The sequence below is a fragment of the Protomyctophum parallelum genome (genome assembly GCF_964188405.1).
Source record: "Protomyctophum parallelum genome assembly, chromosome: 10".
NCBI lineage: Eukaryota > Metazoa > Chordata > Actinopteri > Myctophiformes > Myctophidae > Protomyctophum > Protomyctophum parallelum.
Genome location: NC_139704.1, coordinates 7,830,394 through 7,959,886, shown reverse-complemented (window position 1 = coordinate 7,959,886; position 129,493 = coordinate 7,830,394). Strand labels below are relative to the sequence as shown.

The window sequence follows — 129,493 nt, the reverse complement described above, 5'->3', positions numbered from 1 at the left end:
TTTTCAAGTGACATTTAACAGAAGTCACAAAATAGAAGCCGACTAGTAAAAAATACATTTCTATTTAAAGTTGAAACCTGGAACCTATTTTTTTTAGATAAAATGTTACTTTAAAATGTCTGTGTGGTATCCAGGTTGTATGGTAATTCACTATGACCTGCAGCTGTTGGAGGTGCGTTCCCTAATCTTCAATTGAGAAATGTTGACCCTGGTCTTCTTGAGTACTAGGACACATACTGGTTGAAAGATAGTACTGCAAAATGCAATATCTCCTACCTACAGTACTTGTTTTCAGGCCACTGTAGGCCTAATTGTTTGCTGAAGTCAAACAGTTCATTTGTGCACCTGCACAAAAGCATTCCGAGTGTTTAAATGTAATTATCGGTTTATGATTGTTTGATTGTTGTAATCACCTTTCATAAGTAGATTGTTGCTCAATACTTTACTGAGAAACACAATATAAACCTTTTCAAGAAGTTAATGCGAAAATGTGAGTTACGAGTGGCTTCTTTACAACCATAGTAAATATCACTGGAGGTATAACAGTCTAGCCATTGGCTGTAACCATAACCTTGATTGATTAAAGTCTTGACAAACCCTTTTAGCAATTCTGACTGAATTACTATCTGCCAAATTGTGGCCCACTATAGTGCTTATCACAGCTTACCCACAGTACCAACTCACACATAGACTGGTAAAGGTAAAAATATAGTCCTACATGATTAAGTACTGAAGCCTTTGTTGCAACCCTAATTAGGATTGACTATATTTTGGTAATTTATTTTGTAATCTATATTTATGTAGCAATTCATAGTTTCCTACAACTTTAAAAAATAATCTGTCCTTTACCTTACAATTTGTGATACATTTTTCATCTTGCAATAGAGGAGGCAGTTGTGATTTGTAAATGAATGAAAAATTATTACCATAAAATATGCAACAAATCCCACTAAATTATGTATTTCTCTCTTCATTCATAATTCATTCCAGGTCCTTCCGAAGCCCTTCCTCTCTCCTGCTTTTTGTCATAAGATAATGAACATGCGCAATAAGAAGCCAAAAGGTAGGCCTATCTTATTTTCAAAAGAATATGGTGAGATTTGTTTGCAAAACGTTACTTGCACACAGTGACTTATGGGACATAACATGGATTCTTAATTTAGATCTGCATAATATGAATAATAAATGCATTGATTTGTTTATAGATTTCCTGTTCATCAAAAGTGCATAATTTCAAACTTACCGTTATATCCATATACACAGCAATAGCTTATTACAGAAGTGGGGGGAAATGGTTTTGTTGCAGTCCTGACCAAATTGTGGAAGTCTTTCAAACTTACAATGAGTGAGCCGGTGGGCTCATTTAGTTTTGAGGATCAAACCTTTCCCCTTTTGGTTAGGGACAATTTCTCTTACAAGCAGATCACTCAGCTGAAGATAAGAATCTTTTTAACAAAAGAAGGATATATAGGCTAGTTCCGCCCATAAGCCTGCTGCATGACGAAATCCTTTAAGCAAGGATGTGATTGTGATTTAATCATTTACAAATCATTGAGTGGGATCAATTGAGATAAAAGCCTTTACCTCCTTCAAAGAAATGAACCCGTGCATGCCCGCATAGTTACACTCTTGATCTTGTCACTGGCTTATGGTAGAAAGAAAGTGTCTGTTTGAAATCAGACTTAGTCTTTTGACTTTGAATAAAATATCAAGTAGTTCACCCAAGTGCCTTCCCAGCCACTGCTCTCAGTTTTCAATTATTTATGGGGAGCGTCTGGGGCTGTTTGAATGAGACACAACAGCACTGTTTCAGTACAGTTCTCAATGCCAGTAGCCTCCGCTTTTGTGATGAAACGCCGACATAAAACAGAAACTTTCACCGTGGTTTAAGTTTCCATTACTTTTTATATAAGCTCAGTTAATCTTCTATGAACTTGAACTTGTAGTTCCAGTGGCGTAATTAGGCTTTATCAGCCATGGGATCTTTGAATGAAAGGGGCCCTGTGTGTGTGCACGCACGCGAGCGTAGCGAGTGTGCGCGGAAATCGGTTATTTGTCGGGTAATTGAACCATTTGGGACGGTTCTGGCACTGTTCTATTGGCCAAATATTTACCTACTACAAGCTCATCAGTAGCATCACATGTGCTGCAGTGCAGTATGTGAAAGAGAACTTTCATATCAGCAATTACTCACCCAGTGCTGAAAGGAGTAGGATGTAAGAACACACTTTTGTTGGTTACAGTCGAGCAGGGTAAATATGAAGTTTTGCCCCAAAGTCTTGTGTATATTATATATATATGTCCAGGCTGGTGGTGTGGTGTTATGTTTTGCGCACGGTACAGGTTTGAGGCAGTTTGAGGGGGCTCCCGACGGCCGGCCGAACGCTTCCTTCTCCCATTGACAAAACCCACCAACCCTATACAAATTACGCCTCTGTGTACTTCCAATCCGAAATCGGGGCCCCGATCTTGCTCACTTGGCTTGCCATATGTCTCAAAAACTTTGCTGAGTTATCCACTAGACGGCTCAGTATGGTCTCAGTATGAATTACCCATGGGATTTCCACTAGATACTCCCACTAGATTCTCCAACAACTCTCAGGGTAGATTACCCATCAGATGTCCACTACAACTAGATGCTCAAACTACTCTCAGCATAGAGAGCCCATTGGATTCCACTAGAATAGATGCTCAAATAACTCTCATCAGTCACACGACTGGCAAAGACTCAGTATAGTAACCTAGCAACACCATTAAGAGTGTGTGGTTGTTGTGAGGCTGTGTGTTTGTGTGTGTGTGTGTGTGTGCGTGCGTGCGTGCGTGCGTGCGTGCGTGCGTGCGTGCGTGCGTGCGTGCGTGCGTGCGTGCGTGCGTGCGTGCGTGCGTGCGTGCGTGCGTGCGTGCGTGCGTGCGTGCGTGCGTGCGTGCGTGCGTGCGTGCGTGCGTGTGTGTGTGTGGTTTTAAGAGTGTGATCAAAAGGACCACTGGAAATTAATGACTACTTTGAATGACACTCATGTGATGCTTTAATACGGAGCATATACTGTAAGAGGCTGGTTGATTATTAAACAGCAAATATTGTGGTTGGTTTGAGATTGCCAGACTGCCAAACCCCTACTGTTGGTGGGCAGGCACTTTACCCCCTGTGCCACCTGGATACAATGTTGTGGCATGCCTGACTAAAGTAATATATATTTTATACATGGAGCTTCATGGAGTTCATATGGAAGTAGAATGAACAGTTTAGCAGCAAGAAATGGAACTGACAGATACCTTGCTTAGATACTATCACAGTGTATCAGTTTCCACTTTCCAGTTCATAGATCAGCTCCACATAGAATCACCCACGGTGGTAACTTCAACAGCTCTTTTGTTAAAAGTGTGAAAAAATAAATCTGACTTTAGGGCAGTATCGTTGCTGTCGGGAGGAAACCTCATAACTCCATTTTTGAGGTTTTTGATTTAGCATAAATCAGTGCTATTGAACACCCTTTACGTCTGTGTGTTGTTTTGAAAATATTGAACCAATGGAAAGTAGTAAAACGTGCTTTGGACAAAACCTCTTAACTCCATTGGGCCCTCAAAATGTCTGCTAAAGCAACTAACTCCACCACCGCTCCCCCTCTCATGGAAGTAATTGACAATATAGTTACAACACTGTAAGCAAGGCTGTATTGCTTTGTTTAAAAAAATATATGGTTTTCTTAATTTCCTGATTTTTCTTTTTTTTTCATTTCCTAAAAATTGAACATTTTGGAGTTATGAGGTTTCCTCCCGACAGCAGAGATATGATCTGTCTGAACGTTTTGTTACGTTCTCCCACAGGTTGGGCACAGTTCAGGTCCACTGGGTTTACGTTCACGTTTGCATGAACGTAAACCCTGTACTTAGTTGACCGGATTAACATGGGCTCGATCTATACTATAGGGCAGGCTGATTTAGTTTTTGCTCTACACCAACGATACAGGCTCACAGCAACATGTGTAGTGCTGTGACACATTGTGAGCTTATTATAGATCGGCTATTTTCACAAAACGTAAACCCCAGAATAGGGATGCTAGGGTTTAAGTGTTAACATGCTCCTCTCTCAAAGTCAAAACTATTTTTTACTGTGCACAAATGTGCATGTTTTGTATGAAGAGAAAGTTACTCTTTAGTAGGTCTATCGACTGGACTGCAGTTGTAGCTTAGAATACAAGAACGCTTGTCCCAAAACACGCTTGCCCCGGGTCGAATCGTGGCAGCCTAAATCATCTTTTATAGTTTATATGTTCAATTTACAGAAACATTGAAATGTATTTATTTGATGTCCCCCCCCCCCCCCCCCCCGCTGTCTTTGGGGTAGGCTTATTTTTGTCACCCAGACAGATCTGTCTTATGATGTTGTTTTATGCAGAGAATTCCGACTCTCTGTCTCTCTTTCTGTCTGTGTGAATATGTAATGATTCTAACTCAATCATGTTGACATATGGCCGCAGACAGCTGAAGCAGAATCTAATATATTATCCATCATAGGTTTATTCACAAACACAATAAATGTTTATGCATTCAACTTGCTGGTACAGCTACTGACAATGAAACATGAGCTTAACCTCACTAACCTTTACCATTTTGTAAAGGTTAGTTCCGATTTTTGGACTGTAGGTCTGTAGCTGTAGGAAATGCGTTCCATTAATATAGTGGTTGCAAATGTATTAATTGATTGCCTGAGTCCTGTGTAAGTTGCGCTAAAATGGTACAAATACGGTCAACAACACAAATTATGCTATAGTTTGGTGGATTAATTAATTTTTAATGAGTGACCCCCACCACATGACCGGAACTACTTAATATTCACCAAAACAAGACCAGAACTTCCACCACGGGACTCAGGCAATCAATCAATACCTTTGCAACCACTATATTAATGGAAATTTCCTACAACTCCTACAACGTCCACAAATCTGACCTAACCCATTAATACAATAAACTATGGTGGTTGTATTTGGTCTCCTTGCTCTTCTATTGAGAGATTTTATGTCGATCTGAATGCCAAAATTCAATTTCTCCCGCAAGCACGCAGGCTTTATTAGATCAGAGGTAAAAAAGGTTTCCTGCTCACCAGGGTTCAAATCCGGGGTATTAAAAAGAGGAAAATTACACCGTGCAGCCTTAAGCAATCACTCAGCATAAATTACCATAAAGATGCACAACTGTGGTAGCTAATGAAACGTACCATATTGTTTGCCCAATATCATGAAGGGACACCCATTGTCACCTGACTTTATAGTGAAAGATCCCTAGCATTGTGAAAGTACACTATCTGGACAGAGTTTCTGTGTTAGAGATGTTCTTTTAAAAGCACTTTTTCTTTAAAGATTTGTATCCATATCAAAGCAAGCAAGTGTATGTTGTGATTGTGACTGTGAGTTCCTGAGTTCCATAATCCATATGTGTAGATCCATTGATCTATCCCATAGCTATATTATAGCTATGGGATAGATCAATACTCCTGTCTAGTGTCTATGTTGTTGTTCTGTTTAGATCTACCCTGGTAACTCACACTTTAAAGCCGATCCTTTGAAACATTAATGTCTTCGATTGATTTGGACCCCAATCCCAACTGACGAATATTTTTGGGGAAAACCACTGAAATCAGACAGGCAGACATGGAGGGCTGAATTGGAAATTCATGTAGAGCCTTTCAAAAACGGCTTGAACTTACAAAGTATTGCTTTGAAATGCCACATAAATGGCATCCATAGAAAAGTCATTGAATAGGGAATAGAAAAGAAGGCTTGCTCACAGCAAGTCTTCAACTTGGATGTTGTAAGTCAGTACAAGGCAACATGCTGATATAATGAGTGAATGTTTTTCTAGGCAACCGCATACTGTATAATGGTAACATACTGTATAATAGTCAGTACAAGGCAACATGCTGATATAATGAGTGAATGTTTTTTTAGGCAACCGCATACTGTATAATGGTAACATACTGTATAATAGTCAGAATAGTATTGTCAGAATAATGTCAAATCTGGGAATATCTTTTTTTTTTACCAAGAAATGTCTTCACCGATGTGTTTGTAAAGGTGTCTAATAACATATCCCACATTGGTTTCTATTCAGCCACCCTAGGGGAATTGTTACAGCTGCTGAAAGTTGGGGTACATACAACCATTATAAGGCAAAATGTTCTAATTTTCATTATGCTTTACGTAGCTGGGTTTTCATTTGTTTCGCACGGAAAACAATCCTTGGGCTAAAAACAGCTATAGCCATCATCACATGTGCTGACCTCAAGTGATGAGGTCAGCACATTTGGCCAAATAGTTTGACACGTCACATGCTACTTAAAGTATTATGACATTTAGAACATTTTGCCTTATATTGGTTTAATGGTACCCTAGCCTGACCTAAGCAGAGACATTTCTGGCCTAGATGGGAGGGTCGCGCCTCAGAAAAGCGCGCACCCTGATTGGATCTCATCGATCTGTCCGTCACCCCCGGCCCCTCCTCTCCCCCCTAGTGCAGCGCTACGTCACATCATTTAGAGCGACGCCCACCCGGAAGGGTTGACTCCCACTTTTAGACTGGTTCAGCCCACGGCTTTTTCCAGGCTTTCATCTTTCGCGCAGACGAAATGAAAGCCTGGGTATCGAGGCTAATGGTACCCCAACTTTCAGCAGCTGTCAAAAATTCCCCTAGGGTGGCTAAATGGAAATCAAGGTGGAAAATGAAGAAAATTCTTGATAAGAAATGTATTCTCAGATTTTATTAATATTTCCTATAAGGACTTTCTTGCTAATTATATTCCATATAGAGCAAGATATACCTCTACAACGTCTTCCCAAGATCTATCTCTCACCTACAGTATGTTCCCGCCTATACATAAAGGAAACATATTTTATTGGTGAAAGGGGATACATGCTTTCCCCTATTCCCGATTCATGCTGTTTTCGGACTCGCAAATAAAGATGGGGAAAACTGCTTCAAACTTTGTGACCTTGTTTAAAAAAAAGGTGTATAAATAAAATCGTACTTACTTACCCCATGATGTGTCATGTCACAGCAATTTCACAGAGAGAGCAGGTACGTGGTCCTACAGCTAGTTTTGCTGTGTTAGTTGTGTGTGAAGTGTATGAGTGACTGTGAGTTGTACTTGTAAAACGGTCAAGCGTGAGATTACAGGCATTCTCTAAGCAGAAGTCACACTCACTTCCACTTTTAGCAGAACTGGTTACACAATTTTAGTGGGTTTGGGTTTGGGAAGTGACAAGGCTGCACATCTTCATATCCTAAACACTCACAGAACTTTGGGATTTATTGTCTCCAGTCTCCACCAGCCAAAGGCATGGGGAGAGTATTTTTTGCACGGTTTTGTCCGGGTGTGGGTCCGTCCGTCTGTACGTCTGTACAGCTAATCTCCGGCACCGTTAACCCGGTCGATGCCAAACTTTGCACACACACTCCCTGGATGCCAATGATGACCCTCTGCCCCAAATTGTCCAGAACAGCCTGTTATAGCGCCACCAGGAGGCCGACTTTTGTAAAACACATTTTTTATATTACTCCTCCAGATTCTGTCCAAAAATCCCGCAAATCGTTGCACAGTATCTTCATAGTCATGTGCTCAAGACGGATCTGATATTTCATATTCCATCCGGCTAACATTGGCTTTCAAAGTTTGCAGGATTGGCCCTTTTTGAACAAAATGCCTCAAATCAATATTCCTATAGGTTGAGGCATATATCCCACCCTTTTCACATTGGCCTGTTATAGCGCCACCAACATGTAGATATTTGCAAAACACATTTTTCACATTTAACCACTTCACCACTTTTCAACCTATCTTCATATAATTGGTCCTGCAATGTTCATGATAAAATACCACATTTTATTTCCTACACGGTCTGTGTCTCATAGGAGGGCTGTGGGCAGTTCAGAAACCCATCCACCACTGACGTCATCGTTAGGCAGATTTGTTAAACAAGGTTTCTTTTACGTGTGTGGGGGCCAGGGAAGAGGGCAAAAAAGAGAACAACTTTAATAGGAAAAACAAAAGACTAATGAGCAAAAAAGATAAGAATTGAGTCGAGCAAGGCGATTCTGTTTCAGAGCGGTTTTGAACAAATGTGTTTTGAACATCTATAGACTTTAGTTATGGTGAGCTGCCATACAAATTCATTATTTATTTTGTAATTTCACTAGAGGATAATAATGTTCTTTAGCTGTAATATTATATGGTATGTGTGTAATTGTACATGCATCTGACTGGGACTATAGTTTTGGATGATTGATAAAGTAGTAATAGGTCATAGATATTGGACACCTATATTGCTGTAATGCAGTAAAGTTAATGTACTGTAAGCAAGCTTAGTCATTAATGTTTGGAAATAAACGAGGAAGGAAGTGAGGACATGTACTGTACTGTCATCTCTGACGTCTATTAAAAAAAACAGAAATCTTTCACACTGCTCAAATCGTGACCACACTTAGCCAGCCTTTGTGTCTGGGGTTTCACAGGAAATTTAGATTACAAATTACTAGACAAACCAAGTTCTACACAATACAGTGGCAATTTAACTACATGTGACAGTGTAAATACTGATATGATATGATATAGTACTTTATTGTCAGTTCGCACTAAGATTCGTTTTGCGACCCAGCGGCCTTGTATGCAACTCATATACACATTTGACATAACGCAGGACAAAAAATAGAAATAAATACAGTTACATACATAAAAAACAAGGGCAGAGGGCAATGTCCACAGCTCAGTCTAGTCCTGGCCAAAATCCTGATTAATCCTCAGAGTTGATTGATGGACAAAAGACCTCCTCAGTCTGACCTTATTGTATGCTGGAACACCATATCTCCTTCCTGAAGGCAGCAAACTATACGATAGGGATGGGTCCGATTAATCGATTATCGTTGATAGGACCCAAAATCGATTTTGAAAATTAATAATCGATAATCGTTTTTTTTTTTTTTCTGTTTTTTTTTTAAATGAAAATCTGTTTTCAATTGGATCAACAGTGGTCCAGGGACCACCAGTGGTCCTCATTTAAAAGATGGAGTTAGTAACCAAATGGACCCTTATTAACTCTCAAGAGTTACAATTATTGTTAATCAACTACATCAGGGGTTCCCAAACTTTTTTGACTTAGGTACCCCTTGGGGGGAAGATTTTTTTTATTTGTAGGGTTCATAAAAAAAAAAAAAAAAAAAAGGAAGTGTTTCGTAATTAAGTGGACCAGTGTCACAACAACCGCATCCTCTGTGCCGCAACCCTTTTTATAAGCAAACTGACAGGGGTCGAATTTATCTTTGGTTATACTAACAAGATGTTGTAAAAGTATTCTTTCAAGTGATTTCATAATCACTGAGGTGAGGGCTAAGGGTCTATAATCCTTATGTTCTTATGGACATTGGATTTTGGGTAATGGCTTTACTGTATGTGGGAGGTTTTCCAAGACAGAGAAATTGTGTGTGTCTACAGAGGGTTGAAACATTGGTTGCTACACTGGAGCCAACATAGAGTTGTTCCATTCGATAATGTACTATTATTACCATATGAACATGATGTCAAACATGTACAGTATGATGCAGCAAGACATATATATGATGTTACAGTAGCATAGGAATTACATTTTGTGCAGGCAAGATGTGTCGTCATCTGGTGTCTGCATGGTGTCTTTTTTCCTCAGTCGTGTTTTCAAATGGATTTGGCCAGGTGTCCATAATAATTGAAAAGTTAAAGTGTATATAAAAGTTAAAAGTATATATATATATATACATGCACAATCACTAATCGGCACAACTGATGATATTTCTAATGTGATTAATCCGTTCTCAAATCTGCTATTAACGGCTAGGTGTGCTATCATGCTCATTTCACCATGGCTGGATAGCCTATTTCAACCAACTGCTTGGTCAGAAAAACTACCTGTATAGTAATGTCAATATTTCATTCCACTTTTGTCTTTTCTCTCCTTTTTTGGGCGACTCCTTTGTGTATCACCAGAGGGGGGCTCAAGTACAACCAGTGGTACTAGTACCAGTGGTTGGGAACCTCTGCTCTAATAGGTGTGGTTTGAATATTCAAATATGTCTTCCCTGTGTATTTTTGGTTTCTTCCTGAAAGCTGAAAGTCTTTGAGTCAAAAAGCCCAATGGAAATACAACACCTAGTATCATCACAAAATCATCCCCCCTCCACCATTATCATACGAGAACAGCTGTGAGCGAGGTTTAAGTTCAGGATGGTGCTAAGATGAAAACCAGGTACACTTAATTAACTGGTGGGTGTGGCCACATAAAAGCATAATTTTAACACTTTCTGTACACTTAGAAAAAGAAAATCATCATAGTGCCTGATGTTTTACTGAAAAGGAATCATGGCACTCCATTTTTAATATGATATTATGCTGAATACATAGCAAAATTCCGTTTCTTTAAAGACACCCCAGAATCCACATAATATTGAACATGGCAAGTAGCACACACTTCTTTCTTGTACAGGATTGATAATGAGCGTCAAAGATTCACCTTAAGGCTGTTAGTTTACAAGAGCAGGCCTTTGATGCTGTGGGACTATCGATTCCAAAATATTTACCGGAGTGGTGTTATCTCTCCCACAGCCCCCTCACATGATTTATTGGCAGTACCTGTAATGTTATATCCACTAAGTCACAGCTTTATCTTGACATTAAGAGCTCTAGTTTGCCAAGTGTGATGTTAACAAAATGTGACTCACGTACAAACCATACATAACGGGACAGACACTATCATCCAAGAAAGTATGTCTGTATCAGAGAATATTTATTTTACACACCGCTACTGTCTAATCTTTCAAAGTGTTCTCTAAAAACCCAGGGACCAAAAAACTGAAAAACCCCCAAAATGAACGAGAAAATGGTGCTTCTGACTTTCTGATAACAGACTACATACTACTAGTGTACTATATTATTTAGGCCCCACAATCTATAAATCTCACACTATTAAGGCAACCGGCCGGTTCCACGCGCTGCACAAGGCGCCCTTTTTTCACTTGAGCACCTGCCCCTCTAAATGTCTGTGCACGCCACTGCATACTACTACTTACCTGCTGAAGCTTCGCTTTCTCAGCTCATCTCATCTCATAGGTTACACATTGTGAACCTATACGACGGCATGCAAAAAATAGGGCCAGGTTGAAAGTGCACAAGGAATTAGGTTTTATTGTGCTGCTGTGATTGCTGCTGGCTGAATGGAAACTAGTTTGGAGTGGACCAGGGCCAAACTGCTTGTTCACACAGTACACTGTCTGTACAGCAGAGTGATTGGGAAAATAGGGAAACAATTAGTCAGAGACTGCATGGTGTGACACCTGTTAACCCTCCAAACATCATACTGATGTGATGATCTACAGTGGAGGTGTGTATGATATACTGCATTCTGTCAAGGCTACGCAAGCTCATTTATTAAACAATCTGGACACGGAATTTGGTTATTAATGCATGTATAGTGAACTTTATATGAATCTATTCTAAATCAAACAAATCCATCCTGCTTGGTTCACTGAAGTAGTGAGCTAGCCTATTACAGATAAGTACACACTGTATTGACTACATCCTTTTTGTTGCATACAAGCCAAATGTGTTTTTTTTTTGTTTTATATAATTGATATTTAAGAAGCACAGCACATCATTGTAGAAAATCAGTTTTCCTTTTGCTTCTGTTCTTTCTTCTCTGTTCTTTTTGTTTCTCTTATCTTTACAGATAATATTTATTATTTTAATCATTAATAAGGTGGGCATAATAAGCTTCGGCTTCAGCCCAAACCAACTGTAACTTTGTAACCCTCATTCTGTATGTTCAACTGCATTGTTTAAACATGACTGTTTTTAAACGTATATAATTTAAGCTATAGAGAAAGTAATACAATTAAAGCCACATTGTACCCTTTGCTTGTAGGTTGCAAAAGGAACTAGGAATGGGGGAGCCTGTACAGCCAGGAAGCATGTCCTAACGCCTCCATCTTTCTGTCTGTCAGGGGCATGATGTGATGAGAGTATGAAACTGGATGGGGCAATGGCTACTGGCTAGTATACATCCCATAAGCCGGAGGGACAGGAGTGTTGTAATTCACTACTTAGTAGTATATAGATCCCATAAGTCACATGGACAGATGCCCGATTGGCCTCCCATAGCCTCTCGGTTACTGTATTCGATAGCCTGGAGGGATGACTACTCTCACAGAGGCTCACATAGGTGGAGGGGGGGCATATAGATAGTTGTCGTTGACGGATTTTGTAAAGAAATATGATGCTGATTGTGCACACACACACACACACACACACACACACACACACACACACACACACACACACACACACACACACACACACACACACACACACACACACACACACAGTACAGACAGGAGTGAACACAAAATCTCCAGGTAGAGATAATAACTTATAACCCAATATGGCTCCTTGGATAAACAGTTAAATACTCCTAATCGCTGACGGCGTGAATACCTGTAAATATGCATGCAAGTCCACATATGAACTAGGAGGGGAATCTCAGAGGAATGGCTCACCTCATCTAAAAAGGCAACAACCTAATTAAAATCCAGGGAGCAGATGGCATAGGCTTTGTCTGGACATAATGAGATGGTGAGGTGACGAGATGAACTGGACATGGCAAGACAGCTGTGGGAGTTTTGTGAGGTGACCTGCAGGTCCCACCTTTCCCCCCGGGCCCAGAGCAAGGTGCTACAGTGTGGCTGAAGTCAGCCCAGCAGATGACATTAAAACTAGTAGCCTATGTCTGCACAGTACATTAATTAGGCAGTAGGGGTGGGTTCAATTAATCAATATGGTAATTACATCGTATTCCTCCCCAATAGGGCTGGGTGCAATAATGATTTTTTTTTTTTTTTTTTTTTTTTTTTTTAATGAAATGAAAAGTGTATCATAATAAACAGTGACGCTCAGTCAGTCTAATCATGCCAGCAACACAACAACACCAGAGCGAGTTCAAAAAACCATGTGCAACCCAGATTGACAAGGATTGATTGATTAAAATATTTATTAACAGTTTGCAGAATTACACTACATTTCAAGCACAACTCAATACAAAGACTGTTAACTGTGAGTGGACACTTGTTTACAAGAGGGTCCACCTAAATTCATTTCACTCCTATGCCACAAAAATGTGGAACGCCCTACCAACTGTCATTAAGATGTACTCCACCCACCCCTTTCCCCCCTCACTGTATACGTTTTCCCCCTTTTTACCTCCTTTATGATGATTTCCTGTTTTTGGTTTTATAGAAGTGCATAGTGTACAAAATGATATGATGAATTGAAAATGGTGGACCCTCTTGTAAACAAGTGTAATGCTTTATGGCAGGGGTATTCAATTAGATTAGGCCTCCTATGTGACACAGACCGAGTAGAAAAAAACGTTCCATTTTATCATGATTATTAGTGAGGACCTATTATATGAAGATAGGTTCAAAAGTCGTCCTTTAATGATTACCGTCATTATGGTAATCTCACAATTAATATCGCACACACCATACCAGTAACTTTTATTAGCCCTCTTATTATTATTATTATTATTTTATAATAATTTTATTTATATATTTTTTGGGGGTGTGTGTGTGTGTGTGTGTGTGTGTGTGTGTGTGTGTGTGTGTGTGAGACGCAGCTTTAACATCAGCATCTCAGTTACGATATATATATATGATTACATCTTTTGCATTTATACATCAAAACATTATTTTTATTTTGGCCCCTTGCTTTTTGTTTAAATATCAATTATCAATCAAGTTTTTCAAATTGATTTGGAAACTTTAAATATATTTTACGAATATATAGTGTCAAAACATTGCAAATCGGTGGTCTAGGACTCTGCAAAAGTAAATGTAGTCTTCTTCTGTCGTATGTCCTTAGACCTTCAACTCCGTTGCAGCAAGCCAGTCCAGTGTGTCATTGTCTAGGTCAATTAACCCACGATCACCATTCGGTGGCCGGTATATGGGTCAGCTGGTCAGCGCGTGTGTCTGAAATGTCTTCACAACGTCCACTGACCACTGCCCCAGCGCTAGTAAATGTAGTGATGCTTATCGTATCGTGATACGTATCTAGATCAGAATGGGCAGGCAGTGTTTGTTCAAGTCATACTGGGTTGGGCTGGGCTGTGACTCTGTATGTGAATGCCTGATGCTTCTCATTTATAAATGTTCCGCCATTCTCTGCCAACTTGGCAGTTGATATGCACTTGGTAAACACCAAATGGTGAACACCTGTTGCCAGGGGCATTTCCTGTCTGCCCATTCTCACCAACTCTTTTCCAACTGCCACTCCATCCTGGTATTAATTAAACAAGAAAACAAAGTATCACAATACTGGCCTCACCAAGTGGCTGTTTTCTTTCTTAGATGGAAGTTAAGCAGTGCATGACAAGAAGTGCATCGTTTATTTGAAAAGTGAAAAGTAACAACATTATTTTAGATTTACTTCACCTTTGGAAAGAGAATGCTCCGCCACGCTCCTGTTTTACCTGGCGTGAGGAAGAGGCAGCGGCGGGCAGCAGACACTGGTGTTCAGAGTCATGAAGGGCAGCAGCAGGTCAGATATCCAGAAGTGAGAGTGTATCTGGTGGAGAGGAAAATGGGCCGCAGCAGGAGGACCTTTCTGACCCAGCTGGCCAGGTCCAAGGGCTTTGTCGTCGATGACGTCCTCAGGTTGGGATTCTGGACTAGATTTGTTGTCTTGAGAGAAGCAGTTTTGCTATTAACTTAAGTTAACTTAACAGAACAGGATTCTTTGCTGTTCTGTCTGAGGAAAAGCAGACGTAGGTTGTTAATGAAGTGTGTGTGTGTGCGTGTGCACGTGTGCGGCATTTCTTCTTTGTTCCATTGTCCTGCTTGTCTTGTGTTTAATTGCCACAGATTCCTCCAGGATCTATATTCTCAGAAATATGGGTTTAAGATAGAACCTTTCCTAATTGTTTTTTTTTAGATGGAACCGTACAGATCTAAAAGAGATTTATGTTCACCCTTGCCCATTTCTTACATTTCCCCCCCCCTCATGTTCATGTCATGCGAAGTTAAGGGTCGATTGTCTAAGGATCTGCAATAATGTCATTATAATTACTTAATCAGGAAGGAAGACCATTCATTTCTGGGAAGATTTAGTGGACTGTGTACTCTGGCCATGGCCCACAGCACCTCCATAAATAACATCAGGATGGTATAGAAAGAAAGTTATTTGCCAGCCCAGCTAATGTTTGCTGGCAACAGCAGTAAAGCAATGTAGAAACACTGCAAGAAGAAACCTTTTTTTGGATGAGTATAGGGAAAAGTTCTACAAAAACAGCAGTTTGGAAGTCATTCCTCTAGGAAAATTTCATGAATTAACAGGGATTGGTTTTGACTTTGTGTAGCGAGCACTAATCTACCGCAGTGGTTCTCAAACTTTTTCATGTCAAGGACCCCCAAATTGACACTTATATTACCCCATAGACCCCCATAAGAGAAGATGTTTACAGCTCTAGCAGTGACTCAACCATTTTAATTTCAAGGATCCCTGCAGATTGACATGCATTGGTCTATACAGACCCCCATTTAATGGCATTTCTATCTCTGGGACCCCAATTTATATCGTAAAGCCAATGTTAATTTAACTGAGTTAAAGACCCATGAGGGTCCATTTGGTTCCTAACTATCCGTTTAGCTAAGGGCCCCCTTGGGACTCCCTCAAGGACCCCTGGGAGTCACATTGAGGAGCACTAATCTACCGTACAGATGCATGGAAACAATGCATCATCTGTCATCTCACAGGAGAGATAAGGACAGAGTATGTTATGTTAATTCATGTATTCCATTTATCAGTGAATGTGATGCAATGCATTGTGTTCTTGTGTTCTTGTCTTGTGACGAATACCAGAAATAGCTGATCTACACGCTCACAAGGTGTCACGCTGGTATTTTCCAGTATTATGTCTGACTATATTTTTTATCAATGTTTTACATTTTCACCTGTAAGTGTTCAAAATAGGGACGTGTGGTTGAAAATACATGGTTAAACTTGAGGGAGTTACTTGACAAAGATCGGTGGCGGTCCTCCATATGACAGCTGCGTTCCAACGTCACAGTTGCCAGGTTTAGTTATGGTGAGTGATGCCTTGCAGCACTCTATGTAAATAAGGATGCATTGTGGCAGGCCTAGAGGCGGCAGATGTATTGAGCAGAGGTCTGTTTCAGCTGTAGTTCGCTTTCTGGGAGTGAGTGAATGTGAGATAGCAAGAAAGAGAGTGTGTGTGTGTGTGTGTGTGTGTGTGTGTGTAAACTTTCCCTTTCTGTCAGTCTCTCTGTGTGTGTGTAAGAGTTTAAACTTTCCCTTTCTGTCAGTCTCTCTGTGTGTGTGTAAGAATTAAAACTTTCCCTTTCTGTCAGTCTCTGTGTGTGTGTGTGTAAGAGTTAAAACCTTTCCTTTCTGTCAGTCTCTCTCTGTGTGCGACTGTGTGCGTGCGTGTGTGCGTGCGTGACTGTGTGTATACGTGCGTCTCAGCTAGCTTGAGCGTCATGGCAATATTCCCAGAAACCCATCTTGAACGCTCTCTTACGGTTACGCTCGGCTTGATGCAGTTGTTTGAAACCAACGACAGGAAGTAGACCGCGGCTCCTCAAACTGACGTTAATTCTGCAAGTGGACAAATCTGTTAGCAGCTGCAGTTTGATAACGCTGCCTTTCTTCTACTGTCTTGAGCAGTCTGCGGCACTACACACACACACACACACACACACACACACATACGCACACACACACACACACACACACACACACACACACACACACACACACACACACACACACACAAATTACCTTTTGTCTTGAACTACTGTTTCATGCTACAGTAGTACAGTGTCACCTGCTTCCGTAGAATGACTACCTGTGTTGGCTAGTCTAAATGATTTCCCTTGGTTGTTTAGTTATAATAATGGGGCATGTATGTCCAAAACCGTGAACTTCTGTGCGACACCTTTGTATGATGAAGTATTAAGGCATTCATTTTAAGGAGAAAAAAACCCCATAAACAGTTTAAATATGGAGATACGAGGTTTCTGCCCAACAGCATTGTTGCCCAACAGCATTGTTTTGCTCACTGCAGTTGTCTCAAACACCTCCAGGAAGCAAATACACAGCAGCTGCTTGCTGTGTTATGAATAGAAATTGTGAGTCGTGCATTGAGGCCTCACTTAAGTTGTCTTGGCTCTGATATTTTATTTATGGATGTCTTAGTTATGTTTGGTTTTAAAAATGCATATACAGTACAGTGAGTCTATTCTGTGCCTTTTCGTGGTGGGCAGGGAAAGGTTGAGTGCTGGAGACACCTCTCTGTATCAAAGCCAAATGACTTTAGACTGTCCTTGCTTGCTTGCTGGGCTGGGCTCAGGGTCCCGCTGTTTCTCAGAACTCCAATCTGGCAACAATCTGCATGCTACCTAGTTTACTTGTCAATCTCTTCTTGCATTAAATTTGGCTCTGCAACATCAGATATCTATCTATCTATCTATCTATCTATCTATCTATCTATCTATCTATCTATCTATCTATCTATCTATCTATCTATCTATCTATCTATCTATCTGTCTCATATAATCTCTCTTATTTATATATATATATATATATATATATATATATATAAGTGCATTCAATAATACAGAAATTTAGAAACTTCGTTTGAAAGCCACACAAAGTAAATGAAGGTGTTGGTGGAAACTTGTTTTGGGTACTTCCTGTTGTTTTTCACTACAGTAAACACCACAAAGGTAGATGTCCGCACATACGGCAGGAGCAACGCAACACCCTTATAGACTCAAACCGGATATATCATGCCTCTCTGGATCAACACCAGACTCTGCATTTGAAATCAATGTCCTGTTGCGTTTGTCAGTTGCGAAACAGCTTTAAAATTCAAGTGAAAGGGGCTTCAGTGGAGCAGAATCAATACCTGCCACCGTGGCAAGCAGTGCTGCTGAATAAATCAGTGACGTGGGAATGGAAGGACACTTTTGCCACTGAGTAAAAATGAAAATGCCTGAATTAAATGGGTTTTTGCTTTTTTTTGTCTCGCAATTGCCTATCTCACATTTGACGGGGATTAATTTTAAGGTCGCTTATCCAGCCTGGGTCTAGACTCTTGAGAGCGGATATGGAAACAGTGCATGCAAATATGTGTATACAAATTATCTGATTACAGTAGGTATAGACTCTAGTCTAGATAGGATCAGACCAGTTAATTTAGAATAGAAATCAGGCTTTCCACAGTGATGCAAGGTTGGTTACATTTGTGGGGAAAAGGCTGAAGTTAATATTAGGAGGAAAACATCCATTTGAATTCTGAGATATAATGTTGCAATAGTGAGAATAAAACTTTCACTTTCATTCATTCCTACTCAAGTTCATAGTAGAGTTCATGGGATTACAAGTAAAATTGTTAAAAAGATAAAAGTTCATGCGTAAGTGTATTTAATTTTCTCACGTGGTTTTATGTAATGTTAGTCTTTTCTACTTTTCTACTCTAATATTATGTATTCCTTGCCTGCCAAAGACAACATTGGTACACAGGGACCCCCTTTAAGGACCCCTGGGGGTCCCCGGACCCCCCTTTGAGAACCACTGCTCTATTTCTCCCTCCATTCCATTTGGCCACTGTTGAGTGTTCACACTAGTGTCTACTCTACTCACCTGCCAACCTACAGTATCTGCACTGCACTCTCTCCTTAGTCACGACCCAGAGTGGTGAGACCAGAGAGTCTGGGTCAGAGCTATTTAATGATTTAAAATCAGACCCGCCTGAACTGAGTGGTGCTGTACTTGTACTGTGTGACACTTGGTGGTGAAAAAACGGTACTTCCGTGCTTAGACATGCATACATATATGCATCCATGCATGCATACATACATCCATACATACACGTATGTACTGTATGCATAATTTTCCTATCGCCCATCGTCTGGCCCAAAATCGCCGATAGACAATATATTCGTGCAATGTGATTAGTTTACAGCGGGTCGCGAGTCGAAAAAAAAAAGACAGATCCACAAGCTCTCAACGCGGCACGTCAGCAGCGCGTTGAGAGCTTGTGGATCTGTGGTCTTTTTTTCAGACGCGCCTGTCTCTGCAGCGCCGTTTGCAACGCGTTGAGAGCTTGTAGATCTGTCTGTTATTGACAACGTGAACGAATCCTGGGAACTACCCATAGATCCGAAGTCCCGTTAGTCCGAACATGCACTGCTCCCGTGCTTGCGGTTAGGTTTAGGTTTGCTCCCGTGCTTGCGGTTAGGTTTAGGTTCGGGTTAGAGATAGGGATAGTAATTTCGGAACAATGAACCTTCTGACTAATGACACGGCACCCGAATCCTGACGCCAGCGCTGCAACAACAAACGCGTTGAGAACCGCAGACACGGCCGTCTCTGCAGCCCCGTTTGCAACGCGTTGAGAGCTTGTAGATCTGTCTGTTTTTGCAGCACTGGTGTCCGGGTTCGTTCACATTGTCAATAACAAAATAACCTATATTACAGGCGGAGATGAAGTGAAGTTCAATCAGTGCGTTGAAGGGGCGACTGCGGCTCAAGAGGTCATCCAATGATCCATGGGTCGGCGGTTCGAATCCCGGCTCCTCCTGTCTACATGTCGACGTGTCCTTGGGCAAGACACTGAACCCCAAATTGATCCCGATGTACTGGTTGGTACCTTGCATGGCTTCCGCCGCAATCGGTGTATGAATGTGTGTGTGAATGGGTGAATGTAATGCACTATGTAAAGTGCCTTGGATAAAGGCGCTATATAAATGTACCATTTACCAATCAGCAGCAACAAGCCTGTTAGATTAGCTTGTTGCTAATGATTTGTCACTCCCGTCTTCCTTTTCTCTCTCTCTCTCTTCCCCCCCCCCCCCCGACTTCACCGGTCGTGCATTGGGTTGTGATGACTCTGAGACACCAGACAGCAGTGTGCATTCTGGTGTGACTGTATATTATTAAACTGCATGGGTCCGGACTCAGCTTTCCGGACTCCGGAGCGTAAACAACATGGAGGCTACAGTACATTAGCCTCCCTCGGTCCCAGCCTTATTATTACTCGGCCAGCCCAAACCAGAGTGAGTGAGTGGCTCGCTGCATGACTTTGAACTTCTCCCGTTCCCCGATGCTGCTGGGATTCTGGGAGCATACCATTATAACGAGAGGAGGGGGTTTCCACTTTCCACCCGGCCGCTGTTACCACTTTCTGGTCCAAATTGATTCGCATTTTGCTCACACTTACATTATTTCGTAGGTTACTATTATTTTGCAAAAGAAAAAATCGCAGCAATAAATCGCCTCATAAAAATATTCAGCGATAGACTCATCCAAATCACGATTGCCGATATATTCGTATCGTCACCCAACCCTAATACATGTACATACAGAGTCAGACACAGAGACAGACATACATTCATGTATTTTCATAACATACACGTATTTAGCACCACTCAAAAATAAACTGCAACCAATGGTGACAATTAATTTATGTTCATGTCGATTTCAGCTCTGACATTTATTTCAGACATGCTCTAGTATGTGAAGAGTCTGCCTGTGCCATTAACTCATTTTGGATTAAAAGTTTTTCTCCTCCTGAACGGTTAGTCTTGCCGCGCGCCATGACTCTGTATCAAAAAGAGCCACATAGATTATGAACACGTCACGACGTGAATATCTAATGTTACAATAGGCTACCTGCCTTGTTGAAATATAAAGCCAACATGACCTGCAAGTTAGGGAAAGTTAGCAAAATGTGTGGCAAATATGCAAAAAATGCTGAACTTCTTTTTTTTCACAGCACAGATTACAGGCTTAAATTTGACTATACTGCCAACAAAATCGCACTGTAGTTAAAGTTATTGTAATGCGATGCATTTCTATGAGACTTTGTTATGGTCCAGTGGAAGGATGGGAGATGCAGTCAGCCCTAAGGCATTTGAACATTTGTAGCTATGGCCCCCTTTGGAAAAAGAGTTTGGACACCCCTGGTCGATACCCTTATTTATGTGGTATGCACTGTCTGTTGCCCTATTATGCTTTATTTCTTAGATGTAGTGCAGAGAGAGACAGGAAAGTACAAGGGCAGAAAGAAGAGAGAGGGAGACATGCGGACAAGAATCAGACTCGAAACTTTGGGTTCTCGCGGCTCACAAGGAGCATAATTATGGTCTGTCAAACTACAGTAACTGTCTGAGGCACCATGCAGGCACACGCCCGGTAGCCATTTTAAACAGCCATCATTGACCAGGCCAGGGTATACAGAGCAAATCGAGGATTAGCTTCGCCACTGGTTTGCCCAATTAGAGCTGCAGGGACCCCCCCCCCCCCTTTAAGGAGCAGTTCCACCGATTCACACCGAGTGTCGAATGGAGGAAGAGGAGGAGCATATTGAGTGTAATTATCCACAGTCGGGCGCTTTGATTGGGTACGGTACTTAGCCACACAGTGGCAGGAAGCAGAAGGAATGGGGCTGTTATGAAAGTCTTACTGCGTCTCTGCAGAGCTGTGGGATGAGATGACGCCGGTTGAATGGGTGGAGGACGCATTTAAGGGCCTTTCAGGATTCACAGACACAGGAGGCACTGAGCTGTCTGTGCCATGTGGTCGACTACTGACTAGTGTTGTTTGTGTTGATCCTCAATCCACGCGCCTTGACAATGCTACACTACTGTAGTTTTCATTTCATGATGCTTCAAAAATAACCGTCTTGTTGTCTAATATTGCCAGGAGAAATAAAGACGGCACAGTTATTTTCAGATGTGTGGTATACCGTTCTATATAGGGGAATCACAGCAGTTTGAACGACTATTGATCATTTGTATTCCAGCTTACAGTATGTTGAGCACATAGGTTTCTTTTCAAATGGTGTTCAACAGTCAAGGTGTACACACACACACACACACACACACACACACACACACACACACACACACACACACACACACACACACACACACACACACACACACACACACACACACACACACTAGGGCTGGGCGATATGACGATATATATCGTATTTTCGATAGAAAATGTCTATCACGAAAAAAAAGCTATATCGCTTATATCGCCGTTTCACTTTACGGCAGTATTTTACGTCACAGCGCTTATATACGGCATGCCCAGCAGCCCACCGCGCGCACTGAAAACAGTGAGCCAACACCTTTCGGATGTCTTCTCTATTATATACTCTAAGGCCAACACGACCACAACACAAGCCGAGGTGGTGCTTGCACCTAAAAGAGGGAGATGATGATGATGGCTGACGAGATTCAGAGCGGTGTAAGGGGCACGTTCGGAAATACCACACCGGAGCGAACTCATCTATCAGTTTGCATTGCACAGTGCGCCTAGTGCGCTATTTCCGAACGCGCCCTAAAGTAACCGGTCATTCACTGTTATAAATGCAGGTTTCATGTTGGGTCAAATTGATAAATTGCGTGAGCCACGCATGTTTTACACAGTTGAACAATAAGCTTGTCCGTCGTCGGGTGCACTGCAAACTTCTTCCAAGACGAAGACGTTCCTCTTACCTGTGCAGTCCTCCTGCTGCGTCTGTCTTGTTTTATTATGTTATGAAAGTCTTACTGCGTCTCTGCAGAGCTGTGGGATGAGATGACGCCGGTTGAATGGGTGGAGGACGCATTTAAGGGCCTTTCAGGATTCACAGACACAGGAGGCACTGAGCTGTCTGTGCCATGTGGTCGACTACTGACTAGTGTTGTTTGTGTTGATCCTCAATCCACGCGCCTTGACAATACTACACTACTGTAGTTTTCATTTCATGATGCTTCAAAAATAACCGTCTTGTTGTCTAATATTGCCAGGAGAAATAAAGACGGCACAGTTATTTTCAGATGTGTGGTATACCGTTCTATATAGGGGAATCACAGCAGTTTGAACGACTATTGATCATTTGTATTCCAGCTTACAGTATGTTGAGCACATAGGTTTCTTTTCAAATGGTGTTCAACAGTCAAGGTGTACACACACACACACACACACACACACACACACACACACACACACACACACACACACACACACACACTAGGGCTGGGCGATATGACGATATATATCGTATTTTCGATAGAAAATGTCTATCACGAAAAAAAAGCTATATCGCTTATATCGCCGTTTCACTTTACGGCAGTATTTTACGTCACAGCGCTTATATACGGCATGCCCAGCAGCCCACCGCGCGCACTGAAAACAGTGAGCCAACACCTTTCGGATGTCTTCTCTATTATATACTCTAAGGCCAACACGACCACAACACAAGCCGAGGTGGTGCTTGCACCTAAAAGAGGGAGATGATGATGATGGCTGACGAGATTCAGAGCGGTGTAAGGGGCACGTTCGGAAATACCACACCGGAGCGAACTCATCTATCAGTTTGCATTGCACAGTGCGCCTAGTGGGCTATTTCCGAACGCGCCCTAAAGTAACCGGTCATTCACTGTTATAAATGCAGGTTTCATGTTGGGTCAAATTGATAAATTGCGTGAGCCACGCATGTTTTACACAGTTGAACAATAAGCTTGTCCGTCGTCGGGTGCACTGCAAACTTCTTCCAAGACGAAGACGTTCCTCTTACCTGTGCAGTCCTCCTGCTGCGTCTGTCTTGTTTTATTGTTCCAAATAAATTATTCCATTTGAAAAGTCCTTAATTCAGCAACAGCTTACAACAACAACACAAGACGCTGACTTTGTTGTGATCATCAAAAAAAAAGGAAAAGAAAAAGCCCCACTCGTCCCAGACTCCCATATACGCACAGCTGTGGGCATGGAGAGTTGACGACAAGATCGCGTTCTCTCTCACTCTCTCTCACTCTATCGCCTGTAGTCAATTAAACATCGTTAAGCTGCCCAACGTCTTTAACAAACTAAACTATAACTACAACAGAACATGTTGATTCCCTATACAGAGCTTAAATGAACTGAAACAACTGTAGTGACAAACTGTGACATGAGATATTTATTTTTTCCTTAAGCCAATTTAATGCAGACACAGGCCTGTACTTCTGTGTCTGAATGGCAACGTCTTATTTCTTTCTTTTTTCTTTTTAATTGTCATAATAATAATAATTATTAATAATACTAATAAAACTTTATTTGTATAGCACCTTTCATGACATGAAATGCAGCTCTCAAAGTGCTTTACAGAGCAATGGAGAAAAAAAGAAAAGCAAGGCAACGACATTAAAAAACAAGCAGTGATGCAATACAGTGAGGACATGAATAACAAAAAATAAAAGATCAATTAAAAGCAATGTTGTAGAAGTGGGTCTTGAGCTGTGCTTTAAAAATGTCTACAGAGGCTGAACAATTGAGTTCAGCCTCTAATTATTATTATATACATTTTATTTTGTAATATTTTTGTACTTGCTTTGGGCCTGTCTGTGCATGGGAAGGGCATCAGTATTATATTCATATAAGTAGACTGGATAATGTGAATTTAATTGTTTTTTGAGTGGTGCAACCATTATAGACAGCTATGTGTGTCCCTGTCCCTGTATCCGAGCACGAAATAGCATAACTATTGTCACCACCAAGTGTCACTGTTGTGCAGCCTAACACAGACAGAGGCCAGGGAGGAGAGCTTGTACAGTACAGTACAGTACAGTACAGTACAGTACAGTACAGTACAGTACAGTACAGTACAGCCCAAGTACAGTAAAGTACTCGACCTGAACAAAAATCAATTCTTTTAGATAAAAAAATAGGTATCGTAAAAAATATGCTATATCGTGAGTATATCGTTATCGTGATAAAATAAATTCTATATCGTGATATGAGATTTTGTCATATCGCCCAGCCCTAACACACACACACACACACACACAAACACACACACACACACACACACACACACACACACACAACTCCATTGATCCATCTCTCAGAGTTAAATCAACACTCTTGTATGCATGTTATAGCATTCAAACGAAACGAAAATGCGACTATATATGCGGTTATTGCTCTTTGATGGAGGAAATTCTGTCCTTCAAACTTCACTGAACAGACCGGACAGTGACACTGAGGGACAGATGGAGGCACTGAGGGGGGCCTGTCTGTGGTGACCGTTCTGTTATGTGTTGATAACTTACCAGCTGTCCTGTCCTGTCCTGTCCTGTCCTGTCCTGTCCTGTCCTGTCCTGTCCTGTCCTGTCCTGTCCTGTCCTGTCCCCCTCTCTCAGTGGCGGAAAGCACTGTACTTGCGTTCAATTCTTAGGTATTTGTACTTTACTTGAGTATTTCCATTTTCCAATAGTTTTACTTCTACTCCAGTACATCTCAGAGCCAACATTTTTACTTTTACTCCACAATAATTGGAAAACTTTAGTTTACTTTGGAGATTAGAAAACATACATTAACCACTTCAGCCCTGTATCCATTTTGGTCATTTTAAAATAGCAGATCTACAAGCTCACAATGCGTCGTTTTGTGAGGGACTTCTACTTGTAACATAGAGTATAGAGTATACATCTACATTGCAGTATTTGATACTTTTACTTAAAGGGCCACTACATCCCTTTTGCAACCAGAGTGCTACTGTTATCTACTACAAATACTATTAACATTTAGTGACTGCAAAGTTTCTTCCAGCGATGACATGACCCTTTAAGTAAACCATGTGAGTGCTTTCTGTTGTTCTGTACAGTGATGAAGTCACTCACGTGGTGTCAGAGGACAACCAGGCTTCGCCGCGGGGACTGTGGGCGTGGCTGAAGGGACACGGTGACCTCCGAGATCCGTCCCAAATGCAGCTGTTGGACATAAGCTGGTTCACTGACAGCATGAGGGAGGGGAGACCCGTTGCCGTGGAGACCAGGCACCGCATTCAGGTGTGTGTGTGACTGTGTGTGTGTGTGCAACATTGGGAAGATGATCACTCAAGTCAGTAATTCGGAAAAATGCCCTGATGGTCACATGGTATAGGCACCTGACTAGATCGTATATAAATGGACAACTGGCGGCCCGCGGCTAATGTGGCCCGCAGGTTAATATCCGAATATTGATATATTATTGATTAAATTCCAAACGTGACCCGCTTTAATTACTGCAGTCTACGGTATATTAGTAGCTGAATGACTAGTATTAGAATTTGTCTTTTTTATGACTTCAAGTTCATAAAGTTAACATGAGTAGCCACTATAACTAAATGCATTTGAAAGTTTACTTTTCAGGATTTCAATTCAAATATAGCATTAAGCAAAAATAGCAGATCTACAAGCTCAAAATGTGTTGCAGTGCAACACATTTTGAGCTTGTAGATCTGCTCTTTTTGATATGACAGTATATGCAATGTGGCCCTCGGTGAGTGAGTTTGGAACTATCTGGTCCATCTTCAAAGTTTCCCACCCCTGCACTAGATGGCACTACACACCAAATGGGAAGTCCCTCCATCATTCACCATGGGCTTTAACAAAGGATCATAATTGTCTCCACCAGGCCGAAGGCATGTGGGGAGAGTATGTTTTGCACTCCGTCCGTCCGCGTGTCCGTCCGTCCGTTTGTGTGTCCGTGTGTCCGTGTGTCCGTGTGTCCGTGAACAGCTAATCTCGGCCACCGTTAACCCGGTCGATGCCATATTTTGCACACACACTCCCTGGATGCCAACCATGAACCTCTGCCCCAAACTTTCCAGAACGGCCTGTTATAGCGCCACCAGGAGGCCGCTTTGTGCAAAACAAGTTTTTGCACAGTACACCTACAGATTTTGTCCAAACATCACGCAAATTGGTACACAGTCTCTTTAGAGCCATTCAACGAAACGGGTCTTTCAGATTTATCAGACTCCATCCTGATTGGTTAAGATTGGCTTCCAAAGTTCACAGGAGTGCTCAGTTTCAAACAAAATGCTGCAAATCATGAACACATCGCGTGATTTCCGTGAAATTGTGCACCCACATTCCCACTAGGCCGAGGACGAAATGCCACATGAACAATTTCAACTCGGCCTCAAGGTGGCGCTATAACTGGCCGAAAAGTGTTTTTACCTCTAACTGCACGGATCTGTGGATAACCTGGTGGAGACCTGTGCCCGGAAGGGCACTTTTTCTAGTTTCTGATGTTTTTGACTTGACTATATATTACAGAACCAAAAAAGATTCCTGTTAACATGAACGAGGCGGGGGGGGGGGGGGGGGGGGGGACCGTAAATCACGGGAGAAAGGTAATTTATTGCTTGATTGAAATATGTATTAACAGTTTGCAGAATTACAGTACATTTCAAGCACAAACGCAATACAAAGACTGTTAACTGTGAGTGGACGACCCAATAAAGCATTACACTTGTTTACAATTCATCAAAACATTTAAAGACGTACAAATAGACACTTCTATATAGCCAAAGAATAGAACAGGAATTCATCATAAAACAGAACAGGAATTCATCATAAAAATTAGGGAACCAGCAAGGAGCTTTGTAATATATTAATATATATTAATAATACATGTACCGGTATACACAAATGTACTGTATATAAGCACTTGCACTCGATGTGTCTAATGTGATGCAGTCTGTGTGCACTATGAGAGAGATGAGAACAGGGGTGGGCAACTTTCACTATATTTCCACACTCACTCCAGAGGGCCACATTGCATATTACTGTCGTAATAATAGCCGATCTACAAGCTCAAAACGTGGCATATTTGAATTGAAATTCGGAATATGTTTTTGCTGTTTTTGAATAGGAATCCTGAAAATTAATATATATATATTTAATTTCAAATGCCTTTAAAAATGCCTGTAAATTATAGTTATGTTAACTTTATGAAGTAAATACAAATACATTGGACATAAAAAAGACAATAACTACTCATTAAGCTACTGATAAAGACTGAAGTAATGAAAGCGAGTCATTTTTTCGAATTTCATGTTGTAAGTAAAGAGAGTCATGTTTCTGAATTTCATCCATGTATGAGATGGAACACGAGAGAGCACTTTGTTTGTGACTGGATGACTTGCCCTGCTCTCTCACTGCGCATAGCTCTTTGTGTGTGACTGGGTGACGTGCCCTGCTCTCACTGCATGCACATGAATAGAATCAACACAGACTGAAGGACGTCTGAGAAGCTGAGAATGCATTTAAAGTCCCTTCAGCCTCCACTTGCAGTTCTGCATTTCAGCCTGGCTGACAGCAGCAGAAGTAACCCCCCCCCCCCCCCCCCCCACACACACACACACACACACACACACACACACACACACACACACACACACACACACAGACACACACAGCCCACCCATCCATATCACACCACAAGTGCCAAATAGACCCATCAACTGGATGTCAGGGGTTCAGAGAAGTCGGCTAACAGAAACTCACTCTGATTTGTTCCCCCTTGGATGGTACTATGGAGGGTTCCCATAGCATAATTATTATGGATCTCAGGCAAAACACATTTATTCTGTCTATTCCAGCCAGCCCATTTCCTTGGTCCCCCAGCAGTCAGTCAGTCAGTCAGCATACCCTATCCACGTTTTTCTACGCCAACATACTGGGGCTTCTTGTGTACGTGCTTTGCTTCCTTCAGGCTGTGTTGCCATGTCTGCTTATTTTAAGCAACCTTTGACTTTTGACACTTAATACATTATTGGTAGTAGCTGGTTGATGTCTCTTTGGGGCTTGATTCTAAAGTGTATAGTATGCTTGCTTATTTGGGCTTGCTTCCACATTTCTTCACATCAAGGAACCCCAGATTAATACTATGTAATTGTCCACGAACATCCATCTGAACATATTTTGTGCCTTTTTTTTATTAAAATGTTTGACCTGGCCACTTGTTTCTCTTGCAAAACTGGCAACACAGCAAGAAAGCCTTTCTGTCCATCCTCTGTATACATTTACTGACTGAGGTATTTGTACTTTACTTGAGTATGTTACATTTTCAGTACTTTTACTTACTTCTACTCCACTATATCTTTCAGATATAAATATTGTACTTTTACTCCACTACAATTATCTGACAACTGTAGTTACTACTAGTTACTTTGTAGATTTTCATTATCATTACAAAACATGCATTCAGCCCTATACACATTTCGGCCATTTGAAAATAGCAGATCTACAAGCTCACAATGCGTCGCATCTTTATACATTTGAAAACTCCAAATGGGACATTCTACATAATGAGTTCTTTCTAGAATTCCATGCTAGAAGGCTTTCTTACCTTTCTTTGTAGTTGTTACTGTACGTCCCCACCAAAGAGGTCCAGATGTTTCTTTGTGCAAAAACTCTTATTTACTTTTACTCAAGTACATTTAGATTACCAGACTTTCACTTGTAACGGTGTATTTCTATATTGCAATATTGATACTTTTACTTAAGCAAAACATTTGAGTATTTTTCCAACCACTGCTCCGTCACTGACAGTGTCAGTGGTTACAAGGACATTCAGTATCTGTGTCATTGCTATGTGAAATACGAGGGGGGAAAGAAAAAGCCTCTCTTCTCATTCCCTCCTCTCCTCTGCCACTCGCACATCGTAAAATCCAGGGTGTTCATTTCAACTCCGAGAGTCTACAAATGGAACCAAATAGAAAGACCATTTGTACACTATATATCAGGCGGAGTTAAATGTAACACTCTCTGTTTTACTGTGCTCGGCGGTGTTCCATCATGAGAGAGAGAAAGAAAGAGAGAGAGAGAGAGAGAGAGAGAGAGAGAGAGCGTGGCAGCGCATCAGTATTCCTCCTCTAGTAGCTCAGGTCATTACGTGGCGAGGCTAATGACGCGATGTTGACATTTATCGGCCCGTCTCCCCAGGTAACTGGAGGTCGCTTCATCTGCTTATCTTGTGATGTATTCCCATTCTGATGCGAGCATGGCAACAGACGGTGGCATTTTATTCGCACAGCACTTCCCAATAGATTTTTTTTTACAAGATATAAATCTATTTAAGAAGCCTGCGCACCACGCGCAGAGATCCAAAAGCGGGTTACTATCCCTGACCCATTAGCCCGTGCATGGCTCTTCCTCAGCGGCCTAGCTGGAAATGCAATCTTTTGACTATCATAAATATTCTACGCCAACTGAGGGAGAGACGTTTAAGTATAAAAGCCATTGAAACGTGATATTTCCATTACATTCCATCACACAGGGAGCCTGTTTATTCTAAGCGTGGGGAGAGATGAGATGTTATAATAGGCTGTTTGGAAGGGAAGAAGATGAGATTGGTCTCCAGAGGATGTATCCTTGCAAAAGAGGTGACCATAGTCAAACTCAGCACATCCCTTCTGGCACCAAAACTATGGAATAAACTTCCAATTGCTATCAGAACTGCAGACTAACTCCAAATCTTCCCCCGTGGTCTGAAAACTCACCTCTTCAGACTGTATCCAATCCAATCCACTTAACTTATAAAGCACATTTTTATACAACAAAGTTGAAACAAAGTGCTGTACACAAAGAAATACTAAAATATCAAAGAAAAAACAACAATACATAAACAGGGCAACATACACAAACACAATGCAGTGGAAGCAGCAACTCTTAATCAATATGTTCAAATGCCAAGGAGTACAAGTGAGTTTTCAGACGTGATTTAAACACATGTAGGCAAGGTTTGAGAAGCTCTAACATGAGGTTCCGATATATAGACTGGTGCCAAGTTTGCCAACCCATTTACAGACTTAAAAACAAACAAATCTTAAACTGGATCCTGTAACGCACAGGGAGGGAGCTGGCAAGGATCGGGGAGATCATTAAAGGTTACAGCAGATTTGACTTTCGCTAAAAGCCTCAAATGATAAAAACTGGATTTAACCACAGAATTGATCTGTTTGTCCAACTTAAAATCACTGTCCAATTTGACACCAAGGTTTGTGACCACCGGTTTTAAAAAACGGTTGCAGGGGGCCCAAATCCAGAGAGGAGGTGTCACAGGCAGCGCTGGGTCTGAACACCATGACCTCTGTTTTACTTTCATTGAAGTTAAGAAAGTTCAGGGCCATCCAAGCTTTTATGTTTTATGACATTCCAGCAGAGTGTTCAATTTACAATTTACAATTTAGGCATTTAGCAGACGCTCTTAATCCAGAGCGACTTACATTTAAGCAAGAACAAAAGCATGGGAATACATCACATAAAAGCATTTATCATGAAACATGCGTAAGCTAAGAAAGTAACAGTGGAATATCTATATAATGAAACTATACATACACTATACCTATAAACTATACATATTTACTACTATGCTATACATATGTACTATGGCGTGCTATGACTATATACAATACAATTATAGTGCTGTCTACATAACATGCTATAAGTCTGTGTCAAATGCTATCTAATTCAACAGAAATGCTATCTAAGGGGTTAGGGTAAGTGCTATGGGCCATGATGGAGTCTGAAAAGGTGGGTTTTCAGGCTACGGCGGAAGATTGGGAGTGATGCTGCAGTGGAGCCAGAAGGGAGAAGAGTTTGGGACGTGTGGAGCGTTGTCCCGGCGTTTTTAGTGAGGGTACTTCCGGTTTCCCTGCGTTGGCTGATCTGAGGGTGCGGGAGGGTTTGTAGGGTTCAATCATACTTGCAAGATATGGGGGAGCCATACCTTTGGTTGCTTTGAATGCCAGCATCAGAGTTTTGTATTCTGTGCGGGCAGCGACCGGGAGCCAGTGGAGGGAGCAGGGAGGAGGTGGGATCTTTTTTATTCAGGGGCAAGTAGATTTGCGAGACTGTAGCCCGTAGCATTTGCTCTAGCCTCGACTACCTTGCAGACTAATATGCAAAGACTAAACTTATGTCATTTAGATTAGATTTTATGTAGACATAGCACTCTGTATAGAGTATAGTGTATACTCATAGCTTTACTGTACAGATTTTCTACTGTTAGACAGATGCTATAGGTTCTGAGCTTCCTTATGATTCTTGTGGTGGTGGTGATGATGATGATGATGGAGATGGGGGTGATAGTGATATATGCTCCCATATGTACTTGAACCTCAGTGTACCGCAGCTGGCCCTGAGGATTGCATTAACCCACCTGGGCACGGGCGGGGTGACTTCAACTGCATGCGTGACGAGCATTAACATGAACAGGCCGTACGGTTTCCCTCTGCAGATAAGGACGGACATGACGGATGGGCGAGGGGGGTGACTGCAGGCGCAGGGTCTTTGCGTCGCTTAATCTTTCTGTCACAGCGGGGAGTTGCTTGGACTGGATAGAGCATGGTGCCGCCGCAATTGTTTTTCCTTCTTTCGATTATTGACCCCCAAAACGAGTGGTTATAAGCTGGTGGAGAAAGACCCAGACGGGGAGGAGCCCAAAAGGGGCTTTCACTGCTGTGATCTGTCTTGAAGCTTCACCTCCTCCACAGTTCTAAAGCAGACTGTAAATGGAGTCCAGATGGGGCTCCACGCTCACCTCTGCATGCTGATGCACACACGTCTCTTACGCTCTCTCTCTCTCCATGGAACCACACACACACACACACACACACACACACACACATTTTAAAACTTTATTGATTGACGGACACACGTGCAATGTATTCAAAACGTATTCCATTATTTCTCTTGCCTTTTGTTCCTCCTGGCGGGGAACAAATTACACTTATTTCTTCTTTAATCCTTTAGTGACTGATTAAGATCAGCAGTGTGAGAGAAGCTCTAGTCTAGTTCCTCCTATCATTCAATTTTTATCCTTTAATCTTTTTTATTTTACTTTTTTAATCCTTTTCTGTCTTTTTAAAATTGGTCACAGTCAACAACACAGCATGAACAGTAAAACCCTCATCATTGTCTCCACCAGGCCAAAGGCATGGGGAGAGAGTATGTTTTGCACTCCGTCCGTGTGTGTGTGTGTGTCCGTCCGTCCGTGTGTCCGTCCGTCCGTGTGTGTGTGTCCGTCCGTCTGTGTACAGCTAATATCCGGCACCGTTAACCCAGTCAATGCCAAATTTTGCACACACACTCCCTGGATGCCAACGATGAATCTCTGCCCCAAACTTTCCAGAACTGCCTGTTATAGCGCAACCAGGAGGCCGACTTTTGAAAAATGAAAAAGTCTCATCTGCCCGATATTTCATATTCCATCCTAATTGGCTAACATTGGTTTTCAAAGTTTGCAGGATTGGCCCGTTTTGAACAAAAAGTCTCAAATCATGAACGCAGCGTGCAATTTATGTGAAATCTTTCACACACTTTGCTACTAGGCGGAGGAATATATTCCACCCTTTTCACATTGGCCTGTTATAGCACCACCAACGGGTGGATTTTTGCAAAACTAATTTTTGGAACAAAATGCCTCAAATCATTCAATTGCCATCCAAGGCGTAAAAATAAATGGCACCCTTTTCACATTGGCCTATTATAGCGCCACCAGGAGGCCACAACCTGACCTGCCCTGGTGGAGACCTGTGCCCCGAGGGGCACTTTATCTAGTTAATTTATTGATTTATAACTGAGTGTACAAAAACATAACCAAACTGACCATAAAAGTCCATTTGGTAACATTTGTATACACTCTCAGAGTGAAATTAAAACTTGATGATGGTGTGGTATGTGGTATGGTGTGATCATACAAAACTCCCTCCCCATCCCCTATAGCGTCGGTTATTCATGTCCACAGCATTCCATTGTATAAGGTCTAATTACTGTATGTGCAAGAACGGTACAGTATTAACACTGCTAATACTTTTGACACATTCGGTATAAATAGAGAGCCCTTTCTTCACCAGATATAACAGGCAAATTGACACGTTGGCTGGTAGATGTGTAATGCTACAGGTTAGGTGGTGTAATGGATTTGGACGCCAGCAGAGTGTGAGATGAGTGTCATTAGGCTGGGTGCCCTGGAGACACACTATCATAAAAGTATAACTCCAAGGCAATTGGCTACATTTTCAAGTAATTCTTTTTGAACCCCTGTCACTCTACAGGTAGGTTAGTAACACCAAACACATGCACAGTGGGCGCATGTGTTTGGTCCAACATACTAACAGTCCTACAGTCATTAGTCAGGGGTTAGTTTTAACCTGCCACGGGTTAGTTTTAACCTGCCACATGTCGGGAGCCAAGGGTTTGTTTTAACCCAGCCACAGGTTAGTTTTAACCTGCCACACATGTCGGGAGCCAAGGGTTTGTTTTAACCTGCCACAGGTTAGTTTTAACCTAGGTTTTTACTAAGCTCTTACTATAACAAAATACATACATAAATGGATGCACCTGGGACGTATCCTCAGTGATGTATCCCAAGGTCATCGGGGTTTCGGGTCTCGCAACATCATACCCCTCACTCAGGTGACCCAGCCGGGAGTGATCAAGTCCCGACTTACGTCCCAGTAGCTACCCTCGATAAGTCCCATTAGGGAAAAACCAGGGCCACACAATCCATTCCTCCTGAACTACTAAGTTACTAAGAGCTTTTGTCCTGAAATTAAATTTTTAACAAAAACTAACAAATAGCATATCTTTGAGCTCACAATGCATTGCCTCGTGGCGCATTGTGACCGGGTCAATATTTCGTATATAACACATCAGCCCTGTTTTGACCTCACTTTATTGGCTCCCTGTCAAATTTAGAATTTATTTTTAAGGTCCTTTTATTTGCCTATAAATCCTTAAACAGGCTAGCCCCCGATATACCTCACCGAGCTTCTGCAGCCTTACATTCCAGCCAGGGCTCTGAGGTCTGCTGATCAGTCACTACTAACTGTACTTGAAACCACCAAACGGACCAGGGGCGACCGTGCCTTTGCTTCAGCCGGCCCCGCGCTCTGGAACAACCTACCTTTCCCTCTCCGATCTGCCCAGTCCATTGAGGCGTTCAGATCCTTATGGAAAACCCACCTTTTCTCCTTGGCTTTTAATTGCATTTACCAGCATACAATAAGGTCAGAGTAAAGAGGTCCTTTGTCCACCAGTCGGCCTTGAGGCTTAAGGAGTTGTATTAGCCACGGGGTAATCTAATCTGTCTTCATGTCTTTATGTATGTACATTGTCTTGTTTTTTGTCAAATGTGTGTATATGTGTTCTGCATACTTGGCTGCTGGGTCGCAAGAACATTTTCAGTGTGAACTGACAAAGTACTATATCATAATTATCATCATTGTCTTGCAGTATGTGTTTTATGATGTCCTGTCTGTGCGCCGATGTGCGCTGTTCATGTTCTGTTTGTTTTAACCTGTGCAGCACTTTGGTTTTAAATGGAGGAATGTGCTATATAAATAAAGTTTCATTTGATTTGATTTGATTTAATTGATGCATCAAGAAAGGCAATTATGTTTCTGTCTTCATCTATTCTAAGATAGCATCTTAAATAAATGTGGTAGTCTAGTGTGTTGTGAGTGACCTTGAAAAGTTTTAATACAAATGGTTCCAATGGCATCTAAATGTAAGGTTGTATCGGTGTTGCGAGGATGAGGGGGTACCTGGAAAACATTCTCCCCCCCCCAAGGGATACCTGGGCCAAGAAAGTTAGGGAACCCCTGCTATACGGCATCGTGTTATGATGTCTCCTCCTGGTCTTAAAGACAGAGATTTTGGCACGGTTTTCAGCCCTATTTGACCCACATTGACGTCCATTCAATATATTAGTTATAAAACAAAGCATACAGCATGGGTTCTCAAAGTGTTTTGGCTGGGGACCCCCGGAAATGCTTTGGCACATGTCTCGCGAGAATCCAGAAGTTTGTGAGGTGACTGTAACTCATCACAATCACACACAGACAGAAACACAGACAAACACCCAGACCGACACTTTACTAAAACTATTTTATTTCTCACATGCAGGACATTTCGCCCACATTGCTAGAAGGCACCACACCCACTCCTGTGGCTGCAGCTTCTCAGTATGCCTGCCAGAGACTCACCACAACCGAAAACAACAACAAGGTCTTCACAGTAAGTGTTCTGTTTTCTGAAAACAGTGCCACTTCGTCATGTTTCTGCTTGTGCCCTGGCTTTTCTGCCTAATGTAAAACAACCGAAATGTTCATGGTAGTGTAGATTGAGTTGTGTTTTGATTGTGGATTGCTGTGCATTAAAAATAATAAAAGAGAATAAGCCCCCCCCCCCCCCCCCCCAGACCTCTTCTATTCTACTCTTAATTTGGATATTAACCTGCAAATGAGAAGCATCTGCAAGTAAGGAAATTATGAAAGCTTAGCTTATAGCAGCTGAGAGATGCCTAGTGCAAACCCTGGCAGAGGGCTGGCATAGACGCACCCCGGAGGCACTGGACTGCTGGGATGGACATGCTACTCAAGAGCAATGATGAGAGCCATCTGGCTGGTGGGCAGTGAATGGCTGATGCCAGGGGGATGGATGCGGGATACGCAGCTACAGGCTCTCACAATGGCAGCTTAACTGGTGTGGTTCACGCCAAAGAGAGAAAGAGAAGGAAATGCAGTCACACTCAGATGACTGTCTGTAACATATCGTTGCTATTGGGAGGAAATTAACCTCTTAACTCCATTTTTTTGGCATAAATCAGTGCTATTGAACACCCTTTACGGCTGTGTGTTTCGAAAATATTGAACCAATGGAAAGTAGTATTGGACCCTCAAAATGTCTGCTAAAGCAACTAAAGGCCTATTCATAGTCTGGATTTTCGGTGGTAAGGTGACCACCGCTCCGGTGGTGAGCTGACCACCGGAGCTGAAATAACGTTGAGCGGTGGTGAGTAAAAACAGAGAGAAGGGCTGGAGCGGTGGCGGTGGTTTGCTCTTCACCGCGGCTCGTGACGTCATGTTGTAGTTCGGTGGTCACCCCACCACCGTAAAACCAGACTATGTATGAGCCTTAACTCCACCACCTCTCCCCCTCTCATGGATAAAGTTACAACACCAACTCTGTATTGCTTTGTTTTAAAAATATAAGGTTTTCATTATTTACACTCTCAGAGTTATATATTAACATGGATTTTGCTGTGTACACCAGAAGCTAACATACACTAAAAGAGCTGAGCTGATGATGCTTAATAACAAGCAACCCGTGTGAATAAAAAAGCGGTATAGATTTTACAATGACGTTGTTGCTTTATTTAATACCTTTCAACCTGCTGCATGCTTTTACAGCAAATGTGGCACACCGAGTGAGCAACATGAATCATGGCCTGTTGACGGCGAATTGATTGGCGGTGCTACGGTGTGATTGTGTGGGTGTGAGAGGTCCCGCTGAGGTGTTTCTGTCAGGGCTTTTAAGTACGGCTCACTGCGGGGCCAATGCCAGGCATCTGTAGACCGTTTCATAATCCTCTCACATCTCATCTCCACTGACTGACTGACTGGCGTGTATAATAATAAAAGCATGCGTCAACATGCATGGTAAATGGTGCATTTAGCGCATTTATCCAAGGCGCTTTACAGAGATTGTGCATTGCATTCAGTTTCACCCACACCGATCTACAAGCTCACAATGCGTCGCATCGTGACCATAATATATATTCTAAGCATAATGACCACCTGCCTATAATTATATAGACCTACTGTACTTGAACATATAACCAACTGTATATTAATCTACTGCGTGTTTGATATGACCATAATGTAAAACAATTTACTTATTTTTCCACCACTGCATATACAGCACGTGAACACACAATGGCACGCACGCACGCACACACGTACGCACGGACGCACGCACGCACACCCGCACACCCGCAGACAAACTAATGAACGGACAGGCACAGCATGCACAGACAAAGTACACGTGTATGTCTCACCTAGGGAAAGAGGGGGTCTGCGCCATTCCATATTCCCTGTTACTTCCCCCTGCACTACCCACCTCACTAATTAGCCATCATGTGTGCCGTCTCCCTGACGCACCTGATTATCTCGTTATCACCCCCACAAAGGCGAGGAGATGAAAGATGACTCACTGATGATAGCGGATCAACAACTGGGCCTTTGTGCAAAGCCACAAGTAAATCCTCATCCGTCTGGCGGAGACAAAGCATGCACACTGTAAGTCAGACAATCCGAAAACGGAGCGATGATGTCTGTCGCTGCTTTGCCCTTTTTCACTGTAAGCCGACCCGTTCTTTAGAGATGAGAAATGGGCAAACCACCAGACACGGTGAGATGATCTGTTGTTTTGCAACAGTGCTAATGAGGGACAAGCTATTGATCGCCAGTTGTAAACCTATCCTTGGACCGTCTCTCTCACTCTCTCTCTCTCTCTCTCTGCCCGACTGCACGGTACAGTAGTGATGTACTTCCTATGAGAATGTAATACTGTCATGTCCTGCGAAAGCCCTATGGGTAATGGGATTTCAACCCGGTCTCAACCCAAACACGGTGAAATAGCACGGATTGGAAATTCCGTACATGCATCCCTAGAAAATCCCCCAAATACGTACAGTACATATTACACTGAAATCCTCCCCATAGGTCGTGATGGAGAGGCCCAGTCTCTACAGAACTTGAGCCATGAGAGACACAACTGAGCACGCTATAAAAGCGCGCGAGTTGCCGCATCGAACATGCGACTGTGACTCAAGTTGTAACCCAATAGCACAGAATCATAAATGATGTCAAACCCGTATCTCACTCGGACATGGTGAAATAGCATGGATTGGCAATTCCGTACATCCAATACTAGTGAGAGCCACGCCTTCGTCGCAGTCGAAGCGGTAGAAGTGTAATATGTATGGGGTTTTCTAGGCGTAAATGTATGGAAATGTATTTCCAATCCATGCTATTTTACCGTGTTCGGGTGAGATCGGGCTCGGGATTTGGACATTAAATGTGTGTTTATGGGAGGGCGGTGAACTGGTGTATATTTTGTGTGAAAAAGAGTATGTATGAGTACTGCAAAGGTGCATGTATATGTTACAGTAGGTCTCCGTGTATTTGTCTGACAAAACATAAAATGACTTCTCTTTTGTTTGTTGTCCACTAGTCCCTCCCTGACATTTTAGTCTAGTTATTTGTTGACGAAATTGTCAATAATTTGGTCATAGTTTTAGTTTTAGTTCGACAAAATCAACAGTATCTGAGAGAGGGTGGATTGGGCTTGGGGGTTGGGGGGGGGAGCTGTCATAGTGTCGAGGAGGTGTCCGTCCATCTCACCAAAAGCACCCCAGTGAGCTGTCAATCACGCCTCGGCAGAGAGAAAACCCTCCATTCTGGGGCGCTGCACTATCGATTTTATTCTCTCTCACGCAATCTATGCCTCTCCCCTTTCTTCACTCCATAGAGCGCACACACACACGCACGCACGTGCTGTGTGTTTAAGTAAGCGCCGTGCACAATCTCATGCTATTTTCTGTATCGTTCCGCGTGTCCTAGGCTATAGCTCTCTTTCACAGTCGCACACCTTTTGATCTCTCCTTGTCACACAACTCACCTTAAGCATGCCGAACATGCTCACAAACATTGACACGTGTACCCAGCTGTCTGATGGATGTGCCCTTTCTCTGATGGCCATGCTCACACGCACAAAACACAGGGATTTAAGCATGTCCTGTATGTAATCTCGGTCTCTTTCGTCTGAAGAGGTTTACTTCCACCCTGAGACTGCTGCCGTGTACGTGGCCGCGTACATGGATCCAGATATTGATGTATGTCACTCAGTGACATTCTCTATTTAATAGTCGACTATAGTTGCCTCTGGCTGTGCTTACACACACACCATACAGTATGTAACATGTGGCATGTATTGTAAACACATTACACAAACGTGGACAGAACTACACACATGTACAGTACACAATGCACACTAGGGCTTTCTCTTCAGATTTTTACTAGTTGACTAGTTGCCTAGTTTACTAGTTGTTTAACTACCTATTAAGTGAAAAAATATGTTTTTATTTGTACATTTAAAAACTGTGTACATTGGTGACTATAACTGTAATCTACCTGATATTGAGGAAAACAGGGATTTTCTTCTTCTTCTTATCAACTAGTCAACTAGTACCAACAAGGGAAACTAGTGGATTTACTAGTCGACTAGTTGCTTAAAACCCTATAATGCGCACACACACACACACACACACACACACACACACACACACACACACACACAGTCACACACACACACACACACACACACACACTACTGTTTTTGCCTGTAGCTCTAATGAGGGGATGGGAAGAAAGATGGAGCCAGGGAGACAGAAAGAGGGAGAGAGAGGCTAAAGGTCTTGATTTGTTTTCCTTCTTCAAGGCCTCTGTTGTGCTTTTCTCCAACATATCGATGGCCGCGGTATGGAGGGGGGAGGGGGGCTGTGATTCACCCATCCTTAAACCCAGTTAGACCTGACACTTACCTAGCCTCCTCGAAGGTTCTTACCTCACCATGAGAACATAAAATCACTAAAAAATCACTAAAAGATCACAAAAAATAATCACTAAAAATCACTAAAAAGTCACAAAAGAATCATATAAAAATCTAAAAAAATCTATTTATTACAGCCGTAGGTTGCTTATTGATTAATCATAGAAAAGGACTCTTTGACAGTCATTGGACAGTCATTGGAACTCCAGAGGTCCCCAACATCATAGAAAAGGACTCTTTGACAGTCATTGGACAGTCATTGGAACTCCATGTAGAGGTCCCCAACATCACTTGGCAGCCTCTTTAGCTCGATACCTAGCCTCCTCGAAGGTTCTTACCTCACCATCAGAACATAAAATCACAAAAGAATCACAAATCACAAAAAATCACTTAAAAGTCACTAAAAATCACTAAAAAATTGGCTATTTCTTACAGCAGGATATGGTCTCAAATGGTCTCCACTGATCGTCTGCACTCGCAGGCAACATCTAGTTTTAAGATTGGTTTAATTCCACCTGTTTAATCCGCATTTCTTTGTTGACCCTCTTTCTATAGCACACCACCCAATGTGCCCAATCTCCACCAACTTTCACAGAAAAATCCTTCACACGAACGCCATTGCATATAGGCTACTTTTTTAAATTGTTTGCCATATTCTACATTTGAAGTTGTTTTATTATATTATAGCGTTTTCAAAATCCTGTGTATTGGAGCTTTTGCCGTTACAGGTGCACAGAACAAACCAACATCATTCAACCCTAACGCTCGTTTTTGGTCAATACAAGCTTTATTCACTGCCCATAACTAAAGAAGAAAGGTATTTTTCAGGGTGAAATAAAATACCATCGCGCAGCACTTTACACAGCATATACTTCCGGTTGACGGAAAAGACAGTGGCAGTGGCGGAAGGATTGATGAATTAATAGCCGGCAGTCAGTGTGATAAGTGGGAAACCCACGCACTGATCAGCCTAGATACGGATTGTCTTGTGAGATCCTGCTGTTGGGGGGGGGGGGGTAAATTCATGCACGCCACATCAACATCCCGTGGACATGACAACTAAACCCCTACCTGCCTTAATTTCTCATTAATTAGACGAGCGGCTCTCCAGCTTGATCTAGCCCAGGAAGACCTGGCTGGAACGCATCTGTGTCACTTTAGCGTTTAACCATTATTTTATACTTTAGCTATTGGAAAATAGCAGATCTACAAGCTTGTAGCACTGCTATTTTTGAAAAATCTTAAATGTGGCGCAAATCTTTGAATATATATTATTTTTTCTTCTCTTCTTTTTAACTCAAATCTTTGCTTCTGGGGGGGGGGGGGGGGGGGACACATGCGGGTCGGCGGTCATATAATAATAATAATAATTATTATTATGATAGAAACATACACATTTTTCAGAAAATCGTCAGGATTCATTAGACATTTAGTAGAATCTGGTCTCACGGTCTTAATGGGCTAGGCCATCCCGTCCTCCCTGCTGCAGCGCTGGTCGCTGTGCTGCCGGTGTGAGGGCTGACAGGTGACAGACTGGCTGCTGGGGGGGAGAGCAGTGGTCCTGGGAGGCTGTGGTGGCGCTATACTCATCCATTTTTGGAGCATATAATAACGCTGTTGGCTGAAGCTGGGAGCGTGATGACATGGGGGGGGTTTCAGTAAACGGAGGTGTGTTGTTGTGAACCGCCGTTATGCACGTTTAGAACCCCAAGGTTTCAGCCTGCAGCCACTGTAGTCTATATTATGCCATCTGCCCTTTGATATCCACAGCTAGCTAGTGGAGAAGTGTGTGCTGGCGGGTGGGGGGAGGCATGATACAAATGGAAGGAATTGTTTCTATGAAGAAATAAGGGAACGTTCCGCACACGGTACGTTTTCTCCCCGTCCTCCCTTTATTTCGTTTTGCTCGCCCAGGCTTTTAGAATCACATTATTGAATCACATTATTGTCACATCAGTTTTACGTTTTAAGTAAAAAGTGGGTGAAAAGCTTTTGTACATGGTTCCCATCGTGTTATTTGTCCAAGAAAACAAAGAAATGGAAAAGTAAAAAGGTTTCAGATATTTAGAATCTTGTTTCACAAACGGCACACTCGTAGGGTCTCTCTAAGCCAGGGGTCTGCAACCTTTTTTAAATGAAGTGCCATGTTTTTATTTTCTAGATCGTCAGTGTGCCATATCAACATTAATTAATTTTAATGACACCACAGGAAAAATTCCAACTTATTTTGATTGTCAACAAATATAAAGTTTTTCCTTCTTTTTAAATATTTTCTTTCACGTTGTTATAATGATCATTAGACTCAGGGCAGAGTTCAGTTTTAATGAATGTAGAATGCAGGATGTAATTTACACACTAATGTGAGGGACTTCATTTTTTTGACTGCATTTTTTTTTAAAGTTTATTTAAAACCAAAAATACTCTCACACACACTTGCCAGTGTGCCAGTGATCACCCTCCTTTGTGCCAATGTTGGCACTGGTGCCTAAGGTTGCCTACCCCTGCTCTAAGCTTATTCACAAAACGGCATAATTCACAATTATTCATGCCTACTGTATACCACTGAGTTAACCCACTTCACCAAACTCTTCTCGCGTGTCACGTGTTACATACATACAGTACATACAGTGTGTACATACAGTACACACCATGGCATTTCAGCTGGTGTGTGATCCCATCGCAATTTAAGGATTTCTGCAGTGAATCTCTAGCACTGCATGCGATTGGCATTAAATATGTAGTGGGAACCTTCCTGTGAAGCACGCTTCTTCCACGTCTACACAGAATATTGATGAGGATATTCACTCGGTGTGACCACACCTCTAATTACAGGCCAGCTTCCACTTAGCTACCCCAAGCTGTGATGGGTGCCCGGCTGTATGCATGTGTATGTACTATGCATGTACGTGTGTGTGTGTGTGTGTGTGTGTGTGTGTGTGTCCACTTATATGTACTGTATTGCACACATCTGCCCGAGGTCGGTGCAACGTGTGCTGGGGTGCGCGGGGTCATCCCCTCACCATGTGTTACGTCGAATGGGTCAGTGCTTCACCTGGCCATGCTGAACTATATCTACGGTCCGACGTTGGTCCGTGCTGTAGCTCCCTGACCTGAAGCATGCAGTGTGTGGGTGTGCAAAACACTGCAGGTGGTGCGCTGACCTGACCAGAGCAGGGTAGTACTAGTGGTGTACGACTTGGAGCAGCTCTGAAATCCATTCATTACTGCGTTGCCGCAGGTTAAGATCTTTTGCCACCCGTGGTCAGCTGTATATGGTTTTCAGCTTCGGGCAATATATTTATTAATGGATTCTCAAACCTTACTATACTGCCTGCTGTTGCATATCGGGTTCATCACAAACAAAACAAGTAGTCTTCCAGCATTTTGCTACTTGCTATTGGCTAAATATGGGGATGGATGCACTTTGCTACTATTCCATTATACCTCCGTGTATGAATGTGCTTCAAGAACTATCGGTACGTTTACAGCAGTGGTTTTCAACCAGTGGTCCTTGAGGGGGCTCCAGGTGGTCCCCAGCTAAATGATGGAGAGTCGGTAATCAAATAGACCCTTATAGATCTTTAACTCTTGAGAGGGTAAAATTAAACCAAATGGACCCATACGGGTACATTTGGTTTAATTTTACACTCATAATAATTGTTATCTTGATCCAACGTTTGCCTGTTATCTCTCCTATGGTACCACATCAATTCAGCATGGAATTGTGGACAAAATATTATCCAACGGCAACTAAATAATGTGTTAGTTTTGCATCTGAGAGGCTAAATGTTATCAAATGGTGGTCCGTGGCTCAAATCCCCTATAAATGATGGAGCCTTGATATGAAAAGTGTTGACAACCACTGCTTTACAGTATACCTGCACATGCAGGCTGCATTGACTAACTTTGTATTTTGCCTGAAGGGCTTCTCAAAAGAAGCAAATTGACTACATTGCAGCTTTGAGTTTTTGTTCAGACTATCCCTGGTCTTGTGTCCACCCAAGGTCTGTTTTCTAAACGCCTTTTCACAGGCCTTGTGACCACCAAGGCCTGTTTTCTTTTCACAGCTGTTTCGATGAATCGCCGGTGGAAGACGAAAACACCATAATATATGATGCTTTTCCTCTGAGAACTCAACGTTTTACTGTAGTGCTTCATCTCAATAATGTTTCCAAGCATAATTTGAAATGCTAATTTAATTTGGAAGATTTTGTCACAAGTGAACACAATGGAAGTTTAGCTAAGGAATCACGAAGTTGATGGTTGGAAGTCTGTAATTAAAGAATGTTCATAAACTGTATACTTGGTTTGCATGGTTGGAAGATAAATACAATTCTTAATCTACTTAAATAAGTAGATATTGTTTAAAGATTGTTTCATATATTATTTATTGTTATTAATATTTTATTTACTCAAATCAACGGGGTCCGTTTTTCCGACGAGTCATTCGTCCGATATGCAGAAAACGACCGGATTAAGGTTGGCGAACATGCGTTAAGGTTGGCGATCGGATTAAGGTTGGCGAACATGCGTTAAGGTTGGCGATCGGATTAAGGTTGGCGAACATGCGCTGCTCCGTGCGGTTATGGTTAGGTTAGGTTGATAATAAAAAACTATGAAATTAGAATAACAAAATGTAGTTTATTGAATATGCCTAGCTTTTTAATTACCACCTCACAACCTCACGTGTTGTGAGCTTGTAGATCTGCTATTTTTGCCGAATGTTTGCCCAGAATACAGACACTATTCAAGTGGTTAAATTAAATGGGGACAGAATGGCAAATGATTTCAGAATATAGCTTCTATATTGGCCTCAGGTCTTAATGGGCTAGGCCATCTCATCCTCCCCGCTGCAGCGCAGTAAGCAGTAACCGTAAGCAAGAACAACACATGGTAATGCATCAAATACATGGAAATAGTCATCAAGGATCATAAGCAACCTAGCATCCGTCCAACATTAGAATATCTGTACAATGAAACTATTAATCTATAGAGTGCTATGTCTACATAAAAGGCTCTCTAAATGACTAACGTGCTATCAAGTATCTCAAAGAATATCGGAAGCATAGAAGACCTATTCTTTTATGTTATTTTACTTTATAAAAAAATAATTGTGGCACAGTGCTTGCTTTGTTGAAGGGGAAAATTGCACTGTTGTCCCCTCTGGGGAGCCTGTCGCGAACCAGTGGAAAGTGACAGATATCTCTCCGGCACTATATATGCCGAAAGCCCGATGACCGTCACTGTGCGGTCATCTGGAAGAGAGGCAACGCGTGCAGGGGCCCACCACCACCACCACAACATGTACTGAATGAGAGGGGGGGGGGAGCGGCGCAGGAGATGCAAGCGCCTCCATCCCTGTCTGACTGACGCTGTGGGTCATCGCATATTGCACGTGCGAGTGCACACCTGACACATCCCTCCCCCCACCACCACCATCTTTCTCTTTTGTTATCTCATTCTCTCTCGACTTTGTTTTCCGCTACACTCCGATTATACAAGAGCAGACCAAATAAATATAGTATACTGTGACAGTACACAGTCTATGCAGCGCTTTAGTTGCACAGTGAAAATGGACACAGGATTTTACGGTGCGTGCACGATCCACGGTGTGTACGTTTTACCCTTCCCTTAATATGTACAGTAATGAGGATAGCAATCTAACGCTATAGATATATAACCCTCAGCTCGTTATAATAAGGTGCAAATGTACTGTAGCAAATCCAACTCTCATCAGTTTTTTTCCTGCCCTCCAGTCCCTACTCTTCGTACTGCATTTTCTTTGTACACTCCTCTCCCCTCACCTCTCTCTCTGTCTCTCTGCCCACCTCAAGGATGCCTTTGAAGTGCTGGCCGAGAGCTACGAGTTCAGCGAGAACGAGGGTGCATGCCTGGCCTTCAGACGAGCTGCCTCTGTCCTGAAGAGTCTGCCCCGGGCGGTGCGTCATCTGGGGGCCGTTCGGGGACTGCCCTGCCTCGGGCAACACGCCAAGAAAGTCATGGAGGTAATTTAAAGCCCCTGAGACTGAACAGACCATGCAGCGGACACTCCCAGCTGAGTGACGTCCAGTCCGGAGGGTGGCTGATGCTCTGCTTCTTAAACTAGACCTGAGTTCAGTCCGGAGGGTGGCTGCTGCTCTGCTTCTTAAACTAGACCTGAGTTCAGTCCGGAGGGGGGCTGATGCTCTGCTTCTTAACCCATTCTGACCTGAGATCAGATTCATACGAGGTTTCCGCCGGACACACACTGGTCTGATGAACCCATTCTGACCTGAGATCAGATTCTAAAAATGTCAGTCGCTCTTCGATTTTTCAAAAATAGCAGACCTACAAGCTCGTATCGCGCCACTCGGTGGCGCGATATGAGCTTGTAGATCTGCTATTTTTAAATAGCTAAAGCATGACGTGATGCCGACACCAAAATGGGTGCCCGTTCAGAATGGGTTAAACTAGACCTGAGTTCAGTCCGGAGGGTGGCTGCTGCTCTGAATGAATGTCTGGTCTTGCGTGGATCGCATGCAGGGTCCGCGCTGTGGATTTTTTAACTTGTGGGGTCATGCCGCGCGCACATGCAGGCGAGTGATCAGCGATTGAATGTAGACGTATTTATTAACTTATTTATTAACCCACAATATGCTGTATATCGCTATTATATATTATATACCTATTATATATCGCTATGTTTGATTTATTTTTTCATGGAAACTTTAGTCTTGTCATAATTATGCGTTTACCTTACAAACGTCACCTCTGTAATTCCATTAGTTCATGAATCCATCAACCTGTTATCCAAATCTTTAGACTACATCAGACAGAACATCTGACACCTACAGTAGTAGGCTACTTATAGCAGAACATCTGATCCCTACAGTTGATATGCATCCAACCAGGTTATTTCAAACTGACACTCAACGTCGATCGGTATGTTTTGTTTAATATACATATATATACAATATACACACATCATTGTAGCTACTGTTGAAGTTTATAATTAATCAGTAAGTACTGTTGTGACGAAAAGAGTGCTGAGCCAGAAGGCAAAGCTCTCAGTCTACCGAGCAATCTTCGCTCCTACTCTCACCTATGGTCATGAACTGTGGGTCATGACCGAAAGAATAAGGTCGCAAATACAAGCAGCCAAAATTAGTTTTATTCGTCGGGTGGCTGGCATCTCCCTTAGAGATAGGGTGAGAAGTTCAGTCACGCGAGAGAGAGACTCGGACTAGAGTCGCTGCTCCCTCGCCTGGAAAGGAGCCAGCTTAGGTGGTTCGGGCATCTGGTTAGGATGCCTCTCCTCCCCAGGGAGGTCCTTGAGGCACGTCCCACTGGGAGGAGATCCCCCAGGAGGAAGTTACTATTGTTGCTCTGGAGAGAGAAGTCTGGAGCTCTCTGGTGGAGCTGTTGCCCCCGCGACCCAAATACGGATAAGCAATTGAAGACGGATGGATGGATAAACCCGAGTTGGTGCGCTGTAGTGCACTGTACAGTTTAGCAAGCCTCCCATGGCTAGCGGAGATATATCACACCCTTTTCTTCCATTCTCTTCACACAGTGGGCTCCCATATTGTTACTACATGCATATAACCCCTTCACCCCTCGTGATCTAGACAGCAACCCTCTCCAACATCCGTTCTCTGCCCAAATTCCCAAAATAGTCCTCTCTCTCTCTCTCTCTCTCTCTCTCTCTCTCTCTCTCTCTCTCTCTCTCTCTCTCATAATCACCACTGCTCCTAAAAACCCAGCTCAGTCCAGCGGGGGTGTTCTGGCACAGCCTCAGTCCATATGAGCAGGAGTCGACTTCCTCGCTCGCTGTCATGGCCCAAAAGGTTTGCACCTCATCATCCATATATCCCAGTTACTTTTCTATCTTCTTTATTCTTGTTCCTATAATAAATGTGAAGAATCTCCAACTAGTGAAGGTTGCAGTACAGAAGGGAAAAGTTCTCCCATGCACACTCTCAGTCTTGCACTTATGCATGCACGCACGCACGCACGCACGCACGCACGCACGCATGCACGATACTAATCACACTCACCGGTATACATAGACACATCTACGCACATACACATACACGCGCGCACACGCAAGACAACGCAAACAGACCACTGAAAAGAATAAATGTCATATTTGGTCAGTTGGTAAACATTCAGTCATCCTCCTCTGGGCAGAAATCATTGCCAAATCCCAGGATAAGTGTCAGATATGTTTACTCGGAGGGAATGCAGAGCCCCTGGTTGAAGAACAAGGTGAGCTCCTCTGCCACACTAAACCTCTGACACACACCGGAGGGTCTCAGAGAGACAACCAGAATCCAGAACATGCGTCACATGTCACATCGTGGACACATTCATTAGTCTTTACAGGGGACCAAATTAGCCAGCTTGAAACCAACATCTCAAAGTCCTACGATTTGTCACACACGTAATTTTTATGGTATAGGCTTATTTTAACATTGAGAGACTATATATATATATAGAGAATATATACATGAAATCACCAAAATCTTTAATAAAGTATCTTATCTTCTCCACTTTTTTATCATATGTTTTATCCCGACATTATTGACTTATGTCTTCGCTGAGCAACTGGTTGTCTCTTTGTCTCTGCCATTACTTAGTGCTTGGTGGAGAATCCCACAGAAGTCAGAGTAACGTTTGTAGTTGGTCATCAGTCCACATCATTCTCAGGAAGAATTCTTTACAGATCCTCTCCAAATCGTTCAGATTTGGAGGCTGTCATTTGGCAACTCAAAGCTTGGGCTCCATCTCCCTCCACAGATCTTGTATGGGATTAAGTCCAATCCATGACCTTCATGTGCTTCTGCTTGAGCCAATCGTTGTGTTGCCCTGGCCTGGACGTATAGATTTCGGGTCATATTGTGTGTTTCCAATGGTTTTCTTGGTAACTGTGGTCCCTAGCTGTCTTGAGATCAGTAACATGGCCCTCCGGCCTTTGTGTTTGTTCTTTGAATTTGCAATAGGATAGGCTACATATGCATATGCATGCACGTGTCAGTGTCTGTGTACAAGTGTGCACTTATTGAACTATCAGGTTAATAAGGTTAAGTATTCTATTGGCTTGCAATACAACGTATCATCATATGGTTGATACACGCACGCACGCACGCACGCACGCACGCACGCACGCGCGCGCACACACACACACACACACACACACACAGCTATATTGAGTGCCGTACGTGTCATGTATGTTGGGGTGCACACTGTCACTGCACCTGCACACACATAGGCTACACAAGATTTGTGTGTGTGCCTCAAACACACTCACACGACACGTACCATAAACCAAACACCTCCTGTGTCTCGGCTCACACCACCGGCCAGATAAATCTGATGTTCTGTTTGTTGTTTTATGGTATTTATCTTTGCACGTGGACACGCTGCCTGGTTTTACGGCTTTTGCAAAATGGTGACCAACAAATTAGTCGTGTTCCTCGGGGAGGGAGAGAGAGGGAGAGAGAGAGAGAGAGAGAGAGGGGGAGAGAGAGAGGGGGAGAGAGAGAGGAGAGAGAGAGAGAGAGAGAGAGAGAGAGAGAGAGAGAGAGAGAGAGAGAGAGGCAATTAGATGTGGCGCGAAGCCATTTCAGAGCAAACAGTGGTGGCTGGGGAAAACCTCACCTTGGGCCTTTTATTAACGCCATAAAACCCTGTATTAATCCTACCAAGGCACAAACAACAAAGCCATTACTTCTGTGAAAAAGAAATGGGGAAATGAGGGTCTGAGGAGCAATTGATTTAAGTGGAATGTACTTTTCAAAATGAGCAGCGGCATCACATCATGGCTATTTGTTTATCCGAATATAACCGAAGTCATCCCAGTTCAACATGCAACGATGCCGACATTGATGGTGTTTTCTTTATTTTCTTTCTTCCTCAGGAGGTCCTCGAATATGGCTGTTCATTTGAAGTCGTGAAAATATGCTCTGATGAAAAGTATCAGACACTAAAGGTAGGGAGATGCAAACCATCTCTAAGCATTTAATTCTAGCAAAAACATGGAACAGTATCTGCTTTCCAAATGACAGCTATATACAATTCATGCACAACACCTGTTCTCAAGTACACTCTCGCTTCCTTTCTTCTGACAGCTGTTCACAAGTGTTTTTGGGGTTGGAACCAAAACAGCAGACAAGTGGTACTGCAAGGGGCTGCGCTCATTCAGAGAGATAATTGCTGAGCCCTGCATTCGCCTCAACCGGATGCAACAATCTGGTATGTTCGTTTGATGTATTATGATGCTTTGTTTGTTCTTGCTTACTGTTAGTGGCTCTGGATTTAAGAGCGTCTGCTAAATGCCTAAATTAAATGGAAAAAATTAGTGGTGGAAAAGGTATTCGCATTTGAAAGGACAACTTTAGTTTTTTTCAACACATACAACACAATATGGCATCCCCCTTCACATTCAGTAGATCCTGTGATCTTTTGTGGCTAGATGTCATTTCCTGGGGTTTAGTAGGACTATAGTAAATAATAATAATAATAATAATAATAAATCGCTATAAAATTGTGTAAAAGAAAATACATATTTAGCCCCATGTTCGAAATTCGAATGCCCCCACCCCCTGCAAAAATAGTTAAAATCCCTAAAACGAAAGAAAGCAGCAAATGAAAAACAATTAATACTCATCTTATACTTTCTCTAATAACAACATAAAACATGGAACTTGGTTGAAAACAACTAAAGTTGTCCTTTAAGTTAAAGTATCAATACTGCAATGGAAAACAAATACTGCGTTACAAGTAAAAGTAAGGTATTCAAAATGTACTTGAGTTAAAGTACAAAAGTATTGGCATCAACATGTATTTAAAGACCAAAAGTAAAAGTACTCATTGTGCAGAATGTCTCCTTTCAAGTTTTCAAATACTGTATATAAAAAATCATTTGAAAATATATGAAAATAAATGGCAGAAATGTTTATAGGGCTGAAGTGGTTAATGTTTTGTAATAATAATCCAAATCTACAAAGAATGTCAGAACAGGAAGGACAGGTGGGAAAGGATCAACATATGGAATGTCAGAACAGGCCAGCTCCATATATGGTGATCATAAGGGTTTGAGGTTTTTTAGGTCAGATGTAGAGTTGCTGGCCCGGCTCCATATATTATGCAGATCTACAGTAGGTGATGATCCGGTCTTCTCCATGTATGGTTATACAGGGTTGGATGAGGTCAGTGTCATGATCTTCATATATGGAGATGGCCATATATGATGTCGTGACGTGTCACGAGGTGTGATGTCACAAGGCGTGACCATATATGGAGGCATGACGCCACGAGGCGTGACCATATATGGAGGCGTGACGTCACGAGGCGTGGCCATATATGGAGGCGTGATGTCACGAGGCGTGACCACATATGGAGCCCGACCAACTGACGGGAGATGCAGGTTTTCATCGTAAATGTGACCTATATGTCGCAATAAGGTGCAAGCACATTACAGTTGCAAATGAAATGAACAAATTACATTTGTGCGTTTTGAATTCAAATGCATTTATCAGTAGAGCACGTTATGTATTCAGGACCAATTGGCTTCAAATGGTGACCATGTTATTTTTCCCGCTAGGCCGTAAGGTTAACATAGGTTAATACAGTGGACGGAAGTAATTGTAAAGTAAATTGTTCCTATAATTTGCTTATAGCAGAGACTCGGATAATCAATAGTTAGACTCTCGGTGAGCCTTGCCGTTTGGGAGTTTTCTTTAGCCCAGAGCAGGCTCCTTATCTCTAACCAATTAAGACCTGAGACCATGCAGAGTCTACACATAACCTATGTTTCTATATCAGTGGTTCTCAAACTATTTCATGTCAAGGACCCCAAAAATCATATGTAATTGGCCGCCAACCCCCATCTGAAAATATGTTGTTCCAGGGACCTCCCCCAGAAGTGAAGATATGAGTTAATAACATTTGCCGTGAAAGAATATATATTCGAAGATTTGCGACACATTTTCAAGATAAAAAAGCAGATCTACAAGCTCGTAGCGCGGCACTCGGTGCCATGCTATGAGCTTGTAGATCTGCTATTTTTCAACAGCTAAAGTATAAAATAATGGTTAATGTGGTTAAACGCTATAAGGTGACACACACATGCGTTCCGGGCCTTAACGTGCTAATTCCCCCCCTTGTTGTGATCACGGTCTCTGCTATTTGATGAGATGCACATGGCCAACAGGGAGCTCACATTCTCAGCACAATGGACCAGACGCCGCAGGTATATATTTGCAATAAAATAATCAATGAGTGCCATTTTGTGAAGGGTAAAAGCTTTTTGCAGAATTCACCCATGGCCCATCACCATCAATCTGCTTTGCGGGGAACGGAACCGGCGCTTGACTTTCAGCAGGCGAGACTTTTGATGTGCTCGTCGGATTATTGACGCAACGTGTCGCACACAGAAATGTCACCCGTGTTCAAACACATGCTCGGGTGTCTTTGGAAATACCATTCTCATTTAACGATTCCTTTCATATGGATTTTCTTCTGAATGTATTAGGGCAGATCAGTGCAGGGAAAATCACGTCCGTATACAGTAGTACGTCACGAGACATTTCTCTATCTGGGGAAAACTGCGCTTATTAGAGCACAGGAAGTCCGGTTTGAGCGGTTTGTGCAGTGCAGTGTTTTACACATTTATAGAAAACGAAAACCAAGACTTCATCACATATACATACATGTGTTGCACACATGTATGACATTTATAGAAAACCAAGACTTCATCATACATGTGTTGAACACATGTATGACATTTATAGAAAACCAAGACTTCATCATCATTAATTATTTACTTGATTATATATAATATTCTTAGTATTTAACCTTGCCCTTTGGCCTTTCCAACATATCGGAATTGGTCAGAATCGGTATCGGCAGATATGACCCTGCAAATTAGAGATGCTCCGATAATCGGCAATTCACCCTATCTGGAGAAAGCGATCCTTTACACCAGGGGTTCTCAACGTTTCTGGCTGGGAACCCCCGGAAATGCTTTGGCCATGTCTCGCGACCCCCGCCCTGCCCCCCCCCCCCCTCCCCACCCCCAATACAAACTGACTGCAAAAATAACCTTAATAATAAATATATCAAATGAATACTGAAACCAGATATAATCATTAAGGAAAGCTCATGCATGCACTATGTGTACTATGTAAACTCTTCATTTCCATTTTCCATCCATTCAGTTGCAAAAGAAAAAGATCAGCATCGGTATCGGCCGATCATGAGAAAACAATCAGTGATCGGGATCGGTCCCAAAAATCCTGATCGGCGCGTCCCTACTGCAAATAATCGGAGATCGGATATCGGTCATAATTTCATAATGGTAGAAGGAAGGGTAGATGTATTAAATCTACCCCTCCTTCCTCAAGTTACAGACAATCACAGTCAGGGCCAATTACGATGATCTGCAATCCATGCATGTGTGATATTATTAACATACTATACCCCCCCTCAATGTGAAATGGCTACGTTTACACATTTCGGATATCAAAATGATGCTGATGCGCCTATAGTATACTGTACGTGCTGTACCGGTGTGCTATGTAGCATTTATTCTCAGAGGTGTTGAAACCAGTGTTCAAATTTTGACAAGAATGGATTATGTGAGCACTGCAGCAGACAAGTAGGACCTTTGGGACATGCAGACAGTGTTATCTGTGAATTGTCATCAGATATAGACATCCCCATGGAGGGTTAAGAGTGGGGGACAAAAGGCTTAAAAGAAGAATCCTGCTCTTGTGCAGTCTTCCCATTCATCACTATCGTATTTCCTCTATTTCAGACCTACCTATAGGTCGTTCTTCGGTAATATGTCGTGAGATATAATGTAATTGAAAATTACATTATCGCCTGCCGCCAAAAGGGTCTCTCGTTCATTTTGAAACTGGATCAGATAATGGATTATGCGTGCTGACAGACATTCTCATCTCTGCAGACACAATCCATCATTCCAAACTCTATGGCGTCGGCACTGCATAGAAAAAAATAAATACAGTTCTTTCCCCTTTGGACAAGGAAGGGGGGCTCAGGGGTAGAGTGGCCGGATGGTAACCGCAAGGTTGCCAGCTCGAACCCAGAGTTAGTGTCGAAGTGTCCTTGAGCAAGACGCTGAACCCCTAATTGCTCCCGATGTGCATGGTTTCCGCCATCATTGGTGTGTGAACGGGTGAATGTAATGCACATGTAATGCACAATCTATGTAAAGCACCTTGGATAAAGGCTCTATATAAAAGCACCATTTATAAGGGAATAGAAGAATTATTTGACTAAATTGTAGACAGCTTCTAAAGTAGACCTTGCCAAACAGGGACATGGAGAACGTGGAAATAATCTGAGAAGTGAATAATATTGTTTTCTTTCTATTCATGCGAGAACATCCTATAATATAGTATATCCATGATCCACGCGTGAATACAAATACAATCAATGTGAAGGGAAGACTATTGAATTAGACTACAAAGTAAGCAGTTTAAGAGGAAGGAAGGCTCTGGAACTCCATTTTGCTTAAGCAGTTTAAGGTCTATAAGCCTCTGTGACTGAAAGAACAATACAATATTACACACCATAGCACGTTAAATGGGGACTGCGGATGAAGATTAACATTTTTGCTAAATCCGGTGTATTTACGTACATGTGGTGTCCATTAATATGCATTGTCCCGTCTATAATAAACAAATGTCTGATTAAATCATAATGGCATGCGGTACCAAGTAATCTACATGAATTTGTCTTGAGTATCAGTACTCATTGGCGGAAACTAAGTAACTAAGTACTGTACTTAAGTGCAATTTTGAGGTATTTGTACTTTACTTGATTGTCGAATTTTCAGTAGGCTACTTTCTACGTCTCAGAGGCAAAGATTGTACTTTTACTCCATCGTGATGCGACGCATTGTGATCTTGTAGATCTGCTAATTTCAAAATATTAATTAATATTAATATAGCCTACATTTGAAAACTTGAAATGAGATATTCTACATAATGAGTACTTTTACTTTTGGTACTTTAAGTACATTTTGATAGCAATACTTTTGTACTTTTACAATACATTTTGGATTCCGGACCTCTACTTGTAAAGTATTTCTATATTGCAGTATTTATACTTTCACTTAACCCATTCTGAGTGGGAACCCCTTTTGGTGTTAGCATTATGTTATGCTTTAGCTATTGAAAAATAGCAGATCTACAAGCTCATACTGTAGGTGGCGCGCTACGAGCTTGTAGGTCTGCTATTTTTGAAAAATCAAAGAACGACTGACATAGAAACTTAGATTTTTCAGAAAACTCTCAGGATGTAGAAGACATTTTTAGAATCTGATCTCAGGTCAAAATGGGTTAAGTCTTTGTCTGCCACCATGTGGTGAGGAAAGGTACTGTATCAGAATGCCACGCATAAACCTCTGCTTTGTTTAAGGCAGAATAATTTCCGGGTGAACCGGCATGGAGAACTTCATTGTAATGATCGGCTATTATTGTCGTTAGCCCACGCTGTTTATCTTCTGCCAGAAACGTTTACATGTCGGGAGCGATGCGGTACAAAATCACAAATGACATCCGAACTTTGGATACATCAGAAATGGGATGCACGCGCAGATTAGACATACCAACGGACCGACATGCCGAAACAGCGGTTGGACATGCGCTGCTCCCGTGCTTGCGGATAGGTTTCTGGTTTAAGGAGGTTAGGTTAGGGTTTGAGGTAGGTTGTCGTTCTAATGACAGTCGGAATCCGACTGTCATTAGAACGACAACCTACCTACTGACTGTCGGATCAATAGTATGTCTAAACTAAAGCCCTAAACTAAACCCTCAGAAACACCATGGACGGGGGGGCACGGTGGCACAGTCAGGAGTGCCGTCGCCTCACAGCTAGAAGGTCCTGGGTTCGATTCCCGCTGGGGACGCTGTGGGTGCTGGCGGCGTGCCCTCTCCTACGCGTCCCGAGGCGGGGTTGGCGAAAGGGCCTTTCTGTGTGGACTTTGCATGTTCTCCCCGTGTCCCCTAGGGTAGGTACCCTCGCAAAAAACATGCAGTAATCCTGGTCTCTAAACTGCCTCCTCCTGGCCAGCCGGGGCACCTGATGGAGGGGACACTTATGCATGAAGGAAGCATGAGTTCAAGTCTGTTGCTCTCCCCAGGTTGGGGGAGGGTGTGTAGAGCCCAGGATCTCATTAGATAATTGAATTTAGGTGTGAAAAATGGGTTACAAAATCGTGGGATAAAAAAAAAGAAAAGAAACGCCATGGACAGCGAACTTAGATTCAGAGTTATGGAGCATTGTAAATTCTACTTTGAACGGAGGTAAATGGAGGGGGGGTGCAAAGATCCTGGTGCCGTGGGTGACGGGGGCGTTGCCTAGCAACCGGGCCAATGTTAAAAGCTGATTTTCATATAATATGTAATGCTTTAGGTACAAACATGTTCGTAGCTGGCTGATAACGTCCCATAGGCAGGGGGCACGAATATGTACGTAGCTGGCAAAAAAAATATTAAAGGGGGAAATACCACTCATTTTCAACATTTTAACGTCATTAAGTACAAAATATGAGTACCTTTTCCACCACCATCCGTACTCTGTACTCATAAATCTGAAAATGTCAGATTTGACAAGTTAAATTGCTGTGTGTGGAACCTCAAATTGAATACCAACAGGACAATAGCAATGCCCATTCCACAGTTAAGCGGTGTATATTCACCCCGACTCGTCCCCAGACTCTCAAAAGGCTCTATGATTGATGGGTGGCTCAGAGGAGGCTAATAGCGACGTGTTGGTTTCCCTACAGGCTTCCTGCATCATGGAGACATCTCCAGGGCTGTCAGCAGAGCGTCGGCGCAGGCCCTGGGGAGCATTATTGACGAGGTGGCCCGTGGGATCACGCCAGACGCCATGCTGACACTGACAGGTGGCTTTCGCAGGTACAAGACATGTCTCCTCTTATCAGCAATGATGTGGTATTGTTTTGAAACGGAACAGGACTTATACCGGGTTTTGCTTTCATTCGTGCAATATTCTATTATAATTTATACATTGACTCAAGGGATATGGTAAGGTCTTGGCAAATTATACAGAAGTTAGGAAATTCCCTTTTAATATGAACACAGTTTTATAATAACATTTGAGAGTCTGGTGGAAGATGATAAAAATTGTCTCTTTTTTCAAAGACATTTTTTGGGGGTTATTTATTGCTGTAATAGATGGAGACTAGATTGGATGCTTGGAGAACTCTTGTCGACGGCCTAAACCCCAGAAGGGGTAATAGGCGTAAGTGAAGTAAGTGAATAGATGGAGACAGTGAATAGAGATATAGGGAATGTCTGCAAAGGGCCTCGGGTCGGATTCAAACCCAGTCGTGTCAAGGACTGTTTAGACCTCTTCTGAATCCAATCTCTGGATAAGGTACAGATAAAATGTGACTATTGAACAGCATCCATCAACATCAACATGGCCTCTTTATTCCTTGCCGTATGAGAGAGAGAGAGAGAGAGAGAGAGAGAGAGACAGAGACAAGCTGGTGGTGTTCACACAGCGTGCATGTTGCAATTACATCAAGCAGCCGAAACTCATTGTCAACCGTGCGGTGCTACAACAGCACTCACGGTGGGAACACACTTAAAAAGCTACCTGCTGAGTGCGGTGTATTTGCTCACAGCCTGTGCCCCCCTCCTTTTGTCACCGTCTCTCTTTGTGCCTTTTTCTTTGCGCCCGAGTAAGCATGGAGCGCTCCCTCCTCGCTCCGCAGTGCTGTAAAAACCTAGCTATAACCCCTGGCATGTGAGTTAAATAATTCAAAAGCAGTCTGGCGAGGAGGACATACACTTGCTTCTCAACGGGGTTGAATGACCCGCCACGTTTTTGGCCCGTGGTCTTTTCGTATTAATAGGGATTTGGCTACACACTGTAAAATGCATTCAGGGGAGGGGGGGGACAAGCTTCACTTTTACCATGTCTGAACCCATTATCTTTGGTCATCGGTTTTTTGAAAAATGACGTTATCTGCTAATAGAATTTTGTCTTGACAGACCCCAAGATACCGTTAACATTTGGACTGCAGACTACAGTGCTGTCGACGGCAGTGTAAATGGTGCATTTACTGCATGTGGCGCTTTACATAGATTGGTGCATTGCATTCACCCATTCACACACATTAGCGACGGCGGAGGAAACCATGCCAGGCATGCCAGTCTTGCTCAAAGGCACTTCGACACTAACTCTGGGGAAGCCCGGGATAGAACTGGGAACCCTCGCAGTTCCAGCCAGCATCGGTTCTTCATCCCTCCCAGTCCCAGGTAATGGCGCTCTTGAACGGGACAAAGGAGGTGGGGTTTGGTTATTCCGACGTGTTTAATCCTCAGAAGGAGAAACGACAGCTGGAATGATATCTGATTATGTAAATAGCCTCTCCTCGAGGGGGAAGTTGGGAGCGAGAGATGAGAAAAGTGATTAGGCCATCATGGATAGTTACCATCGGGAATGAAGGGGAGGAAGTGTCTAAGCTTTTAGAGCCTGCATGCTGCCTCTGACGTGTTGACTACAAACCCAGGGAGACAAGCTGAACCATTTACCTGGTTTGATGTCCGCTGGGGCCAGTTTATAGGTGCTTCACATAAAAAAAACAATTTGTGGAGTGAAGCTACAAGCACGGTGACCTGTATACATTATACTGAATGTCAGTAATACCTCCCCCCCTCTACCCACACACAGAATGCATGCTCACATCCTGTCTCTTTTAAGGGCAGAAGATTCTTTAGACACAATTTATTCACAGCAGGAAACACGCTAGTTAGGCCAATTAGATAGAAATAGACGTGTGCTTCACTTAACGACATCAGCACTAATAACGTGCTAATCTTAATCATGTGACATATTTGAAAATGCTCTTCCTCAACTCCTGTCAAAGCTCAGTTTAATTATCCATAATTTCCAGCTCTGATTTCTATTCGTGCCTCCTTTTTTTCTCTACCTGATTCATTAAGTTAAACGCTTGCTCGCCAATTCACTCTGACAATTCTGTCTCTGCGCAGCATAAAAGCGATGCAATTCACAGAATTCACAGTAACACGCCTCCCTTACGTTTCATGACTAAAGTTCGGTTCTCCAGTAATTGCAAGTCTTCATGCACTTGAAACGTGGAAAAAATGTGTTCAAAGGATTTGTTGATATTGGTGTCATGTGTGTTATTGAAGTGAAAGACTATAGGCGACGAGCCAGTCCTCGAGCGAGTGTGTGTATGTATGTGTGGCGGGGGTGTGATTAAAAATAGACAGTGTGAAAGGGTTCAGACATGTCGATGAAAGTGCTGGCTTTGGTTTCTATGTGATGTCAGCATGTCCCTGTTATGGCCCTTTAAATTACATTAGATCAACCGTAATCCCTAATCAAAGTGACACTGGGGAAGGGTGTCGGGGGAACGTCGGTGCTCACTGATCATCTCTCTCATCTCGGTTACACAAGGAAGGGCATCGTCAGTGGATCTCTGAACTATGCTGTATGTATGAGGCTTGTGCCATCTCATAGCTTTTATCTTTCAAACTATCTTAGAGGTTACTTATGTTCTTGTCTGAAGTCGGTGAAAACAAGTTGATAAAACTTGACGATGCATTGCTGCTGCCTAAGCTCTTTTTTGTGTCTCTCTACTCCAGAGAGGTTTTCAACCAGTGGTCCTTGGGGGGGGGGGGGGGGGTTCCAGGTGGTCCCCGGCTAAATGATGGAGAGTTGGCTTTCAAGAGTAAAATTATTGTTAAACATCTACGTTACTTCATTAGAGTTGATTAGATTGTTATTTTGATCGTTTGCCTGTTATATCTCCTAATGGTACCAACATCAATACAGCATGGGATTGTGGACGACAACATTTTTCTTTAGTTTTGGGTCTGAGAGGCTAAATGTCATCAAATGGTGGTTCCGTGGCTCAAATACAGAATAATGAATGGACCTTGATGTGAAAAGGCTTGAAAACCACTGCTCTGGGGACACGGTGGCACAGTCGGTAATGCTGTCGCCTCACAGCTGGAATGTCCCGGGGACATTAGATTACACTGGGTGAAAAAATGGGTTACAAAATAGTGGGATAAAACATTATTTAAAAAATAAAACTTTTCTACTGCTCTACTCTACTGCTAGGGACACTTGGAGTTCCTTGGGGAAATTTCAGAGACAACCACACTTCCGACAACTGTATAATTCATTCACGTCGCCCCGTCGTGGACTACACACCAGCTTGTAAATATCCATGTATATTTTATATGGTCTGGCAGAAAGAAGCACTTAATAATTTATCATTTCCCCTCACGCAATAGAGGTGTGTGTGTGTGTGTGCAGCGTAAGTTCAGGTTTGACGCGATGTAGTTGTCTTGTGTTGCTGCTCCTTAGTTATTTAAAGAAACACGTAGCTTTACCACACACTGCCTGTTAAAAACAACCATCAGAGTTTCCTTACTCTATTTACGCCGTAATCTTTCCCAGCACTACGTACCGTACATGTCATCTCGCTGGGAAGGAACGGATGCCTAATGCTGAATAAAAACTAGCGTGTTGAAAGCGTATACACCATTAGAGCCAGAGAGAGAGAGAGAGAAAGCTGTACCTGACATGCTCATGTCATCTATTTTTTTCCCCGCTGACTGCAGTTGATTTATAGAAAGTATCTGCATCGACCAGACAGCCATGATGCTCTGGCTAAATCAGTAAAAAAAGCTAAAAAAAAAAAACTTTCAGAGGTGTAGGCCAGGCCTGCCCGCACTTTTATTGACTTGAGAACTACAGTACATTCAAAATCCATCCAAATATTTTTTTTATCCCATTGCTGAAAATAGTGAAAACATATACCTGAAGGGGCTTTGGAATAGCGTTACATACAGTATAAGACAAACACACTCGTAATGGGAAATGGGGTGTGTGTGTGTGTGTGTGTGTGTGGGGGGGGGGGGGGGGGTGGGGGTGTAATGAGTACTGTTTGGTTTTGTATAACTTTGTAATGCTACTGCCATGATGTTTGTACGCAACACTCCTATTTGATGTCAATCAATGAAGTCACTTTTATTATTGTATATATATATATATATATATTATTTTTTTAGGGCTATGTCAACTGGTCTAGCTGCACAGCCTTCGTAATCTGCTGGTATATAGATCACGATCTACCTTTTTGGCACCCCTGGCAGGGCTGGACTGGCCACCGGGCATACCGGGCATTTTCCCGGTGGGCCGCGACCTTTTTTCTTTTGACAGGCAGGCAGGCCAATAGGCGGCAGGCCACCAGGAAAGGTCCGGGCGTGCTGCCATTCTGCCAGTGCCATCATGATAATTTCACTGTACCTGTATCAGTGAGTGACAAATAAACCCTCTACAAAGGGTTGTGTAGTTGTCTGTTGGTTTGTATCATTTAGGCCAGGGGTTTTCAACCGGTGGTCCGCGGCCCCCTGGTGGTCCGCGGAGGTACTGCTGGTGGTCCGCAGCCAGGCATTCAGAAAAGTTATATTTTTGCCTTTTTTTTCTTTACTTTTTTTTAACCTTTCTAATATATAATATAAAACTTATTTGCACTCTTTTTACTTGTTTGTAAATAATAATAACTTAAGTCGAATCTAACATTTCAAAAAGTCAAGTGCTCAAGGTGTCAAATAAACCAAAAAAAAAGCTGACGGAGTCATCAGCTGCCAGCGGAACAACCATCCTGCTCTTCCACCCAACGCATGCATGCTTACCGTGCTTGCTGCCCAAGGCAAGCACGGTAAGACGTTGCCATAAATTATTCATTCAATTCATAATAATACGTTTGGGAAAGTCAAATCTCCCTGCCATAGAGTTATAATATCTGCCGCGGATCGATTGAATAGTCTCACATAATACTATATATAATAGTATTCACTATTCAATGTGCAACTTCTCAGTCTATCGTTGCCGAAAAGGCAGAGCTACAAGCTCACAACGCGATGCAACCAGGTGCGGGCTCCACCGGGCCCGTCAGCGTCGCGTCTCCGTCAGGGAATGTTCCCGTTTTAATCAATGAAGGGTGGCTCCACTGCCCACGTTGTGTTGCGTTGCGTGACTGCATTAAAATTGCCCCGGTTGGCCGGTTCGTTTTTTGACGCACACGACGGAGGCGCAACGCGCCCGGTGGAGCCCCGGTGTGAGCTTGTAGATTGGCTATTTTTGGTGCTTGACACCGTCGTATGATGATGTATACATTACGCTTTTAAAGTGACGGTACACAATGAACAGTTCCCTCTGTATGTCAGAAAGGTACTGTATAAGGCCCTAGTAAAATGTAGTGCAGGTTGTAGGTTGGTTAAAATAAAGAGAAGATTATTAAAATAGAATAAGATAAAAATATATATTCTGTTTCTGTGTGTGTGTGTGTGTGTGTGTGTGTGTGTGTGTGTGTGTGTGTGTGTGTGTGTGTGTGCGCGTAGGGGGGGGGGGGGGGGGGGGGGTTGTCAGAAACAAACCTACTGTGACTGTCAAATGCACCAAGTGTCAAATGTGTCTTCAGTGTTTGGGTGATTAACTGAAATGGATTATTATTTTGAGACTTATTTTGAGTAAAAAACACTTTAGTAAAACTTTTGATAATAAAATACTTTGAAACATATATTTTTTTTGTCCAGCTCATGAATGTAGCCTGTGATAGTGTGATTAGTGAGTAACAAGTAAGAAGAAAACAAAAACAATCTTAACCCATGGTGCATGAATGCCCCACCACTATTGTGTCGGGTGGGTCCATCGTAGATCGATGAACCCACCCGACACAACAGTGGTGGTCCCCAGGCTGCTGCTAGTCAGAATGGTGGTCCCTGGATCAAAACCAGTTGAAAACCCCTGATTTAGGCCTATGTTGTTCTGTAAAAGTGGTGGTATTAGGGCTTGTTTGTTTGTGTGTGCCGCGACGGAGCGGGCGGTAGAGTTTCTGCTATCTGCGCGCTGCATGGTTGTGGTGGGCTGGTCTGGGCCAAATTCACACGAAAATGTCCCAGTCCAGCCCTGACCCCTGGTGTAGGCTAATGCTAGCCTGGGTAAACCCACTCCCCCTGCTGGACAACATTTCATTTCTGGCGAGGGGGAGGTTTACCCAGGCTAGACTAATGCCGCCATGCCTAAGCCTCAAATGTGTTCAGGGAGCACACAGTACCAGTGTTGATTTCGTCGACTAAAACTAAAACGAAAAATGTTCGTCGACTACCTTTTTTCACTGACGAAAACTAAATGGAAACTAAGCTATGATGACTAAAACTAAGACTAAATATACTGACAATTTCGTCAACAGCGTAAAAAGTGTAAAATCAGTCATTACGGCAGCATCAAGGCCCGCCAAAATACATTTTAGTCGACTAAATCAACTGTAGATTTAGTCTAAAATCCAATGATATTTAGTCGACTAAAACTAGACTAACACTAAAACAGGCATTGACTAAAACCAAAATAGAAATTTGCTGCCAAAAACAACACTGCACAGTACCCACTGCGACCCCCCGACCTCTGCTCCCCTGCTTCATTACCTCTCATCCTCAGATTTGACACAAACATAATTGAAACCGTGGTGTTTTGAGAGCTGATTGGAGGTAAACTGAATTTATGCTAATGATCCCCCCCCCCCCCCCCCCCCCCCACACACACACCCCCACACCCCTTCCTTTTTGCTATTCACGGCACATATTTATGCTGTGCACTCGAGTGCGTTTTGCTAGCACAGCAGTGGCTGCAGCGCTGTGTTTCACTTAACAACTGGCGCCATATGAGCTGCAGCATGGGAGAAGTGGCCTCTCTGCGTTTGCCAATTAAGAAGAGCATTGGCTAGCGTTGTGAGAAAGCGTCTCGTTCCGCAGAGATGGGGGGGGGGATCTGTGCCGGTGCATTTTCTAAAATGGCTCTGTCCAGTCAGGGCCCAGCTGGTCGGCTCATTACAGAAGTATCTACTTCTGGGCAGCAAACGGTGAGAAGGTCAACGTGTGTCTGCCTAAATGACGCCGAGGCAGAAGTATACCACAGACATCCCACCCTGGAGAATCTGGTTTCAGCAACACGGCTCAACGCCGTCCGTTTAACACGTTGGATCCGTATCTGACAAGTATAACGGTCCTATAAATTAATGACGCTGGGTACAGATGACGAGCAGGCTCGTCTTAAGGCGTTTGATATCGCTATAACGTTGCCTCACTGTGTTTCATTCTTGGAACCGCTCTGGTTGCTGTGCACGGTTGCCGGGGCCCCGCCCACACTGCTTTTGTTTCTCAATAGAGCACCGAAGTCTGACGTCACTTTCAGTAGAGGGCGCCAGTACACAGGTTCATGTATTTTCTTTGTTGCATTGAAATCCCCATAGGGGTATTTTAGATCGCTTCATATAAGAACTGTGTTTGAAAAATAAACCGATCATCTCTGCCTTTCTGTCAGGGGGGTGTCTGTGTGTCGTTAATGATGTCCATTAATATTTGATACAGCCAGTTTCTGGAGAAAATTTAATTAATGTGGCCGCAAAAGCCTTGAAACTACATATGAAGGCAATGTCGTTGCTAATATACGTCACGCCCAGCTGTCAACACATTGCGTTCCTCAGATTCCTCATTGACGTAAGCTCAGCTGGTGGTGACTCGACTCGTACTAACCACAAAACATTAAATATCAATATAATAAAAATATAAATAGACGTAATTAACATTCAGTTTCTGTTGTGCGACAGGCAGATGCAGCCACCCGCCTACCCGGAAATGTAGTCTCTGGGTTGTTTGACTCATTTCTAACGCTTATTTTGTTACTCTTTGGGTATATTTGTACATTTCCACCTTCAGTCGAAGTGATATATGAGTGAAAAGGCCGGGATGATCGGTTTATTTTTCAAACGCAGTTCTTATATGAAGAGATCTAAAATCCCCCTATGGGGATTTCAATGCAAATAAAAAAATACATGAATCTGGGGACTGACGCCCTCTACCGACAGTGACGTCAGGACTTCGGTGCTATATTGCTTCTGTTTTTTTTTTATATATAGCACTTTCATCCAAAGTGCTTTACATAGATTGCAGTGGTTGAGAAAGTACTCAAATGTTTTACTTAAGTAAAAGTATCAATACTGCAATGCAGATGTACTCTGTTACAAGTAGAAGTCCTGTATTCAAAATGTACTCGAGTAAAAGTGCAAAAGTATCTGCATCAAAAGGTACTAAAGTACTAAAAGTAATCATGGTACTCATATTGCAGAATGTCCCATTTCACAATTGCCTGTACAATGCCTACTGCATGCAGCTATACAGTATTATGTACTGTGTGCACTGTGTGGGACCATGATCATCTAGTCTATCTCACCTCCTCCCCAGGCAAGTGACAGTTATAGTTGACTATAGTTGACTATAGAGAGCCACTTAGGTTCCTCTGAGGTTCCGTCCAGCCACCTTTGTTCTCGTCACGATCACAGCCTGGCTGGCAGCACACACGGTGGAGTGTCCTTTGAGAGGTGACAACATGCTGGCGCCCCCCCACCTCGCTCTGTCGGCGCAGCAGCCTTTGTTCTCACTTTCATGTATGATCAAATATTCGGCATGTGTGTGTGTGTGTGTGTGCTTGTTTTAGAGGGCTCGCACGCTGTGACGGCCATTACTTCATATCATTTCACACGATGCCGCTGTCTGAACCATCTTCTATGGACAGATGGCTGATTATTTCTGAATAGTCGTTTGTCCTCCAGATCTTTGTTGTTGCGATTGGATGACATAGCAAGGTTTTTGTACACGGAGATTTTGAGTGTTTGGTCTATTAGGCCTGTGATTATCTGTCTGGGCACTTAAAATCCCAGAAGGGTTTGGCCGGGGTGGGGGCAAATAGGAGGCAATTTTCCCAGGAGGCAATTGCCAGCACTTTGCTAAATCACATTTTATAACTGTTGTAAAAATCATTACTGCAAAATATCATTGATCATACATCAAAATGATAAAAATGGTGATTACACAAACATGAAATATCCGTTTGTTCAATTTTTCCGTTCCTTTTTTCTGTTGCCATGTGGCTTTGTTTCTGCTCATTCAGTCCTGCAAAATGACTGAGTAGGAAATGACTAAGTAGGAACTAATTCAAACTAATTCAAGGCTATGAGTCATTGACAACTCGTGACAACAATAGTGTTTGTCTCCATAATATTAGCAACATGAAGGCTTTCATGAAGGATAAAATGGAATAATATTATTATTCCATTTTATCCTTCATAAAAGCCTTCATGTTGTTAATCTATACAGTACAGTATATAACATCAGAGACACCAAACATTTTTTGAATGTATAAAAGTGTCATATGACTACAAATAGTGTTCAAATGAATCAGATCTACCGTAGACTGCTGTAGCCTCTAGGTATGACTTACAGCACTGGTTCCCAAATAGTACGCCGGGACCCATTTGTGGGTCGCGGAAACATTTTTATGGGTCCCTTGTTTTTTTATTTCCTACATTTAGATTTTCATTATTATTATTATTATTATTATTATTATTATTGTTATTATTTCAAAACATTTAGAAAAACCATCCTGGAAAAATGTCAGTACATATTCAAGCTCGATCTGTGCAGATCTTTGAATATATATTCTTTCCCAGCATACGTTTTAAAATATAATATAATATATATATAATATAATATAACATACAGATTGTATGTTATATTGTATTAACATACCTTACCATACAGATTGTACTGTATGTTATATTGTATTAACATGCCCTACCATACAGATTGGACAACATTTTATTTTATTCATTAAAAAAGCTGCTTTAATTAATATACAATATACAATCTTAATATACAATCTCTCTTATCGCAAGAGTGATTTACAGAGCAAGGGGTGTAGTAGATTCAGCCATCTGTACCCAGATAAAAGTTTGATCATGGCATTTTTTTTATGAAATCCATATCTATTTCAGATTAATTATTTCCCTATTAAAATGTAAAAGTAATTAGTTTTTCCTTTATTACGTGTATTATGCACCCCATAAAAACATGCAATATTACAATATAACACATAATCATAGTAGGTGTTTTTCTTGGTTTCTTGGAGGATGTAATGAGTTGCATACACAAAACGTTTCTTATTTATTCTTCGAAAAACCAACATAGGATTTATTTTCTGTTTTAATATTTTTATTGGTACAGTTTCACGTACAGTTACTTACTTTACAAAGGACATACTTTGCCAAACTGACATAACATATAAACAAAAAACAAAAACAAAACAACAACATTAGGACAGGGGGGGGGGGGGGGGGTTCCTCCAGTTCATCATTCACACCATACCATGTCTCAAGCCCATTCACATAGTTTTTTTTTCTGCCTCTATGCATTGCATTGCAGTCTTTCATGGGGTAGCACACCGAAGATCTCTCTATACCACATTTGTACCGTTGGTGGCTTATCCTTAATCCAGTTTATCAGAATGCATTTCCTGGCTGAAAGTAGAAGTTTATCAAATAGTTTAAATTGTAGGGGTGTCAAATGAATTTCTTTTGACGGGAGTCCCAGTAAGAAAGCTCCCGGATCCTTCTTTATTCTCACCTTAATAATGTCGCTTAACTCACGTGCCACTTGGCCCCAGAACCTGGATGTACACTTACATTCCCAAAAGTAGTGATAGTAGTTACCCAGATCTGTTTGACATTTCGAACATAAAGGAGATATTGAACGGTCCATTTAGTTTAGTAACACAGGTGTGATGTGTAATCTGTGAAGAATTATATATTGTGTTTCTCTTAGTCTGTTACAGGTATAAACCTTTTTAACTGAGTCAATGGCCTCTTGCCAGTTATCTTCAATATATTCATTGTTAAGATCTCTCTTCCATTTACGGAGGGATGGTATCTCCTGGGAGTCCAATGAGTAAAACGATGAAATGAAATGTGATACCTTACTACAGTTGCATAAGAAATTCTCAGTTTTACTGTAAAGGGAGACCAGTGGTGTTGGCAGCTGTAGTGAGTTAATGAAGTGTCATATTTGCAAGAAACCAAAAAACATGTTCTCTTGGAAGGTTAAACTATGTCTGCAATTGCTGAAACGACATCAGAACACCATCTCTAAACAGATCCCCCAGTACACGGAGCCCTAGTGAGTGCCAGGTCGTAAAGATGGCCGAACTGCGCCCCGGTCCGAATTCATGGTTGCTAGAGATTGGTATTAGCAAAGACCTTTGGTCTTCTCTCCCTACATAGGATTTATGAAAAGTATTACAGTCTTTCCTAAACAGGATGGGCATGCATGTCGTTGATTTGACTAGTTAAACACCCCGGTATGCAAATAAGCCATGGTAAAAAAACACTGATATAGAAGCTTTATTGTTGTGCAAGGCTGAACACAGTTTAAAGAGGACAGCCACCCGTCTGAGAAAACTCGTTTCATGAAAAAGCATGGCAAGGAAATTACTAAAGCTGTCCACACAGACAGCAACAAGACACACAAGGGATAACATCAAATAGAAACGGCTTGACTTCACATTATATTTGTCCAGGCTACTAAACTGTAGCCTGAGACTGCAGTTATAGTTTTTCCTATAGCCTATAATGTAACATGAACTAAAGATAAAATATGATACTTGTGCCTATTCAAGCCTACTACGTAGCTGGTATCTAGCTCAGCACATCTACTCACCAGTGTTTGCCATGACCTTCTCCAATTAAAAGGGAAAAAACACACTTGTGTGAAGTGAGGGGTGCCCTTAACATCATACATCATGTACATTATATACATACACTGTACATCACATTCCGTGCTCAGCCAATCAAATCATCACAAATGTCATTCTGGCTAATCACAATTTATGTCTTCACTTTTCTGTCCTCGCTTTTGTCTTCAATGTTTGTGTATAATTATGTTGATCCTTCGCCATCCATCCTTCCTCTTTGATGTCTCCCTTTTGACTGAAACCTGTCCATTTAAACTGTAGACGGTCCCCAAAGTTATTAGTGCAGCCTCGCCCGAAAAGAGTTCTCAACAGGCCCGAAAGTTTAGGCCCGGCCCTACCTGGGCCCTCATCAAACCCTGTACACTGAAGACACTGCCCCCGCTGCCACCATTAGATCTCCATATATGGAGCTGACCTGTTCTGATAGTCCATACGTTGATCTGGCCACATCAAACCCTGTACACTCAAAACACGCTCCATATATGGCCAGTACAGAATTGATCTGACCCCCCATGCCAAAGCGCCAGCGCTCGCCCAGCAGTCTGCTAGGCAGATGCGTGCTGGTCTTAAACCATTTTGGGTGGGAACCCCTTTTGGTGTTAGCATTATGTTATGCTTTAGCTATTGAAAAATAGCAGATCTACAAGCTCATAGCGCGCCACCGAGAAAAATCAAAGAACGACTGACATAGAAACATAGCTTTTTCAGAAAACTGTCAGGATGTAGTAGAAGACATTTTTAGAATCTGATCTCGGGTCAGAATGGGTTAATTGTCATCTCTTTCTTTCTTGGTGGTATCTTAGCCCTATGTTAGTGTGGGCTCGCTCCAGCGTGCACACGCTAGTTCTATACAGCCACTTTTTGTGGTATCCAACTACTTCCACAATCCACATACTTTGGACCAGACCTGTACTGTAATTTTGTAATTTAATTATCCAATCTAATACCCTTTTTTATATAGCATATTTTACAACACAAGGTTAAAGTGCTCTACATTAAAAAATAAAATAAATACACTAGCTAAAAAACAGAAAAACAACAGCAAGAACACAACACAACAAAAACAGCGACACATCACTGAAACATACAAGACGCAGCAGCGTCAGCAACTCAGCAGACAGTGAAACAAAACCTAGACCATAGAAACTCAACCGGGGGTTCAAAGCCAGGGTGTAAAGGTGGGTATTAAGGCAAGATTTAAAAAGTCTTGATGGACGGGGCCAGTTTGACGTGGGAGGGAGAGCATATTCCATAATGTGGGGGCTACTAATATTGTACCTTTTTTATGTCAAATACACATTCTAATAAAGTTGGCTCTACGTGCGAGGAAGTCTTTGCTGAGCTCCACAGTATAATAATATTATCCAACTTGATAATCACCTACTGCACTGTATGTGTAACACTCCCTGACTGCTGCAGTTCTGCTGACAGTGATGCTGCTTTTGTGTGAGCTTGCTCAGGCTCCATGCTTTATTACACTGATCCAAGTAGAAAATGATGATTCTGATGAAAAGTTAAGGCTCTGACACAGCTGAAGCAACAAAAACCAAAGCCTTTAGAGAAGTTTAGACTTAACTTAACTTAGGAAATGTTGCTTGTTTTAACCCATTTTGAACATAGGACGGGTGGAAACGTCATAGCTAATCCAACAGATGGATTGCGAGGTCCTATTGATCTCAAACGAGAGAAAAATATTCAGATTTCTTTTCTTCTTTTTTGGCGGGGTTGGCCTCTCCTTCTGCACCATACTTCTTGCTGTTATCTAGCTCATATCTCCTAATCTAGGGAGCTCTCTGTGATTTTGACCAGATGGATATACTAAGCTCTGCATTTCTGACTTCAACATGCCTCTCGTGCAAAATATGAATGCAAGGGATTATCCAGCGACTTTATCTTAATCATAGCAAGGTAAGAAAGCAACATTATGCCGTTTTTTTGTACGGAACGGAAGGGGGGGGGGGGGGTGGATTTCAGAGTAAAAGCTGCCATATCTGCGCGGCACCCCAAGCTGCTATTTTGAAAGAAATCCCGGCGCTGATTGTGTTTTAATAATGAAAAAAAGGCCATGCCCAATGCTTTTAATAGCACCGTCTGCTGCGCTACAAGCTTGTAGATCTGCTATTTTAGAAAAATCATGAAAATGGGGGTTGGCGGCCAAATACATATACTTTTGGGGTTCCTGGACATGAAAAGGTTTTGAGCACCACTGACATAGCAACGTACGTCTTTCAGAAAACTGTGGTTTTACCTTAAACCGTTTTGTACCGACCCGACCCTTTGGTGTGGTTTGTGCTTTAGAAGAAGAATCTGTCTCAGGTCTAACCAGTTAAATACTGGGACATTCCCTTACTTGCTGGTACTGTACTTACTGTAGGTCTATGTCTCTCCTTTTCCAGGGGGAAAGAGTTTGGTCACGATGTAGACTTCCTGCTGACGACCGCTGAGTTGGGGAAGGAGAATGGATTGCTAATCAATGTGATTGACAGACTGAGACAACAAGTAAGTCAGATCAACCTGTGCTAATAGTAGTAGTGGTAGAGTAAAAGTATACAAATGTAGTGAAATAAAAGTGAAAGCTGTGATGAACATAAAACGGTATTAAAGGTCGGGGGTTCGATCCCCGGCCGGGTCATACCAAAGACTGTAAAAATGGGACCCAATGCCTCCCTGCTTGGCACTCAGCATCAATGGGATGGATTGGGGGGTCAAATCAACTAATCAAATGATTCCCGAGTGCAGCTGCAGCTCACCGCTCCAAGAGACGGGTCAAATGCGGAGAACAAATTTCACTGCGGTAACAGTGTGTGACAAATCGTACAACTTTGAGATCCCTCCAAAAACAATGTAGGCACTGTATTAAAATATTTGTACAACATATCAAATCTTTTCTGCAGCCATACAGTATAATCTCAATGCCCTTTTGGGGCAGTGATTTATGTCCTCACAGTGTGTTTCCGGCTGCCTCCTCCAGAAATCTTAACTATACATCATTTGTGTTTTACGATTAAAGGACGGGAATTTGTCAGCCCCAGTTTATTGTCCATACCATGGGATCTCTGTTCTTCCAAAGATGACAGTAACCAGGATATTCTGCGGTTGGTTCTCGTTCCCTGTACCGTGTTGGAAACCTATTGCAGAGCTGTCTCTCTGGGACTATCTCTAGTAACAACGCATATTGCTCCAGTCAGAGACGACACATCCCATTTATTGTCATGCTGGAATTCTAATTCATATACCGTGTTATTATCAACTACACTTATGTCTGTATCAGTAGCCTATATTGGTATTTTTCATATGTTCTGCCAGTAGTCAAAGGTTTTACTAAATTATTTCTCAGCCAGCAACGTATATATTCGTACCCTCCCAGCTATGGGACGTTATCTGCCAGCCATGTAGATATTCATACCCCCTCCGGTTGCTAGGCATACCCAATAATAGTCGATCTTTACAAGGAAGTCCTCCATGCGCCGGTAACGTGGAAATTAATCTGCCCCAAAACACAGAAAATCATCTGGCATACTGCCGCAGTACCTTCTTCCATCACTAGGCGGCAGACAAAGTGTTAAGTAGATGTATCAATACTGCTATATATACAAATACTCTGTTACAAGTAAAACTTTAATTCAAAATGTTTGCCTATCATGATGACATGCTCATTTTATGTGGGTCATTTGGTGCTGATGTCATGGGCCAACCTTAGACAGCCTCTGCAAACACAATCCCCTGGAAGTAAGAATTCTTCACGTTCTGTGCCAAAAAGTGTGCAAGGAAAAGTCCTCCTGTCAAGTGGTCTATCAGAACGTTGCTGATGCCTTTCAGAATGATCAATAGCATACACTCCGTACAGAATGTAGAAATGTAGAGAGAGCCTTTTCTGGTGCATCAGAGGACAATCTTGGAGGAGAAATTCACAGTGCTTTGGGTCAACACCGTTTTATCAGTCAGTAAAGAAAAAAAGCCAGACTGATTTGTGTGTGTGTGTGTGTGTGTGTGTGTGTGTGTGTGTGTGTGTGTGTGTGTGTGTGTGTGTGTGTGTGTGTGTGTGTGTGTGTGTGTGTGTGTGTGTGTGTGTGTGTGTGTGTGTGTGTGTGTGTGTGTGTGTGTGTGTGTGTGTGTGTGTGTGTGTGTGTGTGTGTGTGTGTGTGTGTGTGCGTGTGTGTGCGGTGTCCATGTGCTTGCCTGTGAAGTGCATGTGAGACAAATAATGCAAGGGCGAGTGTGAGTGTACTACTGATTATGTACTGTAGGTGTACATGTATTGGAAGAGAGTGTGAGTTGTATAAGGTGATGGGAAATCTATAGTGACTAATGGACCGTGTGTGTGTGCACGCACGCTCGATTCTTCTGTTGCTTTTTACAAAATGTCCTGTGTGAAACCAGAAATGTTCAATGCAATGACCCACACATGTACTGTATTTGCAAATAATACCTGCACGTACGCCGGACAACATTGCGAATTTGGCTGTGCTTTTTGTGGAAGCTTAGAGGAAGCTTTCCTTACTAAACAAGTACCAGCCATTAGTACAAGCCATTGTACATTTAGGCTATGAGTGTCAGCTCATTGCTTTTATATTTGGCTCCTTGGGCCATGATGTCCACAGGCTGGTGGGTTTGAGGATTATGGGGTTGTCCAAGTGTTAGGCAAAGCAGCTTTTAAAATACTGCTCAATCTCCTCCACTAGGCAGCCGTTCTATGTGCAGGAGAAGACTTGCCCATATTTGTTTCTGGTGTTGGTAATATGGCAGATGGACCTATGTTGACTGTGAAATGTGAATACATTGAAGTGTGTTGTTTACATGCAAGCATGCTGTATGTGTATGTGTTGAACCTTCAAGATGCAGTTAACTGGTGGATATTCACAACATGGAGCTCAGAACCAACTAGTCCATAAAAAGTAAAAGCCTTAATGTTTCACGTGCTGTTTACATTTTGGAGTGGATTAGTTTTTACGTCTGGATATACCCCGTCCAGGACAGGCTTCAGACGCGCCTCCTCCGGAGACTTGGCTCAGATCTGAACCCATTTGATTTGGCGTTAGGAAACCCGTTGCGACCGCATGCCCCTGCTGACAAATTATTAAATAAATAAAAACCCACCCAGGCAGGCAGGCACCCACACACATACTCACTTAAGGAAGTGGTTTGCACCACTTAAATAAACGCTGACACATTTTGGAGGGACTCAACGCAGATAATTGGTGAGAGAAATACAACCTGGGCAACAATTTATTTTAAAATAAATGCATTAGTAGTAACAGCATCTGAGGAGAGATGGCAGGATGGAATTTGGTGTTTTACATTACAACATTACATTACGGCTTACAGGAACATATTCATTGTGTGATGTTTTTGGAAATGCGTTTGTGTTAAATTAAATAAGGGTAATACTGAGGATTTTGCAGTGTAATAGGACTGCATTCGAGCTGTGACATAATGCTCATCTTATCAGTGGTGGAACGTAGCTAAGTACATTTACTTAAGTACGTATTTGTATTCCACTTGAGTATTTCCAATTTCCAACACTTTTACTTCTACTATACATCTCGGATCCAAATACTGTAGGCTACTTTTACCCACATATTGTAGGCTACTTTAGTTACTAGTTGCAGTACTTTTTTTATTACGTATTGTCCTGAATATATACAGTACAAATACATTTGTAATTTTACTCTAGTCCATTTTTTATTCTGGACGTTTACTTGTAAGTATTTCTAAAGACAGTATATTGCAGTATTGATACTTTTACCTTTTGGTGTTAGCATTATGTTATGCTTTAGCTATTGAAAAATAACAGACCTACAAGCTCATAGCGCGCCACCGAGTGGCGCGCTACGAGCTCGTAGGTCTGCTATTTTCGAAAAATCGACTGACATAGAAACATAGCTTTTTCAGAAAACTGTCAGGATGTAGGAGACATTTTTAGAATCTGATCTCAGGTCAACATGGGTTAAGTAAGACAATGTGAGTACTTTCTTCCACCACTGAATCTTACGGTATGTCTACAGTATTATTAGGAAGCGCCACTCCTGCTTCCCCAGAAAGCAGATTGTTTATTTACGGTAGCAGCCCAGTGAGAGATGCCTCATCAATCTGCACGTCCCTCCCCTAGCCCATTCTGACCTGAGATCAGATTCATACGAGGTTTCCGCCGGACACACACTGGTCTGATGAACCCATTCTGACCTGAGATCAGATTCTAAAAATATCAGTCGTTCTTCGATTTTTTTCAAAAATAGCAGACCTACAAGCTCGTATCGCGCCACTCGGTGGCGCGATATGAGCTTGTAGATCTGCTATTTTTAAATAGCTAAAGCATAACATGATGCTGACACCAAAATGGGTGCCCGGTCAGAATGGGCTAGAGACCATCTATTCTCCGTTGCACAACACCGCAGTACCACACGGTATAAAGTAGGCCTTAGTGGCTCAAAACGAAATGGTTCCCAGGTAATCAAAGAAAGATTTTATAGTTTGGAACAGATGGCACTACCATGACATAAAATTAATTTAGATGTCAAACTTCAGACTCGCTTCATATACTTCCATGGGATTTAGTTTGGCGTTTTTATGCCAACGGATCCGCTCTGGCTGAAATGAAGTGTGAAATCACACGATGCAGTGAGATGCTCTTCCCCTTTATATTCTGCTTTGGGAGGGATTCTGCTCGAGGGAGCTGTTCATAGTAGCGAATACTGGCATCCTAATTTTGGTCATAGGTGAAAAAAAAAGGATGATCTATTTTGGAAATCATGTTTGTGGTTAATTTGATAAGGTGACATGCTGGTGCCAAGAGCCTATATAATTTTAAGGAAGCAAGGGACGTGTCACATTTCTAATATTCTGAACCTTGACTAAATACCCATTGTGGTCACATTATTACAACTGTGAGGGGGAAATGGCCCTGAGTTCTAACCATGGTTCCAGGGTGCATTGACAGAAAATAGATTGGGACAAAGTGAGTGAAATGCGTGTGAGGGAAAGTACAATTTAGAAGTGGCTTACTTTCAGAACTTTCAGCAGGGCTTTCAAGGACAATGGGCAGCGCCAGAGCACCCCCGTAATGGAAAATGGATCCCTTGATGTAAAATGACAGAAAAGAAGGGAAAAGAGTGGGGTGGGGAATGAGAGGGGGGTGTGTGTGTGTGTGTGTGTGTGTGTGTGTGTGTGTGTGTGTGTGTGTGTGTGTGTGTGTGTGTGTGTGTGTGTGTGTGTGTGTGTGTGTGTGTGTGTGATGGATAAGTGAAAGGATAGAGTGAGGGAAAGATTGATTAAAAGTGTGTGAGAGAGAACGCAAAAGTAAAGGAGAGAGAGACAAACCCTGGAGACGGATGATGCTTACAAATAGGGATGTCCTGATACACTTTTTTTGTTCCCGATCCGATCCCGATTTCTGTGTTAGCCGATACCGATACCGAATACTGATACCAGTGCTGTGATCTCGTGTTGTGTTTATAGCTATATCTCGTGTTGTGTTTATAGCAGACTCCTCACTCATAATGTGCACTTGCAATTTGGGCAACTCCAAAGCAAACTCCACATGCCCCAATATTTTATTTACCTGCCATAGTGTCAACCCTTTACATATACATTGCATATTCGCTGATACCGATATGACCCGATAATATGACAATCCTACCTGGAGGGGAGAGAACAGATGGCGGAGGTGAACGGAACACTGTCCCCTCTCCTCCCAGTGAGCTGTGGCGTTCCACAAGGAAGCATAATAGGGCCTTTACTGGCAGATGGCTTCCTGGTTAGAGTGGGTGACAATATTATCACACGAAAAGATGAAATTACCTACCTAGGTTCCATCCTGGAGGCTAATCTTTCCCATGATAAAATTTCCACCAATGTAATCAAAAAAGTCAACGAAAGAACTACAGATTCCTTTACAGGATCTCCTCACTGGTCAACAAAAACACCTTGAAGACTCTTAAAGGAGCCCTTGTACAAGGTTTCTTCGACTATGCATGCACCTCTTGGTACCACAGCACCTCAAAGGCCCTTAAAACAAGGCCCCAGACCAACAAACTTGCCAGGCTCCTACTTGGCATCACCCCCCGAACCCACCGAACCCCTACCCACTTTGACAGGCTGGAATAGCTTAGGGTCGAAGACAGAGTACAGCATCTTGCAATGGGTCTGGTCCACAAGATTCGATACACCACCAAGATACCCATGTACCTGTCCAAATACTTCCTTAATGTTAACGAAGTCCATACCCACAACACCAGAGGGAGTGCAACAAACCATACGCAACCCAGATTCGGCAAAAACAAGGGACTAAATTATTTTCACTCCTATGCCACCAAAATGTGGAACGCCCTACCAATAGTCATTAGGACATGCGAATCCCTTGACTCCTTCAAATCCGCTCTCAAAGGGCACCTACGGACGGCTGCAATTCGAAACTGGCCCCCGTAAAATCTGAATTTACCCACCCACCCCTTTTCCCCTCACTGTATATGTTTCTTTTCCCTTTTTACCTCCTTTATGATGAATTCTATGGCTTTATAGAAGTGTATATTTGTACGTCTCTAAATATTTTGATGAATTGAACAAGGTGGACCCTCTTGTAAACAAGTGTAATGCTTTATTGGGTCGTCCACTCACAGTTAACAGTCTTTGTATTGAGTTGTGCTTGAATTGTACTGTAATTCTATTAACTGTTAATAAATATTTCAATCAATCAAACACCCCTTGTTGCTGGCAAAAAGTACAGTACAGTACAGTACAGTACAGTACAGTACAGTACAGTACAGTACACATAAATGCACTTAGTTACTTTCCATCACTGGACAAAAGCACCTCACATTCTGTTCAGTGAAATGGGATAAAAGCATCACGATTAAAACTAAAGTGAACGTTGCGATGAGCTTGTGGTTCAGCAAAAAAAAAAAAAGTAAGTAAGGTAATAAATGGTGCATAAAGTGGATCAGATGGGCCTGAGAAGAAGGATGGGAGGAAGGAAACAGACAGTTGTATTGTGTCCAGAGCTCCCTTCACACCGAGGAGGGGCTGGTGGGTGGGTGGCTGGCTGGGCAGGGGGCTCCCTTTACACCGAGGAGGGGCTGGTGGGCTGGTGGCTGGCTGGGCAGGGGGCTCCCTTTACACCGAGGAGGGGCTGGTGGGTGGGTGGCTGGCTGGGCAGGGGGCTCCCTTTACACCGAGGAGGGGCTGGTGGGCTGGTGGCTGGCTGGGCAGGGGGCTCCCTTTACACCGAGGAGGGGCTGGTGGGTGGGTGGCTGGCTGGGCAGGGGGCTCCCTTTACACCGAGGAGGGGCTGGTGGGCTGGTGGCTGGCTGGGCAGGGGGCTCCCTTTACACCGAGGAGGGGCTGGTGGGTGGGTGGCTGGCTGGGCAGGGGGCTCCCTTTACACCGAGGAGGGGCTGGTGGGTGGGTGGCTGGCTGGGCAGGGGGCTCCCTTCACACCGAGGAGGGGCTGGTGGGTGGGTGGCTGGCTGGGCAGGGGGCTCCCTTTACACCGAGGAGGGGCTGGTGGGTGGGTGGCTGGCTGGGCAGGGGGCTCCCTTTACACCGAGGAGGGGCTGGTGGGTGGGTGGCTGGCTGGGCAGGGGGCTCCCTTTACACCGAGGAGGGGCTGGTGGGTGGGTGGCTGGCTGGGCAGGGGGCTCCCTTTACACCGAGGAGGGGCTGGTGGGTGGGTGGCTGGCTGGGCAGGGGGCTCCCTTTACACCGAGGAGGGGCTGGTGGGTGGGTGGCTGGCTGGGCAGGGGGCTCCCTTTACACCGAGGAGGGGCTGGTGGGTGGCTGGCTGGCTGGGCAGGGGGCTCCCTTTACACCGAGGAGGGGCTGGTGGGTGGGTGGCTGGGCAGGGGGCTCCCTTTACACCGAGGAGGGGCTGGTGAGTGGGTGGGTGGCTGGGCAGGGGGCTCCCTTTACACCGAGGAGGGGCTGGTGGGTGGGTGGGTGGCTGGGCAGGGGGCCTTGGGCGTAGTTGTGGAGTGGACGGAATGGGACCAGCCCGCAGGGAGAGGAGCACAAGAGACAGTGATTAAGTAGAGGTAGCAAAGGTTGACTCTAAGTCGCGTAACCTTGTCATCTGCAATTGAGCCCCCAGGGCCTGTTCGTGTCTTCACTCAGGCCTTATATATCATGGCTTGCAACCCCCCCCCCCCCTCCACCACCCCTTTACTCTCATCCCCACTCTTCTGTTAGCCTAAGGGGTGGTAACAAATACATTTATCTAGAAACGTCCTTGTAAAAACGGGTTCATCTTTTTTTTTCCTCTTGCCCCCCTCCCGCTGATTCTGAAAGCATAACTTGGGGGCAGAGGCAAGGTCAGGCACCGCTTCTGTGGCAGACAGATGAGATTCAGCTTTGCCCTGGTAATGGCAACGGGGAGAGAGATTGAGAGGGCCACGTTTCACCCCCTTTCCATCCATCATCTCCGCCTCTGCCTACTGTGTAGACGCCGTTCTCTGAAGATAGAGCGCTGGAGGAATTTCTACACGCGCGCGGGCTGTAATGGCGCTATTCAGTTGAGCTTCATTGTCCCTGAGCCAGCATGGTCAAGAGATATGAGAGTTTGAGCTGAAACGAGGAAATTAGTAAGGAAACGCTCAGAAGACTGGTTGTGTGATGGTTACTTTGACTGACATTGAAAGGACTTACACACAAGTATAATGCCTCTAGTGCCTCCACACACTTATGCAGTGCACGCACGCACACAGACGCACGTGCATGCACACAGCCACACACGCACAGTCACGCACAGTCACACACACACACACACACACACACACACACACACACACACACACACACACACACACACACATGCCCCCTTTGCTTTAATTTGTGCAATCAGTGCGGTTCAGGCTGGCAGAGCTCTGAATCAAAGTGAAAGAAAGTGTTCAAATCACGCCTCGCTAACGCGCGCTAATCTGAGACTTGAAGGCAGAGTTTTGAAGTCTCTGAGTCAGTGGGATTGTGACATCAGATCACACAGTGCCTTGCGTCAGTGCACGCCAACACCACGCTCGTTGCACCACAAGCAGATGGCCATTAAGTTGGTGGCAGGAGCCCATGTGTGCTGGTTCCATACTCGCAAAGAGACCAAAGTTTGTGATCAAATGTATGTAAACTACCACGGCTAAGATCCTTTTTATTTATTTATTTAAATTAGCATTCACTTGTAGCCTTTTTTCTTATTGACCACTGTTGGGCAAAGCTTTGGGAGAAAGATTATATGTCGCTGTTGTCCCCCTCCCCCCCCCCCTGTAATTCCCTCTGTAAACAGTTATTGTGGAATAAGCCTCGTCTCAGATGCTCACTGACATTATACCTACTGCGTGGTGAACGATTATGGAGTGCTGTTGGGCTAAACAGCCCGCGGCAGGCGCTGAGGCGGGAGGGAACTTCGTGACAGTCTGCTTTTTAACAGGATTTTGCCGCCGGTGGATGTGTGTCAGAGAGAGCAAAATATGGAGCTGGAGAGAGAGAGAGAGAGGGACGTGGAGAAAGATGATGCAGAGAGAGACAGAAGTGTGTTTGTGTGTGTGTGTGTGTGTGTGTGTGTGTGTGTGTGTGTGTGTGTGTGTGTGTGTGTGTGTGTGTGTGTGTGTGTGTGTGTGTGTGTGTGTGTGTGTGTGTGTGTGCGTGTGCGTGTGCGTGTGCGTGTGCGTGTGCGTGTGCGTGTGCGTGTGCGTGTGCGTGTGCGTGTGCGTGTGCGTGTGCGCGTGCGCGTGCGCGCGCAGAACAGCCTGCAGGTCTCGCCCAGTGAAGGGCATCCGCATTCAGACACTACTTAATGGCCTGTTCAACTGTCTCTATAACTCATTAATCCTTCTCTCTCAAGGCATCCGCTTGAGATTCGAGGCTAAAGACAAAAATATCAGGCATGTAGGGCCTTATGTACAAGATGGACTCTCTCCCACATGCTTGTCTCAAGTATGGCTCGGGGGGATTTTAATTTCAGATTAGTCTGTCTTTAAATCCCTTTTATGCTGTCATTTTGGCCTCATCGTCTAAATTGGAGCTGTCAGCGCCTTTAGCTAAACCATTATTACTGAACGTAAAGGGGGACTTTATAAGAACCCCCCCCCCGCCGCCTACTCCATTAGAAGGTGAGTGGTTATCTGTAATTGTAGATAGAGTGTCTCCCATGGGTGGCACAGCAAAGGAGATGCTGGAGACATCAGAGATTTTAGCCGCGGCGCCGACGACTTAACCCGAAGACCCCGGAAGATAATTGCAACGGGGGGGAAGAAAAAAACGTGAGGGCTGGGGGTGTGTGGAACCCGATCTTGTCCCCATGTGTCACTCAGGGCGGCTTCCTGTCAATTAATGACTTCTGTCGGCACTTCCTCTGTTATTAATGCCCTCTGGGTATAGACTATGGCGCTGTCCTCCATTTCATGCGAGTGTGGCGCGGAGCACAATTGGATGGTCCGACAGGGGGGCCGGTTCACACGGGTACAGGTCGGGCTATACCGGGCCTCGCCTGTGACAAGTCTGTTTAATGCCTCACCATTAACCTCAAGTCATTGGGCTCCACGGGCAGGACTGTTCGGCTGGGCCACTTCTTCTCCCAATTATTGCTCTTTAAGGAGAGGGAGGCAGATTTATGGCCACAGAGTGCAGTAGCACAACAATTACACTGGCTGCTGGGATTAAATTGACAATTTGTAATGTTAATCGTCCCTTGCCCCCACTCCTGCATTGGGGTTGGGCATAATCAGCCAGGCCAAAACCCAGAGGAAATCAATCCTTAGTTTCTCTCTCTCTCTCTCTCTCTCTCTCTCTCTCTCTTCCCTACCGCTCTTTGTACGTCTCTCTCGCCCCGTCTCTCTTCCATCATTTTATTTTTACTCCCTCTCCTCTCAAATCTTTAATTATTATTTTTTTGTACACATCCTCTTCTTATTCTCTTGCACTACGTAGTCTGCAGTTTATCTCCTCCCTGCACCTCTCTCCTCTATAGCTGCTCTGTCGCTTTTCCACACACATCTTTTGTTCTCATCAGCGTCCCCCCCCCCCCTCTTCTTTTCTCTCTCGTGAACACAGTGATGTATTACTCGGCAGAGACTTCCATTAGCTAACAGACTAGAGCCCATTTACCAGGGAATGGGTTTTAGCCTCCTACTGTGGTCGAGCAGAGGGCTGTCTCACAGTTGGCTCTTTACACTCCCCAGTACACTCTCTCACCCGACCTGACCGGGCTGAAATTAGACTGATGACAAGTCAGAGCAGATGTTCACACAGTGGCCCGTCTCATCCCCATCATCACGGAGGACCTTTTTGGTACCTCCACCTCACATTGTACAGTCAAATCCATAGTCGTAATTTAACTCTGAAAATGTAGAGGATACAGCTGTGCTTCCCAGAGAGGTTGCATTTGTACAGTACACTCTCAGAGTTAGAAATAGGGTTGCTAACTCAGACAGTTTCCAATAAGGGACACCTCCATTGCCTGTGCGTCAAAAATGCGTCAATTTCGGGTCAAACTCCCCCAATTTCGGGTCTAAATTTCGTTGTTGGTAATATTTTGCACACACCATAGGCCAACGGAAAGTCTGTTTCCAACCATATTTCCAACTGCAAAGTGAACTGTGCCCATGACTGAGCCCAGTCTGGTTTCGTTTCTTGTGCATCGCTCGAGTGGTGGAGTGGACAAAACTTCTCTCCATTGAATAAATAACCTAACCCTAGTTAGCAAATATACAACACAAAAAACAAAGACTATAGCAAGCCCTCCAAGGACCATTCTAGTGATCTGGCATTCTAGTGATAAGAATCAACTTGCCTAAAACGTTCTTGAGTTAGGCTACTTGAGGGGGGGGGGGGCGTTGTTTCTGAAGTGTAGTTTTGCTTCCTAGTGTTTAAACCACAGTAAAATCTTAATATCTTAATATTCTTCTCAAACATATTCATATCAAGGACCCCCAAATTAAAATGTACACTGAGAATATGTTTTGCCAGCAGCCAGGAACCCCCCTGGTTCGTTTAGTGTCCCCAACGGTAGCAATAATAGTTTACACTTTGTGTTTGTGTTCCTTTGTTCCTGCCATTTTTCTTTTCACTATACTCTAATGTCATATTGTGTGTCTCGTTATTTTATTTACCCCCGTGATTCATTGTGCCAATGTGCGGGATATGGATCTTGTATACTGTGCTTGTGTATGATTTATTGCATCGGACTAGCTGTCTGTAAAGCAAATTGCCCCTTGGGGACATTAAACTCTTTATATCTTACTTTTATAGTACCTTGTAAAATGTGTAAGTGCAAATGTAATGGTCATGGGTGTGTAATTCATATGGGGGGGATGGGGGGGGGGTGAGATCTGTGACTAAGGTACATATTGTGAACAGTAGACCTACAGTAACATGTAGGTTAATACAAAATGTACAACAATGGGTATGAACAATACAAAATGTACAACAATGAACTAGAGGTGGTGGAAAAAGTACTGAAATGTTTTACTAGGTGAAAGTATCAATACTGCAATATAGGAAAAAAAACTCTGTTACAAATAAAAGTCCATAATTCAAAATGTACTTGAGTAAAAGTACAAAAGTCTTACTTACTTAGACTTAGTTACTCCCGTTCCTGTTGGAACATCATTGTTGGACAACGATATTTTGCCTCCATTTTCTCCAGTCCCTGCATGGCAACCCTTCTTGCTCCATAAAAGTACAAAAGTATTAGCATCAAAATGCACTTAAAGTACCAAAAGTAAAAGTACTCATTGTGCAGAATGTCCCATTTCTAGTTATCAAGTGTTTTAAAACATCTTTTGAAAATAGCAGATCAACAAGCTCACAATGCGTCGCATCACGACACATTGTGAGCTTGTAGAGCTGCTATTTTGAAATGGCCAAAATGTATATAGGGCTGAAGTGGTTAATGTATGTTTTGTAATAATAATCAAAATCTACAAAGTACTGTAACTACAGTAGTAATTAAAGTTTTCAAATAAATAGTAGTGGATTAGAAGTAAAAGTATTGGAAATTGGAAAAACTACAAATGCCTCAAAAGTGTACCTGAGTACAGCACTTCAGTAAATGTACTCCAGCACAGTGACCCATGCAGCGTGTTCCGTTTCTCCCACAGGGCATACTGCTGTACAGTAGTGACCACCAGCCGGCCTCCTCCTCCACCTTTGACCCCTGTCGCCACACCTCCTCGGTCATGGACCGCTTCCCAAAACGCTTCCTCATCCTGCGGTTGGACGGGAGCCGAGTGGAGGGCGGTCTCCACAGGGAGGAAGAAGAAGAAGAAGAAGAGGAGGGCGACTGCACTGGCAGGGGGTGGAGGGCGGTGCGAGTGGACCTGGTGGCGCCGCCTAAAGACCGCTACGCCTTTGCCCTCCTGGGCTGGACCGGCTCCAGGGTAAGAGAGAGAGAGAGAGAGAGTTTACAGTGAATGTCACCTGCACTAAACACAGTGGTGTAAAAGCAACAAATTAAATCACAACCAGAATAGAAAGGGGCTCGTTGCCAAATGCACTGTTACTATCCAGAGCGATTCCTTTTGGTTCACTGCAGTGACAGCTCAACTTAAACCACTTTCTCTCTGAATGCAGAGGATTGCAGTGATGGAAAACGTACCAGTTTCTTTTCTTTTCTTTTCTTTTTGTACATTTATAAACGACACATTTGAAACAACAAAGTATTATAGGGTTGTGCAGGTGAGCCCCGTTTATAAGGTTAAACTCATGTCATTTAACAACAACACAAAAATCATAAAAATCTAACAAATTATTTGGCAACATAAATAATACAGCAAAAAGTGTATGTGTAGTGTGTGGGACAACATCACCTGAAAGCTAGCCCATACTGAGTAAAAGTAGTAATAATAATAAACTTTATTTATATAGCACCTTTCATACATAAATGTAGCTCAAAGTGCTTTACAGAGCAGAAAAAATAATAAAAACAAAAGCAAAACAAAACAGCATTAAAACAGGCATGCAGTTTAAAACAATAGGACAATAGCGCAGTGTCAAATCAGGAGAAGGCAGTGGTACAAAGATAAGAACAGATAAAGCATTAAAAACATTAAAAAAACATTAAAAAACGACAATAAAAAACAAGCAGTAATACAATACAGTGAGGACATGAATAACAAAAAAATCACTTAAAAGCAATGTTGTAGAGGTGGGTCTTGAGCTGAGCTTTAAAAATCTCTACAGAGGCTGCCTGACGAATGTACAGTGGGAGCTTGTGATTGATTGATTGAAATATTTATTAACAGTTTGCAGAATTTACAGTACATTTCAAGCACAAACTCAATACAAAGACTGTTAACTGTGAGTGGACGACCCAATTAAGCATTACACTTGTTTACAACAGGGTCCACATTGTTCAATTCATCAAAACATTTAGAGACATACAAATAGACATTTCTATGTAGCTAAATAACAGAACAGGAATTCATCATATAGGAAGTAAAAAGGGAAAAGATACATATACAGTGAGGGGAAAGGGGGTGGGGTGGGGGGGATTCAGATCTTACAGAGGCCAGTTTCGAATTGCAGCCATCCGTAGGTGCCCTTTGAGAGCGGTTTCATGTTCCATGCCGACGGCCCGTAGAAGCAAAAAGCTGCTTCCCCGTATTTTCTAGTTGCCACCTCTCTAGGCAAAGCGAGCAGGCCAGCAGTGGAAGACCTTAGGGGCCAGTTTGGGACATATTTATGCAGGCAGTCATGTAGGTAGGAGGGCGCGAGACCATTGAGAGCTTTATAGACAAGTAAAATAATTTTAAAATCAATCCTAAAAACAACCGGAAGCCAGTGCAGTGATGCCAAAACTGGAGTAATATGTTCTCTCATCTTAGTTCTAGTTAAAACTCTAGCTCTGTTACTTTCTACAGTCAGGTTGCCAAGTCTGCTTATTGTCTCCACCAGCCGAAGGCATGGGGAGAGTATGTTTTGCACTCCGTCCGTCCGTCCGTGTGTCCGTGTGTCCGTCCGTCCGTGACCAGCTAATCTCAGCCACCGTTAACCCGGTCGATGCCAAATTTTGCACACACACTCCCTGGATGCCAACCATGAACCTCTGCCCCAAACTTTCCAGAACGGCCTGTTATAGCGCCACCAGGAGGCCGCTTTGTGCAAAACAAGTTTTTTCACAGCACACCTACAGATTTTGTCCAAACATCACGCAAATTAGTACACAGTCTCTCTAGAGCCATTCAACGAAACGGGTCTTTCAGATTTCTCAGACTCCATCCTGATTGGTTAAGATTGGCTTCCAAAGTTCACAGGAGTGCTCAGTTTCAAACAAAATGCTGCAAATCATGAACACATCGTGTGATTTCCGTGAAATTGTGCACGCACATTCCCACTAGGCCGAGGACGAAATGCCACATGAACAATTTCAACTCAGCCTCAAGGTGGCGCTATAACTGGCCCAAAAGTGTTTTTACCTCTAACTGCACGGATCTGTGGATAACCTGGTGGAGACCGGTGCCCAGAAGGGCACTTTTTCTAGTTATTGATTCTTTCTGCTCGCTAGATCCGATTATGAGAACTTCTGTCTTATCCTCATTTAGCTTGAGAAAGTTCTCACTCATCCAACATTTGATGCTAGATAGACAGGTCAACAGCAGGTCTAAAGCACAGGGATCATCTAAAAAAGTAGTGATGATATCTTACTAGAAACTAGCTCTGCTGAATGTGGATTATTTACAATATCTAGAACAAATACATCATAAATAATGCGCTGATATTAAATGGAGTGAATGAGGTACACTATATGGAACCATCTTACAGGTGAAAGTGTTCAGGAGCCATGTGGCACCAAGTTTAAATTTGAGCCCAGGATTAGTATTACCCCGGGACCCCGGTGTTTGCTGAATTATGCTAGGTAATTTGGCCTGTAATTATTACAGCCCAAATCACCGAAATGGTCGATTCACATGGGATTAAAAACACAGACGTCCTCCGTGATTATGACATATTACCTGAGGTCCTGCAGGGGTAATACTAATCCCGTGAGAATAGGGCTTTAAGTTTGAACCTAGTGTGAGGTGGTGCAACTGTCTCCAGAATATGAACAAAAACTAAAATACTGTTTTGATGAATTAGTTAAACTTCTGGGAATATTTTTTTTAATGCTAAAGTTGCATTGACCCTCAGCAGACGAATATGACATTTCAGCCAATACAAATCTCCCTTCATTTCAATGAATTCGAACATATCCCCCTTGTACTGTAGATATGGCCCATGGGTGATGATTGAACGTATCCCCCTTAGATACTGTATGGCCCATGGGTGATGATTGATATCTCCCTTAGATATGGCCCACGGGTGATGATTGTTGCTGGCATGGGGTGAGCCACATCTGCTGCCGGATTCCTTGGTATATAGCAACAATGTGCTGACAGGGCTGAATATGTGTGTGTTGGCAGCATTTTTAGAACTTGCACAAAGCTTTCTTTTCAAAGGAAACTCATTTAGAACTAGAAGGGAGCATGGCAATTTGTATGGCAGTAAAAAGTTAATTCTTAAAATTAAAATAGTGGTGGAGTATGGGTGAATGTAGATGCAAACACTGTTTAAGCTAATCACCTGGGAACTCACCATCTGTTTTCCCTTCAACACTGCGTGCACGGTAGTCTTCATCAAAGATGCTTCCATGATCACGTAAGCACTCATTATTTTGGCATGCAAGCACAGAAAAGATCGTTCCCTCCATATTGAGCGAGGACATTATTCGAAATGGGCTTATCTGTGGCGTGGTTCCCCATTCTCTGCCCTGTCCCTCTTGCAGATAACCTGCATATTGAAATCTCCCAAACCCTTAATTTCTTGTAAACTGTGCATGTGTCTGCTCCTGAACCCCAGCGGTAGGTACGAATTGAAATCTTGAATATTTTTTTTGCTATTTTTGAATTGGAATCCTGAATTAATTGTGCTACTGTTATCTATCTATAAATACTATTAACATTGAGTGACTGCAGTTTCTTCCAGCGGTGAAATGTCCCTTTAAGCTTAAAAGTACTTTCACATTCACATTTATTGGAATCACCTTTATATTCAAATTAGATTAGTATATATTGGGACTAGGACTGGTAGTGGAGAGACAAGGTCATGGTAAAAAATAGACTATCTAAAGTGAAATTTGCTTTGCAGTGAGGTTAATAGGAGACAAATAATACAACCCATCCATATACAATGACAATCCATATGCATTAACACGGCACAGGAATACACAACAACATAAAAGGTAGGGGAAAAAATGAAGAGAATCAATAAAATCTGGCATTGTCATAAGGTACTACATCCAAGAGGAATGGATGCATTAAAGACTGTGTGTGTGTGTTCTGCTCAATGCCACTGAAACAGACAAAAGGAAAGAAATAAAAGAGATTTGATTTCAAACTATTGATTCTGTCCGCCCCGGCCGCAGCAATTCCAGACAGACATGAGGACGTTTGCTAGACGTGAGAGACACATGCTGCTGGACAACCATGAGCTCTACGACAAAACCAAGGTAGAATCAATACACGGTATTACACACCCTCTGAAAGTTCACCTGTTTTACATTGACACTGACAACAATAGAGGCAATAGAGCGGCAAAGGCCACTCGCTCATCCCCTGTATGGTTCCAAGGGGTTCGCGCAAGTTTTTCTCTATGGAGTATAACAAGGTCACCTTAAAAGCGTCTCATTTAAGGATTGTGGTCCAAACATCACAGTCACTCAGTGTATCATATTCGATACAGTCTTTTTCTATCGAAGATTTTACTAATTCGTCAGCACTCAGCAGTGATATTTGCGTTTTCTCTCAGTCAGTTGATTCTTCATATCCATATGAGTGAAACGGCCGGGATCTTTTGTTTATTTTTCAAACACAGTTCTTACATGATCGGCGATCTTTAAATCCCCCTATGGGGATTATAATACAAATAAAAAAGTACACGAACCCGTGGACTTAGCGCCCTCTAGCGATATTGACGTCAGACTTCCTTTGCTCTATAACACATAACAGTGTATGGGCTGTATTTTGCGTGTCTTAAGTACCAGGTCTTATTCCCTAACTTGAGTAAACTAAAGACCTGGAGTCGTGATCATTGCCATTTGGCTATTCTGAGTGGCCAAAGAGCATTGATCACGCCTCCAGGTCTTTAGTTTATTCAAGTTAGGGAATAAGACCTGGTACTTAAGACACGCAAAATACAGCCCTATATCTCTAAACCAGTGGTCCGGTGACCATCAGTGGTCCTTGAGGGGGTTCCAGGTGGTCCCTAGCTAAATGATGGAGAGTTGGTAACCAAATGAACCCTTATAGACCTTTACACCTCCCAATGTATGAATGAATGAACCATTGTAGAGCGCTTTGAGTTCTTAGAAAAGTGCTTTAAAATGAAACCAAATGGACCCGAAAGTTTGACACTCTCAAGAGTTAAATTATTGTTAAACATCTGCATTCCCTAATTTACAAGAAGTATACACACTTTCAGAATGTAGAGAGAATTGTTATTTTGATCAGCGTTAACCATAACAAAATATTCTTTCATTTTGGGTCTGCGTGGCTAAATCTCAAATGGAGGTCTGTGGCTCAAATCAAATGCCGAATAAATAATGGGCCTTGATATGAAAAAGGTTGAAAACGACTGCTCTAAAGGACCACACAGTGCTCTGGCTTCTGTACTACCCTGCCTATGGCAACTCAAGGTATACTTCATATTCACTGCAGGCCGTTTTACAAAGCATGCTGTGGTTTGTTTAATTTTCAAGAAAGCCATTGGATTCCATTCATCTCATTATGTTTTGAAAATCTAATAATAAGGCATTTTTAAAGCACATTATATTGATTCTAAAAGCCTAGCCAAAAATAGTCCCCGGAGAAAACATTGATTTAGGAACGAAATTCCAACGCCCATTACTCTAACCACGCAATGATGTTTAGCCAACATTGTCTTGTATTTATTCAGGTACTGCAAGTTCTGCAATATTCTTAATGGAGAAAATGCAAATGCAACAGTAAAAGTGAAAATGATGGCCACTTTCTCACCTGAAATTACCTTTTATTGAGCTTTTCAGTCGCATAGTGGTGCTGAGCAGTTCATTCAGAGCTCAGGCGAGGCAGATGGCAAGTGCCGAACGCTAAATCCCCTACCTTGCCTTCCCAGGGTCCGTTTCAATTACACCGCATTCGATATTTGGCTGCATGTAGAATATCACACCCTGGTTTATACCGAGCAAGAACACAAGTAAAGAGTTTACAGCGGGAAGTTAACAGCCAGAAAACCCCCTAATCCCATTACAAAACTCCTCTTCACTTGATCCTAGAAAACTCTCCTCCCCTGACAGGTAAGAGAGTGAAAAGAGAGAGAGAGAGAGATCAACGAGCACAACAGAAATCTGATGATCAGTGTTTTTATACAGTGAGCGAGTGCTATGCCAGGGATTTGTTACAAAGTCATGCCTTAGTCCGGAGTCTGTGCTTAGGAATCTGGGTGGTGAATTTACCGCAGCTTGTCCATAAAGGTGACTGGCTGCACGGATTTATAGCCAGGTGTTCAAACACCGACCTCAGTAGGGGGAAAACTATTTTAAATTATTCCAATCAGGTAGGGGTTTTTCAACTGATTGTGAACGAGGGACCACCACCCTGACTTAAAAATCAACCTGGGGATCAACTGTTGTGTTGGGTGGGTGGGCGTATAATGGGCTAATAAGATTAGTGCTTTTGTAACACACTTTTGTAATGCTATGCATCCCATGTGTATACATCCCACTGTTTCTCAACCAATGGTCCATTGACTACTAATCATTTCCTAATAATAATGACTCAACCAGACAATAATAATATGTTGTCACTCGGAGTGAAGGGAAGTTTGATACTACTGTAGGTGCAAGAAATGTGTTTTTAATTATTGCTCATTGGTTAGGGTGTAGTGTCTCTCTCACTCTCTCTCTCTCTCTCTCTCTCTCTCACACACACACTCGCACATCACTCACACACACACACACACACACACACACACACACACACACACACACACACACACACACACACACACACACACGCACACTCAAACACACATCACACATTAACATATACAGTACATCCTCTTACTTTAAGTGACTAAAATCTATACAGTTGCAATTGCAATATATCAAGGCACACACTTGTTAAAATGAAAGTAATTGCCCTGGGAAGTGCAGCTAGGGTTCATTTGCACATTTTCTAGATGAAATAAACAACACCCGCCTCTTCTTCAGCCTACAGATGGATTTAACATAAAAGTGATACTGTATGATAAAGGACTCTGTGAATGAATTCGACAGCATATCTCATTAGATGAAATAACCAATGAACTATTGTCTTGCCCATGAATGCAGCCAAACTTAATTAGCCTTGTTTTAACAACACCCTGCCCCATGCCTTTGTTTGGCTACAACATTTAATTGGAGATAGAATAGGCAGGTGCGTTCCTTTGTCTAGAGCGTAGACTCCAATTAATAATGGAGTGTAGTGTAGTGTCTATGCTTTACTGTACGTGCATTGTCAGTGGAACTGCATGTTGCTGTTTCTTCTACATCACTGCATTGTTAGACAGGGCTTTGTGCTTGGTGAGTATGGCGAATGGTAACCCCTGAGAAACTCGACTGTCATTTACACTTGGGCTATGCGAACAGCAGCAATAATTCGTTGTGACACCAATTTTGACAAGCGCTAGACTGCTGCACAGTAGACTCACTCAGCCAAGCTTGATCGTAAATCCAAAATGTGTGATTTTTCTCGATTCTATATTTGGTGATATGCCTTTAATGATTGTATAGCCTTCAGGAGAATGAACCATCCAAGTCTATTAAAATAATAAAAATAACAACCAGAGACGTTATTTAACATCAATCCACACCATTGGTGTGAAAGCTACAGTAGTACCTAAAAAAACCCCACATCTCCTCATCTTGCTTTAGCTGATTGAAAACACAGCCTGCCCAGTGACTAGAGTGGACATTTTGTGACTGGGAGGTCCCTATAAATTCAGATTAACTTTATTGTCATTTTAGATGTATGGTTTAGGTACAAACACATGGAAAAAGCTTACACTCGGAAGCTCCAATACAATAAAAGCATGATCAGGAGATACAGTAGCTAAGCCAGAAAGTGTTTTCTATCACATCTTATCTTTTGTACAGCTGAACGTGTAAAAAGTGCCAAGAGAAACGTAGAAAAAGGGGCCATGATTCACCAAGACGAAAAATATTCGTCGACTACCTTTTTTCACTGACGAAAACTAAATGGAAACTAAGCTATGATTACTAAAACTAAGACTAAATATACTGACAATTTTGTCAACAAATTAAAAACTAGACTAGAATGTTAGGAAGGGACTAATGGACAAGAGATCCAGTATAAGTCATTTCACACTTGGTTGCATGCTGAAAATAGCAGATCTACATGCCCACAATGCATCGCAGCGTGATGCGTTGTGGGCTTGTAGATCAGCTTGTAGATCAGCAAGTGAAAAAAAAAAATCAATTGTAGATTTAGTCGACTAAAATCTTTTCATTTAGTCGACTAAAACTAGACTAACACTAAAACATTCCAGCTGGTGACTAAAATTATTCAAGTGACTTTGACTAAAACTAAAATAAAAATGTACTGCCATAAACAACACTACGATAAACAGTCCTGTGTCTGAAGGATCCATTAATTCAGCAGGAGAAACGGTAGCGACGGATGACAAGATGATGCCCCAGAGTTGGAGAGCAGCCCATCAATCTCGCTGACAGACATTGTTGACCCCGGTTTCCTCCAGTAGTGCATGTATTATCCTAACCCCACAAGCACTCATCGCGTCCTATAAGGCCCATATTTACATACGCAGGTCAGAGGAGGGGACAGACGGGGCCATTTTGAGCAGTGCATACAGAGTTGGAAGAAGGAATGTGTAAGGATATCGCCGGGTCGGATCGACGGGGGTCGGGGGGGGGGCTGTCACCGCAATGGCCCCCGTCAGCCGTTCCCTTTGGGACAGAGGTCAGGATCCAGGGATCGCAGGGTGCCAGCTTTCCTGACAGATATTATACACAGCCAGCCGACTCAGATGGTGTTTACTCAAAGCACAAGGGCAGAGGCAGGCATGCTGACAGTGCAGCCAACCATACAATAGCTGAGCATGCGCACGCGCACACACACACACACACACACACACACACACACACACACACACACACACACACACACCTGCAATTGTGCAGAGTCCTGCATGTTATTGTTGGACTTAGATGAAGTATAGTAGTGCAGGTGGTTATAGGTCTGGCGAGAATAAAGATGAAGGAAAACAAAGTGCCAATAGATAATTCAGTACAATGACAAAGAGATGAGGAGATTATGTGATTGCTATACATTCTCTTCAATCACTAGAGTAATTGGACACGCACGCACACACACACACACACACACACACACACACACACACACACACACACACACACACACAGACACACACACACACAGACACACACACACACACACACACACACACACACACACACACACACACACACACAAAAACTTGGTCCACCCGTCTGTCCGTTCATCCAGCACTTTGTTCCCAGGCAAGATATCGCAAAACTACCAGCATGGCTTGCCATATATTCTGCTTTGCACCTTCATGCTCCCCGGAGGGTTAATCCTGCTGATTTTGGTGACCCCACAGCAATTACAATTCCTACACCCTCAGGCTAAAACTTCCACTTGCACACGACATACTGCACTGTAACTTACCATCTAATGGATGGATTGCATTAATGCTCCCCGGAGGACGAACCCTACCGATGGTGGTGACCACCGTGGCCTTTCCATTATTGACACCCTTAGGACAAACCTTCCATTTGCACACAATATATCCCAAAATATTGGATTGCCTTGAAATTGCTGAACTCATAATCGACAATCTACAGATTTCATGATGAACCCTAGTTGTTCTGGTAACCCCATGGCCTTTTGTCTAGTGCCAGCTGTAGGCCATCAGCTGACCATCCCACAAAAGGCACCGTAGCATTTTAATAACAGTAATAATAGTTAACAAATTAATGTATTTTATTATATAAAATGTCCCTTTCCCTTGTTCTCTATAATATGTGTTATTCCTTTGGTGATCTAATATATACCCTTGTACCCCTCCCCTTTAATTGTCAGCCCCATTGAGAACAATGTCGGTCAGTTTAAAGCGCTTTGGTCCAGTTGGGTCCAGTATATGCCTACTGTATAAACCGCTTTGGTCCAGTTGGGTCCAGTATATGCCTACTGTATAAGAACTGAAGCAGCTTGGACTCTATGGGCCGCCTATGGTTGTTGCAAACCAACAGTACGCGCAAAAAGCAATTTCAGTGTCTGTGGTACTGTAAACGGTGTATGTGGTACTGTAAACGGAAGTCAAGGAAAGTGGTCAGGGTCTTTTCCATGTCTGGAGCTTACATGCTTGTTTACTGCCTTCACGCACGCATGCACGCACGCACGCACGCACGCACACTTGTACGTGCAATTACTTCCAAGGCTAGTTTCAAGGTCAGCGGAGAGCTTAACAGTGTTCGTTCAGAGCGAGTCGTTTGAGGCTGCGACCCGTTTTTCACTCACCGCTTCCACATCACAGCCATAATTAAGGTAATGAAGATCAATTAAGTGTCGCAGTGTCGCTGCCTTCACAGACCGTTGACTAGTTCCCCATGTTCACTCTCTCTCTTTGCTTTAGCCGGGGGGGGGGGGGGAGGAGTGGCATTTACTTAAGTAGGCTACACTGCTACAGTAAAAAAAAAATTTTTACTTTACTCGAGTATTTCCAACACTTTTACTTCTACTATATTGTACTTTTACTCCACTACATTTATTTGAAAACTTAAAGTTACTATAGTTACTTTGTATAGATTTTGCGTGTTATTACAAATCATACAGTAACGACTTCAACGCTATATACATTTTGGCCATTTGAAAATAGCTTGATCTACAAGCTCACAATGCGTCGCGATTTGTGCGACGCATTGTGAGCTTGTAGACCGAGCTATTTTCAAAAAGATTTCATACATTTGAAAATTTGAAATGAGACATTCTGCACAATATGGGCACTTTTTGAATTAGTACATTTTGAACACGGGACTTCCCCTTAACCCATTTTGGGTGGGAACCCCTTTTGGTGTTAGCATTATGTTATGCTTTAGCTATTTTTGGAAAAAAAACCTGTAATTTTCAAACAGACATTTTTAGAATCTGATCTCAGGTCAAAAGTTTTACATTGTAATGATACTTTTTTTTTTTTTTTTAGATATTTTTTTGCGGCTTATGCCTTTTATTGATTTTTGAAGGGACAGACAGTAGGCTGACAGGAAACGGGAGAGAGATGGGGGGATGACATGCAGTAAAGGCCGTGTCGGGTCCGGGAGTCGAACCCGCGGCACACTGCGACTGGATTACCAGTCCGGTGCCCAGACCGTTACGCTACGGCCTGGGCCTAATGATACTTTTTACTTAAGTAAAACAATTGAGTACATTTTCCTCCACTGAGGACAATGAGGAGTGTTTATTGTTGCTCTGCATGGCTCGCCTCAGACAGCCTCATTAATTGACACCTTGCCGACGCATGGTCTGTGGCTGCCGTGATGATTGGTGATGACACTTTTATCTTTTTATCACAGCCATTCTAATTGGCCGCTTGGTCTCGGAGAGCCATTCTAATTGGTCCGTTTGGTCTTGGAGAGTCGTTCTAATTGGTCCGTTTGGTCTTGAAGAGTCGTTCTAATTGGTCCGCTCGGTCTCAGAGAGTCATTCTAATTGGTCCGTTCGGTCTCGGAGAGTCGTTCTAATTGGTCCGCTCGGTCTCGGAGAATCGTTCTAATTGGTCCGTTTGGTCTTGGAGAGTTGTTCTAATTGGTCCGCTTGGTTTCGTAGAGTCATTCTAATTGGTCCGCTTGGTCTCTGAGAGTCTACTCTGCGCTATCCCTGTCTAACTGACTGGTGTCTATAGAGCGACGCAGTCCAGCCCCCTCGAGAGACCCGGAAAATAAATAAAATGCATTGGGCCTAGCGTCGTCATGAAAAGGGGCGGGACTGCGACACTCTATAGGAACCACAGGTCTGATGGGCAGTCGTGGAAAAAAGTACTCAATTGTTTTACTTCAGTAAATGTATCAATATTGCAATGTAGAAGTATAGAAGTATACCCCAAGTAAAAGTCCGGAATTCAAGATGTACTTAAAGTACCAAAAGTAGAAAGTACTCACTATGAAGAATGTCCCATTTAAAGTTATCAAATGTATACAAATATTTTGAAAATAGCCGATCTACAAGCTCACAATGCGTCGCATCACATTGTGAGCTTGTAGATCGGCTATTTTCAAATGGCGGAAATGTATATAGATCGAGCTGAAGTGGGTAATGTATGTTTTGTATAATCAAAGTAACGAGTAACTAATGTTTTTATTTAAATAAATGTAGTGGAGTAAAATTACGATATTTGCCTCTGATGTACTGAAACTGGAGTAGAAGTAAAAGTACTGGAAAATGTTCAAGTACAAGTACAAATGCCTCGAAATTGTACTTATGCGCACAGTACTTAAGTAACTGTACTTAGTTACTTTCCACGACTGGTGATGAGGATGGTGATGCGAGCGCACCGCTACATTCCGAGTGTTCATTTCACTCTTGAGAGTGTACAAATGTAATCACCCACAAGCAGCCATTTTGGTTACACACTCTCAAATGTACAGTACCTACAGTATAACACTGAGAGTGTTACTGTGTGTGTCTGATTAGAGGAGGGGTATGTCTTGTCTGAGGAGGAACCAGAATAGGGTCATTTAGAGGACTTTAATCTGGCCGCGGCAGCATCAAAAGTGTGTCTCGGCAGATACGCACCGGTCTCCATCTTATTATGAAATGCTTAAAAAAAGATTAGAGCGCTCAACTCAAGCTAATGATCTCTTCCCAATTAACCCATTCTGAACGGGCACCCATTTTGGTGTCAGCATCATGTTATGCTTTAGCTATTTAAAAATAGCAGATCTACAAGCTCATATCGCGCCACCGAGTGGCGCGATACGAGCTTGTAGGTCTGCTATTTTTGAAAAATCGAAGAGCGACTGACATTTTTAGAATCTGATCTCAGGTCAGAATGGGTTAAGGACAGGCTCGGGGGGGGGGAATCGCTGTGTCTTTGTACGTGCACAGGGTGGACTCCGAGCAGCGAAGAAACGACTGCACTGTAAAAACCTAATTTACGGTACGGTCACGCGTGCACAAATTAAACTTTCGCCCTCCCGTTCACTTTGCATTATCTGCAAGCGAAGGGGCGTATATAGATGGTTCCGTGTCATTAGTCAGAAGGTTCATTGTTTTCCGAAATTACTATCCCTATCTCTATATATACCTAAACATAACCGCAAGCACGGGAGCAGTGCATGTTCGCCAGCCTTAATGCATGTTCGGACTAACGGGACTTTGGTTCTATGGGCAGTTCCCATATAGATTCTGGCGCCGAAGCAAATTCGCATCTCCTGCTTTGTGTGCACCCTGAACCTCTAAAAGGTGCATTCACACGTGACACAAAGATGATGATACTGTACATACTGCACAAAGTCAGCGTGTGGCCAAGACCAGGGGCGTCACAGGGTATCTGAAGGTGTGGGGGGGGATGAGCATGGGGATTGACGTTTTATTTATTCATTCGTATGTATTCAATTTATTATCATTATTACAAAAAAATAAATACAAAAAATAGCCTAATCCCGGCCAAAATTCTCCAAGTATAGGCATGCTTCAGCTAGGCAAAAATGTCACAGTCGCTTTCCACATTACAACCAACCAACACTGTCAAACATAAAGTGCAAAAGAAAACTGTAGACTTTCATATAGGGGAAACCGAGTTGGCCAATCACAGCGGGACTTATTGCCTAGAACTGCGGCGGGATCCATAATAACGCACTGCGGACATCCAAGCGGAAAAGAAACCCCCCAACAACAGTCAAAGTGTGTGTGTGTGTGTGTGTGTGGGGGGGGGGGGGGGTGACATCACGGATCTGTGAGAGTCATGGGGGTGTTGCGTCGTGTCGTCCTCACCACATATGGTGGTGATGGCCGACACCCAGTCCGTATGTCTCAGTGGCTGTATAGGGTCTCTGAGGCCATTTTTCTAGGACAGAAAGTTGGTCAACATGTCCTTCCTTAGGAATCTGTTGGGGACGGTGGGCGAGGTCTCTATACCTTGAGCCTATAACTATAAGAGAGGTCTAACCTCTACGTCTGTGATAATCCTCTAACCCAGGGGCCCGGGGGCCACATGAGGCCCCCACCTTCACTTAATGCGGCCATCAGAATACTGATATAGTATTGATTTCAGCTGTTACAATTCCAAACCCACTTGAACGGTCTGACACGAATGAATGAATACATTTAGCCTCCTATTCGCTCGAAATATCAAAGTTGAAATAACTCCAGTGAAGTTTGCTTCACCGCCCGCATCTCGACAGCCATATTGGCACACCAAGAATAGATTTGTTTGCAGCTTTATACAGTAAGTGCTATAGCAATGAGCCATGCAGTCAGGTGCCTAGCTGGCGTGTGACTGTAATGCAGACTGTGAAGTGCTTTTTGGAGAAAGTTATTTGTCGTATGATGATGTCACTAACTGGAAATAATGAACTTTAAAGCGCTGGTGGTGATGCATCATCTTTTTCCTCCAAAATATAAGTTGCTTTCAGAGAGCAGCAACCGAAGTACAAAGGGCTTTTCACACACACGCAGGGAGTGAATTGATGTACCTGGTAATTCATTTTCAATGAGAGGCGAGCATTCAGGTAGCGCTGGTTGGTTAATCCGACAGGCATAGCGACAGTTGGGCGCGATCCTGTGGCTTTGTTTTTGCGTTCATGCTCATCTCATGCACATCCCCGCCTGCGTTAGAGTCGCATGTTCCTTAAAGTAGCGAGTAAAACGCTCCCAAAAAGATTTAGTCTCTGCACACTTCTAGGGGCATTCAAAGATGCATTGTTCCTTGAAGCTTTGTCATTGGTCGAAAAAAAAACCCTGCAGAAATGACTAAACAATCAGGAATAGACAGGAAAATCGACCAATGACAAAGCTTCTAGGTAAATCTTTGAATGCAGGTTGCGGCCCCTGGATGTGTCACAGAGACAACAAACAGAAGACCAAAGGAAAAAAAATGAAATACTGAAAAGATATTGCTTATAGCAGCTTTAACGTGGTTTTCTGGCTCCACTGAGAAATGTCCAATACATTTTCCACATAGAGATTTAAAAAAAAACATTATTATTTTAAGCCTAGAATCCAGCCATCCAGGATCATGGTTTCATCATGACCAGAAAACGTTTGATTCTCTGGAAAATAAATTATATATATATAACGAATGGGCGATTTTTCCAGTGGAACCAGAAAAGCACATTTGCACCACTGCCATGCCCTGTTGTCGTTGCACATGAGGAGCGCAGCATGCAGTGTAGTACACACCACAGATCTCCAAGCCAGAATGTACCCGCTGTGTCACTCCCCATAAATAAAAGCCTTTAAATTAGGCTCTTCTGTCAAGCTGGGTTGGGACTATAAGCAACACAAAAAAGGAAGAAAAGCTGTCCTGACTTGGCGTGCCACAGTCAGTTACACTGGAGATCAATATCGTATACTGCTGAATTTTAAACTGTGAGTATACTGTGTGTGTGTGTGTGTGTGTGTGTGTGTGTGTGTACACAAGTGATAACAGAGCGCAGACAGTGTAGCTTATAGTCCAGTGGTTCCCAAACCTTTGAGGTCGAGACCCAAAAGAGAAAGAAGACGTTTGCCCCGCGGGACCCAAACTAGTGAAAATAGCTGAAAATGTAGGAACTGTAAAAATAAAGGGACCTACAGGTATACTAATCTGTTTGGGAACCGGTGGTCTAGTCCAGTGTATAGCCTGACGTATGCTTGGTGCGCATGTCGTCCGGCACGCAACTAAGTATAAATCAGGCTTGTGTGTGTGTGTGTGTGTGTGTGTGTGTGTGTGTGTGTGTGTGTGTGTGTGTGTGTGTGTGTGTGGGGGGCGTGGCGGGGAGTTGGATCGGGAGGGAGTGTGTGTGTCCTCTGCTGTATCTCTGAAGGTTTGTGATAATTAATATGTGTGGTGGGCTTGATGAATGGGGACAGGTTGAGGGTTCCATCATTTCATCCCAGACAGGCCGACTCTCCCTGAAGCAGGCGGGCTCCATGACCTGTCCAACACCTCCTGGAAACACGCCCCCCCCATGCACCCCGCTCGCTGGCTTTCATACATGGGATTTAAGGGAGTCAAATTAATCCAGAGTGTTCGTTTTAACTCTGGTTTGACGGGGGAAATGGACCTGTAACGGGTCTCTCCGAGTCAAACGAACACCCAGGATTTGTGTGTATACCCTTGAAATTGTGTGCTGTGTCTGCATGCGTGCGTGTGTGTGTGTGTGTGTACGCCCACACACGTATAATTGCGTTTGCGTGTTCATGTATGTAGTTTGAGCATATTCGCAACTACCCCAGACACAAACATGTTTATGCAAATGCATTTCGCTATACTGTATAAGTATGCCCGTGTCCCTCCTCGCATATACCATTGAATAACACATACAACTGTGTATTATTACATACTGTACAGTAGTTAGCGTGAGCGTATATGCGCGATGTGCGCGTGGCTCTATAGTGTAGTGTAGTGTATAGTGTGTGTCTCTCAGAGGGTAATTACTCTTTGTCAGCTGTAGGAGGAGTGTGATTAATGAGGTGGCGGTCAGTAAAGGCCGTGAGCGCGGATGTCCTGGTTGGGTTCCTGGACTATACAGTTACTGATATGAGCGCGCCGTTCATAACTCTTCACCCTTATACCTGAGCAACGTTCATATTCCCCCTCTTGACAGCAGCCCCCAACCCCCCTCCCCCACCCCTGCACACACTTTAATACAGGGGTGGGCAACGTTGACGATGGTGAGAGGGCCCACTATTATTTCCACACTCACTCCAGAGGGGCCACAAATAGCATATTAGCCTATTATCTACCAGCTCTAAAAACGCGTCGCACTGCGTCGTGATTTGAGCTTGTAGATCGGCTAATTTTGCTATATTTGAATTGAAATCCTGAATATATATATATATATATATATATATATATATATATATATTATTTTTTTGATATTTTTAATTGGAATCCTGAAAAGTAATATTTTTATTTAATTTCAAATGCATTTAGTTATAGTTATGTTGACTTTATGAACTAAATACAAATGTATAAAATAAAAAAAGACAATGACATTTTAATAATTCGCTGTAATCAATAATTATATCAGTGTTCGGATATGAACCTGTCGGGCTGCATTAAGTGATGGTGGGGGCCGCATGTAGCCCCCCGGGCCGCCAGTTGCATGCTTTAATACACTACAGTAGTACACCGTCAAATCTTCAGTGTTCATTTAAGCAATATTACACGAGAGGGGGTGGTTTAAACGTCATAATGCACGCCTGCGACGCTGCAGGAGTTCTGAAAGGCAGTGCAGAAGTGCATTAATGACCTTATAGCACCCCCTCGAGTGTAATTGCAATTATACAACAGTTACCCTTAAAACTAAGATAATTACTAATTTTGTATGCCAAATACGACCACAAATGTCCCAAGAAACTCGCTAGCCTAGCCACCCAGTCTGCCAACTGGGTACCTGGCGCCAACAGAATACGACGATACATAGCCTCATCCATCATATCGGCTCACACAGCCTTTGTTGATACAGTATATTGTATATATTGATTAATATCACTGACACCTGGGCAGTCATTGTTGCCTCGGTTACCGGGGACTACAACAATTTGTTTATTACATACCCCTAGGGGTTAAAGTTGAAGTGAATTTTCACGGCACTCCATCTTTAAAACAGCATTTAATCAACGCAGCAAGCGGCCGTGTTTCACGTGCTGCTTCTGCAGCCAGGTCAGTGGGCACGCTAGAAATTTAGTTTGCATGCACGGATTGGTCAGCTACGCGCAATTTGGAATCCCACCAAAGCTCCAGGATCCCACCGTCGTTCCAGGATCCAGGACCAGCCGCATGTGTCTGATTGGCTCCCGGGCAGGCATAGTTTTACTGAGGTTATAGGTTTCTGATTTAAAGGTATTATGACATTATTTATAACATAATTTTAACAACATTAAAAGTCTTGGCCATGGTCCTTCAAACGTGTCTAAAAAGTTTTAACACTCAACTCCACTCCAGTATTTCTTGCCAGGAGTTTTTGTGTATGTGTAATCTGCATCCTGAGAAGCCATGGAAAAACACATTCTTTTAGCCTGTAGATGTCGGTAATTCCCCCTTTCCTGTCAACCCAAGATGCGCTTCTTTGACAACTTAGTAGGAACGTCACCGTCAAAAATAAAAGAGTCATCTAGGCCAGTTGGTATCCAGTGTAAGGACTTGTGTTGATTGACACAGCCAACAACAGAGCAGATGGATTTTTCTCTAGAAGCCATTATTAGTAAGTATTACAAAGAAACAAAGTCGCGGTCACAATGAGGAAGCGGAGAGGAGAGGGGCGGAGAAGAGAGGGTAGGCAGGGAGCAGAGGGGAGGGGGCGGAGGTTTAGCAGGGATCTACGTATATGCCTGCCGTCCAACCAGATGAGACATTTTTGCATAATTATTCACAAAAGTCCAGACAGCAGAGAATACACTGAATGTTCAAACTTCGTTTTTTTTTTGTGAAGTTGATGTCAAGAAAAGCCAAAAAATCTACAAAAATGTGTTTTAAATGTCACAATCCCTTTAAGGACTTCAGTGTTTTGTACCGTACAATTGTATGTATATAAGTACAGAACAAAGAATGTTTGTTTTCGCCATCTTTGTCAGGGTTAAGGTTAGGTTTAGGTATAGTTTTACTGAGGTTAGGTTTAGGGTAAAGGTTAGGTTTAGGCATATAGTTGCAAAAACGAGAACTGTCAATCACAGCAACTATACCGGCCAATCACAGCAGGGTTTTCCTGGAGCTGCGGTGGGATTCCAAATAACTCGTCAGCTTCAGCCGTATATCAGCCGCCACTCCTGGGTTTAATAACAGTTATCAGCCCCATGGGGCTGATAACTGTTATTTTTTTTTACCTCTCCTCTCACCGTGCAGGGCAAATAAAGGCTGGGAATGTGATCAAACGGAAAAGTGCGACAGAGCCCTACATTAAAGTGCCAGGGATGGTTTCAGTAGCGCCCAAGGCTCTATCGACAACCCCCCCGTTATACCATACCTTCCTCACGAGTGAGTGGACTCATGAGTGGACAATAACAGGCCAATTGCTCTGGGCTTCAGGGAGTGCTTTGGGGAGTGGCGTTCATTTCACGAAAGCTCCCCGGCTGGCATGGCATGGGCTGGGCTGTGCGAGGAATGGAGGAAGACACCCCCATTCCTCTCAAAGAGGCAAGCGAAGGGGAGGAGAGTTTTAATTTAGCGGATGGTGGCACAGGGGGGCCTCTGGGGGTTGTCACGTTCGGGCACATGCACTCTCACAGGCGTGTGCACACACGTCTGCAATGCATGCACACACACAGCAAACACACAGGTACTTCATAGACGTATGAACGCACACACTCTGTATGTGCATAGTACACACACACACACACAAGCGCATGCCATAGACGCTCAGCACCTTCGCCTAGTGGATTGGGCCTGCGAAAGAAAGGGCATGATCCTCTGTCCTCTAAACATCCGGACGGCAAGCATGCTGCTACAGTTTGGGACCTCTCTGTGACGTTTGGAAATTAAATGTAGTAGACGAGGGGGTTGGGGGCTGTTCGTCTACCGCTCACATAAAAAAAAACCTTCTTCTTGACCTTGACGCCACGCCTGTTCTGTTCTGTTCTTGAGAATTTTAATTAACGTGCGCTAGAAGAATAGACCAAGTGTGTTTGACAAAGTATTGTGGCACATATTATACTGTGGTAATTGTTTCCAAGGTCAGAAGCGTCTCTGTTTAGATTCAGCTTTGGAATATTATGTTTATTACTGTATTAGTATAGTAGTACAATATTATCGTTGCTTTCAATGTGAGTTCTATTCATGTAACTGTTGAAACATCTTTCGATGGTGATACTGGATTTTACCTTGTCAAGATCACAAAGAATGCTACATGATTGAAAGACTTAAAGAAGATTAAGATCAGATGAGTTCAACTTAAAAAAGTAAAATAACCCACGTGTGCCCACATGCACGCACACACTACACAAACAAACAAAACAAAATGCAAAAGAAAAGCATTTATGTACCAATGCCTCCTCAGGGGCGACTGATATCGCACAACATTGACGGCAGCATGATAATGGTATTCAGGGAATCATTCAACCAAATAAATCATGTTTCTTAATAGAGAATGAAACATTGAAACCTGCATTGCAAGTCAAGTCTTGTGCAATGCACCACCTCGTTGTTTTTCTTTTAAGTTAATACGCGTCGTGCATGCAGTATGCAGTCATAAGCAGAAACCGAACCCGATGCTTATGTGTTCTCGCTTTCTGTTTTTAACTTGGCCCGCAAGGGAACAGATTAAGTCAGTGCAGACACAAGAGTATAGGAGAATGTTTTGCGTGCTGTGAGAGTATTTTGTAAATAGTTGAAACATTAAAAGAAAATCAAGACATTCACATTCAGCATGGCATGCTTAAAACTGCCTCCAGTTATAAAACACACAGATACCCATGAGCAAGTGTTTTTAACAAGCACCTAATTCAAGCCATGTCAGTTCATTTCCCTTCCCATTCCACTTCCATTTTAGGCATTTAGATCATTTAGACCCACAGCAAATACAAAGGTAGAATTAGTTCATAATTCATATTCATTTAGATGCAAAACCTTACAAGTTAGCAGCACTCGGAAGGAAAGCAACAGTGAAAGCAACAGCACTTAGGCAATAGATGTAACACATAAATGTACGGGCATACAGCAGAATCCCACAGAATCAGGTCGGAAATTGGTTTCCTTCCCATTTTACAAGAGCAAAAAATGATAGGTGGCTTGTCTTTGAGTGCACAAAGTGGATTAGAACTTGAATCATCGGCATGACTATTGTTGTACAGAATACGGGAGACATTTCCAGCAGCGTCAAACTGGGTAATTGGAAACACTGTGTGCGTTCTATTTTCAGAAACAGAAATAAATCTGAGCAATTACTTTCCTGTGGGCTTTCTCTGGTTTGTGTATAGTCTTTTTCGATCATTATGGCCATATGATGCGCCTTGCTGTTATTTTTATTTCACTCAGCACGAAATGGCCCCCGTTGGCCTAAATATTTACCCAGGAAAATTTACATTTAACCATGCCGTCTTTCATTTACAGTACATGCAAGAGAGCTAGATAAGTTCCATGCACAATAGTCTCATGTTGCTAGCTAATTTTCAAATGCTTTCGGTCATCAGGAAGCTCTGATCATGAGTAAAATATAAAGTGGAAGTGAACCATCGCCCCACTTCTATTTCGTCTTTACAGTCACGCAAATGTATCCTAATCAAAATCATCTAAACATATATAGCATGCTGCTTAGCAGAAAAAAACACACCTGTGTGAACTGAGTGTTGCAACTCCGGACTCCCCCCCCCCCCCCCCCTCTCTCATTAGCAGGCAACCGTGCAGCACTCTCTCTCTCTCTGTTTCTGGCACAACAGCGCCCCTACTGGTACTAATAGTCATACTGGTGCTCATTAACGTCACATAGGTGGGTTAACGTCACACGGACATTGCTGTTCCTTGGAGTGGTTGCACCACTCAAAAATATATTTTTTGGGATTTCGGGACAATAATCTTGTCCCAAAGATACATTTCCACCACAGTAATCAGATTTGGACCTGCAAGTGTCGAGCTACTCATTAAATGATGCGAAGTCTGCAGAGCTATAGTTCAAGCAGGCAACTCCTGACCTGATCAGGTGACTGGTCTCATGCACTCTTTATCTGATCAGGTGACTATAGACTCATGCACTCTGGTGACTATAGACCGATTCCGTAGCGGTTTCATGGTCGCAGCCTACGTATTTCCTGTAGGCGGACTCGACGTAGCTGCGGGGATAAAACCCTCACCAGGCGCACCTCTTCCACTACAGTGAACGGCAGAGTGACTGATGTTAGTTTGCCTCAAACTTTACTCCTTTACCTGCTTTTTTACTAACACTAACATTACAAAGATGCCCAGAACATCGAGATGAACCTGTGTAGTTTATGGCTGCTCCAACAGTAGTGGCAACATAAAAAATAAAATAAAACGAAATGTCTAATATCCACCGCGGTGGCTGAGACCAGAGCCATTGAGTAATGGTTGAGACGAAGCAGGGAAAGATACATATCGCCAGTCTTACCCAATACCAAATCTTTCTGTTTTATGAACACAAGGCTGCTGTATTTTATACCTCATACTAAGCATTTAAAGTATGAGGTATAAAGTACACTGGCGTTATGTATCTTTCGTTATGTATCTTTCACTGGGCAAATTGGTACACAGTCTCTCTAGAGCCATTCAACGAAACGGGTCTTTCAGATTTCTCAGACTCCATCCTGATTGGTTAAGATTGGCTTCCAAAGTTCACAGGAGTGCTCAGTTTCAAACAAAATGCTGCAAATCATGAACACATCGCGTGAAATTGTGCACGCACATTCCCACTAGGCCGAGGAAGAAATGCCACATGAACAATTTCAACTCAGCCTCAAGGTGGCGCTATAACTGGCCGAAAAGTGTTTTTACCTCTAACTGCACGGATCTGTGGATAACTTTGTATGCCAACTCCCTAGAGGCCAAGGAAGAACCTTTGCCTGGAATTTTTTACTTTTGTTGCCCTTTTATCCAACCACCAGATGAAGGCAAGCTGCAATGTCCTACATTCCTATCCTGGTGGAGACCTGTGCCCAGAAGGGCACTTTTTCTAGTTCAGGAGGATCTGCTCTGAGGTGTTGCACAGGGATGGCTTTCATTGGCGTGTGATGTCACTGCGACCATTTAACAGGTCCGTCTGTTTTCTTTCCCCACCCAGCATTACAAAGACACCAGCCTGCTGATATTAAGCATATATATATATATATGCATTTATTTTTCTTTCATAGATTTCCTTTGATCACACCGATATGGGAATTTTCTTTGATCTGTTTTCTTTGAATGATTACACATCTTGAGGAGCTGTCAAAGGGGGAATTAATGCAGACAGGCACATTAGTGTGCAGATATGCCAGGGTTCGTTTAATGCAATGTGGATAAATAAGGTTTCTGTGACATGATGTGACTCCGCTTGCCTCATAGTGAGAAAAGCTACTAGACTCATTTCTGTCATCTGAAGAAGAAGAAGAAACAGAACAAATCTCCTGATCATAATTATATTCTCAGTCTGACGTATTATAGTGGCAGTTTGAGTCTGGGCACATTTTATCTACTCAAAAACTGTCATAAAAGGCATATGAATGAACACATTCATGCTGACCAAATATTTCTCAAGTAGGTACGGTAGATCAGCATAGTAGCCGTAGTATGTGTTTCTTTAAAGATGGAGTGCCATGATTTTTAAGTGGTGCAACCACTTCCTTAAGAGTAGCTTGCTGGCTGGCTGGCTGGCTGGCTGGCTGGCTGGCTGGCTGGCTGCCTGTGTCTGAGCACGGAAATTGCATTTGGTTGGTTGTCAAAAGCAAGTGTCACTGTTACAGGGTAACGTACAAATACTCAAGTAACGTACAAATACCTCAAAATTGTACAGTACGCAAGTAAATGTGCTTATAGTTACTTTCCACCACTGCATGTTGACCAGTCTGGCCGGCCTGCAATCTATACAGTCTGACACCTCTGCCTTCCTCCCCGGACACCAGTCGTCCTTTTCTCCCCAAATGCCAGACTAATAGTGCCCACATACCCCTGTGACTGCTGCCCTGTGACAACAGCATGTTAGGAATGCAGTGGACAGTCGTCAAAAAAACACAATGCAACACATGGTCAGCTTGTAGAGCGGAACGGCTATTTCCGGATGGCACGCCAAAACACCATCATGGCATGATGCGACGGGAGTATAAATTAACCCATTTTGACCAGTCGTTCTTCGATTTTTCAAAAATAGCAGACCTACAAGCGCGCTATGAGCTTGTAGATCTGCTATTTTTCAATAGCTAAATTATAACATAATGTATGTAACACCAAAAGGGGTTCCCGCTCAAAATGGTTTAAGCATAACAAAAGCAAATATGGACATTCATTTCAGGCAATACGATTGCCATGTGATTGGACAGTTCTGCAATGAGGTCAGAGAAACAATTAAGCGTGATTTTTAAGGGGCACGATGGGGGTATATGTGAAGTGGGAGGGGATTGGTCAACTGATGACGTGTGGTGTTGAGGGAGAGAAAAAAGAGCCAGCTGTTAAATGGCCAGTCGTAATAGAAGCATGACAGTTATACTACCGGAAGGCTCTTTGGATTTATTTTGTATTTGTTTTATACTTTTTTACAATTCATCAATGTGATGATGTTTGGCTTCATTCCTAATGGTTAGACTAGAGAGACTCTTCTTTATTTTGAGAAATTGGTGTTTAGATCGACGTCATGGAACAAAATATTCTGTGGGTCTTGAGAATGCTGGCAGCGGCTGCAGTCTGTTACTCTGTTCTAGAGAAACTCTGGCAGTGGCTGCAGTCTGTTACTCTGTTCTAGAGAAACTCTGTCAGTGGCTGCAGTCTGTTACTCTGTTCTAGAGAAACTCTGTCAGTGGCTGCAGTCTGTTGCTCTGTTCTAGAGAAACTCTGGCAGTGGCTGCAGTCTGTTACTCTGTTCTAGAGAAACTCTGGCAGTGGCTGCAGTCTGTTACTCTGCAGCCACTGACAGAGTTTCTCTAGAACAGTCTGTTACTGTTCTAGAGAAACTCTGTCAGTGGCTGCAGTCTTTTACTCTGTTCTAGAGAAACTCTGGCAGTGGCTGCAGTCTGTTACTCTGTTCTAGAGAAACTCTGGCAGTGGCTGCAGTCTGTTACTCTCTTCTAGAGAAACTCTGACAGTGGCTGCAGTCTGTTACTCTGTTCTAGAGAAACTCTGACAGTGGCTGCAGTCTGTTACTCTGTTCTAGAGAAACTCTGGCAGTGGCTGCAGTCTGTTACTCTGTTCTAGAGAAACTCTGGCAGTGGCTGCAGTCTGTTACTCTGTTCTAGAGAAACTCTGGCAGTGGCTGCAGTCTGTTACTCTGTTCTAGAGAAACTCTGTCAGTGGCTGCAGTCTGTTACTCTGTTCTAGAGAAACTCTGTCAGTGGCTGCAGTCTGTTACTCTGTTCTAGAGAAACTCTGTCAGTGGCTGCAGTCTTTTACTCTGTTCTAGAGAAACTCTGGCAGTGGCTGCAGTCTGTTACTCTGTTCTAGAGAAACTCTGTCAGTGGCTGCAGTCTGTTACTGTTCTAGAGAAACTCTGGCAGTGGCTGCAGTCTTTTACTCTGTTCTAGAGAAACTCTGGCAGAGGTAAATGCTTTCACTGCAGCATCCCAGCATGGGATAAATACACTCCTAAAGGGATCATTTAAAGGCATTTTTATACTTCTACATTTTGAGGCCAGCTTAATTGCTGCTAAGCTGAGACGTTTATGACCACACCGTATAAATGTGAGGAGAACTATTACCCTCGTTTATTGTGAGTCTGTCGGTACACAACCATAAGATTTGTATTCCTATATAGCAGTATAGTATTGACACTAAATAAGTAAATATGAGTACTTTTTCCAACACTGACACAATAGAGCGTCGCAGTCCCGCCCCCCTCAAGAGACCCGGAAAATAAATCCCCGTTAATTTTCCTCATAGACTTTTCAGAACGTATTTATTTAAAGACATTTACGCCGCGGACAAAGCCAACTCTTGTCGTGACAAATCATGACAACAAACAAAAAATTTCGGGCCGAACAAATAATTATAAAGAAGAAGAAAACGGCAGGTTACAACACTTTTTTTGTTGTTTTTCTTCTTTGTAATAATGTAATTATTTGTTTGGTCCAAAATATTGTGTTTGTTGTCATGATTTGTCACGACAAGAGTTGGCTTTGTACGACGCTTATAAGGTCTTTAAATAAATACGTTTTGAAATGTCTATGGGAAAAATGCATTGGGACTATTTCTTGGGCCTGGTGTCATCATGAAAGGGGGCGGGACTGCAACGCTCTATTCATTGATGTGTTCTGGAACAGCTGATATTTAGAAAATAACAAAAACTATGTCACTTTTATCTCCCATCAGAGTACCGCATCAACCCAGTGATTTGATAGTGTCTCACTGATACAGTGATACACTTCAGACTGGCACACCATGAACTTAACTATTCACAGCCAATTGTTCAGCTAAATCTATCCTATCAGCTCTCTCAGGAGTGTGTCGTGCGCACGTGCAATGCCGTGCATGCGCGCACGTGTGTGTGCGACTGTGCGTGCGTGCGTGCGAGCGTGCGTAGGCGGGATCAATGATATGATAACGATAAAACCGGGAGTGAGCATGAGCTAAAGAATAGACTGTAAAAGTCCATGAGGAGTAGGAGTGACGGACAGATGGACGGATGGACGGACGGAAGCGTGCAGATAGATAGGGCAGAGAGGGAGTGACAGACAGACGGATGGACGGACGGACGGGTGCAGATAGATAGGGCAGAGAGGTTGCCTATTATGACAGCAATGATTCACAGGCTGTAATGTCCTCTCTATACCAAGGTGAATAACATCTGGTCAGATCCTTGAGTGAAACAGACCAGCTCTCCCTATACTGTGACTCTCTTTCACTGTCAACACACACACACACACACACACACACACACACACACACACACACACACTATCTCTCTGTCACCACCGCATCCACCATCCGCCCACAGAGGGCTTATTATCACCCTTTACTTGGAGGTGTAAAGTAAAAAGACTGTTTATTTATAGATCAGGACTGTGTGCCTTAATTGTGTTCTGTGAGTACAAAAGAAATGGCAGGCTATTATTATCGCGACTCGAAAATCTGCAACCTGCAATAAAATCTGTGGTTTAAAATAAACAATTTATGTTAGTGTACGCTACCTCTGAACTAGTTATGGGGAGCAGGAGGTGAGAGAAGGAAGCAAGGAGGATAATGAAAGAGATGGAAGGAAGCTGTACGTGCGTGCGTGTGTGCGTGTGTTCGTGAGCGAGGTGGGGGTGGGGGGGTTCTGGGTGGTGTATGCTCGCTCACGATAAGGATCACTGCTTCATTATTGATGAAAGTGAATGGCGGAGGGCTTGGGCAGATCGGCACCGCGTTTCGGCCATGTCTGGCTGTCATGTAACATTAATTGACACGGCCCTTGTGGTGACACAGGCACCCATCCATCTGGGGCTCCCGTTTCACTTTGGTCCCATCATTTATTTATGGGACACACACTCGGCTGAGCGTTCATTGAAGTGGTTGAACCCCCTGTTCTGCAGCAGCCTGCAAAGTTTTGACTATACTACTGTTGGTCGCTGTGTTGCAGTGTTGTTTTTGGCAGCAAATTTAGATTTTAGTTTTAGTCATAGTCTCTTGAATAGTTTTCATTTAGTTGTAGTCACATTTTAGTCACCTGGAATGTTTTAGTGTTAGTCTCTCTAAATATGAGATTGTAGTCGACTAAATCTACTGTTGATTTAGTCGACTAACATGTATTTTGTCAGGCCTTGATGCCGTCGTAATGACTGTTTATATGCTGAAAATAGCCGATCTACAAGTTCGTAGATCTGCTGTTTTCAGCATGCAACCAAGTGTAAAATGACTTATACTGGATCTCTTCTCCACTAGTCCCTGTTGACGAAATCGTATTTAGTCTTAGTTTTATTCATCATAGCTTAGTTTTCATGTAGTTTCCATTTAGTTTTCGTCAGTGAAAAAAGGTAGTCGACGAACATTTTTCGTCTTAGTTTTAGTCGACGAAAACAACACTGCTGTGTTGCCTGCCTGCCACACCGCCCCTCTCGCCGACAGCATGTGCGTATAACCTCGCGTCACCAGGCTTTCCACCTCGGAGGAAAGCCCACTTCTGTGTTTTACTAATTTGCCCTGTGATCCGGTCGGGATCGGATGATATCGTTACGTCATGTTGTAGTCATTGTTTTGTAGTCTTATCAGGCCGGAACCCTCAATCTGGAACCGCCTTTCCCTCAATCCGGAAGAATAACAATAAAAGCGTGACTCGTTCTCTCTTAGCTTTTATTGGGAAAAAATCATGATGTAAAATAGACACAATGCCTATTTGCTCAGAAACATTATGACAGGCGGCGGTGGCTCAGGGGTAGAGTGGCTGGATGGCAACCGCAAGGTTGTGTAGGACAAAAATACTGATTTGCTCAAACACATTATGACACAATTGACACAATATGAACACAATTCCATGCATTGTCAATGGGAAGTTATTAAGTTCAAGTTAATCTTTGTGTAGAACAAACTCAGAGACAGAGAGAGAGGACACAGCGCTCTGAAACTCAGAGACAGAGAGAGGACACACAGCGCTGACTGCATCCACTTAACACTCATTCCTTGCCAAGAATGTTTTATCAACTGCCAATCTACTGCCATAATTGACATCCATGTATTTTTTGTTCACTTAAGTATAGTCACAGAATATTCATCTTCACTATACGATCGCACAGCACCGGATGGTTGGTAATGAGAGAGCCGGCCTGTTCGTTGTTTGTTCATGAAAAACCGTCCATGTAATCCATAGTTGAAGCCCATTACAAGATTGAATGGTCTCTCAGGGTGAAATTGGAACGACACACAAACAAAAAATCGGGGTATTTTGTTTTAATTTCGCTGTCATTTTGGGGTACCCAGCCCCCCCAAAAGAGAGAGGCAGGTAGGCAGACAGACAGACTAGTTGCTGAATGGATGCAACCACTAGTAGCAATAAAGAAATTAGTAAAGCCACTAAAGTGCACTAATGCAGCAACATATTGGGGGTATTCTATTTTAATTTGTAATTTTGAGGTACCCAGCCCCCTAAGAGAGAGAAACAGACAGACAGACAGACAGACAGACCGCTGTGCATGCATGGCAGGCTTTAGGGCTTTCCACAGCTACCCCACAACACAGCAACACTCATGTCTGCAGTGCAGACAGCAGAGCAGAAGCTCTCAATGTTTAACCATAATAATAACTACAATAACTAAACATAAATTTTACTTGAATTGGATTGCAATACTTAGCAATTTCAAATCATATTCAAAATGTCGGGGGCCCCCTGGCTGCAGCCCACCCTCTGCCCCCGGAAGAAAATATTTGAGTAAAAACGTTCCCTCTGAAAGAATATATATTCATATTCAAAGATTTGCGTCTTTTGTATTTGTATTTTTCAAAAATAGCAGATCTACAAGCTCTGCTATTTTCCAATAGCTAAAAGTATAACATAATGTTTAAAACGCCAAAAGGGGTTCCCGTCCAGAATGGGTAAGAGTGAGCGCCCTCTAGTGGAAACACTGAAAACACTGTTTAAAACTTATACTGTAGGTCATTTGTCAGGATTAGCCTTTGAAAAATGCATGTAAAAACCGGTCATTGGCAGGGAATGAAAAACATACCTTCACGACATGATCCACCAGGTCTTCATGGGTCCAATTTGACAGACATGTCTATTCCCTTATGTTATTTAGATAGACATACACAGTACTGTTTGCTTGACCACAAATGTTAACAATTATATTTAAAGAGAATTCCATGCCAGAAGGCTTTCTTACCTTTATTTGTAGTTGTTACATCCCCACCAAAGAGGTCCAGGTGTGCAAAAGTGCATTATTGGCTATTTCCTAAAATAAGCCCTCAATCGGTGTTACGAGTGAGTACGGATGAGAACCCAAATGCAGGCGACAGTAGGCAGAGCAATAAACTTAGAAGGATTTATTAAAACAAACTGAGGTTCTTCCATAAACAGGGCAAAGAAGGCAGGACAAAAACACAGAAACCATACAGGAACTCACACCACAGGGAACTACGAACCAACAAGAACATAATGCAAACACAGGACTTAAATACACACAGGATAACAGGGCACGGTGGAACCAAAATACAATCAACATTAGGATAGGCTGGGGGACTAAAAGGACACAGGTGGAAACAATGGGGGTGGGTTTTTGTGATAATTTGCTTATTTCCATCAAAAGAAGTAGTAAAGTGTGGGATACTATTTACATTATGAAGAGAGGATATATACAAAAACATCAGATTTTTGAGCGATGGAAATAAGCGAATTTGCACCTCAATGCCCCATTCAATGCCATGCAATTCAATGCAATTCATTGAGGGCTTAGGGGAAATAGCCAATAATGCGCTTTTGCACAAAATAACACCTGGACCTCTTTGGTGGGGACGTAACAACTACAAATAAAGGTATAAGAAAGCCTTCTAGCATGGCATTCTCCTTTAAGCACGTTTAGACTGGTGTCCTATTTACTTTGAAGGGATAAATTGTTTTCTTGGCACTCTACTTATGTGACCATTTACCCTTTCGCTTGTTGACCAGAGTTCATGCTGTTTACTCTGATATTGCACTTTTAAGTGCAATATCAATTTACAGTAGGCATTTAACAGTCATGTCTGCTAAATGCCCCAGATTGTATATTGTAATCTTCAGAAGACTTGCACACTACAGACAATTACCACACTTGCCTGCGTTCATGACATTTATGAGCCCTTTTTGCGGGCGGATTTACTTACCGAGATTACACATTATAGGCCTACACAATAACGTAGGAGTGATGTAATTGTACTCCATGTCTGCATTAGCACTATATAGTCTTGTATACTGTTGGCCCCCAAGCAGCTCTCCTATTCACCTATTTCTTACAGCCCATAGTGCATTGCGTTTGTGTGTGCACAAGTTCCTCTTTCTCTTGCTGTGTTGCCAGTTTTGAAAGAGAAACAAGTGGCCAGGTCTATGAAAACAAGCACAAATGAAAATAGATCTTATCTACAAGCTCACAGCGACACATTGTGAGGTTGTACATCCGTTATTTAAAAACACATTGAGAATAAATCAAAATATTTTTAATATTTTTTAAACATTTTAATAAAAAAATGCACAAAGTATGTTCAGATGGATGTCTGTGGACAATTACATATTAATCTGGGGTTCCTTGATGTGAAGAAATGTGGAAGCAAGACCAAATAAGCAACTACTATACTATACACTTTAGAATCAAGCCCAAAAAAACATCAACCAGCAACTACCAATAATTTATTTGCAAGTGACCTTACAGAAAAAACAAGTCAAAGGTTGCTTATAATAAGCAGACATGGCAACACGGCCTGAAGGTAGCAAAGGACACACACAAGGAGCCCCAGTATGTTGGCAGGGAAAACGTGGATAGCAGCGGGAAGCTCAATACCTTCCTGGAGGGCAGTTCAAGGGTATTTGTTTGTGAGGACTGGTTCTTTTGCCTTCAAGCTGCCTCCTTGCTTATCCAGGCAATATGCTGTAATTGCACTGTTACTGTTGGCCACTTAACTGTAGGAGCTCTGTGGTAACTGTGGGTCCTTTGGCGCTTTGACGATCTGGACTTTGTCGGCAATTTGGGGATTGGAACGTGTGACCATATGTGCTCATTAATCTAACCGACTTTCTGCTTCTGACAAGGCCAAGGCAGGAGTTTTGAGAACTTATAACGAATACAAAGGTCCCTGGCTGGATTCATGCCATGCAAATTCCCAAAGAAAAGCTCATATTTTTGCCAGCGCACTGTTTTAACCCATTTCGGGCGGGAACCCCTTTTGGTGAAAGCATTATGCTATATGCTTTACCTATTGAAAAATAGCAGATCTACAAGCTCATACGAGCTTGTAGGTCTGCTATATTTGAAAAGTCAAAGAACCATTGACATAGAAACATAGCTTTTTCAGAAAACTGTCAGAATGTAGAAGACATTTTTAGAATCTGATCTCAGGTCAAACTGTTTTAATTGAGCAGAATGGGTGTGCTGAGGCAGCAGCATCCGATCACACTGTCTGGTGCGGGAAGCAAATTGGTCATGCAAAACCAGCCCCTCTTCAACAAACCAATTAATTATTTATGGGCTTCAGTGGAGCAGAGAAAGTTAATTTATTGTTATCATTAGAGGCGCGTTCTGTTTGGGTCCATACGAGAGAGAGAGAGAGAGAGCCGGGCTACAATTACAGGCTCATAAGATAAGGCAGAACGTTACACCGTGGCTGCCGTATTTTCTCCCACTTCAAAGATAGCCTACTCCCAAAACTTCACAACAGATGAACTTTGGAAAGTGCATTTGGCTGTTTACGGAAAATGAAAGCCTAGATGCTGACGCTATACAATACAGGGCACGGGTATATGGAGAAACCATGGGGCAGAATTCAATTTGTGATATCTTTCCACCAAATCTTGTGGCACAGGGTTTAAGTCTGGGGTTATTTACTTAAAGCATGCAGTCTTGAAATTGCCTGAGATCATGGCACTGCATCTGAGCACCCACCCACCTGCCCGCACACACACACACACACACACACACACGCATGCGCACACACACGCGCACACACACACGCACACACACGCACACACACGCACGCACACACACACACACACACACACACACACACACACACACACACACACACACATACTGTACACACACACTTCCTCCACTTGTATGAACTTTAGAGTGCATCCAAAATAATGACTGTTTGGGTTGTCTGTGTGTGGCAAGACAGACAACAACAGAAAAATAATAGTATAAAAAAATATATATATCACTGTTCTGTATCATGCCTTGAATTTCGAATGCATCTCTGGACACATTATTGTCTCAATACCTACGCATCGCCAACGCCCATATATTTGAACTGACGTCTGAAGATGATTTGTGTGACCATGAGTAATAAAGTGAAATACGATTAGTTTTTTTATTACACCTCCACAGTTGTAAACATTCCCTCCTCCACAGAAGTCATGCACTTAAACAAAGAGACATTATTATGCCACGGGGACGCAAAGTAGAACATCCAGCATTGTTTACGATTCAGCCTTTGATTATCTGACACCGCCGCATAGCGAGAAGCGGTATAAAGGTGAGGCGATGACGGATGCGCGTGCACTCGATAGCTCTTTATAAGAGCAGTGCTGCTTTATGACGCTTGCACTAATTGCTGGCTTGATTAGTGGGGTGTCTGTGTCCTCTCCCTACCCTATAGGCTATACTTCCTCTGTTTGTGCTGTGAACGGAGCCTAGCTGTCTGCAGACGGGGGGGGGGGGGGAAGGAAAAGGTTGGGTATGATTTCGAAAACAGCATGGTTGTTTTTCACCACCTGTGCACAACCTAATGCACACACAAACACACACACGCACGTATTAACTGTATATATGATGCTTACAGTACAGTACAGTGACAGTACAGTACAGTAGAGGTTACAGTAGAGGTGTTGCAGGTTGTCTGCTTCGGCAGTATACTCTTCTCTTGGAAATGTATATAGGGCAGAAGTGCATTACTGTAATGTTTTGTAATAATAATCCAAATCTAACTATAGTAACTAACGTTTTCAAATAATTGTAGTGGAGTAAAAGCACAATATTTGCCTCTGAGATGTAGTAGTGCAGTATAGAAGGAAAAGTATAGAAAAATGGAAATACTCCGGTAAAGTAAAGGTATACCTCAAAATTGTACAGTACTTAAGTAAATGTACTTAGTTACTTTCTGTGCTTTGGTGATGGTGTTCAGTGCACCGTTTGGAGGAAGACACAAAGCCATAATCGACTTCCCACTTCTTTCCGCCCCTGTCAGCCCTTTCCTACATGGGTGCAATAAAGATAAATTAACTTAAGAGGCAATCAAATGAACCCCCCCCCCTCCCCCATCCTTTTTCAGCAGGAAAGTGTTGCGTTCCTAAAGCGTGAATTCCGTTTGTGTCCGAGCATAGGCATGGTAACGCCCCGCCTGCCTGTGATTGGTATGATACAAGAGAACGCTAACTTGTACGTTTTATTTACAGGCAAACTAATATTGTTTGTCGTTTGCTTTGATGGAATAATTGATTGAACATGCACGCCATAATATGAGTTGTGTATTTTGTTTGTATGTGTAAACTTGAAACATTATTGTACTATAAAAAGGTCTATAATCAACAGTATCAAAGCAAATGGCATAAACAAGTTTGCCTCTTCTACAAAAATAAAACGTACAAGTTAGTTACAAGGCTCGTGTCGCGTGTGTCAAGCTGTCATTCTCTTGTAGCCTATTATTTATTTCTCAATCTCACGCGCGTGCGCGCGCATACATAGTCACACCTGTGTGTATGTGCCCACTTCTTTCAAATTATTGCACCAAAGGTATTGTGAAACTTGTCCTCCAATGTAAAATATCTGGATCAAAATGATGACGTTCCTCATAGAGTCTGAGGCCTTTGAAGTCAAATTCAAGACTCCTTTTCCGTCTGACCCGAATCTCTGTGTCCTTGAGGTTGTGCAGACAACAGGAATTAGAAAAGTGAGATGACTGGGAAGAAGTGCTTTGACGCTGGGCTCAAGCCCCATCACTTTCTCGTGCTTAGAGCCACGAGTTGTTTTGCGTACGTGGATTTGCATGCATTTCAACTTTCATTTGCATTGCTTTGCATGAGCTTTGGGGGAGATCTCACTCTGTTTGTTTTTCCTCTCTCCATACCTACCTCTTTCTCCTTGTCTCTGTATATCTGACTGCCATCATCTCTTTTGCACACAAACAATGCTTGCGTTTTCTGTAGGTCTATCTATCCACCCCCCTCTCCCTCCCTCCCTATCTCTCGTGCTCTCTTGCCATCTTCTTCTCACACATACTGTAATAGGCTACTATAAATGTGTTTTTTTTCTGAGCGTAGATCTTCGCCAGGCCGGGTTGCCTATATACTGTACCTACGGTATAGGGCTGTGTCTGACATGGGCAACCGTAAGGGCACAAGGAAGCTGTGGGGGACATTCGATTCCAATTTGGGTATGATTGGACATTGCATGCATGAGATATGGGGCTGTATTTTGCGTGTCTTAAGTACCAGGTCTTATTACCTAACTTGAGTAAACTAAAGACCTGGAGGCGTGATCAATGCCATTTGGCTATTCTGAGTGGCCAAAGAGCATTGATCACGCCTCCAGGTCTTTAGTTTACTCAAGTTAGGTAATAAGACCTGGTACTTAAGACACGCAAAATACAGCCCATGGTGTTCTTTGTAACTGTAAGAAACAGGCCCTGCCCAAAAGGTTGTGAAGGCAATATATAGGCAATCAAAAAATACCCTGTTTAGCACTTGATGCACTTGTACAACATGTATGCCTATGGCGAAAAAATCATGTGCCTGCAACAAATAGTGACATTGTTTGCATTTGTGGTACCGCCTTGAATTTTGTGTTAAACGGTTTGTGTGATTTTCTTTTTTTTTCAATAATAGTATTTTTTATCCCACGATTTTGCAACCCATTTTTTCACCCAGTATCAATTATCCAATGTAATCATGAGGAGTCCAAGCTGCTTCTTTTCACATGACAGGGGAGAGTTTCCCCGGCCAGACGTACTGTAGAGTGTGGAAGGAACACGTTATTCCGACCAAAATGGGAACAACAATTTATTGTACATTTTTTATTTTTGATTGCACGACCTATACAGTTCAGAGAGCTATGGCCCAAAATGTGAAGCGACCTGTTATAGTGGCAGCATGAGGCCAATTAGAAAAATGCAGTCGCCCCTGCAGAACACCATTTCCTTGCTCTGTGCACATAACCGAGCCGAGGAAGCCAGACACGCCGAGTACTTTAGTGTTGCCAACTTAGCGGATTTGAGGCTGAGAGAGGGAAAATGGAGAAAAAGGAGGGTTTTATCTTTGGCGACTGTCAACTCGATTTGTCCCCAATTCACCAGAAAAAGTAGCTAGATTTCTCTCCAGAAGTTTTTCACGAATTCAGTCGCTAGGGGAGTCTGGAAAGAAGCTAAATATGGCGACAAATCCGCTAAGTTGGCAACACTGGACTGGACACAGGGCGGTTTAAAGGTATATTCAGTGATTTCACTTAATTCAAATATCACTTATTCTTTTGTTTTGTCGTGATAATCCTCCCTACTATAGAGTGTGCTGGCCATATGAGGAGTTCCTCCCTGTCCCCAGTTAACCCCTGGGGGTCAAAAAACCTTAGGTTTTGTTTTTGACTCTCTATCCTGATTGGACGAAAGGCTGGGTCCCACAGCCAAAAACGAAACCTACGATTTTTTGAGTGAAATCACTGAATATACCTTTAAATACACAAAGACTAACTAGACAGAGGTGCAACATACCGGTAACTACAAACAACGTATCATTGGCTGAGACTAAACAGGAAACAGTGCCTGAGATTAGCTGCTCACAGACACACAGCCACACAGGACACAAGGACCCGCTGCATGGACATTCCGGCCTGGGCAGAGATAACACATTTCAAATGTGCAAACTGTGAGGCATATGCATCAAATCAAATAGTTGCACATACAGTATTCCTTTCCTTGATCTCTCTTTTTGTGTCCCATATCCGTCTCTTCCTCACTCTTTGTGCGCGATGAAGCCGTTGGATAGGCATCTGGGCAGGAAGCCATGCATGTCCATCAGCTCTATCGGTCAATAAGTAGCAGTGGTGGAAAAAGTACTCAATTGTTTTACTTAAGTAAAAGTACCAATACTGCAATTTAGAACTACTTCGTTACTTGAGTAAAAGTGCAAAAGTATCGGCATCAAAATGTACTTAAAGCTGCTATAAGCAATAATATGTCTACATTTTAATGACATATTCTCTATGTCTCTGTGACACATTTAGGGGCCACAATCTGCATTCAAAGATGTTCCTAGAAGCTTTGTCATTGGTCGGAAAAAAAACCTGGTCGCAATGACTAACCAATCAGGAAGCAGACAGGCAAATTGACTTCTAGGAAAATCTTTGAATTCAGATTGACATATTATTGCTTATAGCGGCTTTAAAGTACTAAAAGTAAAAGTACTCATGTTGCAGGCCTTATATAGAGCCGTAAAAATCTTCTCTTATGGGGGCATATATTTTCTAATGGGGGTCTGTGGGCTAATGAGTATCATTTTGGGGGTCCTTGACATGAAAAAGTTTGGGAACCACGAATGTAGACCGCTTCTGTGCTGGCTCGAGGAGCTACTGGAGCTGCTGAGGGAACTGCTGATGTCGCAGCATGCAGAAGTTGTGTGCCAGTGGCTCTAGAAGTTGCCCAGGAGCATAGCACAGATTAACTTGTTTTTAATGATCTTCAAGTCTTATTAGCTCCTTGCTGTTTACTGAAAAGATCTGGAATAAATGCTACATTTGGTATCATAGCAATGGGTATTCCTGCGAATGCCTTTAGAGTAGAACACTCGATGCTACACAAGATCTCTGGACTTTGCAACTCTGAGGGCCTGCGGTGGTTTGTGCTAAGTAAGTAAAGCACAGTTTCTCCCACAGGGCAAGTAAAGACTGCGGGCATTGGGGAGAGTGGCCAATGCAGCAGGGAGCAGGCTTTAGTTGTGATCCAGGACAATGGATAAATTGGGCAGCACTGAGAGGAGATTCTTTGTCCGCCCTGTGTTTTCCCTGTTAGCTGCATCCCTAGAGTGTTCCTGTGCTTCTTCTACCTGATAAGCCCTGTGTCTTGTTAGAGACGGTGGATTTAATACAGAAAGAAAGAAAGAAAGAAAGAAAGAAAGAAAATAAAAAATGTAACTTTCTTTCTGTCCAAATGCATCTCTGGACACCGATATGATGTATAATTTGTCTGATGAGTGCGGCAATTTCTCTGTGCGTTTCTGAGTGGCTTGCAGAGCCATGGGGTTCATTTGTCTGAGTGCAGAGGATAATGAAGGCTGTGGCAAGGCCTCTTTACAGTCCCTGGGAAGGTTTGACTTGAATGTAACTGCCTGTGGGGGTGTAATCTCCACACTCGCTCTGTGTACTGTTTGTTATGAAAAGAGCAACAAGGTTATTCTGGACAGCGTCAGCTCAACTTACCGTACTGTTGTTTTCTACTCTACATGTGTATTAGTGTGTTCAAAACCAGCTGCAGACTGCACACGAGCTGGTGTTATGATAAGCAGGCAGGTTATGATGAGAGGCTTGGAGGGTTTCACGGAGGGTCCATCATTCGCTCAGTGGCTCACAGAGCTAAGTGACGTGGCCGCCTTCGAAAAGGTCTCTTTCAATCTGTCAGAAAGAGGAGAAAAATATCCATCCACCATTGGAATAGAATTATACCATTCTATGCTTTATTACTTTTGCTACACTACATGTCTTTGGGCATTACAAATATGAGTAAAAGACTCATTATTGCACTAATTGATTGTTATACTGTAGTAGTATGGAAATTGGGTTAAATATTGGGTTAAATATTTTGGAAAGGTTTTGGAAATTGATTGGTAAAACTGTGTGGGAACCCTGCTTTTAGTAGTTTTCCTTCTCCACGCGGTCAGTTAGCTGCATTGTGTTTGTCTCTTGACTTTGACCGACGGCAGAAACTTAACTTTTTCCCTTTCCGTTCTGCATGCCAGGTCCAGTTTAGCGTGTCAGAATACCAAGCCCTCTCTCTCTTCTGTCTCTACTTAGCTTTCTCTCTGGGCGTTCTGACTCCCAAGGTGAGTCAGGCGTCGCCGCTGCTCGTCACTGTTCCTATTGAGACGTGAGCTGACACGCAGCGCTGCTGAGTGGCCGGCGGTTAATGGCCCTGTCGAGATTTGTCGCAGAAAATACTTATCTCCTGAACAGTGCAATCACTTTAGAGCAAGGTTATAGTGTTTGTGGAGGGAGGGCCACCAACCGACAAGTCAGATGAACATCACGTGTAGCCACAGGCCATGCTGGTGCTCTATAGCTGCTCCAAAACGAGTAGATAAAGTGTGAAATGGACATTGACTATTTGACTGCAAAAAGAGAAAAGATCAAATATGTCATGATTAATGTTAAACTCCTTGATTCTTATTATGCAGGAAAAATCCATCTGTTTTTTTCACCCCTTCTGTTTCAAGGAAGAATTCCTGGCAGCTCAGACGGAAAAGGACATCTTTGCCCATCTGGGTCTGGACTACATCGAGCCTTGGCATCGCAACGCCTAGGACTGCTGCTCCTCCCTGGGTAGATCATTCCACACATTGTACATCATCATGTAACCCATCTGCTACCCCTTTTATTCTGCCACTCTCTCTCTCTGTTGTCACTGTGTATTTATGTATGTACGCTGCTGTTGCTTTGATTATACACGCTGGCACGGGGAGTCGTGATTCTGCCTATTCAGCTTCCTCTGTTTAAAAAAAGGCAGGTAAAAAGAGATGTGTGTATGTGTGTGTTTGCCATTTGCAGCTCCGAGCACCGTAATCTCGGTATACAGAACACAAAGGCAAATCAGCCCTCTGGAATTGCTTGCTGGTGCCTAGCATGGGAGAGAGGGAGAGTGTCAGAGGGATGCAAAAGAGAGGAAATACAAGAAGACAGTTAGTGTGTCAGAGGTTGGTGCAAGGCAAAGAAAAAAAGAGTAAAAAGACTAAACTACTGTGAGAGAGTGGAGGGAAGGGGGGGGGGGAAGTATAGGGGAAGAAGTGGCGAGAGAAGACAAGAGGAGAGACACGAACAGCGAGGAGCAAGAAGAGAGGAGGGGAGCTTTGTCGAGCAAAATGTTGTAATCACCCTCCTCCTGGCAGCGCAGTGCTCGGCATGACGCTGAGCCAGGTCCCCTGGGAGTGCAGAGGCGAAGTAATGAGCTTCGGATGGTGGATTGTTCAGCGTCGCCATTTAGCCCCCTTTTAAACCCACGTCCACTGGAGAGCGTTTAGCCGGCGCATGCCACCATCCACCAAAGCCGTAGTAGTAGACCGGGTGAATCCTACCCCCAGATGCCCTCGCGAAATTTAAAAAAAGCAACCAACTGCACTGTGCAGTATATGCAAGAAGGAAGTCCAAGGTAAACCTGGCCTGTGGATAGATTTGTACAGGCAGTGTGTGGCAATGTCTGCCGTGCACGATGAAATAATCATCTCATCGATTTGCTCCATGTTTCATTTATCAGTATTGATTGAACAATTGATCAAGGATCTTGGCCTTATCCCTGATTTGTGTGGATGCACGCATGGTGTCGTGCACCGAAAATCGCAGGTCTACAAGCTCACAATGCATCGCGTTGCGAACTTGTAGCGTGTGCAGTGTGTGTGTGTGTGTGTGTGAGACACCGGTGTGCAGCTAAGTATAAATCACTCTTCAGTGACTCATTTGGCTCACATGACATGACATGACCTACCCATGCAGCTGTCCACGACTTCACACCCTAGCCCATTTTCCCATGTTGCTTTGCGCTGTTCCATCATCCCACGGTGTCTCAACAGGAGCAGAGACAGATGACCAGAGCAAGACACCTTACTGAATCACCCTATTTAAAGATGTTTAAGTAGAGCAGTCCCGCTCTTTAAGGACTCGACCCCGAGCGCATCTTTCCTTGTTCTCCCTCTCTGTCTCTGTCTTCACACTCTCACTCTCTCTCTCTTGGACATTCTATCATAGAAAGAGAGTGTATTTGGATCTGTTGCAACCAGTTCTATGGTGAGATGCCGCCCTTGGGTCCAGTGGCGTGCACAGACATTTAGAGGGGCAGGTGCTCAAGTGAAAAAAGGGCACCTTGTGCAGCGTGTGGAACCGGCCGGTTGCCTTAATAGTGTGAGATTTATAGATTTTGGGGCCTAAATAATATTATTAGAAGCTTTTTATCTAGAATTGATCAATGTCACCATGGTCCACATACTGTACAGTGTACACTGTATACTTGCACCCGCTAGTGTCTATCTGTGCACGCCACTGCTTGGGTCCCCGGTCTGGTAAACCGGAAACAGGCGTTTTAGTAAATGGAGAAGGCCTCTCAAGAAAATAATGATCTGACCTCAGTATATTCACACACTCAATGTTGTCTTTTTCCTTCTTTCACATAATGAATACTTCACGATGCAAAAGAAGCCAAGCTGTTGGGCTCTGCAGTGCTGACAATGGTTTATTTTATTTGGTCAGCAGTTCGCCATGTAACAGTAAACTCCAAGTGCATAACAATTAAACAATTAATTATAAATATAACATAGTTTATGACCAATGAATGGGACAGAGTTTGAACTTAACCCATTCTGGGCGGGAACCCCTTTTGGTGTTTTAAGCATTATGTTATACTTTTAGCTATTGAAAAATAGAAGATCTACAAGCTCATAGCTCATCATACGAGCTTGTAGGTCTGCTAGTTTTGAAAATTCGTGAAAATGTGGCGCAAGTCTTTGTCCCTGGAACAACATATTTTCAGATGGGGGTCGGCGGCCAATTACATATAAGTTTGGGGGTCCTTGACATGAAAATGTTTGAGAACGACTGACATAGAAACATGGTTTTTTTCAGAAAACTGTTAGGATTTAGAAGACATTTGTAGAATCGTCCTCAGGAGTAGTGTGACAGGGAATGGGTGCAGTGCACTGTCACACTATTCCCTGTCACACTATTCCTGAGGAAGATCCCAGTGATCGAAACGTTGCATCAATAAACCAGTGGAGCCGAGTTTTTCCTACCAGTGTTGCGGACTCTATTTCTTCCTCCTCTTGTACTGCCATTTTGTCCAGCACCATGGGCTAGACGTGATGCTCTATTACCTTTGGTACTTCACTTTCAAACATGATGTTTGGGGTCATTTTAACACCATCACATTTGAATAATATGCACACAGAACTCCAGCAGGACCTCGCCCTCCCTCCAAAACTAATTATAAAGTATAGCGCATTGCCAACTAATAATTGCAAAGCATTTAATTGAATTGTATGTACTCGTATAGTCAAATATATATATTATACAAATTCTACTGCCTCAGCAGGCTTGTCTTTTCATCACTGCTTGCCAATCATGTAGTCGTAATTTTTATATGCAAATTAACACCTTCGGCTTCCCGCAGTTGTGGGGGTGGGGGGGGGGGGGGGAACACCCTCTTTTTTGCATGTTCGATTTCTGAGGTCTGGCTCAGATGACAGGTGTGAAAAATTGCTTGCAGACATTTGCATAAAAGTGCTTGATTCACTGACAGAGCCGTTGTAGTTTGCCTTCCAATCAGTTTTCATTTTCACCAGTGCAGTCATTTGCGATGCTCAGTTTGCTTCTCGCAAGCCAAGATTCTATACCTTGGAAACCTTCAATCACGCCCCCCGTCCGTGTGATTTTGACAGCAACATTTTGACGTTAGTTTTATTGCCATAGTCTCGTGAATAGTTTTCATTTAGTCACCTGAAATGTTTTAGTGTTAGTCTAGTTTTAGTCAACTACATTTCATAGGATTTTAGAATGTAAAATGCCGTCGTAATGACTTGCTGAAAATAGCTGATCTACAAGCATCGCGTTGTGAGCTTTTGTGATGTTGATGAAATTGTCATCATAGCTTAGTTTCCATTTAGTTTTCGTCAGTGAAAAAAAGGTAGTCGGCGAACATTTTTCGTCATAGAATTATAGTCGACAAAATCAACACTGGTGTGATTCTTGTAACTCCAGCAGATCTGTCACTGGGAAGGGAAGCTTTCTATTGACGGTGGCTGTAAGTCACACTCCATATACGCACTGCAGCCTGCCAGCCTCGCTCATCATGACCTTTTTAACGAGCCTGCAGTGCACTTTGATACATCGTCGCATATAAGCAGCATAAGGTCACTCCACGGCTCTCATCAATTCTCCAGTGCAGATATTTCGAGGTTGATTGAGAGAGCTGATGGTATCGGGTAGACGGTAGTATGCATCAATAGGAGGTGCCTCGGTTCAAGATGAACGGGCGGCCCCTCGCAAGGAAAGACACAGCGTGCCCATGGGGGATGTGCCAGAGCTATATTCACCACCGCCGAGATGGTTTGAAGCCCCAATATCAGAGGTGTCATTTGCCTTAAAAAAAAGAATGACATGGCAAAGGTCATTGTTTGACACATGACGAGAATTGGGTGAGAGTATATACTGTACATACTGTACCGTGGATGTGAATCATCATCGGTCACAGAATCTGCACCTACCTACAGGTAAATGCAAGTGAAACTATGAAACAAATATGGATATACGTTTGGATCACGATCTGAGAGATTTCTGCGATGAATAAAATCACGATTTGCCCTCTGAGTGAGTGACATACCGATCCTTTTGTGTCAGACTGACGAGGGAAAGGAAGAGAGAGAAAGAACATGGATAAAAATAGATGGGTGTGTGGAGGGAGGATTGCGTGATCATCTCTGTGCTGAGCTCTCCCCGAGCAAACTTTCTCCTGTATTCGTATCGGAAGACAGTGATTTATTGGCTGTGCTGTAGGGGCTTGAATGCATGTGTTCGGCCCAGTCAAAGCCAATGGAGGAGGGTGACAGAATAAGGACACTGCGTATCCTTGCCTCTCAAGGCCTGTCAGTGTGTCAACTCACCCGGAGTGAAGTGAAAGCGACGCATGGCCACCGCCGTCTCTCTGGAACAAAAGGAGCAGCAAGTGCAGGGTGGGTGGTGGGGAAGGACTTTCAGCGGCTCTGTGGAGTGGTGTGTGGGCATCAGATGTAGACCCCATCGTGACCCCATCACCGCCTCCACCAATGTTCCCTCTAAAAAGAAATCGGTCTGAGCAAACACTCAAACCTCCTGAGCAGACATCAGCAACTACTGAGCAAACATACGTCACCTTGACACCAACTATCCAAACGTTAGATAATGCGAAGTGAGCGCCCCTCACTTCACACAGGTGTGATTTTTCCCCTTTTTTTCCAAATGGATTTTGGTATAGGCCTACGAGTGAATCAGTGAATAGTTACATAAGGTTACGCAAGTTACAACATTTGTATTTTATATCAAGGCTAGCAATTTTAGGAACATTCAGTTAGTCTATATCAGTGGTTCTCAACCTTTTCAGGCTGTGACCCCCCAAAGTAATCGAACTGGGGACCCCCCACCCAGACAAGCAACAGAATGGTTCCACAGATAAATGTGAAAATAGACGATCTACAAGCTCGTTGTGAACTTGTAGATCGTCTATTTTCACAATTGTTGCCTATTTCTTTATTATTTAATAATCTGGCCAATGTTTCACCAGTTTTTATAGCATGGTTTGCTGATTACTTTTGATGCAGTAATGGTATTTCTCTTTTAGAGCCTTTGAGGTATTATAAAAGTATTAAAAGTCCTTAAATTGTCACTTCACTGTCATCTGGGGTCCCCCACCTCCAAATCATGTGGGGACCCACAGGTTGAGAACGACAGGTATATGAATACTCAACTGCGCTTTACATGGGGGGCATGAGAAAACGTAAAAACTTTATTGGGACACTCACACACACACACACACACACTATGACGAGTTTGTTGGTGTGTCTTTGAACTCCTAGTTTCTCAGTCTCGGATTGTCAGCAGCCCCTTATGGCCCCTACTAGCTCTACATAGCAGAGGGATTGATTGATTGAAGAAAGATGTATTAACACATTGGAGAACTACAGAGAGAGAAAGGTTCCATATGCGCACGGGCGCACGTTAGGGGGAACATTGGCCTCCACACGCTCTGCAGCACATGCAGAGGGGTGACTTGTCCCTCTCGTGATGAATGACCTGGATACTTTTGGGTGGGGGCGAAGAAGTGTCCGCCTTCACAGGTGGGAGAAGGAAGGAAGAGGGACAGAAAGGAGGAGATTTGCCATCTGTTCTGACAAGTCAAGTCACTGCACATCACTTCTCGTCTCGTTAAATCTCTCTCTTTATCACAGCCACGGAGGTAACGAGGGCGAAAATCTACATGCACAGTACACACTACACAGCATGTATGTATGCTATATATAGGGTCCGTTGTTGTTGCTTGAGGTCATCCACTCCATGGCTGGCATAATTATACAGGCTTGTTCGAGGTAAGATAAGGATGACAGCCATGAATGCCAGCCAGGGTATCATTTGCTTGTCACATACTTAGAGCTGGTATTTCCTAACTAGGCCCTCCAGTAAAATGTAGTTTATGCACTCGCATTTACCGCATAATCAGCCAAATGGCACAGCTTATGCAAAGGTTTTTTATTTTTTTAAAGGGCACATAATCGTGCAAACGTGCCGCATATTTCACAGCATAAAATCACATAAAATCCCACGTATATCCGAATATTTCGCAAATTTTCCACATATTTCACGATGTTTTTTCTCCTCATTTTTCTCATCCTCAACGATATGATCCTCGGTTATACAAAATGTATGTTATGGGTGAATTCAATAAAAAATCGTGGGACCCGTTACATAGCGGATTATTCACTTCCTGGGTCTCGGTTTCCATTCAAACTATAAGTCTCGCCGTATTAAAAGACTGGGCGGCGGTCCTGGCCAGTTGGCGATGTCGGCGGTAAATTAGTTAAATACTATGAGAGGCGGTCATTTGATTGGCCACGGTTGTATCCACCTGCAAGTCAACACACCATGGCAATAAATACTGAGTGTAATCCAACCCATCTCGCCACTGCGCTGCAGGTACTGCACCAGTGTTGATTTGAAATGAAAATTAAGCTACGATGACTAAAACGACTAAATATAATTATTGACAATTTCGTCAACAAATAAAAAAT

General features: G+C 43.0%; 1 protein-coding gene across 1 annotated transcript; it reads left to right on the top strand.

The window, feature by feature from the left end:
* Positions 1 to 14,623: 14,623 nt before the first annotated feature.
* dntt (deoxynucleotidyltransferase, terminal) lies at positions 14,624 to 122,998 on the top strand (the record flags this gene model as incomplete). The annotated part of the gene is made up of 11 exons (XM_083774308.1): positions 14,624 to 14,721; positions 25,731 to 25,914; positions 35,809 to 35,919; positions 46,131 to 46,301; positions 50,195 to 50,266; positions 50,406 to 50,529; positions 57,095 to 57,227; positions 71,358 to 71,460; positions 84,039 to 84,317; positions 88,340 to 88,423; positions 122,912 to 122,998. The coding sequence occupies exons 1-11, from the start codon at positions 14,648 to 14,650 to the stop codon at positions 122,996 to 122,998; spliced, it is 1,422 nt and encodes a 473-aa protein (XP_083630434.1). The 5' UTR covers positions 14,624 to 14,647.
* Positions 122,999 to 129,493: the final 6,495 nt, after the last annotated feature.